Source organism: Psittacula echo, assembly GCF_963264785.1.
Source record: "Psittacula echo genome assembly, chromosome: Z".
NCBI lineage: Eukaryota > Metazoa > Chordata > Aves > Psittaciformes > Psittacidae > Psittacula > Psittacula echo.
The window spans coordinates 22,308,811-22,452,989 of NC_137742.1; the positions used below are offsets into that span (position 1 = coordinate 22,308,811).

General features: G+C 39.9%; 3 protein-coding genes across 12 annotated transcripts; 1 reads left to right on the forward strand and 2 right to left on the reverse strand.

Annotated features, from left to right (window-relative positions):
* Nucleotides 1-4,593: 4,593 nt before the first annotated feature.
* ERCC8 (ERCC excision repair 8, CSA ubiquitin ligase complex subunit) lies at nt 4,594-43,005 on the reverse strand. 9 transcript variants are annotated; one of them, XM_080636751.1, is made up of 13 exons: nt 42,881-43,005; nt 40,640-40,735; nt 40,391-40,492; nt 36,376-36,499; nt 35,235-35,316; nt 34,577-34,645; nt 32,496-32,559; nt 22,669-22,772; nt 18,249-18,373; nt 13,998-14,195; nt 9,773-9,813; nt 9,580-9,653; nt 8,206-8,266 (listed from the first exon to the last, which is right to left on the reverse strand). In XM_080636751.1, coding segments are annotated over exons 1-13 (1,158 nt in total). In that variant the 5' UTR covers nt 42,958-43,005; the 3' UTR covers nt 8,206-8,264. The 9 variants fall into 9 exon arrangements, 8 of the variants coding, with proteins under 8 accessions (XP_080492875.1, XP_080492874.1, XP_080492873.1 ...); XM_080636749.1 differs by lacking the exons at nt 9,580-9,653; nt 9,773-9,813 and adding an exon at nt 4,594-6,450 and having other exon boundaries at nt 8,180-8,266; nt 22,669-22,767; nt 32,500-32,559; XM_080636748.1 differs by lacking the exons at nt 9,580-9,653; nt 9,773-9,813 and adding an exon at nt 4,594-6,450 and having other exon boundaries at nt 8,180-8,266.
* A 103-nt stretch (nt 43,006-43,108) lies between these two features.
* Nucleotides 43,109-108,798, forward strand: NDUFAF2 (NADH:ubiquinone oxidoreductase complex assembly factor 2). 2 transcript variants are annotated; one of them, XM_080638616.1, is made up of 4 exons: nt 43,109-43,344; nt 79,941-80,030; nt 92,111-92,151; nt 107,709-108,784. In XM_080638616.1, exons 1-4 carry the CDS (start codon nt 43,218-43,220, stop codon nt 107,964-107,966), a joined length of 516 nt encoding a protein of 171 aa, XP_080494742.1. In that variant the 5' UTR covers nt 43,109-43,217; the 3' UTR covers nt 107,967-108,784. The 2 variants fall into 2 exon arrangements, with proteins under 2 accessions (XP_080494742.1, XP_080494741.1); XM_080638615.1 differs by lacking the exon at nt 43,109-43,344 and adding an exon at nt 72,282-72,584 and having other exon boundaries at nt 107,709-108,798.
* A 61-nt stretch (nt 108,799-108,859) lies between these two features.
* On the reverse strand, nt 108,860-111,724 carry SMIM15 (small integral membrane protein 15). The gene is made up of 3 exons (XM_080638623.1): nt 111,681-111,724; nt 111,453-111,527; nt 108,860-110,563 (listed from the first exon to the last, which is right to left on the reverse strand). The coding sequence occupies exon 3, from the start codon at nt 110,534-110,536 to the stop codon at nt 110,312-110,314; it is 225 nt and encodes a 74-aa protein (XP_080494749.1). The 5' UTR covers nt 110,537-110,563; nt 111,453-111,527; nt 111,681-111,724; the 3' UTR covers nt 108,860-110,311.
* Between the last annotated feature and the right edge of the window lie 32,455 nt (nt 111,725-144,179).

Here is a 144,179-nt window from a genome sequence, read left to right on the forward strand (position 1 = left end):
TGTCTTAGGCTCTCTGGATTTCTTCAGCTGGGCTGGCTCAGACTGACTCCCACCTCCATTGTCTGCTTAGGCTACAAGGGAAAGGAAATTCTTTGATCTCTTATAAGAACAAATAAATTCTTTTCCCTTTTTTGGTACCTGCTATATCAAGCTCAAATAAAAGTCTCTGCCTTGGCAGGCAAAGCAAATCTTTCAAGCAACAGTCAATTCCCGGAACGGCCTGAAAAGATGAAAGCATTTCTCTACATATTCTGATACAGAGTATGACTACTAAATCCCACTACTGCTACTGCGGTAAGAGTGCAGTCTATTCCAGCTTAAGTGCTCTCCTTACAGTCTGAACTTTCTTACTATTTTTAACAAGAACTAAACGCAGCTATCAGCTAGCTGCCTCTCAAGTGAGCAGCTTTACTTCAGCACGAATACAACACCCCTTTTGACACCTGACTGGATTTTCAAATGCGGTTTTTTCTTCCCTTACTGACATAAGGATGGGAAGTGCTATTAAGTCTATAGTACACCAGTTGCTGTGTTTCTGGCTCTGAAAGAGCTCTGATAGTATAAAAATACATTCTGGAAGCACAGAAGCAGAACAGGCAGGAATGAAGAGGAAGACTCAGATTTAATTATCATATTTAACTTACAGGTAAGACATGCACAGTTGCAGCTGACACCAGTGGCTTAGTACTTGGTTCTTTCCAGTGAAAAATAATACACAGCATAATTTCACCACCCTTCAAAATTTTTAATTTTGAAGTACCAACACTTTACTTAGTAATTGAGTAAAGCCATCATAAGAATGCAGCAGAAATAAAATATAGCATTTTTTTTTCTAGAAAAAAACTATATATTTACAGAAAACTGGAAGTACTGAAGGAAATCATAGCAAATATATCATCATTTAAAGTAGAATTTTCACAGAAATTTACATCTGAGATGTTGGCTAGTACCAAGAGGTTTCACACCTTGCAAACTAAGACCCACCTATTGGCTACTGCCACTACATGGAGGATTTGCAGGTGCTGGATTGAAGAAAAATGTGTCTGGATTCTTGCCTGGATGCGACAGATGTTTTTCATTTCCCCAAAAAGACAACAGTGAAGAGGGACAGTAATGACATCATTATACCAGAAGAGAACTTGGAAATATTCCTGTGTAGAAAACACTACCTGTTAGTAGGAGTAATAAGCCCCCAGGGAAACTAATTTCTATTTTGAACTGTTTGGGAAAGCTTTAGACATTAAACAAAAAGATGCATGGATGAATAGATACTAGGGAAAATAATCCCCAGCCCACCTCCCCTTAGCTGAATCCCATGTCACATTCATGATGCAACTTACACAAAACTAATATGCAAAAATTTATTCAGCAACAGTATGAAAATGAGCCACAAAAAAGCATAAAAGAAATTTTCCACATTTCCAGATAAATTCAGGGTTTTGTTTGGAAGAATTCCATGGGATACAGCCTTGATGAGGAGGGTCCACGAAACTTGTTGATTTTCAAGGATGGTCCATCCCCACATAAAGGAAACAAAGCAAAGATGGAAGGATGTACCCATACATGAAAAAGGAGCTCCTGAGAAAAGTCAGATGCAGAAAGGAAGCATACAAGAGGTGGAAACATGGAAAAATATAGATTAACTATTTTAGCACACACAGATAGGGTCAGGAAAGCTAAAACCCACCTGGGGTTAAATCTGGTGAGAAATAAGAAAAGCAAAACTAAAACCTACAGTATACCTATAGGTACACAAGCAGCAAAAGAAAGACTCCAGGGAAAATGTGATCCTACTGCTAAATGGGGCAGGGAAATTGAACACAAAGGGCACAGAAAAGGCTGAGGTACTCAATGCTTCTTCACAACAGTTTCTAGTGGTAAGACTGAACTTCAGCAACTCCAGGTTCCCAAGACCACTATTAAGTCTGGAGCAAGGAAAGCGTACCCTTGATGGAGGAACACTTACACGAACTGGTCATGATGTCATTGCAAGACCATTCTAAGTAATCCTGGAAAAGTCACAGTACACAGGGGAGGTTTCTGAGGACTGAAAGAAAGCCAGGGTCATAGAATCAAGAATAATAGTATGTTTTGGGTTGGAAGGGTCTGTGAAGATCATGTTGTTCCAATCCCCTTGTCACAGGCAGGGATACCTTCTGGTACAAGAGGCTGCTCCAAGCCCTGTCCAACTTGGCCTTGAAGACTGCCAGGGATGGGGCAGCCACAGCTCCTCTGGGCAACCACTCTCATAGAAAACAATTGCCTCCTAATATTTAAGTCTACCCTCTTTCAGCTTAAAGCCATCACCCCCTGTTCTGTCACTACTTGCTTTTATAAAAAGCCCTTCTCTAGATTTCTTGTCAGCCCCTTGTCGTGGTTTAAGCCCAGGCTGTAAATCAGAACCATGCAGTCTACTTCCCCCCTCGCCTTTCTTCCCTCCGCTCCTGGAGGGATGGGGAGGAGAATCGAAAGAATGCAACTCTCACAGGTTGAGATAAGAACAGTTTAATAACTAAGGTGTAACACAAATCACTACTGCTACCACCAATAATAATAATGATAAAGGAAATAACAAGGAAGAGAATACAACCGCTCACCAACCGGTACCTCACTCCCACCCCACAGTCATCCAGCCCATCCGGGAACTCTCAGTTCCACATCCTGGGCGGGATGGACGTGGCCGTGGACTTGTACCTGGCCGTCCCGCTGCTCTTCACTGTCCTGGCCCTCTTCTTCGCGTCCGTCTTTGTGAGGCTGCAGGGAGCTGAGGGGGAGCGGCCCCGGGAGCCGGCGGCGGCCGAAGCGGCCCGGGAGAGGGGCCCCGGGGACCAAGCGGCGGCGGGAGCGGGGCCGGAGGGCGGAAAGGAGGCGGCTGCCGAGCAGCGGGAGGAGGCGGTGGAGGAGCCGAGCCCCACGGCCGAGCCCAGCCCCGCAGCGGTCGAGAGCATCCCCCAGCAGCCGTCCGCCGAGCCCCGTGAGCCTGAGCCGCAGGAGGATGCAGGAGACCCCGCAGCACTTTCCAGCAAGGCAGAGGAGGAAGATCTGGACTCAGAAAAAGAGAAGCTGGTGGTGAGAGAGCCGGCAAGTACAGCAGCTACAGTAGCCCCAGTGACAAGTACAGCAGCATCATTTGAGAGTTCTGAAGGTTTTGAATGGCCTTTGGGTACCCTTGGGACCTGCCTGCTGGTTGTGATGGGGATCACCATGTTGGCACACACACAGAGTGTGTTTTACCCACGACCATTTTGTCTGATCTTGAAAGTTAAGCAGAGTCAGGTTTGGGTCTTGTCTGGGTTTAGACAATACAGGGGGACCGAGAGGTTTTCCCCAAGGCTGGACAGTCATGAGTGTCACGGTGTGTGGGACAGTACGGGCAAGTATCTAATCCACTGGGCCCCTCCAGTGCTTTGGAAGCGTCGGAGATGGAAGGCAGCTGTGTGGAGTCCCCGACGACAAGTTGCAGAGACTGCTGCAGGGGAGGGTGAATTATTTTGAGCCTGATGGGCCCATGGCACTTCAGGCCATCAGGGCAGAGATGCAACATAGAGATGGACTCATGATCGAGGGGTGGACTTTGCAATGGGCCTCTCCTGCTCTGAAAGACTTACAAAGGATGGAGCCCACCATCATGGACCGAATGGACTCAGCAGCTTTATAGAGATTGGTCCGTGCACTAAGATAAGAGTGCACTGAGATGAAAGTGATGGTATATTGAAAATGTGGGATCTGAGCATGATGTGAATGGTATGGAATAAGGTGTGGATACTGTCCTGGGTTCAGCAGCAGCAGTCATTTTTTCTTCTTCTTAGTAGCTGCTGCAGCACTGTGTTTTTGACTTTCGGCCTGGGAAAAATATTGATAAAGCTGATGTTTTCAGTTACTGGTCAGAATGTTTATTCTGACCAAGGACTTTGTGAGTCTCATGCTCTGCCAGGGAGGAGGAGAAGCCGGGAGGAAGCAGGGACAGGACACCTGACCCAAACTAGCCAAAGAGGTATTCCATACCACAGCACTTCATGCCCAGGATGTAGAACTGAGAGTTCCCGGATGGGCTGGATGACTGTGGGGTGGGGGCGAGGTACCGGTTGGTGAGCGGTTGTATTCTCTTCCTTGTTATTTCCTTTATCATTATTAATATTAGTGGTAGCAGCAGTGATTTGTGTTATACCTCAGTTATTAAACTGTTCTTATCTCAACCCGTGGGAGTTGCATTCTTTTGATTCTCCTCCCCGTCCCTCCAGAAGCGGACGGAAGAAAGGTGGGGGGGGAAGTGGACTTCGTGGTTCTGATTTACGGCCTGGGCTTAAACCATGACAAAACTCCATTTAAATCTAAGAAGAACCTTTTAGTCTAATAATGCTCAAATACCAGAACAGGTTTGTAGGTTGCAGAGATACAGCCTGACTGGACGCAATCTGAGCAACCTGTATACATGACGGTGTTTTAAGCAGGGAGGTTGGACTACATTAGCTCCAGTAGTCTCCTGTAATCTCCATAATTGTGGTACTTAAAGCACAGGAAAAGAAACTAATTTGAGAAAATGTCATTCAAAGAAAAAAAAAAACACCCTAAACAAAACAACTCAAACCCAGAATTACTACAACATTCTTATTTGTGGGTTTAATTTTTGTATCACCTTTTTTTAATAAAACACAATTTTTCTACCTCTCCCATTTTATATACGATTCCTTGTCCAGCACAGAGCTGGTTATGTGGTGGGCTTTTGTTTAAGATCAACACCACTTATAGTGACATTACAGATAACTGAAAACTGACAAAAAAAAAATTCTTTGATAACTAGCTCTATAATTTACTAAGCACATTTTTAGAAATTCAGATACCAAATACATGCTCTGCAGTTTGCATATACAAATCATATGCACAATTACAACATGCAAAAGGGTCATCCTTGTCAAGACAAAGTCAAAATGTGTTGTATTTTCTCAAACTTTATTCCCCAGTTTTAGAGCAAACAGCCACCATTGCCAATGAAAACTAATTTGGAGAAAAAATAAACAGAAAATTCTTTTCTCTATTCCTGTAAAGTGACAGTGTCACGCTGGTTCTTAACTCCAGCCGAAACTTCTGGAAGTCTTCCACCCTGCAGCTATCCACTTAATAGTGGGTGTCTCCTAGCAAAAATGCACTACATAAGAAGCTTGTTTAATTACAGCATCTCTTGATATGCCCACTCCTTACTTTGTATCATTTTTACAGCGCTAGACTGTAGATTGACATACCTTGTATTCATATTGAAATACAGAAGCACAGTGAATAAAAGGCATACTAATCAGAAATAATAGACACTATACAAGATTAAATTATAATCTTTCATTTATTTTTACAGTATTTTTTCCTTGCGTATGAATTTGTGGTCCTAGTATGTGCTCTGCTTTGGAAGGAAGTTCTCATCTATACAGCGGCATCTACAGCTGCTGGGAGCCTCTAACTCAGCTCTCTACTTGGTGACTGCACTATGTCTGAAGCACAAACTAGCAACTGAGAAGAGAAAATAACCTCACAAAGCTTCTCCTTTCGAAACAGAGCAAATTCACAAATTCAGAAGTTTGGAGGGCTACATTTGATATTCCTATCTTGAAGTGTGATTCACTCTCTGCCTTGTACTGTACCTCAAGCCTGTGTTTGTGCACAAATTCTTCATACTGGCTAGGGAAGTGCGAGAGATTCATACATGGAGTCTGATCTTAAAACCTGCTAACAGGAGCAACAAAAACTCTAAACTACTTTCTATTCTTAACCTTCTGGGACAGATTCAAATACTAGCAAATGGGATCACCACATAAATACTTGAATAGATGATCTCAGCTACATCTCTTTCTGACCTGAATATTGCATTTGTGCAGAAACTTAGGCTAAACTGAAAATGCAAAAGAACAGACACAAAATCCTGTTGGCTCCCACAGCCAACATCCCTTGAAAATGAATGCCGGTCTGTTTCATCTAGACACTGATAAAAATAAGATGGAAGTATCCCTGAGCTAGTCCTATTTCAGGCAAAATCCTCTGTATCATGCCTTTTGGGAATGAAGGTATTATCTTCTTATATATTAGTGACCCCAGAAGCAGTGCAATATTTACTGTTGCCAAGGGACTTTTCTTTCATCAGATATTCAAAACTGAATAAAGAATACTAATGTGTAAAGGTAAGTATAAAAGTCAGTAAGTATGAAAAAGCAATCCTTTAAATTTAACAGTGAAGGAAAAACACAGAACAGTGGAAACTTATTTCCAAAATAACTTGCCCTAACAGAACTGTACCAAAAATCCAGTTGAAATTTATAAGACATTATCCAAATCTGTAGATGAAGCCTTTGAACACAGTGCCTGAAAGTCAACTGCGTATCAGCACATAATTGAAATTCAGCCTTCATCATCACTGCTGCTCCATGCGTCTTCATATGCTGGATTTAAATGCTGTTGAGGCAGAAACTAAAGAAAACAAAAATTTACTCAGGGGTTTGCTTAATTAGAAATACTAAAATCAAATAAAGGCAATGCTTATGGCATTTCTCAAATTACTACATGAAGAAAAACTGTTGTGTCTCTTATGAGTACTGGATTTTTTTTTAACTACTTATTTAGCATTCTACTTATTAGAGACAGGATGAATGATGAAAAGAAATAATACTCTATTTAACTCCAATTTCTACAAAAGAATATCTGGAGCACTGACTAGAAATTTTATGAGTGTCTGGTACAAAATAAGGCAGATGGACATTACTGTGTTTGTTTTGCATCACTGATTTTAAGTCATTATTTTGTTGGCCCAGCATAACTGAGCACGACTGCCTCAAGGCTTTCTCAGGGAGCAGCCCTGACCTCTACCCACATCAACAATCATTTCACACCTCAGACCCCAGTGTAAAACTAAGGGTTTGTGCAGCTAGGTAATGCACTGAATCACACTGACTTGGCACAGAAATTTTTTCTTGTTTATTTCTATCCCAGATTGCTGATCATATAGGCACTCAAATGGCTGTTGTAGTACATGAGAGGGAGCAGGAACCAGTGGCCTTGAACAGCAGAAATGCTTCTCTTCAGAGGCAGTGCTCATCTAGACATTTGCAATGAGCAGCTGTGGCTTAACAGATTTCAACACAATGGCACATTTTACATACCTTCATCATATCAAATTTAAAGGGGCAGCTCTAAGCAGAGCTGGGTAAAGAATCTCACTGCTGTTTGGTTTTTGTTTTCATACCAAGAAAAAAAAAACAACAATTCACGCCCATCAAAATTCTCAGTTGTATCAAAAATATTCTTTTCAGGTCAACTGAATACATCTTGGGTATGGGGTATCTAACCTTTGAATGCTACTTTTTTTTCTTCTTTGCTCAAGTGTGGGATAGTTTTGAAACAGGTTGTCTTCAAAGCAGAACAAGCATTTAAAAAATTTTATCCTTACTTCCCCATCCAAAATTGAACATTTCAGATATTTTGAAAAGTAGATTTTTTGTATGCTATGAGCTAAAACATTCACATAGCTTGTTTTTTCTGACATGAGTACAGTTTGCCAGATTCCGATTCCATGAATGGCTTCAGTTCCTTAAAATCTGTAATTTTTCCTCTTCCAGCTGCTCACTAAAATGTTTATTACCCAGCTCTGATACTAAGAGAGATAAAGTACTGTTTGAAACCAGTGTTGCAGATTATCTTCCTAGTAACAGCCTGAATTTCTTGCCTCAGACACAAAAATAAGCTTGCTTAGACTCCTCTTTATTAGATTTCTGCATCAAAATATTTGTGTATGAAATGTAGTACCCCTAATCTTACTGTTTAATACACAGCATGTTCTTAAACAATTTAAAACACAGTTTTTGGCACCTCTCCAATTCCAAAATAGCATAAACTATGGAAAACTGTGTGGATATTAAGGAGGCTAAATAGACATTGAAAGACTGATAACCAAATGACAAGTACTACTTTTAAGTAACTGAAAAGCAAGAAGTTTGCTAAAGATTTTACAGACTCTGAAAGAAAACGCTCTCTTGAAACCCCACAACAACCAAAAATTATGCAGAAATAATGGACCATTCTCCTCTTAATTAGGAATTATTACAGATTTTTATGGTAAAACACAATTCCTATTTAATTTCCACACCGCCTCTCCAAGTATAACACCTGTGAAAAATATAGTTCAAACTCACAAATTCATTACCTTTTCAGAAACATCATCAGGAACTGGCTCTCGAAGAGCTGGTATCCACGCAAGGATATTGCAGTCTCTGCTACCACTATAAAGTTCCTTTAAGAAAGTAAGCAAAAATTACTTTTACATGAACTTATTGAACAGTGACATAGACATAATGCTGGGAATAAAGATGTCTGAAAGATTTATTTTAAAATAAACACACAATCTCTAATTTGTACTGCAATGTTGATAAACAGTATTTTAAATAATATGCCACAAAATAATTTTTCCCGGATTGCTCACCAAAAGAGCACTACCCACATTTAAGCAAACTTTATTGCTTAAATTCACTTTTATTCTTTGCTCTCTCATGTTTCCGGAGAAGACATTTCAAGTTAGGAAGCTTAAGAAATGATTTTTCTTCAATAGACAAGGGAAAAAAAAAAAGGGGGGGGGGGGGGAATTTATTATTATAATAAAAAAATATTAATCAACTCAAAAGCATCTAGTAACACATGTTAAGATTACATATATATGGAACAAAGACACATTAAGTAAAGGTTTTTTTCGGTATGCCTAGGGAAGAAAAAGAACAAATTAAGGACAATTTGAAGCCAGTATCCTGTTGAGAAGGCAGAGATCAGAAAGACCAATTTATTATTTTTAATATAAATAACAATGGTAGCAACTAAGGACTGAGATCCCACTGTGCAAGGCACCCTGCAAACACATGGAAACAAACAGTCTCTACACCAAACAGCTAACAGTCAAATATAGCTTAGTTTTCTTCATTCTTTATTTAATGAAACACAGACTTCTCTGCCACTTCAAACTACGGAAATTTTGCTAATGAGAAATACTTGACCAACTTTGCAGAAAATTTTGCACTAATAATGCTTTTCATTTCCAAAGTGCTACCTAAATGAATGTGGATGAAGATATTCTCATATGCCTTCAGTCTTGAATCATACTCCTGCATGTCATATGCGAAGTTTGACAACACGTATTTCCATGAATTTAAATGCCTGAGTGAAACATACAAGTATTTTTTTGGTATTCGGGCTGATGATATGAAAGCCTTACTTTAAGCATGTTGGCTTTTACACTTAAACTAACAACTCCATGCATATGGGCACATTACTAATACATTGATTCAACATAAGTTCAATAAATTATTTCAGTTCTGTCTTTGCAGAAAGTTGCTTTATTATGCACATTTAATTCTAGAACTGCATGAATTATATAAAAAACTCTAAGGACTTTGATATCTGAAATCCTGACTGATATCTGCATTATAATTGTTCTGTAATAGGGGAGAAACCAACATGCAAAGAAATATTACGCTGCCGTTCCCATGAGATCTTGGGCCCCATTCCTATTGGGATAGTCATTCTGTCCTTCACATTTTTACCCCTTTTGTCTCATACATCTCTTTCCATCCTTGTGTTTTCTCCATGCCATCTTCTGCAGTTCTGGTGTCATCCACATAAGTGACACGAAGCTGTTGGAACAAGTCCAGAGAGGGCCACGAGGATGATCAGGGGCTGGAGTACCTCCTGTATGAAGACAGGCTGAGAAAGTTGGGGCTGTTCAGCCTGGAGAAGAGAAGCTGTGTGGGACCTCATAGCAGCCTTCCAGTATCTGAAGGGCCTACAAGTATGCTGGAGAGGAACTCTTCATTATGGACTGTAGCGATAGGTCAAGAGGTAATGGGTTCAAACTTAAACAGGGAAGTTCAGGTGAGATACAAGGAAGAAGCGCTTTACTGTCAGGGTGGTGAGGCACTGGAATGGGTTGCCCAAAGAAGTTTATGCTCTATCCCTGGCACTGTTCAAGAAAAGGTTGGACAGAGCCTTGAGCAACATGGTCTAGTGTGAGGCACCCCTCACACTAGGGTGGGAACTGGATGGTCTTAAGGTCCTTTCCAACCCTAACCATTCTACAATTCTATGAATTATGCTGACAGTGCAGGAACTTAGTGTCTAATTCCTATAAATACTCATTTATGTGGGTAATCTTCAAGAGAGCTGACTTTGATTAAACTAGTCCCAGGCATTAAGTTGTTTGTACATAAAACGCACATAAGATTAGTGCTTATCATTTTATGAGAGAAATATTCTACCTATCTTGCTACAGACATGTCAAAGTTACACCAACACACAAGTCAAATCCCACTTCATCATGTCAGTAGTAGTCTACTCAAGCCTCCTGTCTTTGAAAGGATACAGATTATCATTACAACTTCAAAACCTCTTCCCACACCAAATTCTCTGCTTCTAAGCAATGTCAGTGACATCAGCATACTTCCATTTAGTCTTTATTACCACTTGTCTCACTTTCTGATCCTGGCATTGCAAGATCTTCAGTTAATATCCACTGCATTGAGTAATACTTACAATTAATGATTACAGCCTGAAATGGTGACTCATTCCCAAAGTCAGTTAAAAGAAGTGCCAGTATGTACATGATGCAGAATAAGACAAACACATATTGTACTACATCTTTATGGTACAATTCATGGAAATACTATGCTTTAAGACTCCAAGGAAAGATTGCAAATGAAATCTAATTTAACCTGTAGTTATGTTTACTTATTAGCCTACCACTGGATCTGCCAAACACCCTTGTAAATGTCATTGGTATGTCTTGAACAATAGAAGTATCTATAAATTTAAAGCAGAATTGTTTCCTGATGCATACCTAATCTTACGACATGTTATTCACGCATGGTGATTTACGCCATTCCTTGTCTGTTTATTTAAATTATTTTAAGCAGCTAATATGGCACAATGGTATCTAGCATATTACATCCAACAGTAAACATCATGTAAGAGATTACACAATGAAGATTGCCTCTTCCACACCACCCTTGAAATTACCGACCTCCTATTAAGTTAATGGCTCTTATTAAAGGGTCAAATTTTGCAGTTCTTATTACTCAAGCAGACTAACATCTTATTACCTTTACAGAGATATTTACGTAAGAACAATTTAGGCCAACAATAACATATTGGATTTTATGGCTCTATTCCCAGGTTCTCAAAAGAGACATTAACTACATCTCACACCACTCTGTGGAGATAGCACCACACAATACCTCAGTCACAAACCTGCTAATTAATTTGGACCTAAAGAACTAATATCATTGCACTGCAAATAGGTAGTTGCTTATGTATCACCGATCATATTTGATTATATGGTTTTGAGCAAAGAGAAGAAGCTTCTCACCTAAAATATGTAATTGGTGGAACGATGAAGTTCCTTTTAGAGCCTATTCCAGGTATGAGGTAAAACTAAGGTAGTAATTGAAACTCAGTTAATGAACAGAAAGAACATAAAGGACTGGCAACAACCAATCGGAAGTTTTGAGCAAACAAAAAAGTAGTAAGAATATCAAAGGACCAGATGCGAGGGTGGGTAGGACAAAAACATCACTCAGCAAGGTTAAAGACAGCAGAAAATGTTTAGAAGACTATCAATACAAGAAAACTCTTAACAAAAGAGACTCAATACTAGATGGAAAGGGTAGAAACTATAAAGAAAAGTTGTAGGCCTTGTTTCCTATGAAGATAGTGGACTAATTTCAAATGTGCTAATAAATGTTAGAAACCACATATTACATATTTCGTCACAAGATGCATAACTTATATCAGAGAAACTTAGAAAAGCAGACCAAGCAGAAGTTTTCTTAGACAAGATAATTACGTTTTAATATGTTTTGAAACACTACAAGGTTAGAAGTAAACCAATATGCAATTCAGGGGCAAAAAATAAAGTGGAATGATACAGATACAAATAAACTAACTAATATTTCTTTAATCCTAAACAAGACAATGGAACAGGTGATTAAACAATTCAGTTACTGCAGAGTTAAGATATAAGAGTACAAACAAGATCATTCAGCATGGTTTCCTACAAAGCAGGTTTTGTTAAGCAAAACTGATTTTATCTATGACTAGTACCTGAAAACAGAAATGCACAACTGTGAATAACTTTCAAACATATTGATTTAATATTCCCTGCAAGACTAAAACAGAACAGGTTACCATAAATTTTACAAATTGCTACATTCTTAGAAAAGGAATATTAACTGGGAAATCAGGGTTTCTATTGTAAATATATGAAGACTGATGGATGTACTTAATTGTCTCAAGACAGAATGAGCTAACTAGAAGTACAGGTGTTGAACACAGTCAAAATAACACTACCACTACCTATGGTGTTGGCACACTGGCTGTAGCAACATTATTCCATCAGAGTTTAATACAATCTAATACAGTTTAACACAACTAAAAGCAGAGTAAAGAAAAAAAAATGAAAGAAAATCCACTCATGCTTCTAGAATATAGAACTGAACTCTGGAAAAGTGTGACTCTGAAAGAGAATCAGGAATCACACCAGATACATGAATCAAGTGTTTGTCAACATAAACCTATAGTCCTAACGGCTGATGCAGTTCTTGTGTGAGCATGCACACATCAGTGATCCTTTACTAAAGATCTTAAAAGTTAAGATAAAGACACTATAAAGACATTTGCATTTCCACGGCCAGAAAACATGACTTATAGTGAGATCTAATGAGCCTCACCTCTTCACCTTATCAAAAAGAACACCAAAGATGACCACACACTAGCAATTTTGTTGGGAAACTATTCTTATAAACACAAAGGGCTTTTTAAACTAGTCAAGAACAGTGCAGAAGAGATACGCCTTAGCTATAATGTGAATATTCCGCCATTCAGTGGATCTAGTATCCCACTGCCTATTCACGCCAGGCTGCCTTCCAGGGCTACCAAGGCTTATTAACTTGGGTTCTATTGGTCCAGCCATAAGATGTGGGAAACTTTCAGCGAAGTCCATCTCAGTGACAGGGAAACATTGTTTCAGTTAAAGTTCCTGGACTCAAAGTAAGGTCTACCAGATTCACTTCTATGATATACTGTATGAGAGGACATGAAAAGATATCCATATGCCCTTTCTGCTTAGTATTTCAGAAACAACAGATGAGAAAGGAGGAGCTGGAACTTAAGTACAATCCTCAACACCTGAGGGCAATTATTTAAAAGCCTTAAAAGCCATACTAACATCTACTCTGCTCTTGCCATACCACAATCCGTAAGAACAGTATGTTGTAATATATCTCATAATAAATTAGGCTGCTATCCCTAAGTCTTTTATTACAAGAGAAAAGTTTACCACAAGGCAGAGGAAAAAAAAAAAAAAAAAAAGCCTGGGAAAGGAAAAAAAGGCTGTCAGCAACCTAAGCCCTTGCAACGCTATGATATTTCTTAGATGAAATGTTCTCAGCTTAATTTAAGAAGCTCACCATGTTCCCAACACTTCATCCAAACTGCTTGTAGATTTACTGACTAGTATTTCTAAAGGCGTTTGAGCAAGATCACCTCTGCAAAGTACTTGAGAGATTCTCAGCGCTGACAGCAATGCTAGTACACTTCAGCTCAATGTACTTCTCTTTCTAATTATGATTAGTGTTGGGTATCTCATAGAAAGACAAATGCCTCCTCTTCAGTCTTACACAAAACAGGCAAAAGCTTTAATGCATACCATTTATTAATGACAGTATAAGCCAAAAAAAAATCATATAGGTATATTGAAAAGTTACCTATATGAGACAAAATGCATACTGGAAGGAATCCAAGATGGAAAGAGTCCTCCCAATAACTTAGCTAACCTTCCTTGCTTGACACACAGGCCACAGAACTCCCTCTTATGTCAAGATTTTTGATTAAAGCACATCCCTTAAAATTTAACATTTACTGTGCAAATGGTTTGGCAATCCACATAAATACTTCAGGTTGTCTGAAATAGTTTGTACTTTACTTACCTGAAAATTAGGCTGAAATACACAGCAGTTGACAGCAGTGTAATGCCCTCTAAGCATAGTTATCAGTTCTCCTGTGAAAACTGTGTAAACAGCAATGGTACTACCATATGGTACAAAGGCAAACTCCGGATCACAGCCACAAGAGATGGTGAATTTGAGTCCCTTTCTGCTTTCATTGCAGACTTTCCCATAATTGACCTGTTAAATGAAGGATTATTCAGTTAGCTATTAACTAAAACTACAGGAAATGACTTTACATTAAAAGGTCAAATTAATTTCTTCTTTAATACCCAATACAAGTAATTTTAAGATTTGCAATATTACAACTGGATTGGATGAGGCCTTGGGTGGCATGGTTTAGTGTGAGGTGTCCCTGCCCATGGCAGGGGGGTTGGAACTAGATGATCTTAAGGTCCTTTCCAACCCTAACTATTCTATGATTCTAACTCTTGAGATTTCCAGTTACAGATGTCTATCATTTTTCTGTTCATTAAATTTCACTTTCCTTAATATCAACCTTAAAAAAGAAAAAAAAAAAAAAAAGAGAAAGTTATGTCTAAAACCAAGGAGTTCCACACTTAGAAACTGAATTGCACAGGCTGCTATGTGCCAGATCTACACCAAGCACCTAAACTATCACTGAAATTAGAAGTGGTTCAAAATTACTGCCTCAGACATTTTCCTAGATGATCCAACACAATATTTTTTTCTCAGATATTTAAAGAACTCCCTATGTACAACAATAGATAAATCATAAAATCATAGAATAGTTGGATTGGAAGTGATCTTCAAAGATCATCTAGTCCAACCTCCGGCAATAAGCAGGGACATCTTGAACTATATCAGGTTGCCCAGAACCGCATTCAGCTTGGCCTTGAATGTCTCCAGGGATGGCACATCAACCACCCCTCTGGGCAACCTGTGCCAGTGTTTTACCAGCCTTCACTGTAAAAAGTCTTCCTCATGTTCAATCTGAATCTCCCGTCTTATAGTGTAAAACCATCACCCTTCATCCTGTCACAACAGGCCCTGCTAAAAACTCTCTCCCTATCTTTCTTTTAGGCCCCTTTTAAGAACTGAAAGGCTGCAACAGGGTCTCCCTGGCATCTTCTCTTCTACAAGCTGAACAAGCCCAACTCTTTCAGCGTTTCTTCATAGGAGAGGTGCTCTAGCCCTCTGATCATCTTTGTGGCCCTCCTCTGGACCTGCACTAATAGGTCCATATCTTTCCTGTACCGAGGACTCCAGAGCTGGGTGCAGTATTCCACGTGGGGTCTCACCAGAGCAGAGGGGCAAATAAGACTGGTACTAGAAGCTCCTCTAAGGCCTCCCCAGAGCATTCTTTTCTTCGCACTGAACCCCAGCTCTCTCAGCTGTTCCTCATGGATTACTAAGAAACAGTAGGAGATGACTAGGTAGTATTGAAAACAACTGAAGGGCAAGCAGAAGTATGGCATAAGTAAAGACCAAAGCAAAGGGATTAGAAGAAAGAGATTTACAGAGGAGAAACAAAGAATAGCTTGCTAAATTATGGACTAGTTAAGAGTGTGTGGGGGGAAATAAAAAAAAAAAAGAAATCTATCTTCTAGCCAAAGCCAAATCACCACAGAGATATTCAATACTGCTCCGTATAAGGGAAGCTAGGATAAGAGCAAATGCTACTTTTCTAAGACCTGGCCTGTGAGGTGTGTGGGAAGCCTTGGAAATAGAAGTAGTGTAAGTTGTATAGCTCATTAGCATCTGTTCATTTCAAGCTCCTATACAAACAATAATCTCACCAAATGCAGAAAGCGAAAAGTTTCCAGACATGCTAGGATATATTCAAGTTGGATATATCAGTTTAATTAGGTCCTATCAGACATCAGGAACACATATATGAGAAAATACAGAGAAATACATTAATGAGAACGACATAGCTTACCTCTAAGCAAAACAAAGCATTAGAATTTTGACAAATAAAACTTTCTTCCATGAAGAAGTTCACTATGAACACTTTAAATTCATATATTATTTTATGATATAATGGTAGTATTCCTTCTAATAATGGTGTTTTAAATTAAATTCATTAATACTACATAGCATTATATATAAATTATTTTGTTTTCAAATAGTATTGTCCTACAATACTCTTCCTTATTAATTTCATATTAATTTCTTATTGTCCTCTGCTCTTAATTTCTGCTGCAAAAAGCAGAGATTTGCTTATATATACAGTTTAGCAAAGCTCTCTGAGTCAATTTAAAGCTTCGTGCTTAAACCTCAAACACGAAAACTGCTTTCTTCTATTTGATTCTTGCTATGTTCAGTGAATCAGGGCTTCCTATTCTTTTTGTGATAAAAGATGTACGCAAGAGGCATATGACTACAACATCCATTTCTCAGCTGAAATGACCCACTAGGCCCCAAATTTGGCTCATTGCTAAAAATATAAAAAAAACCCCAAACAAACCAACACCAAACCACACTGAAATCAAAAGGACTGGCACTAGTAGGGAAAATAAAGGCCCTATGGTATGACCTGTACATGCATTTGTCTGCTGGTGCCTTAAAATTAGTTTAAGCAATACCTCTGGGCCGCATGTGAAAAAACAGTACTCTGGACACTATAATTCTAAACATGAAAAATCAAGGCAGGATATCAAGCTATTCAACAACAAAAAGAAAATTTTAAAATAGCCTATGAAACAAGTTAAGGAACTAACAGGCACAGAAAACTGGAACATACTGATCCAGCTGGTGACAGGAGGGTGAACAAATTGCATTTTCTACTTTTGTGATGGTGATTTCAGGACAGAAAGATGTCTGTATATGAAGTCCTGAGAACAAGCTGGCAAATATGGGTAGCAAGAAGATAGAAAAGTTCTTTCAGTTAAATGTCTATAAAGAATTTTTCTTGCTGTGTTCTGAAACTCAGCAGCAGAAGTAAAATATTACTAAGGTAGAGTAAAATTTCTTCCTTTTCTGCTAGCAGCGACAGACAATAACCACACCTGGCTACAATCCCACAGACACTGAGTTATCTAGTATGTTCTTCTTTCAAAATAAACATGTATTTACCAACCAGAAAATTAAAACAGGAACCTTTAGCAAAAAGCAAGCAATAGAAAGGGCTGGAAAAGCAGCAAAGATTAATATTCCTCCCTCCCTGTCTGATTGCAATGCAGATGTAGAGGAATAAATACTTTTAAGATTGCTACACAACTTCACAGAAGAGATTTCACAAAAATACAAAGCTGCGAGAAATCCAGGCAGTCAATCAGGTATGGACGACTGCCCTGTGGCTAGCACACCGACAACTAACAGCTAAAAAAAAAAAAAACAACAAACATTTCTATCAATAGTCACTACATATTAGTATTTTCATTACTGTCTGAAATGTTTACAGCTGCACTCACAAAATGAACTTAAACTTATGTCCTGGGTTCAGCAGTAGCAGTCATTTTTCTCCTTCTTACTAGCTGCTGCAGTGCTGTGGTTTTGACTTTTGGCCTGGGAACAGCGCTGATAACACTGATGTTTTCAGTTGTTGCTCAGTAATGTTTACTCTGACCAAGAACTTTCTGAGTTTCATGCTTTGCCAGGGAGGAGGGGAAGTCAGGAGGAAGCAGAGACAGGACACCTTACCCAAACTGACCAAAGAGGTATTCCATACCACAGCACGTCATGCCCAGTATATAAACTGGGGGCAGATACCTGCAAGGGCTAGATCACTGCCCGGGTCAGGCTGGGTATCGGTCAGCGGGTGGTGAGCGGCTGTATTCTCTTCCCGTGTTATTTCCCTTATCATTATTATTATCGGTGATAGCAGTAGTGATTTGTGTTATACCTTAGTTACTGGACTGTTCTTATCTCAACCCGTGGGAGTTACGTTCTTTCTATTCTCCTCCCCACTCCTCTGGGAGCGGGGGTGGGGGGGAGAGGAGTGAGCGAGCGCCTGCATGGCTGACTGGGCTTAAACCATGACAAGTTACCATATTCAACCTTCAAGTAAACCCAAGCTTCTTGATACTGTTTTTTTACTAAGTAGAAATAACAAAATAACAAAAGAAATTTTAAAAAAATAAAAGCTCACTCAATCTTCTAATGATAAGATTCAGCAGCTATATCCTTTATGAAATGAATATCCAAAGTTGTAATGACAATTGCACAAATTATAAATCTTCTAAACTTAAGTAATTAAAAAAAAAAGCAAGTAAAGCTTTACTTAAGTAAAGCAAGTAAAAACATAGCTGAAGATCCTTGATAACTTACTAATGTATTTTCTCCAGTGAAGCTGTTCCAGAGTCGCATCCGATCATCTGTACCAGTGGTTAACAGATGAAGTCCATCATTTGTATAGCATAAACCATTAACTCTCCCAGTGTGAGCACTGTTTGCTGTGAGGAAAAAAAAAAACCCTGCTTCAGATTTCTGCAGAAGAATTACTATTTGTATACACATTTTTATTTCAATGCATAGTACTGAAAGTGCTATTTAAATGTTGATGTATCAATACATTAATAATTTAAACTCTTGGTTTATAAAAGTGTCTGCCTGGTGATCAGTCACTAGTGGTGTTCCTCAGGGTTCAATTCTAGGGCCAGTTCTGTTTAATACATTTATCAATGATCTGGATGCTGGAGCTGAGTGCACCATTAGAGTTTGCTGATGATACCAAACTGGGAGGTGCTGTTGACTCTCCCAAGGGATGAGATGCCTTGCAGAGCAATCTAGGTAGACAGCAGCACTGGGCAATGAATGGGATGAAATGTAACACATCCAAAAGCCAGATTCTGTACCTAGGACAGAGTAACACAGGGCACAAGCATGAACTGGGAGAGGAGTGGCTGGGGAGCAGCCCTGCAGAAAGGTACCTCTGGGTGCTGGTTTGATGCTAAGCTCAACAGCAGCCAGCATTGTGCTTTGGCAGTCAGGAGGGCAAACCATACCCTGGCTGCATCACACAGTATGACCAGTCAGCCAAAAGAGGTGATTCTCCCACTGTATTCAGTGTTGGTGCAGCCTCACCTGGAGCACTTTGTGCTGTGCTGGGCCCCACCATTCAAGAAGGATGTGAAGGCCCTCGAATGCCTCCAGAGGAGGACAACAAAGCTGTTGGTAGGGCTGGAGGGCATGTTCTGTGAGCAGCAGCTGAGGACTTGGGGCTTGTCTAGTTCAGAGACAAAGAGGCTGAGAGGTGACCTCATTGCTCTCTACAGGCTCCTGAGGAGGGGATGGGGAGAGGGAGGTGCTGGGCTCTTCTGCCTGCAATCCAGTGATAGGACACATGGGAATGGTTCAAAGCCGCACCAAGCAAGGTTTAGATCGGACATCAGGAAGCATTTCTTTAGCGAGGGTGGTCAAACCCTGGAAGAGGCTTCCTAGAGATGTGGCTGATGTCCCGAGCCTGTCAGTGTTTAAGAGGCATTTGAATAACGCCCTTAATAAGATGCTTTAGCTTCTGGTCAGCCCTGAAGTTGATAGGCAGCTGGACTAGATAATCATTGTAGGTTTATTCTGTATTTCTTATAGAGTACTATCAATTAACTTCACTTAGTTCATCCTGCAATACTGTACATTCTTACGTGTATTCAAGTAGCTAAATTCAACCCAGCGCTACCAAAGCAAACCTAATTATGATGCCCATAAATGAACTTCCTGAAAAACGGACAAAGTATCACTGTATTACACTGCAGTACACAATTCAGACATACCTCTTAGATAAGAAGTGTTAACTGTTTTCCAAAGACTTTATTAGAAAAAGTTAGCCACATTTAGCTTAGTTAAGCTACATTTCAATGTATTTAATATCCTAGTCTACGTGATCGCCATTAGTCAAAAATTATCTTGAACCTCTCAGAGAAATAAAGTTGCAAAGAAAGTTGTGTTTAAATAAGACATCATGACACTCAAAGGAATGGCACTAATTATCTTGTGAATTACACAGAATTAAATTTTTCACAGAACAATCTGCCCAGATTTTTCTGTTTTCATAACCCTTAGATTTCTTTAGAGCATTTTCATCTCAGTAATTTCTTGAATTTCAATGAAATTTCAAATTGTCAAAGCCAAACATCTATATTACATTACAATTTATACAGTAGAGAGTTGAGAGAACGATTATTAAAACAGATACTTACTGCTACTTCATGTCCTCTGACATTTTAGAAAATTAGTTTGACTTTAGAGTTTTACGTGTATTTTTTTACATACAATTTAAGTTACATATGCAAGTGAGACAGAGTTGTATGCTTTAATCACTATAACCTATGCTACAAAAACCCCTTTGTTCATAGGCATGAAACAGTTCCTACTTTACAATTCAATTCCAAATACTACGTATTTCTACTCAGAGCAGCAAGTGCTCAAGTACTTTTTTAGCCTGACAAAATTATGTATCTATTGTCCAGAACTGACAAAAATAATGAGCTATAATTTTAAATTCAAACTCTTCCCTTTAAATTAGGGTTGGGTTTTGTTCAGGCTTTTTTTTGTAGGTAAGGAAATGTGACCTGAAGATGAAAAAAAAATATTAATGTTGCAGTTAGTAACAACTGATACAAGGCACCATTAATGCATACGACTGCACTGAAATAAGAATGTAATTTAGCTTCCTGTGTAATTAAATATAATCATAAATTTATACCCTGTTGTATACTTTATGCAGTATAAAAGGACTACAATTGATTTTACAGCACCACATAAGAGAATATTCTAGAGGCTTGCAGTGGAAGCAAGACTAAACAGGAAAGGGAATGTGCTTTGGTGGGTTTTGTTTCTGTTGTCTGTTTTTGAAAAAGGGCAGTTAACGATGGGAACAGCTTTTGGAACAATGGGGGAAATTGGAGACAATCCCTCTTCCCCCCATAAATTCTCAAAGTAATATTAAACTCTTTTGTAATACTACAGAAATTTTTGGGTAAAATGCAGCTGCTACTTCTGGGATGGAATGTGGTTAGCATGCACACAATCTACCCTACAACAGTTCTTCAGGCAACCCTGCAATCTTAGCACATGCTATAAAAAACTGAACAGACAGCGGAGCAGAGTGAAGACACTGTGGACAGGCTATTATACTCCCTGAAGGTGCAGGAATGTGAAGACATCGTGTACTGATAAATCTCTGAGCAGCTGACAAACAAGGATTGTAAAGTGAGAGAATTTTACACCAAAATATGTATGACTAGAGCTACCCAAGCTCCATAGGTGTTTCCTTAAAACTCCATAGGTATAAAGTCTATAATAATATATAGTTACAATTCTATAGGTATTTAGTTAAGAAATTTAAACCTGTACTACTGTGAAAGACCCTGAAAGGATCAGGAGACCTGAGAAACAATAGTGAGTCACAATGAAAACTGATAGCTGGAGAAGCGTTGGCCTTGTAGGCTGACAGAAAAACAAGACTGAGAAAAACTAGACTAATAAACCTCTAATCAAGAAATACTATCCTTGAAGTCTGCTACATTCTAATAACACCAGGACAATTGTCAAAATATTTTTCATGAGTCAGAAATAGACAATTAGGTGCCCTTTTGGTTAACTTCCCTCATTACAACCTCATTTTAATACTAAAAATCATACCCATAGGTCCAAAAATCCCTGCCCAGGTCAGGAGACCCTCCCAGGACCATGCATAGTTAGGCATTTAGTAACGTAATCCTTATGCACATCAGTAGACCAATCAGTAAAAGTAAGTAGGGTGGTAGTGTGGGAAGTTACTAATTCACATTAAATCATATAAGTATGCAAAATTAAGGAGGGAAGTGTGTGTGTGTGTGTGTGTGTGTGTGTGAAATTAGGGAAGACTCCATTGTAACTATTGGGATCAGTTGATGGTCTGAACCCGTCTTTTCCCCCAGACAGGGACACATGTTGGCTAAGAGATATACACATTTGTGCACATTTAATGATTGAATTTTAGCTTTATGCATTATTTTGAATGGCTTTATACATTATTTTCATGTTGTTTATTTGAGTTAGTATATTATATTGTTACCAGCAACATTTGAACCTTAAAACTGTCAAAATTATATAATAAAAGTGCTCAGTTAAGATCTATTTTGTCTGAGTTTTCAGGTATTTAAATTGGCTTAAAAACTTAGAAAATTTTTAACTTGATGAATTTGTTGCTGTGTACCCTGAATAGGAGAGTAGGAATCACCTGATACAGTGTGCTGTCCAGTAGAGTGCCTGCAGAGGGCTCTGATAGGCTAATCAGGCTCAAGACTCTCAAGGGTCTCGTTTATCCTGGGATAGTAACAAATACATCAAACTTAGAGGTGAACGGGTGAAATCCTCCCCCTTACAGGGAGATAAGCCTCTCATTGGGGTAAAGACACCCCCTTAACATGACACAGCATATGAAATATGAAGCAATTGCCTCATCTCCAGCAGGAGTGAATTCTTTTGTCCATAAAACAGATGCCAATTTTTCCCATTTTAGGGGGGGGGAAACATTTAGAATGATACAATACCACTGCCAAAGGCATCTCTGTAAGCAAGATCCCCAATGACAAACACTGCCTCTGTAACAGAAGTAACTGAATAAAATTCAATGGCTGGTGTTACACAATAGACAATAACTGGATTATCACTACTGTTCTTGCTAGTTTTAGCACTCAATACATTTATGAAATACAAGACCTTTTCTAGTTACCTACAGATTACCACCAATTATATTCTGTATTACCTGCCTCCGAAGATGCTTTGGACTTTTCTCCATTGTGCTGATCAAGTGTACTCAGACATCCAGATGCTCTCCTCACGTCCCATAATTTCACTCTACCATCTGCACTAAGAAAAACAGATTTGCATACATTAAGGAAATTGTGCACACTCTAGTTCAATAACTGTCTTAAGCCAACCAACCTGCACTCACCCTGGTTCAGCAACTATTCTGAACTACGTATTATGCAGTCACAATCAAGCCAATAGCTCAATGAAAAGATTTTTCATTTTCATTTTCAGTGTCAGAATTCAGACATTCCTTTACAAGTATTCATATACATAGCTGGTACACTACAGGCACCTAAGTTAAAAGAGAACCTTCTTTTACAATACAATATACTTTCCCCTTTGTCAGTAGCACAATACTCTTACATACCCACACAGACTAGAAATAAACTTGCTAATTCTTCCATTGAGTAAACCGTAGCTACAGACTCAATCACTCTCCGTAATGACTGTCTGGGAACTAAGGCTCTTGCTATCACAAATCTATAGTATGACTGGTAAAGAAGTTGGCTGGGGACATGTAGGATGGATAGGTCTATACGCTTTGTTGGCATACAGGTTATATGTTCCGTTCTCACACAAGTGCTATGGCAGAGAAACAGTGACGCTTGCTTTTGAATAAACTTTCTGGCTTTGTCCACCAGGGTGGCATGAGGAGAGAAACAACAAGTTTCAGGATGCTGTGATTATTCATCCTGTTTCCCAGGCCACCACATGTTCATGCTTTTCTCACCCTTTGTCAGCAACAAAAGTTATGGTAACTCTTCAGACTACGTACACACAGACCGCAACATTGCGGGCAGTGCACTTCGTATAGCACCTTGAAGTGCAGTTTGATTTCAGCATTCCAGTAGTATAATTTCGTGTGCAACCCCAAGATTCCCAGGTATAGATGGGAGGCAAATTAATAGAAAATACTATTTCCCATGCACTAAATCATCAGTGTAGATGTATTTAGTGAAACTAGTTGGACACTTCCCAGCAACTTAATTGTCCATAAATGGTGCAGTATTATGAGGAATATAAACAGTATATTTGAACTGACCAAAGCAAAACTAACTGTTACTTATCTGTTCTATATTTGACAAAGCTAACAACTGATTTATTCTTTTGTGCTCCCCTGTACACTACAGACTGATTCTATTAATTTTCAAGTGATATTCCAACTGAGTGCAGACAGCATATTACTTTACTGCAAACAAATATTCTAAGAAGATGAATAGAGATCACAGAACCATAGAACGGTTTCTGCTGGACGGGACACTAAAGAACATCTCATTCCAACCCCCTGCCATGGGCAGGAACACTTTCCGCTAGACCAGGTTGCTCAAAGCTCCATCCAGCCTGGCCTTGAACACTGTCAGGGATGGGGCAGCCACAGCTGCCTTGGGCAACCTGTGCCAGTGCCTCACCACCCTCACAGTAAAGAACTGCCTCCTAATACCTATGTCTGAATCTATGCTATTTCAGTTCAAAGCCATTACCCCATGTCCTATGCCTAATTGCCCTTGTAAAAAGTCACCCTGCAGATTGCTTGTAAGGCCCCTTTAGGTACTGGAAAGGTGCTATAAGGTCTCCCTGGAGCCTTTTCTTCTCCAGACTGAACAAACCCAACTCTCTCAGCCTGTTTCCATAGCAGAATGTTCCAGTCCTCTGACCATCTTTGTGACCTTCTGTCGTGGTTTAAGCCCAAGCTGTAAATCAGAATCACGCAGTCTACTGCCTCCCCCCCCCCTCCCGCCACCTTTCTTCCCTCCGCTTCTGGAGGGACGGGGAGGAGAATCAAAAGAATGCAGCTCCCACGGGTTGAGATAAGAACAGTTTAATAACTAAGGTATAACACAAATCACCACTGCCGCCACCAACAATAACAACGACAAGAGAAATAACAAGGGAAGAGAACACGATACCGCCCGCCGGAAAAGACAGCCCGGCCGAAAAAGGGACGTGCCCTTCCGGGTAGCTCCCAGTTACATCCCCTGGCATGACGTGCTGTGGTATGGAACACCTCCTTGGCCAGTCTGGGTCAGGTGTCCTGTCCCCGCTTCCTCCCGGCCCCTCCTCCTCCCTGGCAGAGCATGAGACTCACAAAGTCCTTGGTCAGTCTAAACATCAGTGTTATCAGTTTGTTTTTTTTTGTTCCCAAGCTGAAAGTCAAAAACACAGTGCTGCAACAGCTACTAAGAAGGAGAAAAACTGACTGCCACTGCTGAACCCAGGACAGTATCCACCCCTTGTTCCATACCATTCACGTCATGCTCAGATCCCACATTTTCCATATACCCTCACTCTCATCTCAGTGCACTGTTAGCTTAGTGCACGGACCAATTCCTATAAAGCTACTGAGTCCATTCAGTTCATGATGTTGGGCTCCATCTCTTGAAACAGTCTTTCAGGGCAGGAGAAGCTGTGTGCAGTGTTGGATCGTTACCTGCTGATGCTGATCATTCCTTTACTGTAAAACTCGTCCGTTTCTATCAAAATTCATTCTCTGTTGGGATGATGGTCGGAGGGAAGTCAGAGCCAGTCGCTGGTGCCCTGCAGACTTCTAGTTGATGGCTATAGCAGGCAACAGCGTACAATTGAGTTCATTGTCTGTTTTCCCCTAAAATCAAATCCCCTTGAGGTACGCATCGGACTTCCCCATCTTCCCGCATTACCCACCAAGTATATCCAGGTCCCTGAGCAAAAGCAATCCCACGAGTGGGTTTGCCTTTACCTGAAGCAGGAATAACCCAGACTGTCTTCCCCAGCAAATTCTTCATGTGCACCACAGGAACTTTGTCCCCCTCTACAATAGGTAAAAGTTCTGACTGGGCTGGGCCAGCCCTGTTGGCAGATCCTCTGGTGTTGACCAACCAGGTGGCCTTTGGTAAGTGTGTATCCCAATGCTTGAAAGTTCCCCCACCCATTGCTCTCAGTGTAGTTTTTAACAGCCCATTATACCGTTCGATTTTCCCAGAGGCTGGTGCATGGTAGGGGATGTGATATACCCACTCAATGCCATGCTCTTTGGCCCAAGTGTCTATAAGGTTATTCCGGAAATGAGTCCCATTATCTGATTCAATTCTTTCTGGGGTGCCATGTCGCCACAAAATCTGGTTCTCAAGGCCCAGGATAGTGTTCCGGGCAGTGGCGTGGGGCACAGCGTATGTTTCCAGCCATCCGGTGGTTGCTTCCACCATGGTAAGCACATGGCGCTTGCCGTGGCGGGTTGGTGGGAGTGTGATATAATCAATTTGCCAGGCCTCCCCATATTTATACTTCAGCCATCGTCCTCCATACCAAAGAGGCTTTAACCATTTGGCTTGTTTAATTGCAGCACATGTTTCACACTCATGAATAACCCGGGCAATAGTATCCATTGTTAAGTCCACCCCTCGATCACGGGCCCATCTGTATGTTGCATCTCTGCCCTGATGACCTGAAGTGTCATGGGCCCACCGGGCCAAAAATAATTCACCTTTATGTTGCCAATCTAAGTCCATCTGAGCCACTTCAATCTTAGCAGCTTTGTCCACTTGTTGGTTGTTCTGGTGTTCCTCAGTGGCCCGACTCTTAGGTACATGGGCGTCTACATGGCGTACCTTCACCACCAGGTTCTGCACCCGGGCAGCGATATCTTGCCACAGTGCAGCAGCCCAGATGGGTTTACCTCTGCGTTGCCAGTTGCTCTGCTTCCATTGCTGCAACCACCGCCACAGGGCATTTGCCACCATCCATGAGTCAGTATAGAGATAAAACACTGGCCATTTTTCTCGTTCAGCAATGTCCAGGGCCAGCTGGATGGCTTTCACCTCGGCAAACTGACTCGATTCACCCTCTCCTTCAGCAGTTTCTGCAACTTGTCGTTGAGGACTCCATACAGCTGCCTTCCATCTCCGATGTTTTCCCACAATACGGCAGGACCCATCAGTAAACAAGGCATACTGCTGTTCACTTTCTGACAGTTTATTATATGGTGGGGCCTCTTCAGCACGCATCACCTCCTCCTCTGGTGACATTCCAAAATCTTTGCCCTCTGGCCAGTCCATGATGACTTCTAGAATGCCTGGACGACTGGGATTTCCTATTCGAGCTCGTTGTGTAATTAGTGCAGTCCATTTACTCCATGTAGCATCGGTTGCATGATGTGTAGAGGAGACCCTGCCTTTGAACATCCAGCCCAGAACGGGCAACCTGGGTGCCAGGAGGAGCTGTGCTTCAGTGCCAATCACCTCCGAAGCAGCTCGAACCCCTTCATAGGCTGCCAGTATCTCTTTCTCAGTTGGGGTATAGCTGGCCTCAGATCCTTTGTATCCCCGACTCCAAAAGCCAAGGGGTCGACCTCGAGTCTCCCCTGGAGCTTTCTGCCAGAGGCTCCAGGTAGGACCATTCTCCCCGGCTGCGGTGTACAGTACATTTTTTACATCTGGCCCTGTCCGGACTGGTCCAAGGGCTACTGCATGAACTATCTCACGTTTAATTTGCTCAAAGGCTTGTTGTTGCTCAGGGCCCCATTTAAAATCATTCTTCTTCCGGGTTACATAATAGAGAGGGCTTACAATCGAACTGTAATTCGGGATGTGCATTCTCCAGAACCCCACAGCACCCAAGAAAGCTTGTGTTTCTTTCTTATTAGTTGGTGGAGACATTGCTATTATTTTGTTGATCACATCTGTAGGGATCTGGCGACGTCCATCTTGCCATTTTATTCCCAAAAATTGAATCTCCTGTGCAGGTCCCTTGACCTTACTCCGTTTTATGGCAAAACCGGCTTTCAGCAGGATTTGGATTATTTTCCTCCCTTTCTCAAAGACTTCTTCCGTTGTATCACCCCACACAATAATGTCATCAATGTACTGCAGGTGTTCTGGAGCTTGCCCCTGTTCCAGTGCATTCTGGATCAGTCCATGGCAGATGGTAGGGCTGTGTTTCCACCCCTGGGGCAGTCGGTTCCAAGTGTACTGGACGCCCCTCCAAGTAAAAGCGAACTGTGGCCTGCACTCTGCTGCCAAAGGAATTGAGAAGAATGCATTGGCAATATCAATCGTGGCATACCACTTGGCTGCCTTTGACTCCAGTTCATACTGAAGGTCTAGCATGTCCTGTACGGCAGCACTCAATGGTGGTGTGACTTCATTCAGGCCACGATAGTCTACTGTTAGTCTCCACTCTCCATTAGACTTTTGCACTGGCCATATGGGGCTATTAAAGGGTGAGCGGGTCCTGCTGATCACTCCCTGACTCTCCAGACTACGGATCAGTTTATGGATGGGAATCAGGGAGTCTCGGTTGGTGCGATACTGCCGCCGGTGCACTGTTGTGGTGGTGATTGGCACTTGTTCTTCGACCTTCAGCAACCCCACAACAGAGGGATCCTCTGAGAGACCAGGCAAGGTGGACAGCTGTTCATTTTCCTCAGTCTCCAAAGCAGCAATACCAAAAGCCCATCAGTACCCTTTTGGGTCTTTGAAGTACCCTCTCCTGAGGTAATCTATGCCGAGGATGCATGGAGCCTCTGGACCAGTCACAATGGGGTGCTTTTGCCATTTCCTCCCAGTCAGGCTGATCTCAGCCTCCAGTACAGTCAACTCTTGGGAACCTCCTGTCACTCCAGAGATATAGATGGGTTCCACCCCTTGACAGCTTGACGGCATCAGGGTACACTGTGCACCGGTATCTACAAGAGCTTTATACTTCTGTGGGACTGATGTGCCAGGCCATCTGACCCACACAGTCCAGTAAATCCGATTGTCCCCTACCTCCACCTGGCTGGAGGCAGGGTCCCTCTAACAGTCATCACAACGTTGGACACCTAAGTCGTGTTGAAACGGATTATTCTTCGTTATCACAGGAGCTGGAGTAAAATCAGCTCTTCCGCTCCATCTGGGAACCTGCTCACCAGAGACTGAAGCCGCAGCTCTCATGGGATGATTAGTCTTGACCCTTGTTCCTATTTTCAATTCATGCACCCGTTCCTCCAAAGCTGAAGTAGGTTTTCCATCCCACTTCGTCATGTCTTCTCCATGATCCCGCAGGTAAAACCATAGGGTGGCCCGTGGTGTTTGCCTTCTATATCTTTTGTCTTGAACAATAGGACGTCTTTTGTTAACAGCTGAGACGTATGTTGGTACACGTGAGGAGCTGGATAAATCAGATAGATCGTCCCTCAATTGTTTGACATCCTGGGACAGTTTTTCCACAGCTGAGATGATGGAAGGGGTGAGATTGTCTTCGAACTCTCGGAGTTTGTGAATCATTTCATCCACTGTTGGTGTTACTATGTCACCCCAGGTTACTGTTGCCAGTGAATGGGCATATGATGACGGTGCATTCCGTGTAAGTTTTCGCCACATGGGTCGTGTACATTCGACTTCATCTGGGTCTATGGGTATATCTCCGTTATTCGGTTTGATGTGATAGATCATCTCTACGATGGCTGATTCCCTCAGAGACTGGATGCCTTTGTCTAAAGTAGTCCACTTGGCCAAACGACTCGTAACATCATTCTTGTATGGAAACCTTTCTTTCACAGCTGCCAAGAGCCGCCTCCAAAGACTGAGGGACTTTTTCTCTCTTGCAATTGCTTTGTCAATTCCCCCTTCTCTAGCAAGTGATCCCAGCTGCTTGGCTTCCATACCTCCTAGTTCGTGACCATCGGCCCCATTGTCCCAGCACCGGAGCAACCAGGTGATGATGTGCTCCCCTGGTTGACGGGTAAAATCTTTTCGCATATTCCGTAGCTCGGTTGAGGTCCGAGGTCGAGAAGTCACCTCTTCTTCTTCTTCTTCGTCATGTGATGATGACTCCTGACCAGATGCTGTCCTGAGTGGTGAATACATTGTTTCTTCATCTTGCTTCACCCTTCTTGCCTCTTTATTGCTTTTTCTCTTGCGTATGGGGGCAATCGATATTGGTACGAATTGGTCCTCTGGTTTAGCTGCAGTCATTATCACTGTGCTTTGAGTAGCAACAGTACTTGTCGCGGGGGGTGGTGTAGCTGCTGTGGCTGGGGCTGGGATAGCTTCGCTATCTGTTGCAGTTGAAGTTTGAGTAACGGCTGTACTTGTCGCTGGGGGTGGTGTAGCTGCTGTGGTTGGAGCTGGGGTAGCTTCGCTGTCTGTTGCAGTTGAAGTTTGAGTAGTGGCTGTACTTGTCGCTGGGGTAGCTGCACTGTCTGTTGCAGTCGAAGTTTGAGTAGTGGCTGTACTTGTCGCTAGGGGTGGTGCAGCTGCTGTGCTCGGAGCTGGAGTAGCTGCGCTGTTTGTTGCTTCGCCCTCAGATCCAGGGACATTTCTTTCCTTTTGAAGGTGCTGGATAGCGTTGAACAAGGCCCGGTAAGCATAGGCCAAGCCCCAGCACGTTGCCATGATTTGTCCCTCTCTGGTATGACCAGGATGACAGCACACCTCATTTAAGTGTTTTACTAATTCTTCTGGATTTTGCACTTGTTCGGTGGTGAAGTTCCAAAACACTGGAGGGGCCCACTGACCTAGATACTTGCCCATACTATCCCACACACCCTGCCACTCATGGCTGTCCAGCCTCGGGGAAAATCTCTCGGTCCCCCTATTTTGTCGTCTAACCCCAGACAAGGCCCAAACCCGACTCTGCTTAACTCTTGAGATCAGACGTAATGGTTGTGGACAAAACACACTCTGTATGCGTGCCAACATGGTGACCCCCATCACAATCAGCAAACAGGTCTCAACAATATTAAAAGGCCACTCAAAAACTTCAAAACTCTCAAACGATGCTGTAAACGGTCGGGAAGGGGCACTGGGAGGGTAAAAGAATGTCTCCTTCATAGGTTGATCACCCAGGAAGGAGAAAAAAGATGTATAGTTGCTAAGCATTTGTATTATATACCTCCCAAAGTATAAAGGTGGTGACCACACTGGGAACATAAGCCAGACCAGTTTCATGATCAATTTTTCTATTGTATTACAAGTCATTACCATAAAATACAATGAGACAATAACCTTAGCCCAAGCCCCACACTTGAAAAACACTAACACAGCAAATACTGGCTCTAAGTAACCTATGGCATATTGAGACTGTGAGACCAAAAACAACAACTTTGAGAGCCAATAAATCAGCATTGTGACAAGTGACTATCAATCCAAAACACTGAATGCTTATCACAAATACGATTAGACACACTCCGGTCAGATCTGTCGTTATCTCAACCCTTCGAGCCCCACGTTGGGCGCCAAAAGATAGAACTGTCGTGGTTTAAGCCCAAGCTGTAAATCAGAATCACGCAGTCTACTGCCTCCCCCCCCCCTCCCGCCACCTTTCTTCCCTCCGCTTCTGGAGGGACGGGGAGGAGAATCAAAAGAATGCAGCTCCCACGGGTTGAGATAAGAACAGTTTAATAACTAAGGTATAACACAAATCACCACTGCCGCCACCAACAATAACAACGACAAGAGAAATAACAAGGGAAGAGAACACGATACCGCCCGCCGGAAAAGACAGCCCGGCCGAAAAAGGGACGTGCCCTTCCGAGTAGCTCCCAGTTACATCCCCTGGCATGACGTGCTGTGGTATGGAACACCTCCTTGGCCAGTCTGGGTCAGGTGTCCTGTCCCCGCTTCCTCCCGGCCCCTCCTCCTCCCTGGCAGAGCATGAGACTCACAAAGTCCTTGGTCAGTCTAAACATCAGTGTTATCAGTTTGGTTTTTTTTGTTCCCAAGCTGAAAGTCAAAAACACAGTGCTGCAACAGCTACTAAGAAGGAGAAAAACTGACTGCCACTGCTGAACCCAGGACACCTTCCACTGGACTCACTCAAGCAGGTCCACATTCCTCTTGTGTTGGGGCCCCCAAAGCTGGATGCAGTGGTCCAGCTGGGATCTCATGAGATCAGAGCAGTGGGGGAGAATCACCTCTGCTGACCTGCTGGCCACACTTGTTTTGATGCAGCCCAGGATAGCGTCTGGGCTACAAGCTCATACTGCTGGCTCACGCTGGGCTTCTCATCAGTTAACACCCCCAAGTCCTTCTCCTTAGGGCTACTCTCAATCCATTTTCTGCTCAGCCTGTATTTGGGCTTGGGATTACCCTAACCCAGGTACAGGACCTTGCACTTGGCCTTTTTGAGCTTTGTGGGGCTTGCACTGGCTCACCTCTGAATTAAGAGGTTTGACATCAGAAGGCAACGGTATGCAATTTTGATATCAACTTAATTAAATTTCACTCTCAAGTTATAAAATGGCCATTCATCTCTGCAATTCAAAAGAAAAGACATGCCAACCACAAAACTGAGCAATGTCACATTATAATTAAAAGCTAAATTATGCAAAACTTCTAGGAAAGTAAAGAGGATCTTTTAGACTGAAAAAATAAAAGGCCCAGGAATATCAACATACAATCTATACTCACTGAAGTACTGCAGCTTGGAAAGTTATTACCCATCAGCTAAGCTACCTAAGTTATGCTCTTTGACATTACTGGTGATTAATCAGAATGGTACTTTGAGCTAAACATTTTACTTTGGTATAAGAAAGATCAGCAATATGAGTGTTAATAAACAGTAAAAAGTGTCTTATGTTCTATCATTTTCATATATACTTAAATCCAATTACTATTTCAGAACCCTACAATTTTCCTATAAAATAAGAATAATTTGGATCTCAGGCCTTTTTTCTAGGCAAGACCTATAAAACTGTGACTAAGTTAAAGTAAATGATGAAAATAAACTTGAAAAGTGCACTTGAATTGTAAAAACCACACAAAATGAACGTATAAAGTTCTATCATCAGACATTTTTAGTGCATATAACAGTCCAGCAACATACCTACCTTCCTGTTGCCAAAACATATTCATGACGTGGGGACCAAGCCACTGCCAATACTTCTTGCCTGTGACCTAAAAGTTAAATGAAAAGGCTTATACACACCATTTTATGTAAATAACTAAAAGTAAAAGCAAATACTTCATTCTATAGAATCCAACAATCCAGAACAATTATCTAAATTGTAATATGAATTTGAATTTTGTGAAAATGTATTATTTTGTCCTAGAGGTTATTTCTCATTCTTCCTCTTGCTCAAGTGGAATTGCAATTTACTTTTAATACTTTTATTAAGTTTTATGTTTGCACTGGTGTTCTTATATGCAAAAGGAACTTTCCATTTCTTTTTCTTCAGATCCTTTCAAAATGTTTAATAAAAAGTGTATTTGCCTTATGTACTTAAGACTAAAATTTAACTCAGCTCAAATACTCTTGTCCTGAATATGGGATATTTTTTCCCTTAATTAGGTCTGAAATATTCAGACATTAAGATAAAATGTCATATCCAGTGCTGCTTAGTGGGTGAGTAATATGTATTATGTACATACACACACACACGTCTTAAAACTTGGTAAGTTTTTAAAGTGATGAATATAATTTCATAAATAGAGGCAGTAGGAGTGTAAGGTGTCTTAGATGGAAAGGTAGCAATCATGCTTCCTGTAATACTAGAAACACATTGTTGAAAAAACCCTAAGTTATAGCAAATACAGGTTGTAGCAAATATATTTTTGCTAATGCAGTTTAAAGCTATGTGAACCACCTTGCTCCTGGTACATCTTCTAGTAGCTGGTTTTCCATTACCTGAAATAATCAAAGGGCCATGATGCCCAGGATAATGGAAAAAATATCCATAACACAGGTACTACTGGATACAATTGGAAGGCTCAGGGCAGACACATTTATTTGGATCCATTAAGTAAATTACAGACAAGCATTTACCTCCATTTCGGCTGCTAGAGTTAGGCAATGTGAAAAATGTTCATATCTATTTTCCAAGACACTATTGAGTGGTTCAAGCTCTGCAAAGAATGATTACGTTCAGTGGAAGACAATTTCCTTCTGCTTGTTCCCCTAATACTGCATTTAAGCTAACTATATCAGAAAAGACACAACTAGCCTGTTCCTGGAAAGCACTAACTCTTCTGTCAAAATTAAGTAGCTCTGCTGGAACCAAACTGATTCTTCAGTGAACAACTTTTTTGTCTGCACTCTCTGTTCTAGAAACAGAACATTGTCATACCCCTTGCAGCAAATTTAATTCAGAAGGATTTGGTGACTTAAGCTCTGCAACCCACAAAAGCACCTTTTAGACTTGAGCTGGCCAGTGAAGAAATAAGGCTGCATTTCACAGTGCTGTCTGAGCTAACACTCCTATAAAGTTCCTGGGTCAGATCTGGCTCTTGCTCTGCTGGTTTGAAGCATGAATATTTACTTTGTAATTGCCTTCACTTGAGCATTTGTATATATACTCATACTCCAAAAAGTAAACATTAGAAAACACTAAGTACAAAACTGAATGGCTTACAGAACAATAAAGCCCCTGTGTTTACTGAATTGGGTAAATGAACAGGATTAGGTATCACCCTTCTATAGCGAGTAACAACTCACCAGTTATACAGAAACTTCTAAACAAAGCCATGCAAGCACCTCGACAGGTATTTTGTTGAAAAGAGTGATTTTTTTTTTTTTTGTGTGTGTGTATTTGGTTAGTTTGGTTTTTTTTTTTAAAAAAACAAACCCCACCAAAAAAACCCAAAAGAAACAGCAACCCATATCAAATTTCCACGAGCACAAAAACACTGCCTATGCTTAAACACGTAATAAATAGTTATCACTATCAATTAGATCATAAAAAAGCCTCAACATCTGTAATAATTGTTCATTAATTAGTATTTGTATTATTCAATTCATTATCACTAACACCCAGAAGAACCTTTTGCCACTATGTAACTTTCACAACTGGCAATAAATAAATTAGTCATGTTACTTACAAAGAATACATTGTATACAGTATTTCTTTACACGACTTGTTTTACTCAAAGTAGTCATTGTCTAACATTTATGTTTCAGACTAAAAGTACCCTGCAGAATGTGAGAAAAAGATCCCGACTTCAAGTCACAGAGCTGTACTTTAGGGCTTTTGGTACCAACTGTAACAAGAAAAACAAACAAAGACAGCTAAAAAAAATAAAACAACTCAGCATTTGAGAAAACAATAAAAAAATCTTAGCAATAAGAAAGAAATAGAAGAAAAATGTTAGCTGCATAACAGTTCATTTACTCAGAGCAATGGGTTCTACTAATGGATTTACATTTTTAGTCCAAGTAAACTTCCTATATAACAACTTAGAAACTGTGAGTAAACAGGACAGTACTTAAGAAACTTAAACATTAAAAAAAAAAACCTTTTTTTTTTTTGCTAAACATAGTTCAACTGTGGACATGCAAGCAACATGCACAGAGTTCATTTACACTGTTTACTATGTTTGGATCTAATAACATTCAAATGCTAACTTATGTAAAGTAATCTAATTATAGCTAGGAATTTTTATCCAGAAGAAGACCCAACTGATGCATTATTTCAGAAGAACCAATGTGATATTTTCATAAACACCTAACTAGCCAATAATATTTTATCAAGGAACAAAGACAGGGGAGGGGAAAAAACCCTACAGATTACACATGCTTATTACTTTAAGATCAAAATACACATGGTATTTCTTAAAAACACATACATACCTGCTACTAAAGAATGATTTGTAGCAACTGGAGACATGTGATGGCTATAAACTGTTTCTTTAAAGTGAAAAGCATCTGCAGACTTACAACAAGATTAATTTAATCACAGCACAAGTTACCAGAATTAAAATCCTCATTATTAAGAGTTTTTCAAGTAACAGCTACAAGTAAGACTAATACAAGTATTACTCTTTAAATACTAACAATAACTCTCCTGATTAGAAACCACATCACACAAACATTGCAAAGTAAGTATGTTTCCAAGACTAGAACAACTATGCTAGAGCTCTGAGGTGACCCAAAGGAAGGACCAAGAAAACTGGCTACTCAGAAGCATAAATGGAAATTATTAAAAAGAAAGTTAGCAAGAAAAAAACCCCCAGCAAATGGTAATGTTATGATATGGAGACAGAAGGCAAGAGGAGGAAAGCACTTAAACTAAATTTAGAAGTCTCTTGTCATTCACAAACATCATACACTATCTTCAATTCCTAAAGAAAAAAAAAAAACAAAAAACAAAAAACCCAACAAAAAAACAAACAAAAAAAACCCCAATCCCCCACAAAAAAAAACAAACAAAAAAGAAACAAAAACCCCAAAACAACAAAAATGAAACAAACAAAAATCCACAAAAAGACCACCACAGAAAATTATTTAACCTTGTGAATGTTAAAATTACAGAAATATTGTATTTGCTTTAATAATCAGTACAATTACTTTCAGGAACAATTGCTTTTGTTGTCCCATTCTAAAATATAGTGTATTTGAAAAAAACCTTTAAACTAACTTTTCTGTGTTTTCAAATACAACATTTGGTGGCACAACAGGTCAATCAATCTTCACATGCTCACTGCCTTTTAAGTGATGCTCACAGAGCTACCTGGAAACTAAACTGAACTTTTGAGTTATGAATAGTAACTGCAAATACGGTTTCACATCTGACAAGAAGAGGTCAAAATTTATTCTCTATTGTGTCCCTGCAATGATAACAATGATGACAGACCTGCACCCACAGTTCTAACAATTTGCTAGTTTTCATCCTTCTCTGGATACTTGGTCCTGTTGAGCTCTGGGAGAACTGGATTTGTAGAATGAATAACACGTATAAAAACAAGCCTGTAACTTGTAGAAATTCTCTTACTTTTAAAGTATTTGTATCCCATATTTTCAAGGTTTTATCAAACGAGCTGGATGTAAACATGCCAGTGTCATGAGGATACCATTGGACTGTCTCCACACTGAATTTATGCACATCAGGATGGCTCCTAAGATCAAGGAAAATATTCCAATTGGTTAGTGTCTTGATAATAATCTTATAATTGTCTTGATTTTTCATGACAAGTTGAAAACATAGCTTAAACTTCATTAACGAAATTTTGTACTGAAATATTAAAAATCTAGTTGTTTCAGCACCTCAATTTTTTAATCAACCAATGTTAATTACTTCCAACAGCCTTTGTTTCAAGAAACTACAGATTATTTACCTTTTTAACCATGTTAACTGTAGGCAGCTAAGCACCACCACAGCAGCTTGCTCACATCCCACATGCAGTGGGACGAGGGACAGAATCCAAATGGCAAAGGTGAGAAAACTTGGTTGAGATACAGACATTTTAATAAGTAAAAGTAAACAAAACAATAAAATAAATTAAAAAAAAAAGAAAAAAGAAAAAAAAAGAGGCAAGCAATGCAAAAGCAATCCCTTACCACCCAGAACCTGAGAAATGACAACCCCTTAAAAACTTTCCCCCCTCAATTTTGTTGCTGCACATTATGTTGCATGGTATCAAACATCAATATCCCTTTGGTCAATTCAGGTCAGCTGTCCCAGCTGTATTCCCTCCTAGCCTGCTTGCTAAGGGAGCACAGTGAGGAACAGACTCTATGTGACACTGCACAAGCACTATTCAGCAATAGCTAAAACAGCATGTTAGCAAGATCAGTCACAAACCCAAACCATAACACCATACGCTCATGGCAGGGGGGTTGGAACTAGATGATCTCAAGGTCCTTTCCAACCCTAACTATTCTATGATTCTATGATGAAACTGAACTCCATTCCAGCCAGATGCAATACACTTGTGAAAATAGTCCAGCTGGCTCCATCTACAGCTCAAGAAGGGCTCAGATTTCTTCACCACAGCTCTTATCTTTGCATTGTTCTCTCAGGTGTCCTGGCCTCCAAAGCAGTAACTATTGCAGGACTATCACTGTGTAAACACAGATGCAGATCTTCTGTACAGATCTGGCACCACACCTAAGCTAGCAAACTTTCCTACTCACTTGGGTTGCTAGAAAGCACAGAAGATATCTTTAAATAGTTTGCCATAAGCCAGCACTGAGGACATCAAGTGGGAACTATTGAGCAACTGTTGAGCTACACTTAGCAACTCCTGCATTACTTATCTCTGAGGCATACCCAAGAGCAGCCTGTTACTTTGTCATAGTGATAAAAATCAACAGATTTTATGCACTTCTTCTACAGATGGACCAAGCTAAAAATCTCTGCGACCTGCAGTGCCAGGAAATAACTCCTGACTCAGAGCGAACTTATTCTTGCAGAGGCTTTTGTATGCACTGTGCAGAAGAAGAAAAAAACCCAACCCTAAACTCATGGAACTAATTATCCTGTACTAAGGGTATAGGTGCACAACACTGGACTGTGCTCAGCACTAAGGGAAAGCAATTAGTTCTTCCATAATCCAGAGGGTTTAGGAATGAACTAAAACATACTTGAGAAGCTCTGCAGGAATAACCTTAGATCTGGCTAGGCTTAGTAACAGCTACATGTCACTCAGCCCGACTTCATCTCTCAGGGCTGTATTTTATACCCATTTTCTTCCATTACACAGAATATCCCAAACTTTCCTACCAAAGTACATAATTAATTCTATGGATAGTAAGGTCACTGCCCTTCATTCCTCTTTGAAGGGTTTTCAGTAGAAGAGACTACCTTACAGACAAGCATCAGCTCTGTATCACCTAGAAGGCAGTACTGTTCAGTTATTCTCGAATGTCAACTTTTTGCCACAGAACACCATGGATCCCATAAAAACATGTAAAGCTCCATGTGCTGACTCCCAGTGGAACAAGGAAAGTTCTTGGTTTTGCAATAGTGGCCCTACATTCTAGGGAGAAACACTGGCTAAATCACAGCCGGACACGAGGATGCACTAAAACTCAGCAGGCCCAGTTCAGGGTCTACACGTAAAGAGCTCCAAAGGGCCTCTACCTTGCCTGTAAGGAACTTTGGGACCACAGTTGCATTGTGACATTGTAAACTTGGAATACGGGTTAACTTTAGCAACATGACATTATCATATGCTTCAAAGATAAGAGCCAGACAGTCAGATGGGAAGCATTTCTTACTGGTAACTACAAATTCATTTAAGATGTCAGGAACTCCATATGAATAATATTCCAGTATCTGAAGCTGTATCTATAGCTAATTAGCTACATTAAGTATTTAAAACGTACTAGAAAGCTACATGAAAACTGGAAACAAACAACTGAGGCTAAAAAAACTACTATAGTCACTTTATGCACAAATGATAGCAAAAAAAGCCTATCATTACTGTGTCACACAGAATCAGATTCTACTAGTGTGATTTATGTCTCTACTCAATTGATAAGAAACAAACTTGCCTAGATGCATCTTAACACCTACTCAAGAAACAGACTACCAACTAAGTTCATAAACAGAATTTTCAAGTAAGGAATATTTCTACTGACCCAACTGAAGTTAATGGTAGTGTCATTTTTAGCACGGATTTGTCAGTTTCCATGCTGTCTTCTCATCATGTATTTCTTCAGTTTGCTGTATTTGTTTCAGAATTCATCTCTATTTTGAGATTTGGGTATGTATAGTTATTACTTGCTCCTAATTACAGTTTTAATTAATTTTGTTCAAGAAATCACAGCCAAACTCGTATCAAATGCAGTTGACTTGCAGTAAATTCTGTTCCTATTCACTGGTTTTGATGCATGTTCTATTACCCTTTTTCGTTCTTATGGCCCAAGATACCATTTAGGACTTTTACTGTTACAAATCTGTTCTATTCTTGTTGGTCTTACTCACAAAGCTCTTAAACCTTAAGTAATTTGAAGACTATGAAAAAATAAGGGAAAACGTAGCTACTAATCTTTCACACTGTAGGACATATTTTATGAGTCACAGATAAAGCCCTCACCTACTAGATAACTTTGCTATCTAAAACAAGGAAAAAAGCTTTTCCTAGAAGACTTAATGATCACAACAGACAAAGTTATACTGCCTGCAGTGAAACCCAGACAAGTCAATAAAGGTTTGAGTCTTTATATAGATTACACAGAGTATGGTAGTACCCTGTTCTTCAGAAAAGTCTCATTTTCGTCAGTAATGCATCTGTCTTTCACAGAATCATTCTATATGATTCAACTATATGATTCAACTATATTCATCTATATGATCATCAACTATTCTATAATAGTTAGGGTTGGAAAGGACCTTAAGATCATCTAGCTTCAACCCCCCTGCTATGGGCAGGGACATCTCACACTAAACCATGTTACCCAAGGCTCTGTCCAGTCTGGCCTTGAACACTACCAGGGATTCACAACTTCCTTGGGCAGCCTGTTCCAGTGCCTCACCACTCACGTCAAACATGTCTTTGTCAAATATGTTTTTAAGAAGTCCTGTATTAATTATCTTTGCATCTGGTGAACCTGAAATAGCTATTAGTAAAGCTGGAGCAGGCAGATGGGAAATAAAACAACTGCAAATCTGTATTAGATTCTTTTTTTTTCAATAAGATGAACAGGATTACACAAATATAATTTTCCTTTTGCTTAAATATGTATTTATTCAAAGATACACATGCTGTATATTCTTGAGGGGTGCAAAGAACGTTTCTACAAGAGGCAGTCATTGTACATATATTGTAACTGTTAGACAAATAAAGAAAAAACAATTATTCCTCCTACTTAGTAAATCACATAAATCCACACAGTTTCTTGCCTTCTTTTTGCATGCCAAAAACCATAATGCATCCTGCTAGCCTTCACAATTTCTGGCACTATTTTCTACAGTGTTTTATCCTAGAAAGAAGAACACCCATTAATTTGTCACACAAAAGATGTTACACTACGAAATTTTAATAGAACTTTTGAGTACCTACCTTCCCACAGAACAAAGTGCTTTACACGTGTAACTTGTTTCTCTGGTCAAGTTTTCAAGGTCATAAAGCACAATAACACCATCTGACCCACCAGATAACATGCTGGAAGAGTTAACAAAGCACACAAGTTACAATACTCATGATCTCAATATGCTCAATATGACTGAGTGTTCAACAAGAAAATAAATCCGTACTACCAACACAGTGAAGTACTCATATACATTTTTACCAACTAAAATATATACTTACTATCTTCCCTCAACAGGCTCAATATCAAGGGTGTTGATACCACTCCCATGTATTCTTTCCACATCTCTATCTTTATTTAATTCCAAACTTAGAACCCTTAAAACAAAAACAATAAAAATCAATAAAAAAACCACCAAAACCAGAATATGAACAAGTATGAACAAGACTAGCACAGCAGAATTGCAAAATGTTCCTGTGTTCTCTTAACAGCTCAAACCACAGTTTCCCTCGTCCTTAATGTACTTAACCCATCCCTGTTATTTTCTCCAAAACTAGACAACAGATGCAATATAGGGCTGGAAAAAGCCCTGTGAATTTCTAAGGAAAAAAAAAAATATACTTTGTTGTTTGGAAGGTAAGAGAGAAATAAAAATGTAGAATAGGCTCAAAGAAATAGTAAAACAGCATGTGGGGATCAAGACATGAAACAAAAAAAGGGGCGTAATTTGCAAACAGTGAGCAAAAGCAGCATTAAGAAGCAGTTGTTTTAGATGCAACAAATATTAGTTCGAAGCTTCATCATGTACCATCCTTCCAAGCTTCTGTTTCCTTGGAACTACGGACACCTAATGGAGGCCAGATTCATCCCTTGAAACTACGGACACCTAGTGGAGGACAAATTCATTCTTTGGAACTACGGACACCTAGTGGAGGACAGATTCTTTCAGTTCAACAAATTGCAGTATTTCCTTTAAGGAAACAATGTTTGTGTGTTATGTTTTCTGTAATATTAAATAAAAACTACACTATCCACATGAAGTTCCCAAGGCAAACTTTACTTAACTGCAATTAGTATCTTGCACTACTTAGTAGTAGCCTGTATCTTTAAATATGCTTATATTACATGGTCAAAGAAGAAAAAGATTCTGCTTCCTTTAGCCATGCTACCTGATACAATATTAGCCTTACAAGATGACCAGAGCTTCCCACAGCACTATTTTGTAAAAACTGCTATCAACAAAATTGTAACCAAGTAGATAACTGAGAAGCTGTAAGGCCAAGTGCTCTTACTTTGCTTCAGCTGCAAAAATCTTGATGCAAGAAACATAGGCTATTACAGGCAGACCCTCAATAGCATGTCTGCAGGCATGCTTCAAAAGCAGTGAGTCATTTAAGCTCCTTTAAAATATGTTAAATGTAAGTGTGCAAGAATTCACCTAGAACAAGAATTTTTACATATACATGATACCTAGTTTAAAACTTTTGAGGTCAAGACTGAATTTTAGTGAAGAAATAAATCCCCCAAAGGAAATGTTTTAAAACAAATTACTTTAAAAATTAGTTATAAATACAATCTACTGAAGACTACAGATTACTTATTTTTAAAGTCAAAATTAAAACGCTTAGGATGGGAAATGTTAGGTAGACAGCTGTCCAAATAACATAAATCCTTCCCACTATGCTTCTGTTCTATGCTATGAGTGCTTAGAGCACAGAAATGAAGTAAAACTGTGTTGTCAAAATGCACATAGAAATAAGTTTCCTGAATCACCAAAGTTAATATCAATTTTTTAGAAAAATCTTTCTACAATTATACAGCCTCAAAAGCTGTAAATGAGCAACACAAATCCTTCCTGCTGCTGGAGCTGTATGAGTGACTGAACTGAGACTGGCTTTATCTTGAAATACAGGTACAAAACTGATTCTCTGATAATGAACAATTATCACATTGTAACTTAGCGGGAATATTAATAAGCTTCTCCATGCAATTATCACTTTCCAAAAAAGCTGCTGGGAACCCAAAAAACCCCCTTCTGCAACCTGCCAACATGCCAAGTTTGGGAAGAGGAAGGACAAACTGCAGGGGCACAAGCATCACATCCATCTTGCTTTTCACAAAGCAAAGCATAGCCACACACACATTAAAACTCCTGGCGAAACTGTTACGGTAGCAACAGATTGGGGTATAGCTACCTGCCCTGCCCCTACTCAGCCCACCCCACGGCTGCTGACCCCCACAGCTGAAAACCCCGTTGGACACTCTGAAGAGAAGCACCGCTGACATGGCGGAGCCTCTGCTGAGGCCTCCGGAGCCTGCCGGCTCCCCGCGCCCGGAGCACTCAGCGGGGCAGGGCAGAGCTCCGCTCTCTGCGGGAGCTCCTTCTCAGGCCTGCCTGGCACAGCTTGGGTCGGGCGAGGACTCCCGAAGGGCCAGCGCCTGGAACTACCACCGCCGCCGGGACCTCCTCGCCCACAAAGCACAGCCCCACCCACCCCTAGCTCCCCACCGGTCCCCGCTACCTCCGGGTAGCCTCGGCCCGGCGCAGCCGCAAAGGATCGTCGAGCCCGGCCTGACGAGCCCAAATTAACCCCAACATGGTGGAACCGTGAAGACATCCCACTCCGCTCAGCCATTTTAGGCCAGGGGTGGCCGGCCTCTACCAATGGCGAGCGGCGTTGCTGGCATGCCCGCTACGGATGGGCGGAGTCAGGCGGTGTGCTCAACCGGGCAGGTTCAGGGCACGGGCCGGCGCGCGCGTATGACGAAGCCCGTTGGGGGTGGGGCTTGAGGGGCAGCGGCGGGTGGTCGGTTGTGGCAGCGACCTTGTGGGTGGTGGTGGAGCCCTGTTCCACCGGGATGAGCCGGTCTTGGCAGGCGCTGCGCGCCTTGCGGCTGCGGCTCTTCGGGCCCGACAAGGAGCTGGTGGGCACCGACCAGTTTGGCAACAAGTACTACCGGGTGCCTAAGCACGAGACTCGCCCAGGTACGCGTGGGGGCCGGGAGGCGGGAGGGCTGCGAACGGGGGCCGCCGGGCCTGTGGTGGTGGTGGCGGGTGGTGGCTGAGGTCAGGGTGGCGCGGGGACCCTCCGATCTGCCGGAGGAGTGCGGTGCTGCGCGGTCGGTGGCCGTGCCGCTGCTGCTTGCAGTTGGACAGGTCTCTTGTAAGTGAGGGAAGGAGTGCGGGGAACCGGCGGTAGGCCCATCCCGTGCAGCTCTCTTCGGGATACGTGTTCGGTTAATCATAGGGCTGATGCTCTAAGGCTAGAAGAAACCTAAAGCAAGTTATTGAGAGATTTTGGAGTGTAGCCATCACCCTGTAGTAGGTAGGTAGGCAGGCAGCAATAAACATACTGACTCATCATAAAAATCGTAGAATCATAGGTTAGGGTTAGAAAGGACCTTAAGATCATCTAGTTCCAACTCCCCTGCCTTGATAATTCAGAGCACTTCTGCATGTATTTTTAAATTAACTCCTGTGTGTATGTTCACTGCATTCCGAGGTAAAACAGTTTTTTGTGTTTCTGCATGTGTTCAGGAGCCTGGGTGCTCTCATATCTCATAGCATATCCTCACATCATTCTCTGGAGATACTATGCTTACACTGCATAGCTATGTGTAATTTATTGAAGGTGGTTTCCCTGAGGGTGTCTCAGTACCCATGCTTTAATATTTCGTAGTCCTGTTTCCTCTCCCTGCACAGGTTTGTTTATCTGTTTGCTGTTTTCCATGTTTATATGGCCCAAACAACTAGAGCACAATTGTATTCTTGTATCCTTGTATTCTTCAGAATACAAGGAGAAGCAGAAAGTCCGAGACTTAAGTCAGTACACTTCCTAAAGGGAAGGGAGGGAAGGAAGGGCCGCAAACCTTCCCTTCAGAAGCATGTAATGGTTTCTGGAGTTCCTTTGCTTTCAGGGCAGTTCCTCTGACCGGTTTTGCTGTGAAACTTCCTGAGCAACTGACAGTGACTTAAAGCAGGTCTGCTGAAATAGCCATCTAGGAAGAATTTGTGAACACCCTTTTGTCAGCAGTGTGTTTTTCCTCTGGATTAATCATAGACTCATCGAATAGTTTGTGTTGGAAGGGACCTTAAAGCTCATCCAGTTGCAACCCTCTGCCGTGGGCAGGGACACCTTCCACTAGACCAGGTTACTCAAAGCCCTGTCCAACATGGCCTTGAACACTGCCAGGGATGGGGCAGCCACAGCTTCTCTGGGCAACCTGTACCAGTGCCTCAGCACCCTCAGAAAAATGATTTCTTCTGAATATGTAATCTAAATCTACCCTCTCCCAGTTTAAAGCCGTTCCGCCTTGTCCTGTCACTACACGCCTCTATAAAAAGTCCCTCTCTAGAATACAACAGTGTAACACTTACAGGCTGTCTTGCTTTCAGCTGTTGGTCTTCTCTCTGTTGGGGTTCATGGTGACTCTGAGGGGCATATAAAAGGCTTTGTCTTTTAGCATACAAGAAGCAGTAACAACTACAGTCAAGTTTCTTGTGTGTGATTACTGCAGTTCCAGTCCTTAATTACCAGTAAAAATGCCTTGTTTTAGCAGAAATACTGGCAGACTTTTTCTTGATAGTTGAATTTATGCTGCCATGTCTTTTACAGTGAAAGGTCTCTCTTGAAACTTTAAGGATGATCTCTGTATTTAGGACTTAGTAACCGGTATTTGTAGTGTCAGTAAGAGGGAAGGGGAGGTAGGACATTGAACTCAGCAAGAGCACAGATTAAGAGGTTTTTAAAATTAGTAATGAATTGCAGTAGTTGTATTTAAGAACACATCGTGGTAGCCTTTATGTTTCCCATTTTTTGCTAAGGTGAACTGTAGGAAGTGAAGTTGCACTGAGTTTGCTTTGAGCAGGGAGGGCTGATTGTTAAATCCTGTGCAACTACAACTAGGGCTGAAGTCTGTGAGACCAGCACTGCTGTAAATCTTAAGGTCTTTGCACATTAAGTTTATTTTAGTGATATGGATGATACAGTGTTTACGGTATTATCGGTACTCCTCTGTTACTGGATTTTCCTCATTCTGCAGTTTGTCTTTGCCTTGGCCTGATGAAAATTACGCACCAGCATCTTGCATTGATGCAATGTTTTACTGCCACCATAAGGGAGAGATCTCTTCCCTCTATTTTCTTTCTCACTGCTGCTGACTTTTCACTATTATTTATTTGGTCCTCCTATAGAAGACTTTAATAGAACAAGGGATTAAAATAACTTGATGAGGAATAAATTGCAAGCTAGAACTGGCACAGAAGTGGGAATGAGGATGAGCTGTTAGATAGAAGAAGATTATACAAGATACCTTAAAACAAATTGGAGAGCTAGAACTTTGTCCTGGACAGAGTTAGTCCCTAATACTTCCTAATCATATTCGCCTCAATTTTTCTTTGCCTTCTAATAGTTTGCTATAAAGCTTTTCAATTCCTCTGTCAGTCAAATGCATATAATCTGGGAAAAAGAATGTATTTAAAAAAATATTAAAAAGAGTAATAAAAAATAAAAAACAAACCCTAGCAAATGGCTAACGTTTTATTCACTTCTCCAGTGCTTCTGTCTTTGGAATGAAAGAAAGTAAGGTAAGGGTTCTTATAATTTAGATTTATAAATGGAAATTTGAGATACTCAAAAAAATACCACATTTTCCACAAATGTGTTCATTTACAATTAATTCTTCCTTATTGTTCTTTTTATGTAACTAGAGGACAGGATAGTGTATATCAAAAATACTACTACTAGAATTCTGGGTGAATATGCTACTTTTGAAAATACTACTTTTGAAAGTCCTGTTTTCTGTTTAATTTACTGATGTATATTTGACACTGTGCTACCTGTGGTTCTAGATGATCTAAAAAAACCTAGCCGCTCAGCATCAGCAGAATCAAAGAACTCTGAAAGAAGTAAGAAAGTCTTCCCCTCACAAAGAAGAAATTAATGGTGAAACTTTTTTATGAAACTTTGCTTTTTATTCTGTTGATTTGTTCTGTGTTATATTTATTGGTGGAACTCACTGGTACAGTCAAACGCACTTGACCATTGAAATGTGAGATGTAATAATCATTAAGGAGGGAGGAAAATAAATAGAATTAAAACAGCTTCAGGAAAACAGGCCTCAATAAATTTGGAAAACCAATGGGAGAGATCCTGTGAATGGCTAAGAAGAATAAGCTGTATAGGGCAGTTCATACCTGTACCTCCTCTGACTCTTAAAGGCACAAGTACAAATTGCCTTAATGTGGATGAAGGCTAAGAAGTATAACAATAAATTGACCTAGCTAAATCATAAGGTTTTAGTGACCTCAAAAGTAAAAAAACCCTCCATGAATCAGATTAACTGATATATGCTAGAAAAGAGAAATAAGCAATAACTTATAAGTATATTCACAATGTAGTGAGTGAAAACTGATGTGAGGTTGTTGGTGTGACAAGATAGGTTCTCATCAAAATTGTTTTCAGTGTGAACAGTACTTTGATGGGTTTAGACCTTTTTGTGTGCAAAATTTAACACTGTCGGTGATGAATTTGCTCTGTGGCTGCAGAGCAGGTTGAAAACTATTCTTGGAATTGTCAGAAATGCTACCCTGTCAGCTGGAGGGGAGTATCCACCCGGTGTCAGATGAAGTTCAGAACTTTCAGAACTACTAGGAGTTTTAATTAGTGATTTTGGTGAAGATCAAGAAAGTATTTTTATTACATTTGCAGGTCAAACTGTGCAGGAGGAAACTGGGAGTAGCTGTGAAGGTCTTATGGCAAGTCAACTGTCATATAACTCAGCTGGCATCAAGCCATGCTTATTTCTAAACAAAGGGCATGTGATTCGATGGCATGTAATTCAGTAGTATAGCGTGTATCATATTAGCGCTGCTACAAATTTCATTTCTGTGTTCTCTTAATTTGGATACCCATTTTCTCTGTTTCCATGTTATGGATCATTATTTACTTTCCTTGAGGAAAAAAACCCTTTCCTTATGAATTTTTATTATTATTATTATTAAGATACAGTCTTCCCTGCCTCCTGTGGCAGTGCCTTGCTACTTTGGGTTACTGGGACGCAGGGGATTCTATATCCATTAAATTTCACCACCCACAGGTGACTCACTTCCACTGTAATGTGTGCTTTTACTTATGTACCTGTCAATCAATCCTTGTGGTGTCACTAGAGAAAAGACACTAGGTTTGGTCTATTCCAGGGCAGGGACATGTGCCAGTGCTTTCACAGGTTTGTATTACCTTGTGGCTGAGGATATGTCAGTTTATTCTGTCACTAGGACAGTGATTATAGATGGTTGTGTATATAAAAGACTATGTAAGAGACCAGTGCAGGATGCAAACAGCACTGGAAAGAAATTGTTTGTAGAGGCAGCCTTGTAGAGACCTTGCAGAGAGCTCTTGAGTGCGGGTTCCATGGTGTCTGCACCATGATTTTCTGTTCTCTGGATTTGAAGAGGACCGAGTAGCTCTAGCACAGTGCCAGGCCCAACATGCTTCATCCTTTTGTACTGTACTTGAGCAAATAAGCTCATGCAGAACAGACAGCTGTTGCTTACTTTTTCATGTTTTAGACATGGTAGGTGTATCAGGACCAGGCTGGGCTTTGTTTCAGACCAGCGGGGAGATACCAGCTTAAGCTAGAGGTGAGAATGGAATCAGTATGTAGTACCTGTGCCTTCTTGTGCTTCAAGAAAAAGCTGACTGACAACTTCCTTTTGGCCTTCCCTGACCCTTGGCAGAAGTTTAGAATAGAATTACATGGAGCCCATGATGCAAAGAATTTGTATTTAATTTCTTTCAGTTGTGAACTGTTCTCTCCTGTACTCAGTCCAGAGTCCAGGATGCTTGGACCCTGGAGCCTTGTCTGCGTGAGTAAGGAGTAGTAGGAGCCAATCAGTGGATACAAGTGGTTGATGTTGAGTTTCTTTACACCTCCATCATGTGATTTGAAGAGTTTATTTCAGATTAAATTTAGTCTATTTACCAGGACTGAACTTCCACTATGTATGTAATTTGAAGAGCTCAAAAAGGTAAAATAGGTAGATGCCACAGATGTGGCTTTCACATTGTCTTGGCACCTAACATCTTGTTGATTTTTGAAATGTTTTTAAGTAAGGATTTCTTATTGGTGCAGTGAGGATGGGGGAGAAAAGCTAAGTTGTACACACAGAAACTGCTTCGAGATCCAGATCAGCAGGTGATGAATACAGGCAGCACAGGATTCACCACAAAGCCACACTTGCTTTGAATCAAGTCAGTGCTATAGACATAGTCTCACAAATACCCTAAACTGTGGGATGTCCAGGTCAAACTCAAGATGTAGCAACTTATCCTGAGACCACTTTTACCTGTTTGTAGTCACAGGAAAGTTATCTTGCGTTCCTGATTTTGACTCTATAGCTAATTAGATTGTTAGAAGAACTGGCTACTTGAATGCATTTCATTGTGATGTAGGGAATCATTGTGAAGATGTAAGCAGCAGTACCACCTGTCAGTAACATGCAAAGGTGCTGATTTTAACAGGTGTTTTGCCTTACTTTAAAAAGGTCTTATAAGGAATGGCAGAAAGATATGAGCTTGCAAAATTATAATAGTTATCCTGGGTGAATATAGAAAGGCTTGACAGTTTGAAGTAAAAGGGAAAGAAAATGTAAAACTGAGCTGTTTGAGTCTGGTTGTGTTAATTTTCTTGGAAGACAGAAAGTGAACATTGAAAGTCCCTAGACTGTAAGAATAAAAAGTTGTTAGATTCAGTAAAGAAGGTAATTGCTAGAAATAGAAAAGGGGTTCTGGAAAATTTGGGTGTTAACACAGAGGGGAAACACCCTGAAAAAAGAAATGGTTCTGCCTAAAGGAATATGAAAGAATTCAGAATTAGAGTAGTTAATTTTCTGAAAACATGGAACTTCAGACATGGTGGGACTGAAGGTACATTGTTTAGTGTTTATCAGGGACTTTTATTTTATTTTTTATTTATTTATAGGTGGCAAGAAACCGTCATCTTCAAAGTCAAGCCAGACTTTAGCAATATGGTGAGGTAGGCTTGTTTTGAAGAAAAGATGACTCTGTGTTTAATGACATTCTGCAAGTGGTATTTTTTTTTACAAGATAACCTTAAAGTGATCGCAGTGATTAAATGTACAACTACACCATGCATGTTATGAGACAACCATCCAGCATAACTCATTAACTCTGAGATGACTCTTCAGTTGCCAGTCCTGAAACTGGATGTGAAGGAAGGTGGGAATAGACAGTGGGGTAATAGTGACTGATGACTCATTTAAAGATCTCAGACAAGTATTTTGCTAAACAGGCTAGCTTTATCAGTGTAGTGCATTTATTTTTGTTATTGTGTAACATACTGTCAGGGCATTGCCATATCTTTGCTATGTGATTAATTGTTCTTGTTGCAGAACATGGAGTGATACTTAAAATGTTTGTATTTTTTTTTAATTACAAAGCAGATTTCTCTAACAGTTTGTACATTTATTACAACCAAATACATCCTACAGGAAATAGCTGATTCCATTTTGCATTGAAAATAATTTATAAGGACTCTTAATAACCCAATTTATTAAACAATGCAGGAAGATAAAAGGCACTAAATATTTAAGGTATGGTATATATTTCTCATCTTTTCTAAAGTCTGATTAATGAGCAGCTTATATTTAAACCTTTTCAGTATCTTCATTTGTCCTCTTTATTATAATGATTAAGAGTTAAAATGAGTTCTCTCTGAAATGCCAATATCTGCAAGTTTTTATAGGAACAGTAGATCAACAAGGGTAGTTTCTTTAAAAAAACAGTGTATTGATGCTAAAAACATGGCTCAAGTTTTATGTTCCCTTTGGGGAAACAACAGATTCAGATTTGACTTGATTTGGAGCTGCAGTTTACCAGCAGCAGCCAGAAAAGCCCAAAGCATTCTGTATTCCATAGGGGGGTTTTTATGATGCATAAACTCTGCGTTAGGGGGCATGCATGGCCTGAGCCTGTGGTGATAGGAGCTTTATGAAGGAGACTGGCAAGCTAAACATATTTCTCAATATTCTGAGAAATGCCATCTGAAACAGAAGTGGCATTACCAAGTTTCAGCTGTAAATTTTGTTGCTAATAATTGAGTGCTGATTTCTGAGGGAAACCTTTTGTTCATGTCAAATGCCCACTCAGTTTACATAAAAGCTCTTTGTCTTGTGAAGTCTTTTCTCAACTAACCAGAATTGTGCTAATAAGAAAGAATCTGTGTACGGAAAAGATACCAAGTGTTCAGGTGCGTGAAACATGTGGGATGTCCTAAATTTTATTGAATCCAGACTTGAATAGAAATATACACATATTTTATGAACGTTGGAAAAATTTTCAGTTTTGATAAGAATAAAGGAATTCTCTGTGATTGTTTTTGTAGCTGCTTCTTTTCTGTTTTAGATACCAGCCTATTGCCTTCCTGTGATCAGAAGTGTAGATTAGAATTTCTACTTTTATTCAAAATCTCCTGTACATTTTTATATTGAAAACTAGACTGAAACATTCCGTTAATGCTTTATAGTGAATAAGATAGAGTGGAAGATCTCTCAAAAATATTATTTTCTGTGTTAGAGCTATTGTTTGCTTTTGATTTCGAGTGTTACTTTCTCACTAACAGGAAGTTTGAGGAAGGGCAGAGACTGATTCTGATTGTATGAAGCACTCATAAACTGATGGTCAGATGTTGCAGATAACTGTACAGAATGTCACTGAACATGAAACTTAGATTTTCAAGTTTGGTGGAAAGCTAATGAACTTGTTTTGGTTTTATGTGTCTAGTGTTAAGATAATAATGGAACACGGATTTTGAGTTTTGATTAATGAATACAAAACAAAATTTTAAGACTTAAATACTTTGGATATGGAAATAAGTGAATTGTGGAAGTGTTGAGGTTTTTCACTTGCATGTTTTTTATCCAGACATACATACTCTCACATCCAGTAGCAGCTAGTTGCAGGTTTGTCCAGATGGTGGCAACATTGTTCCAGAGACAGTGGGTAGTGACTGACATGTACACTGAATATTCCTTTTGGGTGAGAGAGACTATGGAACAGAGAAACCTAGCTCTAAAGTAATTGTGTATATCTGTGTTTGCACAGAAATAATACTGCCAGCTTCTAGGATGGTAAATCTTGAATGACAAAATAGCTTTTCAGTTTGGTTGATACATTATGCAGAAAAGCAATTACACTGTGAAGAGCTCACCGCAGATTATAAAGGCATTAATATTTGAAAAACAGTGTTTGGGTGCAGTGATGTGTTTTTTCTTCCAGCTGCCAGAAGTCAACTGGTGAGAGGCATGGTATGTTAATCTCTCTTGACTTGAAAACCAGAAATAGCAATAAGTAGTCATGAGGACAGGCAGTAACTTGCTTATTATCTGTCACTGTGGCCATGTTTGATCTTCAGTGTCTATACTGATATTAAACTGATCTTGTTCAATTTTGCCTGCTACTTTGAAATTTTATGTGCTGTACATTTGTTACTTATAATTATCGCAGATTTGGTTTGAGAACCTGTTTTGATTCTTTCAGTGGAGGTCTGTGAGGAGATTCTGGTTTGCATTGTTTGGGTTTTTTTAGAGGTCTGTTTAATGACCAGAAAGTCATCAGTAATAAATAAATAAATAAACACATTGGGTCAATAGCATTCTTCTACTGTGTATATAGAGAAAAACACAGTATAGTACATAAGAGTTACAATAACTCTTAAGGAATCTGTACTGTCTTGATGAAGTTGCTTGCACTTTGTTTTCCTAGCTGTATATTAAAAAGCGATTTGACTCACCGCTACATCATCCCATTGTAAGTTAGCACAGGAGAGCCTGTTGTGGATTCACAGCCACAGGACAAATTATCCCAAAAATGAGGCTCTGTTGCTTTTGAAACTGCCAGTCATCTTACCCACATTTCATCGTTGTAACACAATCGCTAGAGCTGTAAGTGCAAACATGATTGTTAAATCAATCAGTTTTATAGGCATATCATCAAACCTGCTTTATGGCTGAATTTTATCCCTTTCAGTTTCATTATCCTGAAATACAAGGAAAATTTGGCTTATTTTTCTGGCTCCAAAGGAGGAAAAAAAAAAAATCCATCATTAATATGTACAAGAAGAACACATCACGTACTCTGTATAAGGCTTTAAGATTTGAAATTGTGTTGGCAAACTAAAGAGCAGATTTAACATAGAAAAGACTGGAATTGTGTCTGTAGCTGGTACAGGAAAAATTTTTCTAATATGTCTGTGTAATTAATGTCAGCTCATTATTTATATGAATTAGAGTTAACAAGTTTATAAATACTGTCCAAATGCTTTGTTAATTATGATAGTCATGTGAAAATTTTCCATGTCTGCTTTTGCTGGTACTTTATTTAGTGTATCTTTTTTTTAGAAACTGTTAATTACTGTAAAATAAAAGCAAAAAGACAATGAAAGCACTTAAATAGAACTGGTGGGGCTACATGATTATTTTTAAAAAAAGATAGAATAGAAGGCTAAAGTGGTGAACAAAAGAGTGCAGCTGAGAAACCGTAGTAAAAGAGAGGTTAAATGAAAGGAGCTGAGGAAGGCTGGCATGCTACCCTGTGGGCCACTGTAACCTTTTCAGTTTCTCCTGAAGAACAGAGGCAGTTGGGAATTAGGTTTGACTTCTGCTTTGTACAGTAAGTTTTTTGTGTTCTTTATAGATCTTTAAAATACCAAATAAAGTTTCTGTCATAAGAGGCTTGATAGTTTTAAGGTCAGATTCGCAGAGATAAGAACCTCTTTGCTTTGAAGAGAGGGAAGAATCAGTTTCATGTTCTGCCTCTGGGTACAGGAGTTGCACAGAAATGAAGAATATATAAAAATGGTTGTGTCGGGTTGAGGAAATGGAAATCATGAAATAAGAGAGATAAGATCTTAATTTCTAGGTGTCCCTTGCTTATGGCCATGTGCATGTGAAATGCAATGTGTTATCATTCCATCCGTCTCAAAGCAAAGGACTAATTTGGTTAACTGGAAGCCCTATCAAGGGGAGCAGCAGTCAGTTTGAAATTTGCTTCTGATGAGAGGTCAAAGAAAGGATTGATTCTGGCAGACTTCTGCAAGCAGTGGTCGGTGCTGTAATAATTAAAAATATCACAAGCTTTGGAACTCATGAAGTGGATGGACTAATTGATGTTTTGTACATGTAATGGATACCGAACTCAGGGATCAGGAAAAGTTGGTCCACAGAACTACAAACAGAAAGGTAGAATGGAAAGATATATAGCACTGTGTAGCAGGACGTCCACTGCAAAGCCTGAGGAGCACCCTGAAGATACTAGCCAAAGCAGACTTTAATCTAGCAGAGCTGATGTCCTTGAAAGGAGGTTACATCCAGTCAGTGATATCCAGAGAGAAAGTGAGAATGGATATTGGTGAAAGTGGCATCACCTAAGCCAAAGTTTTATTGTTCTAGTTAACAGAATGAGGGAGCATGATTATATGAGGCTTCATTGCTTTTATGTCATCAGTGTTTGTACAGGGGAGTGTTTGGAAGCATATTGGAAGAAAATGCCTGTTCAGCAGATATGTGCTTCTGCATCTAGTAGCCTGTATACATTGGCCTGAGTTTTATTCCAGTCTTGCATCAGAACTTCCTATAACACAGACTTTCCAAAGCCATGGTTTTCTAAGCAACTAAGATTTCCAACACCTTCAATAGTAGCTGTGTAATTTCATCAGTCATTTATTTGCTTCTCTATAAGGAGGTGTCAAAAAGCTTCAAGACAAATCGAGGCTTTTCCTTCAGTGCTGGGGAATAATTGTTTCTTTGCTATGGAGGAATCTTAAATTAAGACAATCTAACAGGGCAGTTTAGAATAGCAGAACACTGCCAGTGTTTCCTAGCCTCATAGTCTTGCCCACTTCTTTTTCACTTTTATCCCTATTTTTCTCCTTTTTGCTTAGAGTTATAGCAGTGACTCGTTACTATGGTCAAGAATGCTCAAACTTAACAGTTGTAACAGGAAGATATACTATGTAGTGAAGAAACGGAGATAACTGAGCTCAGTTGCTCCTTCATATTCTATTGTATAGAAAACTAAATGCATCGTCTGCCCCCATTTGGTCAGAAATACTATTTATTGTGTTTTGCTATCTGGATCAGGATGCACCACCCAAAGGCTGATAGCAGCCAGGGTGAGGTTCTGCCTAAAGCAGGGGAGAAATTCATTCAGGAGCATAGTTCACGTTTGATTAGTATAAAGGTTAATTACATAGGTTGATAACGCAGTTTACTGTTGCACTGTTAAGTCAGTTGAATTGTTGGTATTGTTTCTCTGACCGTATGGAGGATAAGAGAAGAACTGAATGTTTTCTTAATTCAGCATCATCAATACAACAGATTTGCACTCAGAGGAAATTTCCTTTTGTAGCCTGCTGGCTGATTCTGCGCCTCTAATGCAGACTGTGTGGTTAGGAATTGACCAAGGGGGAAATACATTTCCCAGTCATGCAAAGTGGCAAAAGCCAGCGGGATTGCAGGTCTCAAGCAGATGCATCCAGTAACAGCATGGTAAGGAACATTTGTTTTGCTCCTGTGACCAAACTGATCACAAAAGGTTCAGTTTATTTATTTGTTTATTTTAAGAAGTGGAAAGTTTGGAAGGCACATCTTACAGTAGCAATGTTTATGGTGAAAAAAAAAGCAATTTTAAAAAGAACTTGCAATTTAAAAGAACTTTAAGGCTAGTTGTTTAAGATAAGCTGTGTTTTTTGGTACTTCATATAGGGACATTATGCCATTGGTCACTTCTGCACTTCTTCACTTTAGATTGTCTTGCATCAGGTATTGTCTTGGTGGTACTGTGCCCTTACACAAGGTGGTTCTTGCTGCTACCTTTTCAGGCTAGCATGAGGCCAGGACACAGTGAGTTCGATGTTAACTTTAATTTGGTTTGTATCTAGTAGCCTTTATTACCTCCCTATCAACAAGCATTTATTCTGTGTTGAAAGAAATGAAAAAAACAGATAGGTCTAGTGACAAAGAGCTTCATGCTAATCAAGAGTTGTGAAAGGTTCAGTTGGAACAAGAAAGATGCCTCAGAGCTGGGTATTACCAGGAGACCCTATAGATCGTTTCAGTGTTCTGGCTAAAAACTGTTATAGTTGTCTGTTTAGCCATCAGGTCTGGTACTTCGTAAGTGGTGACTTTTTCTAGTATACTAGCTAGAAATTGAAATACTGAATGCTGACCGGTAGTCATCACAATATTGAAAGAGCGAGGGTTATTTTAAACTTCAGATGAACTCATCTTCTAGAAACTTTTTTAAAGTTTGCCCTGATGTCAACAACTTCTGATAGTGGAACTATGAATGTTTAAGTTATAGTGATATGACTTGCGTAAGTATATGTAATGTGTTTTTCTCTACTTTTAGTCAGTCAAGAAATATTAGTTAATAAATGATGGCTTGATTATGGCCAGGCCCATCTGTTATGGTTTCTCTTCTACTACATCAGATTTTAAAAAACAGACTTTGAATGTTTTTCCCTAAGAAATTAGAAGAAATTGATTCTGTTGAAGTCTGTTGGCAGTGTGTCTGTTGTCTTGCAGAATTTCACCTCTCTTTTTGTCGTTCTTGCAAAAGACCTACTGGGAGATCTCTGTATGTAAATGTATATTTAATTTAATGCACATGGCATTCAGTATTTAAACTGATTTAAAACCACAAACTGTAAATACATGATCAAGCAATATGCAAGAAATATTGGACTGTAAAATTGCCAAAAATACCCCTACAACCTGTTCATTGTTCCATTTTCTGTAAAACTACTTGGCTATAGTAGAATTAACATCCATGTTTATTTCCATGATAAAGTAAATCTCTGATCTAGAGCTAGAACTTAGTATTTCTGTAAAAAATTTGTTTCTTGTAAAATTTGTTTCTGTAAAAAATCTGCTTTGTCTTGCTGCTTATGTCTGCCTTCCCTGTTGGCCTCTCCCTCTTTACCATTACAAGTATTTGTGCAGCCTTGTGCTGGGTCTGTCATCTGTAACCTAGTCTGCTTCCTTTTATCCTGCAAGAGTAGTTACCTGGTCTGGTTCATGGTGCAAGCTGTGCAAATTTGCAAAAAGCACCCAGGGATGAGAATAAGGCAGGTCACCTACTTTTTTTCTAGGTCGAAATGCTAGTTGAGCTGCTTATTATGAGTTAAACCTATTATAAAGATTATAAAATAATGAAAAGAATACTTTTGGAATTAAGTTGTGGTTGTTATTTTACCTGTCTGGGATAATTTCTTTTTTAAGTCAGTGTAATAGTTTTGTATCTTTGTAAGAATTTCTTCAGGTGAAACAGAAACATTTGTTCGTGCTATTAAAATGTGCCTGATACTGATATATGAGTATTTCCTAATTTAAAAAAAGAAAAAAAAAAAAAGGAAAGTTTGCTTAATCCATTCTTGATTTTAGTATTGAGAATAAGTATCCAGAAGCAAGTAATGGCTTTGCTTCAGTGTGATGCATCAAAATTTCCTAGAATGTTCTTGAAATATTCAAGTGGGCAAATGATAGGTAGTTTATTACATCAGCTGGTTTTGTGACATTTCTGTCATCTTAGATCAAAAAGACATGCCATGTAAGCAGTTTCTGAGCCAGAGCTGGAAAACGGTGAACTCCTGGATTTGGGTCTGACCCAGATGTGTAATAGTATGGGATAAAGTCCAGAAAACTGGAGCCAGGATCTCTTGTGAACCTGAAGGTGGAGTTGCTTGATTTGCGTAAGTTTGAAAGGGTGAGATCTTGTTCATACCTTCTGTCCCTCAAGTTGACAGTACACTCATGAGCCTTATTTCTGTGCCAATTTAGCTCAGCACAGTAGAAAAGCAAGTAGTCCCATGAGCTATGAAGCTGGGACAAAGCAGGAAGGTGGAACCTTTGAGCTGAAGGTGGGGAAGAGAGGTCACTGACTCTGGGTGGCAGAGCCTGAGACATGGCAGGGGAGCACATTTCTCCTTGTGTAGCTTAATTAATCTTCAACGTTTTTATAGGATTGCCTGTGAAATTCTGATTTCTGTTTTGTGTTGGAACAAAACGTGAACCTTTCATATGAGAAAGAAGTGGTAGTATTTGCTGAAATTAGTTTAGTGTCATTTGTTGTTAGAATCACAGTTTCTTGGCAGGTATATTAAACAGTTTTCCAGTCCTGGAAGAAGTCATTTAACCCTGTCACCAGAAGAGAAGACTGCCAAATTGAGGATTTTAACAGACTTTGTAGAAAGTTTCTGTTAGTGGAATCTCTACTAATATTTGACTTACCTTCAGCTGGAAGGGAGGTCTGTATGGTCTGTGCAGGCCACATGCAATAGTAAGGTAATACTCCTGAGGAGCTCCTTGTCTGTGCCAGGCCAGGACTTTCCTTTGAGGGGGGAAAAAAAGAAGCTCAATCTCTGCGGGTCATACTAATTTTTAAACTTTTGCAGAGGCCACAGTATTCTTGAGTGCAATTAGCTCATGTCACTCTGTCATCTGCAACAGGAATATAGGCAGACTCTCAAAGGGAAGTAATTAAACTGGCTGTTTTCTGCTGTTCCAATGTTCCAAGGCAATTCTGTATAGTTCATAATGCTGACATAGTCTCTTCCACGTCCTTTAGTTGTTCACATCTTGCCTTCAGGAAAAGAAACGCGGCTATTCCAAATCAGAGTTAGAGGCCTTGAATGCCTAACAACAAGAGTCTGCCAAAATAGGCTCAATGTACCAGAAAGCCAGCAAGAAATGTGCTAGTTGTGTAAGTTGCATAGTAGCAAGCTAGCTGTTGTATGTTTGGTTTGCCTTAATAACATTAAAGCAGCCAGTGAGCAGACAGTTTCAGTAAGGAACAAACATGGGTGACCCACGCACCTTGGAGCCAGCTACAGCCATTCCTACAAAAGAAAGAGATCTTCAGGGAGTAAGACATCCAGACCTTCCTCTTGAGTGACAGCTGTGCACTGACTGTTTCTCTTGTTTTTATGAGCTGTGACTGTTCTACTCTTGTAGTAAGCTTATGTACAGTAACATGCATTCTCTTTTTATATAAAGAGAAGTCACCGAAATATCTTGTAGTAATGCATTTGTAGATTATTAAAGTACATAAAACATCAGGTGTTTTAATATGAATTACTATGTCATTACCTAAAAAAAGACCCTTCACTGAGTTTTATCATATAGTTGCATAGCTGTAAATACTGTTTGCCATGGGAGGGAGTCACCATATCACAACCAGTGTAATTCTGGGGGAGGGACAGAGAAGGGGCAAACTGTCAAAGGGAAGAGTTTTCACCATGGAGGCCTGTTGCTATGAAAATATTGCTGCAATGCATCATGGACTTTACCATGAAGAGCAGCTGCTGTTTTCTGAATTTCCCACCTTGCCACCCTCTCAGATAAGGAGGAGAATGAATCAGATGGTGGGTGAAGATTGTCAAGGATTTTAGTTATTCCTTGCCATAATTTATGAATCTGTTCTGATGGAAAAACTTATGTTGAATGCTTCTTTTTTTTTTTTTTTTTTTCCAAGCTGTTTCCAGAATCTTGTGTAGCTTGAAAAAGTTGATTTGAATTGTCCTCACTTAAAAGTTTGGAACAGCAATAAGTTAATATATTAACTGCTTACCAATATCTGTATACTTTTACTTACCATGTAAGTTGAATGCATTAATTAATCGAGCTTATGTCAAATTTTTAGTTTGGTTGCTACCCTTGGAGATATAATAGAAATGCTGAATCAAAGCTACTTTATTTCTGGTAATCAAGACAAAGGAACCAGCGATTAAAATACATCAACTTGCAGACTCTGGCCTCTTTTGAGCTGAAAGGGATTCTGTTCTCTTCCTCAAGTGTTCTTGGATCCCTGTAGATATGTTATTCTGGGTGCAGAGTTCATGAAAGCAATCTTTGTGTCATGGAAAGGTATGGCATAATGTGAAGCGGGACTAAAACTACTTAAATGTAAATAGGGAAATAAGTGGAAATAAATTATATGAGCTATAAGGGAATAAATTGATTATCTGTGATAATTGCATAGTGGAAGCTAAAGGCAAATTTGATGTGATGCTTTGTTCAGATGTGTAAAGTGCAATTGGTGATGGAAAGGAATAAATTTTACTTGCTTTTCTTTAAAAAATGTTTTTATTTGTTTTTCTTCTGTGGGCATGTCCTGAGACCAGGCATGGCTTCATTAGCTGGCTTTCTGCCTGGCTAGGTGGAAAAGATGTATTAAACAACCTAGATGAAATATTGTTAGGCATTACTTATTGCTTTACAGCTACCATGTCTTACTTTCTGCATATTGATAAGGTGTGTATTTATACAGGCTGCTAAGAGGATTATGGGCACCTACTCTTAGGCTGACATTGCTTGGTGTAATGCAGTAGGAGTGATGATTCCTTATCATTGTTTCTGGCAGCATCCTTTACTGTACCTTTCCTCCTTCAAGTGTTTTTAAAAAAAGTTAGGAAATCTCAAATATTTCATTTTCTCCTTAGGCAGTTTCATTATCTGTAGAGACCTGTTTTCTTCTATATCCCACCAAATATTCTTCTTTAGAAAGAAGTGCGTCTCTCTGAAAATGGAAGAATACAAAAGAATTATATTAGGAGAAAAATGAAGTTCAGTTGCTCTGGGCTGAAATGTGTTTGTTTATATACCTTTATTTCAAATTATTGACCTTGTAGTAGGAAAACACCATACTGTAGGACTACTTCAAAATTTGCTGTACTTCTGGGCTGAGAACAAGAACCACCTCTAGGCTTTTGTTATCTTCCTGGCTATTGCAGCACTATTCCTGTCCATGTAGTTTAAATTTATTTACAATGTACTTTAAATTTATTACAGGTATTACTCTTTTTATTTGTAAGTATATTATGCTTATGACCCATGAACCATTGTCTTGCATTTCTGAGTACCTGATTGGCCATTGAGATGGAAGGATAGTCTTTATTCAGTGTTTGAAGTTGATGCATAACCGAGATAAATACGGACAGTAGTGGTCATCCTCATTAGTAAAAAAGTAATTAGAATCATAGAATAGTTAGGGTTGGATAGGACCTTAAGATCATCTAGTTCCAACCCCCCTGCCATGGGCAGGGACACCCCACACTAAACCATGACACCCAAGGCCTCATCCAACCTGGCCTTGAGCACTGCCAAGGATGGAGCACTCACAAACTCCCTGGGCAACCCATTCCACTGCCTCACCACCCTCTCAGTAAAGAATTTCTTGCTTATATCCAGTCTAAACTTCCCCTGTTTAAGTTTGAACCCGTTACCCCTTGTCCTGTCACTACAGTCCCTGATGAATAGTCCCTCCCCAGCATCCTTGTAGGCCCCCTTCAGATACTGGAAGGCTGCTATGAGGTCTCCACGCAGCCTTCTCTTCTCCAGGATGAACAGCCCCAACTTTCTCAGCCTGTCTCCATACGGGAGGTGCTCCAGTCCCCTGAGCATCCTCGTGGCCCTCCTCTGGACTTGTTCCAACAGTTCCATGTCCTTTTTATGCTGAGGACACCAGAACTACACACAATACTCCAAGTGAGATCTCACAAGAGCAGAGCAGAGGGGCAGGATCACCTCCTTTGACCTGCTGGTCACGCTCCTTTTGATGCAGCCCAGGATACAGTGGCTTTCTGGGCTGCGAGCGGACACTGAAGCCGGCTCATGTTCATTTTCTCATTGACCAACACCCCCAAGTCCTTCTCCGCAGGGCTGCTCTGAATCTCTTCTCTGCCCAACCTGGAGCTGTGCCTGGGATTGCTCCAACCCAGGTGTAGGACCTTGCACTTGGCATGGTTAAACTTCATAAGGTTGGCATCAGCCCACCTCACAAGCGTGTCGAGGTCCCTCTGGATGGCATCCCTTCCCTCCAGCGTATCAACCGAACCACACAGCTTGGTGTCATCGGCAAACTTGCTGAGGGCACACTCAATCCCACTGTCCATGTCACCAACAAAGATGTTGAACAAGATGGTCCCAACACCGATCCCTGAGAGACACCCCTTGTTACCGGTCTCCGGCCGGACATCGAGCCATTGACCACAACTCTGCAATTCACCTGCAGCCGAACTGAAGGTTTTGGTTTACGCATCATGGCAAAATAGAAGGTAAAGAAAAATTCTACAATTAATTTTTAGATATTCATGGAGCTCTCCTGTCTAGCCAAGGAGCTATATATTTGGGTTCATTGCTGCAGACCTGTATGTATGTTATAGGAGTCCATATGTCTCAGGCTGTTGGATGGCAGAGAAGGGGACAGTTTGCAGACGAGTTTGAAACAACGTAGCCTGTAGCCAAAGTGAAAAACCAGGATCCTGTGGAGGGTCTGAAGACAGAGTTGAAGTGCTCACAGTTTCTGACTGGAAAAGCAATCTTTGCAGTGGTATTATAAATTCATAAGTAGGGTGGGATCTATATGCCAAGTCAAGAGAAAATAATGTCATAGTAGTTGAGCCTGGATGACAGATTTAGCAGTGTGGAAAACCAGGAAGGCTTTATTGAAAAAAATCCCATGCAGAAAGAACCTGTACGTTGGAGACAAGTGCTGAGTACAGACATGAGAGCTCCAATTCTAAAACATTACCAGAAAGAAAGGAGAATTCATCATGATTGTGTGGAAAGGAAGGAGAATAAGATCTGGTTTAGATATGGTGATTTTAATCTAGCTATTACACATCTATTTGAAGATGTCAGAGCTCTTAAAGCAGGAAGAGGCAAATCTTGAAATTCTTGGCAGAATTTGGTTTTTGGGTTGGGTGAACCCATTCAAAACAACTTTGGAGGGTGCTTAGCAATAATTTAGTAATTGGAGAAAGAGATTTGCATTATGTTATGGCATGCTGTACTTCAAATATTTGTCTGAAAGTTAGTTGTGCTGCAAAGATTGCAGTGTCTCCAGAGGTGAAGCATAGAAAGAGAAGAAGGGATCAAGGACAGCCAGAGCCATAAGGCAGTAGCATTGGAAGTACTGCAATATAATCACTAGTTACGTATTTCTGAGACCAGCTGTTAGAACAATTGCAAATCTTGTAATGTGCTGAAGCTTTCTAGCTCATCTTGCCGTTCAAATGCTGATGCAACAGAAAAAGGTGGAAGCCAGTGAAGTAGTGTAAGAGAGAAACTGTAACTGTAGCAGGAAAGTGTACAGTGGAGGTTTTTGAAAGCAGTGTTATTGACATAATATATAGAGGAAGTGTCATGAAAGGCCTAACAAGCATGCATGAGAAATAAGGTAAGAGAGGGCAAAGACTTGAATCAAATCAGAGATTGTCCTCATAATGAATACAGTTAGAAGGAAATGGATTTAGAGACACTGAAGGTTAAAAAAGAAAAAGGCACTTATTGAAGAGGGCTTAAATATTGAACGATTATTGATATTTAGAGTTGTGTCCATTTATACTGCTGTTTGAAGCAATAAGGCAATTTGGGGGTGGGGAGAGAGGGGAGAGGACAGAAATGTGTAGACATGTGAGATTTAGGAGAATCGTACTCTTCAGATTTTTTGACTTTTTTTCTCCCAGATAGGGAAGTGTGTTTCTTTCTCACATTAATGAACTGTGCATTAACACCTGTTCTTTCTTCAACATTTGAGGTATTGCATAAATGTGTAATGCACTAGGAGTCAGTTTGATCTCTGCAGCACTCGTTTTTTTGAATGGTGCACCTGCTTCATAGATGGAAGTAACTTGCAGCTTAATTTGAATTATATTTTAAGTATTTGTCCAATTAACAAAAAATGAGAAATTCTATCTGTTCAGTTGTTGTATAGAAGAATGTTTTATCTCTGAAGCACATTATCATATCTAAAATTGACAGCATAATCTGTTGGGTTTTGTTTTTGTTTTTAGTTTTGCCCCACTTCCCAGGTGTCTAAGTAATTCTCTACATAAAACCAATATGTCTCAAATGATGATACTTCCCCCCCTCCCCCAATCATTTCTGTGTTGCTGCAGTGGCAAGGCAAGTTACAATATGCATGCGGTATTCACTAGATACTGCACTTATTTCCCTCTCAGATTCTCAAGCCATGAAGAGTATAGCAACCACTTCTGCTTTATTTTAGTAACAATTCGCAAGTAGCAATAACATTTAGCCTCTTTATGAATACCCTGCTCCTCTGTAGCTGGCATACTGCTGCATAGCTGCATGTGCTGCTTTTTCTCAGGGTAGCTTCCCAAGGCATGTTTCGTGGCTTGCCTTCTGTTGTGCTGAAGGTAGCACACAGATTACGAAGCTGGTATTTCTGTGAATTTAGAAAATTTTTCCTTCTTAAATGAAAATTTATAGTTTATTGACTATTGCTTTATTGTCAGCCTTTTCAAAAGAGGTCCAGATTTATTTCTGAAGAGTTACTGACTGACTGGAACTTTTATCTTACCTTACTGTAGTGAAAGTTCACAGTGTAGGTTAAAATCATAATATCACTATTTAGTATTTTCAAAGTGTAAGTATTTTAAAATTACGGTGTTATCTTGAATTCTTTGGTAATAGAAGACCTCAGGACTGCTAGGTGAAATTGAAACTGTTTATGGGAGGCAATTTCTAGGCAAGAGTTGATAGTCTGCATAAATAAGGTGGCAAGTGCTTGTATTGACACTGGCATAAATGGGGTTCTGATGTATTTTATAAGTGAGGGATTGGGGACACAGAGATTCTGAAGTGTTTCTGTAATGTACTGAGCCATTTCAGCTGTTTTCTCTGACGTTCTGTGCAGTGAAGTTCAAGAATGCATTGACTTTCTATTGGAGCCTGTGAGGAGATACGTAGTTGGAGTCCACCTAGATGAACCCAACAGGGTGGGGAGGGGAGAAGAGGGTACTATGATGAAGAATGAACTGAGTAAAAAATTATGACATTGCTAATTAGGAAAAGAAGCAAACAAAACATAATGAGACACCAGGACTTGGCTCAAAACAAAAAATATTATTGGCTGCATCTGAAGATTTGCGTAAGTGTGGATGACTAATAAATTGCTGAAGATTAATGAGGACTGAAACACAGTATTTAATTCTGTATAGAGGAAAAGAATCTGCAACTTACAAAATGGGAGAGACAATGCAAAATATATTTAAAATACACAATAGAAACTACCACTTAGAATATCGAGGTTGGTTTTTTTTTTTTTGAGGTACAAGAAACATTGATGTGTGTGTAGATAGATAGATAGATATACACACCTCTTTTGGTATTCCAAACAGGCAGAAAGTCTTGGATGGTAGAATCCATACAAGGAAGTCCACACTTTTTTTCCATTTCAGTGTTCTCGTTTTCATACTTTTTCATCAGGGCAGTACTCTGAGCCTGCTATTTGTGATGCAGATTATAAAAGCAATTAGATTTAGAGAGCTTTGACATCTGTGTGCGTTGTTGACTGCCAAGTTCTGTGCATCACTTCAGGTGGGGAGGTTTGTGTACAGCTTCTATTTCATACGAAGCAACTGTGAAACATTTTTTGGTGGTGGTGGTTGGTTGATTGGTTTTGGTTGGGTTTGTTTTTCTTCTTTGTTTGTATGTTTTTTCCTCCCATTAAGAGAAAATACAAGAATAACAGAAAGGTATTTGGGCTAATCTTTGAAGAAGTAAGTGAAAGAAAAACAGTGAAATTTGTACTTTTAGGAGAGACTAGGAAGTAAGTTTTAAATATTAATGAGCACAGAAGGCTAGCATTTGATGGCAGATACCTGAAAACTAAGGTTAGGCCTTGTGGTCTTCCTGTTACATCAAAGCTGTGGAGAACTCTCTTGTGCACACAGCCTATGTGGGATTTTTTTTTTTTTTATAATTGTAAATCTTCTTCTTGATCACTTTAAAATTGCATTTAGTGTATAGAATCACATGAAAATTATAATATGTGACTGATTATGCTGTCATGGCCTCTCTCCAGATGAGGGTTTGAAGTCTATCATAAATCATGGTATTAGAGTTCACTGAGCAACATGATTATTCTTACAGCTTTGCAAATGGAGCAACAGTTTTGGAACATAAATTTTTTCAGAAACGTGCGCAAAATTGTAGATTACTGAGAACTATTTTTGAGAGACTGGATATTGATCCTGTTTTCTTTTGAAAGGTAAACTTTGTGTGCATAGAGGGTGATGCAATGTTATTATAGGTGCCATTGTCCAACCGTGGCTTATAGGACTCTAGAAATGTTTCAGGTTTTGCCTGAGGGATAAAATAAACAGTCACTTTTTAATTTCACTAGGGCTTTACATGGTTAATACAACAATTTTTCTCTATGGATCCAGCATCTGAAGGAAGCGCTCTGTTTTCTCTTAGAATCATAGAATCATAGAATAGTTTGAGTTGGAAAGGACCTCAAGATCTAGTTCCAACCCCCCTGCCATGGGCAGGGACACCTCACACTAAACCATGTCACCTAAGGCCTCATCCAACCTGGCCTTGAACACCGCCAGGGATGGAGCATTCACAACCTCCCTGGGCAACCCATTCCACTGCCTCACCACCCTCACAACCTCCTTCTGCAAGTAATAGAGGAGCCGACAAGGAGAGGTGCCATGCTTGACCTCGTGCTCACCAACAGGGAAGGGCTGGTTGGAAATCGGATGCTCCAGGGCAGCCTTGGATGCAGCGATCACGAGATGGTCAAATTTGAGATCCTCAGGACAGTGAGAAGAGCGTGCAGCAAGCTCACTGCCCTGGACTTCAAGAGAGCAGACTTTGGCCTCTTCAGGAACCTGCTTAGTAAGGTTCCATGGGATACAGCCCTAGAGGGCAGGGGGGCCCCAGATTGTTGGTTGACATTCAAGGATCACCTGCTACAAGCTCAGGAGTGTTGCTTCCCAACTAGAAGGAAGTGCAGCAGGAGGGCCAGGAGACCTCCTTGGATGGATAAGGAGCTGCTGAGGAAAATTCAAAGGAAAGAAGAGGCTTATTGAAGGTGGAAGCAGGGACAGGCGGCCTGGGAAGAATACAGGGATGTTGTCTGGGAAGCTAGGGACCAGGTGAGGAAAGCTAAGGCCCAGTTAGAATTAAACTTGGCTAGGGATGTGAAGGATAACAGGAAGGGATTCTATACGTACGTAGCGAGTAAAAGACAGATTAGGGACAACGTAGGCCCCCTCTGGAAGATACCGGGAGAACTGGCTACCATGGATTTGGAGAAAGCTGAGGTTCTGAATGACTTCTTTGCCTCAGTCTTCACTGGCAAAGGCTCTGACTGCATCACCCAAGTCTTGGAAGGCGGACGCAGGGACTGTGAGAATGAAGACCCTAGGCCCTCTGTAGGAGAGGATCTGGTTCGAGACCATCTTAAGAACCTACACGTACACAAGTCCATGGGACCTGATGAAATCCATCCGCGGGTCCTGAAGGAGCTGGCAGATGAAGTTGCTAAGCCACTGGGCATCATATTTGAAAAATCATGGCAGTCAGGTAAAGTTCCCGATGACTGGAAAAAGGGAAATGTAACCCCTGTTTTCAAGAAGGGGAAAATGGATGACCCAGGGAATTACAGACCAGTCAGTCTCACCTCTGTGACTGGCAAAATCGTGGAGCAGATTCTCCTGGAATGCATGCTAAGGCACATGAAAAACAAGGAGGTGGCTGGTGACAGCCGGCATGGCTTCACTAAGGGGAAATCCTGCCTGACCAATGTGGTGGCCTTCTATGATGGGGCTACGAAACTGATGGACAGGGGCAGAGCAGTTGACGTCATCTACCTGGACTTGTGCAAAGTGTTCAGCACTGTCCCACATGACATCTCTAAATTGGAGAGACATCAATTTGATGGGTGGACCACTCGGTGGATAAAGAACTGGCTGGATGGCTGCACGCAAAGAGTTGTGGTCAATGGCTCGATATCCGGCTGGAGACCAGTAATGAGTGGTGTCCCTCAGGGATCGGTGTTGGGACCGGTCTTGTTCAACATCTTTGTCGGTGACATGGACAGTGGGATTGAATGCACCCTCAGCAAGTTTGCCGATGACACCAAGCTGTGTGGTTCGGTTGATACGCTGGAGGGAAGGGATGCCATCCAGAGGGACCTTGACACGCTTGTGAGGTGGGCTGATGCCAACCTTATGAAGTTTAACCATGCCAAGTGCAAGGTCCTACACCTGGGTTGGAGCAATCCCAGGCACAGCTCCAGGTTGGGCAGAGAAGAGATTCAGAGCAGCCCTGCGGAGAAGGACTTGGGGGTGTTGGTTGATGAGAAAATGAACAAGAGCCATCTTCAGTGTGCGCTCACAGCCCAGAAAGCCAACTGTATCCTGGGCTGCATCAAAAGGAGCGTGACCAGCAGGTCGAAGGAGGTGATCCTGCCCCTCTGCTCTGCTCTTGTGAGACCTCACTTGGAGTATTGTGTGCAGTTCTGGTGTCCTCAGCATAAAAAGGACATGGAACTGTTGGAACAAGTCCAGAGGAGGGCCACGAGGATGCTCAGGGGACTGGAGCACCTCCCGTATGGAGACAGGCTGAGAGAGTTGCGGCTGTTCAGCCTGGAGAAGAGAAGGCTTCGTGGAGACCTCATAGCAGCCTTCCAGTATCTGAAGGGGGCCTACAAGGATGCTTGGGATGGACTGTTCGTCAGGGACTGTAGTGACAGGACAAGGGGTAACGGGTTCAAACTTAACCAGGGGAAGTTTAGATTGGATATAAGGAAGAAATTCTTTACTGTGAGGGTGGTGAGGCAGTGGAATGGGTTGCCCAGGGAGTTTGTGAGTGCTCCATCCTTGGCAGTGTTCAAGGCCAGGTTGGATGAGGCCTTGGGTGTCATGGTTTAGTGTGGGGTGTCCCTGCCCATGGCAGGGGGGTTGGAACTAGATGATCTTAAGGTCCTTTCCAATCCTAACTATTCTATGGTTCTATGCTAAAGCAAATTGTGTGAGGTGCTATAATATACTGGATAGGTGGTGTGTACTTTCTATGCTACTGTAAGAAACAGTAATTGAGTGAGAAATTTTATTTTTTTCCCTATATTTGCTATATACATTTAATGTAAATTTAGATTTAGAATAAATAAACTGTCTCTGCAAACTGAATTTGTTCTCTTCATATATTGCACCATTTTGACACTGTAAGAAATGCTTTTAAGTTTTATTGCAGCTAATTTTAAGTACTGCAAAATGAACAGCGGGTTGAAATAACTGATTTGAGAGCAGTTGGAATATATTGAAGGCCTTAATATTTCCGTCTACTAAAAAGAACAGAAAATGTCATCTAATTTTTTATGTAAAAGAAAAGAAACAGGTAATTTTTCATGGGTTATTATTTAACCCTTTCATCAGCAGAGCAAGATAATGAGAGGAAAAATCACTTGTCTCAAGCTGGTAGGCACTATATCTGGACTAGGTCTATTTTAGTGCAGCTCAAACTCTAACATGAGAAAATTGCACGAATTTACAATTCAAAGTGTGTTTCATCAGGGAGAAATCCACAGATTGTTTTGACACTAAGTTAGAAATTCAGCATGAAGATGGACGTCTCATGAAATTTGCAGCTGCTGATTGAATTTATATTTCCATAAAGGCCATCAACAGTAGCAGCCTGCAGGGCAAGTCGGGGAAAAATGACAAAAGTTGTGAGGCTAGCATTTTTTCCTCAGTCTTATAGTAGCAAATTACTTGTAATAAGGTCCTACACTGGCCAGGATTAAAGAGAAATGCAGGTAGCCAGAAGGGAATGATTTCTCACTTTAACTGATTTGAACGAACAATGTCTGAATTTGATATTTAAATATATGTTTAGTCATTTGTACAGTATGTAAAATGCACAGCTGTGAATCAAAAATGTCCTTAAACTGAAAAATGAGACTTTTAGTGGTGATTACAGAAGGTTTATCTTACAGGTAATTTGATTTTAGAATAAATTTCCAGGATAGAATATTAATGATATAGAAATGTGCAAAAGTAGGTCATCTTTATTAGGAGCAAAAATCTCATTTCGTCTTTGGCATGTTCCCTCTCATTCATACACGCACAGATAGGAGAGGATGTGTAAGATCTGAATTCATTTTTCTGAGCAGCAACTCTCATTATGTTGATCTTTTAAAAAGCAGGCATGCATTCACAAAAACAAACCCATGTTCTCAAAACAATTAGTAAGAAATGCTATTGGAACAAATGCTATAATAAAATTTAACAGATTTATCTTTTGTTCAGAAGGGTTTACATATTACTGTCTATTTCTATTCTCATGGAAGGAGCAGGACAGGAGGGAAAGTTTCTTCTTTTATGGTAGAAGCATCATCATTGTTATCTTCCTTGAGAGATTCTAGCTCCCGTAACACCTTTGTTTCAAAATACCTGCACATCTTTAGAGTATGAGAAGGTTTAATGTTTAGGTATTTTCTTTCATCTTGGTGTTAGAAAATTCTGTGTGCAACTTCCAGTGGATAGCAAGGCAGCTGTACTCACAGAGTTGAATTCAGAAGCCTTTCCTTACAATTAGTAGCCTGCATCTGTGCCATCCTTAGCTGCAGTTCCATCATGTCTTGCAAGCTAAGGAAGGTCAACATAAATAAATTTTGAGGTCAGTAGACATCTAAATGTACCAGAAACTGATAACGGCAGTCTCCGTAGTTGAACAATAACAAGAGTTATGCGTTAGTATGGTGAGACACAAGTTGTGTAGTCTTGATATTAGTATGGTTTCCTAGTGTGGGGGGATATTTAAGAATGAAAGTGCTTGTGCGACCTCTTAATATAAAAAAACACACCAGAAACGAATGAGTTAGAATTCTAATGAGATTCATCAAATAACTGCCATAATGAGAATCTCTGTGAATATCATTATTTCTGAGCATTTATATTTTAAGGATTAAATTGGTGAAATGAAATAAAGTAACTAATTTTTGCTTCTAAAAATTAAAATACAGTTTAGGAACCTGTAAGTCTTTGATGTGAAATTATTTAATTGTAGAGCTTATAAGTATCACAGCTTGTTCTTCCAGTGGTTGTAAACTCTGTGTATCAAGCACTTGTATTACAGTTATTGCAAGCTATGCAAGTCTAGAGGTTGCTGTCCAGAGGAAGTCTTTCATCTTTCCTTTCAGTGGTATCAGCATAAATGCTTTGACATAGAAAATTTTGCATGTACTTATTGCCAAGAATAGTTGCACTTGGTATGTTAGCTTTTAGCAACAGCAAAGTATTCTAAAAACAACAGGCACAAAATTCAGTATTTTAATACTTGATAACTGGGTACTTAGATAATGTGAAACCATGTGACGTCAGTATTTGCTGTTTAGTCTAAAAATTGCTCAGTTAAACTGAAGCTGTGAAAGTAGAAAGCAGGAAAAACTGTTAAGTGGGAGCTGGATGTTGATTTTTGCATGTGAATTTGTCTTTTCTTGCAAAGTGACCACAGAAACTCTGAGATTTTAGTAGAAAAATTCATGGGTTGACTCAGATCTAAAAAGTTTTGACTTTCAGGTACTTCTTGGGCCCTGCTCTTATACTTTATCTTCTTCCTTCTCAAAGTAGCTTTGAAAGCAGATAAGATATTGCTGCAGTTCCTTGGCTATGTAAAGTTTTTTACTTCTTCACCACCTAAACCTCTCTGAGCTCACAAAACTGCAATAATCTGCTGTTTTTTCCCGAGGATTGGTGTTACTGGAAAAGACCTTAGCTCATGGGATGTGCACAGGCCGGCTTAAAGAAATAGACTTTTGAAGCACAGCTTTAAAAGTAACCTAACAATGTAAAGTAAGAGTTAAATTGAGCAAAAATTTTCAGCTGTTGAAAGGTAAATGATTTCAAACAACTAACATTAATCCTCTGAATTGCTGTACTTTCTGGTTTGTATTGTTTAATTTCATTAAAAAGAAGTTGTTTATCTTAGAACTCTAACCAAGTAAACATTTTTTTTTTTTTTTATTTCTGTATATAATGAATGGTGACATTTTGTCAACTTGAGATATTAAAAGTTATAGAACTATATACTAACTTGCACAATACTTAAGCTCCTGTAAGCATTAATATAGCATTCTTTTAATTCTTTTAAAAAGCATATTACTAATAATGCTTGCAATTTATTTCTTGGTTTTTACTTCAATGCCTTTAAAATAAATATTAAATATTGATATATGCAGCATATGTATCTTAATAGATACATTAAAAAGCACACTAGAAATTTATTGTAAATATGAACTTGAAGGTACAGGAAAATACAATGACTGATGAGCATAAAAGAAATCTTATTGTAAAGCATCAAACTTGTGAGTCAGAAAAATGTTTAGGAAGTTGTTTCTAAACTGGTGTGCACCCTTTTTCGGATACCTTTTTCAGATATCTTCCTTTCAGCCCTCATATATTAAAACAAATTAGGATACAAGAATAAAATCATTGAGAGTTTTTTTGCCTATAAATTGTTCACCCAGCTTCTAATTAAGGATTCTGAGGGTGAAATGCTATTACAATAATTTATATAAATCACAAAAAATGGGGCATAGCCTCTGTTTTTTCGAACTGAGATGACATGTTTTAATTCAAGATGTATAACCCTACCGTAATATTGTAGACATGGAGTTGTCTTTAAAGCCCTCTTTAATAATACCTTTTTCTTTCTTATAGTGTAAGTAAGATATGATTTCATTATGCCATAAGATATCCAAGTTCACTTAGTTTATCTGTGTAAAAAAATAATTTTTCAAGTTGGAAGTGAGTTATGAAAGCATACTTTTAGTGGAACTTACTGCTGAAATATGTATGTACTACATAACACTGGTATTTTGAAGCACAAGAAATCTTTGTGATGGATTTTGAGCTCTAAGTTCAATGTACCATGTTTCTTTCTCAGGTCATTTCAGGATTCATGTTCTTCATCTGTTCCAGTACCAATTCATCTGTTCCAGTACCAATTTTTTTTTCATCTCAAATATGATTCTTCAGAATTGGTTAAAGCTCAATCCAAGTGAAAGGTCTGTGTTTTCAGAGACTTCAGTACTGTTCCATACAAGACATGAATAAAATATCTGGATGCAAAAGATGGTTACAAGATCTCATCTTCAGCTGCCAGGTCTGTGGCTGCATTCTCAGTTAGAGAGCAGTGCCCTGTGTGCACACTTGAATGCTGTGGAGTAACATCATTTGCCATGTTGGTGCCTGTGCCATCGCAGCCCTTTAGGTTGCCTTTTTCAAGATCTGAGGGAGAGGAGTCCATGGTACCACTTTACCTGGCTGTGTTGACCCTGATTGCCTCATCTCACAAGATATATCTTTGCCATGGGTTTTTTTATAAAGGTACAAAACTTCCTGTTAGACCCACCTGTGTGATGAAATGGAAAATGTTTTCTTTTCTGGAGGCCCTGGCAGACTCTGCCACTACCTGTGTTTACTTAAATCTTTGTTAGGTATTTTATTTACTTGAACCTGTACGGTGTTTCTCTTGACTCTGGTAGGCTACCCACAGTGGGCATCCCTGCAAACCATTTGCGTGTTCAGGATCATGGTGTAGTCACCTGTCCTGTTGTATTACAATTGCTTCCTCGTCTTCCAAGGAAGAGCTCTTGCTTTTGCTTGAGATCACTGTCATGCCTTGTCTTGCCTAGCAGGCTATCCCTCTAACTCCACGCTAGCCTGATCCCTGTAACAGCATTCCTTTAAAAATGGTCTTCTGGTGGTTGTCACCCCACTAAAACTGTCAGTGGACTGCCAAGATGGACTGCCAGGGTCCCACAGGTGGTCGTCTGTGAAGACTGCATCAGGTTTAGGCCCTGTTCTCTGATATTCACCACCACAACCTTTGTCCTTGAGCTTTGACAGTATTTCTTGTTTTCTTTCTAAACCCATATTTTAATTCATGAAAAGTAGTGTTTCACCTGCTGAATGAACTGAGAGGCTTTTTTTAAACAAAATAAACACGTTTAGCAAATCTCCCAAGCTGACTGTGACATCTGCAGAAGGGATCAGGAGCTCAGGCTTGTTCTACTCAGATTTCCAACCACATCATCAGCTTGAGAAGCCACATTTGCACGTTTGAAGGGGGACCACTTTCACCTTTAGTGGCTGAAACACTACAACCTCTGTACACATCTTGCTTAGATGTCAACTTGCAAGATTTTTTGTGTAATTGCTTTAGCAGGAAGAACAAGCAACTTAACTACAGTAGGATTTGTTATGTTACATTGATATATCTGTATTCTGCTTTTTCGTCTGAGTCTGTGTGAGACTTGTTTTAGTGAAAGAACTAGGTGAGGTTTATAAACACACACCTTCTCTTATGCTCTTAAAATGCTGTTTGGAGTATATGAATAGTGCAAGTGCAGCTTCAAAGGATAATTTTGTAAGGTATATGATAAAATGAATAGCATATAAATTGTAGGATAAAGAATAATTTTTAATGCTGTTTAAAAGAAATGTCTGTAGGATATGCATATATATGAAATGACTACTAGAGCTCAAAGGACTAGTTACTTTAGATAACTTTCCTTTTCTTCAGAAGTTGCACTCTTGTGTTGACTGTGGCTGAAACACATGAATGTTTTCCCCTATACTTGGTAACAAAAAGCAAATACAATAAAATAGCACTACTAGTGTTCTTTAAGCTTTCAAGTGCTATGCACTGTATTAGCTGTCATTGTGTTCAGACCTTATGTAAGACTGAATTTTTTCTGCAAATCTCAAATGCATAACACTTTTATAATATTTATTAAAGCACACTAAAAAAACAGAAGTAACATTAGCTCCTTGAGAGTGTATGTGCAGCTAGTTGTAATAATTCCATTTATTCGGAAAAAATAGAGATGATAAATGGGCATTTTCATGTGGCTTATAACTGGAATATAATTAATCATCCAAACCGGACTGTAACACTGCTGTGTTAGGTTCATATTGCTTAATTAATAATTGCTTAATTAATTATTGTTCTCCACAGCTGTAACTTTCATGTCATTTACAGTTCATACCATTACTGTCATTTGCCCATTTCTCTTCCCTGCATGTTTATCTTCTTGTATTAGGTTTTTTTTTTATAGAGTACAAACTATTGTACACTTTCTGTCTGCTTGCTAAATTCCCTTTATACATGCTAAATCCCCACTTTAAGCATTTTTCATGCATTCACAGAAAATATTCAGTACTTCATTCCTGGATTTATTCACATTTTGACAGTAATTGGTAAAAAACTGTTTCTTGAATCTGATGAACCAAAACAAACCAAAAGAACAGTTGGGAAAAAGCTTCTGCATGCCAGAGCACTGAGAATCCATCAGCTCTCCAAGGAAGTGGCATTTGTACTGGTATCATTTACACTTTTGTTGCAAAAAGAATGTAATGTTGCATGTATCTAGTAGGTTTACTGTAGATTTGTTTATAAAACAGTAGTTCTTTGTTTAAGGTGAAGTATCTGTTGGCTTTATGCTGCCTTGATGAGGTAAAAGGCACAAGGTTCTCCAATGAGCAGGGAATGGGAACTGGTGTTGGTGCATCCTGCTGCCAGATGAGGGGAGCTTGGGGACTAAAATGGCAGAGTGAGTACAATAAAATACGTTTTATTGTAGTCTGTCTGCTGAAGGAACTTGCTTCTCAGACAAACTACAATAAAAGGTATTTTTTACTTAACTGCTAGAGTCTCAGATTTCAAAACATAAGATTTGTGTGACTGTATAAAAAAGCAGTGGGCTCTGATTCCTCAGGAAGTTACAGGTTCAGCTTTTTCAGATTATTAAATTTGCCACTCCTAAAAAGAAAATACAGAACACAGGGTGCCATTTTTTCATTTATTTATGATGTAGTCATAAGTGAATACGTGTTGACTGCTCAGCAGCTCATAGTTATCCATAGCCTTCTAATTTTATTAGAATAAACTATTTAGTGTTAGAGAAACACAGTTGTAAATATCCTGTCTGACTAACTTCAGTGTCCTACAATCACAAAAGATACTTAAAAAAGCAAAATTGCAAATTGCATACAGAGTGTGAAATTGACCCTCAGAAATGAGAATGAGTATGTTTAAGTTTATTTGTCCTTACATACAGAAAACATGAATCTGTGCTTTTCAAGTTTTCCTGTACTTACTACATAATGCGTAAGATCTGAAATGACTGTTAGATTTCTTCCCTAGAGACCTTTCAGGCTGAACTCATAAGGGTACTTTCAGTAAGTTCAGCATTACCTCCAGTTGCTTTTACTGTAAATAATACTGCTAAAAGGATAACGTATGTTTAGTTGGCTGCATCAAAAGGAGCGTGACCAGCTGGTTGAGGGAGGTGATCCTACCCCTCTACTCTGCTCTCGTGAGACCTCACTTGCAGCACTGTGTGCAGCTCTGATGTCCTAAACATAAAAAGGGCATGGAGCTGTTGGAGAAAGTCCAGAGGAGGGCCACGAGGATGATCGGGGGCTGAGAAAACTGGGGCTGTGCAGCCTGGAGAAGAGAAGCTGTGTGGAGACCTCAGCAGCCAGCTGTGAGGAAGCATATGCATGTAGAGAAACCCTGAAACGCCCTCTTAATCATTAGCTGCTTGATAATCAAGTGTGAATAAAAGCGACTTTTGAGGTGTGCCCGGATTATTTGTTCTTGTCCAGAAACACTTATAGGACATGTACTGACACTATGTATAGCTCTTGACTGTTACTTTAAGAATAACATACTCAAAATTGAATCATTCTAATAATGACTTTTTTGGTCTTTGTGAAAGTAAAATATTTCTCAATGTGTGTGAGCCCTAGTGAATCAGTGTATACACATGGATTGCTAATCTTCCTGTGAAATAATGTAGAATATGGTACCAAGTATTTAGTGCAGTTATTAAGACTTCAGGTTCTGCCTTCCTGTTCTCTTCTTGCTGCATCTAAACCACATATTTTTAACTTTTGTACAGGATTAACTTCCTATTCCCAGTGCGGCATGGCGTGTTACGTTCTGTTTGCATATTGTAGATATACTTAAGTTTGTATGCGTTTGCTTACCCAATTATAACTTTTACAATGCAGCGAATTTGGGCCTTGTTTTGCTTGCTGTCTTTGGCTGTAGCTAATGGTTTGGGGATTTTTATGGGGAGTGATGAAGGAGTTTTTTTCTATGTTCACTTATTTGGCTGTAGAGGAGATACTGTAGAACATTTGGATCCAGAGAACTCTGTGGTTTCCTCATCTTCTGCTATATCTAAGGCTAGATTTAATCTTGCTGCTTGGTAGGAGTTTGTCATTTTTCAAAATGAATATCCTCATTTGTTTTAAAATCCTTTTAGCCCTAAATGTCCTGACAAAATAGTCGTGTTTATGAGTGAGCAGTTGTATTGTTCTTACTGCTAACTAAATACCCTTCTTCGAGAAAAGTGCAATTTTATGTTTTTTCTTTTCTTCAGCAGCACAGCTTTTTGGAGATAACGAACAGTATGTTTTGATCCTTGTCCCTGACCTAGATTTCTATGGTAATGACATAGCATTGTAATGGAACCCATATCCTCAGGAACAGTGATGGCATCCGCATCCTCAAAAACAATGACAGAATAGGGCTTGGTATTAGGGCTGGTGTTGTTTAATGTCTTCATTGATGATCCAGGTGAGGGGTTCAAGTGCACCCACAGTGAGTTTGCAGACAACATGAAGTTGGGTGGGAGTGTTGGTCTATTGGAGGATAGGAAGGCTTTGCAGGGGGATCTGGACAGGCTGGATCAATGGGCTGTGGTCAGCGGTATGACGTTCAGCAAGGCAAAGTACTGGGTACTGCACAGGTACCACAACAACCCCATGCAATACTACAGGCCTGGGGAGGAGTGGCTGGGTGATTTGTCTGTAGAAGAAGGGTTCTTTCTAGAAGAAACTGGAAAAATAAAATGTTTTTAGCATCTCTGCATATCTACAGTTAACCATGTTTTTTGTTGTGTAAATAATACTTAAGTTTCTAGGCTTCATAGGGCTGTAGAAAATTAGAAAATAAATCATTAAATCATTTGCTATACCTTCATATTTCACTTATTATTTCCCTTGCTGGCTTTGCCTATCCCTTTTTCATGGCAGCAGGCTGCCTAACTCCTGTTAAAAGCTTTTGTTTTCAGGGTTTTATACAAATTTATTTCAGTCATCACTCATTAACTTTCAGATTGACTGCGACAGAAAGCCTTAGAGAAAATGTGTATAGTAAGAAAGTATATGAATCTAAAATGTGTTAATACTGTATCACTTGCTGGAAGATCTGTCCACTACTTAGACTTCTTGGCCATTTGCCTCGCTGTAACTTCCGCAGTTGCAAATTTTGGCTACTTCAGTGTTTTGTGTAAATGATGGTGTATGTGACTATTCTGTACATCTGTTAAATTCTTCCTGAAGTAAACTGCTTTTTGCTTTATGAGTGATTGGCTGTTTTTCTTTGGATATGCTGTGTTTCATAAAATCCCAGCTCAAAGTATTAATGGTTCTTCAGTTTCTAAGATCTAGTGGTCACGCAAAAATGGGGTTAATTTTGCAGTTAAACTGTTGTTCTTGCATTGCTATTGATAATTGCTTTGTATGTATACACTTACAAGTGAACTTTCTTTGCAGCGGCAAAGACCAGAATATTTATTTGAAAACGTGGGAATGAATTAATGTAAACAAACTACTCAGTATCTTTAGTATGAAAGAACAGGTCTCTCAACTTGTAAAGGGTTTTAATTACATCTAAAGAGGCCGCAGTGTAATCTTCAATAGGAAAGTCTATGTAAATTATTTGTCAGTGGTAGTCTGCCAGAAGAAACCTGTGGGATGTGGCAAATCAGACAGTTGCAGTTAACTAGTGTTGTGTGTGCATCACAAATACAGAGAGGCCTAAAAGCCGCCAGCACTACTGTGTGATGATTCTTCAAAATAACATCTTCGGGAAATAATTCCCAGAGCTTGACTCTACAGTGTAATTTGACTGTGGGATCTGGAGAATGAATTTTTTACAAGTGTCTTATGAAAGCTTGCAGCAGGGTAAAAAGTGGTGGATTTTCTTAAAGGTAGATTAGTTAAGTTCTAATTAGTTAAGTTCTGCATTTGGGAATGCAGAAAGACAACATCAATCATAAGTTGTGGTAGCAGGTAGAAAAATACACTTCTTTGTTACTTTTCTTTCTGTGAGTTTATTCATACTGTTCCACCTGTGCAGGACTCAAATTATGGACAGCTGTGCTAACAGTAAAATCTAGTGACTTTCCAATAATGGCGAAGAGTGTTAATTCTGAGACTTACATAGTATCAGGCCTAATTAGATTTGTCTTCAGTTTTTCTGGAAATCTGTATGGGAGGAAAATGATTCTGTGTTTTTGATTCGCTTTGTAGATAAAGGAGCTTGAGAAACTGAATTATCCTTGATATGGTTGAAATGAAATTATTTTGAAGCAAGTTTGTGAGTTATATCATCTTCAGCATATTGGAATTATGTATTTATAAAACAAGTACAAATCATAGCTGAAAATATGCTACACTATTTTCTTTCCCTAATAGCGTATCTGAAGCAGTAAAAATGTTGCATTGCTTAAGAATATAAAGAAATATTATCAAGCTAAAGAAGGTACATAGAAGCGGAATTGCAGCTTCTATACAAGTTCTTATTTTGCTGTATTAAAAATTTAATAATGAACAATAGTATGCAGTTTATTAATTGGAGATGGGTGGATTGTAACTTCTGTCAGTTTTAATAACTGCATTTGAAATACTTGTTGTAAGCATATGGAAGGGAAGAATTGCATGAATCACATCATTTTGAAAGAAAGTATTTTGTGCACATACTTACTTGTGTTTCCTCAAAATGTGAAATTTCTCCATATCAGCCTCCCAGGAAGGGAAAAAGCTGTGAGAAAAAGCCTGGGGAATGTTGTTAGGGTTTTTTTCCCTGTGAAGGGTGGGTTGCTTGCACATCTTTCCAGTATCTGCTGATTTAAAATGCAAATTAAAATACTCTTTTCGCTGTACAGTAGCATGAGATCTGGCAGTCAGTCTGCTGTGTGCTACTTCACTGCTTGAACCTTTGCGCTTCCTCTTTGGCAGTAGAAAAATCTGTGGGTGAGATGTAGATCCAGATTCTCCAAACTTGCTCCCCTTTCTGTATAGTGAATGTTCCCTATCAGAGAGCTATCTACAGGTTTTTAGTTTTTAACGTGGAAAATACTTAGTTTGCAAACATACGTGGAAAGGCTCACATGAACAGAACAGTAGCCGGGGTGGGAGATGATGTGGCCTGACTGCTTTGCAAAGCCAATGAGTGAACTTTCAATGCTTATTTTTGACTCAAAAACCACATCAAGTTTCTGATTACTCACCAGCAATGGTATGGAAGATATCCAGGTGAGGAAAAACAGTTGTTAGAAAACTTACCCACACTTGTTCAGGGAAAAATTCTCAAAGAGAGGGATAAACAGAGGTGGATAACTATGTTGGAAATATATTTGTTATTGATAATCCAAGTCAATTGTAAAGCAGGCAAGCTTTTGTTAAATTACTGAACACACAGCATTTCAAATGGACAGCTAGATGGTAAAAACTTTCTCAGTATTTTAATCCTTAATTTTTATCCTGCAGGTGTCATTGGACTTGTGTGAATAGTACAGTTCTTTCAAAACAATAATATAGCAATTTAAATATTACGTAGAAATATATTTAACTCCTTGTTTTTTTTGGTTTTTTTTGCTACAGGGCATATTATACAAGAAAGAAGATTTGTAGAGCCAATAAATCGTCAAGTATATCAGTATGAAATGGGCGACTTTCCAATAGAATGGGAAGGTAAATTCTGAATCTTTTGGGTTTGTTTCAAGATAATTTTGCCATTGAATGTAGATTCAGTGTTTTTAATGGAAAGCCTGACTATGTGAATATGTTGTCTGTTATCTTTCATTTTGTGTAATGCAGGCTTTTGTTTAACTGCATAATTATTAAGAGTTCTTAAAGTAGCCCCTTTACAAATAGGAAAAAATTATGTTTAGGAAATTGGTACTTAATAAAAATGTAAATAAAGCCTCTATGATAATGAATTTCTCCTATTAAATGTGAAAATATTTCTGCCTGAGTGGGATCTGATAGAATAACCAAAACTAAATGTGAAAAACTTCCTAATTATGCCTTCACTGCAGTGTTAATTTGTAGGTCAGTTGAATTATTAGTGGCACAGTGATGGTAACATTTGGTTTCCTGTACTCCTCCTTACACAATCTTGTAGAGAGTTGAAGAACCAGTTAATAATGAACAATCTTTTTCCCCCATTGCTAGTGATGAAAATCGTGTCTGAAAACGTGGGGCATAGAAAGAAATTTAGAGACATCAGAGAAGTTCTAAGGTTTAGCTGAGCAGCCCTTGGAGAAGGAGAGAGAGAAGAGAAGGGGGCATGTATTGGTCCTTGAGGCTGCAGGAGCTTGGGCCAAGTGTGGGGTTAAACGTGGCTTAAACCCCAGCACTCTATAGCTTAAGCAAGGAATCCCTGAAATAGTACATAGTTTGCCGATTATTCAGCATGCTTTTTGGGGGAGAATAATATCTAGGCAACTCAAGGAAGTTGGTAGGTTTTAAAGCAAGCAAACTTAAATTTTAATCAGTATGTAGTTAAACTGTAGAATACCTTGTCATTGAATATTCTGCTTGCTGGAAGTTTGCATGAGTTCAAAAGGTGATTAAAAGAATTTATGGAAGAAAAATACTTCATGTATGTAGATGGTACTATGGTTTAATTTGACAGTGAACTACAGTTAATTGAGGCGGGTTACAGTGTATTTTGAGGAAATATCACAATGTACTTGTTTTACCTCATTCTTTTTACTTTGAGCACACTGTTTGCCCCTGAGGGAGATGATACTGAGCTAAGAGAAAACTTTGGTCTCATATACCTTCATGGAGTCAATAGAGAAATATCAAATGTTCCAATCTTTCTTTTTTATATTGTCATTACACTGATTCCTGTGATGTTTTTCTTTTTTACCCGCTAAAGCTTATATTAATAACTAAAAGCTTCTCAAATGTGTTTCAACCCTATTAGCAGAATTTGCCAACTGTGGTGAAACCACAGTATCAATAAATACTGCCGCAGTACCTGCAGCTGCCTGGCAAGTCTTAATATAGTTCATCCTGGTTCCTTATTAGTCTGAGATAGCCATCTTCTGAAGGAGAGTTTGCAGCCTGCTGTACTTGTCCTTACTAAATCACCTGGTGCTTGAATGGGTATCTACCTAATGCAACTTTCTGAAGGTCTGCTTCCTCCATCAGAAGTTCTCCAGCCACTGCTAGTCTTCCTAGGTCCGTGTGACTGTCAAGCAGTCACTCTGTATCACAAACACTGAGTATATGCAAAGCCCTCAGGTAACTGCTCTGCTGTGTGAATGAATTCTCATCTAAGACCTGCTGCTGCCTTTTAAGAGCTGAAAAATCGAATACAATAGTGTCTGCCTGCACATGGCTTCAATTAACAGCACACAACATGGGCAGTCAGATTCTGTCAGATGGGTGTGAGCTAATCACTGTTTCACAAAGGGTCTTAATCAACTTGCTCTAGGAATCTGCTTCTCAGGACTGCTGGAACTGGTGTAGCACTAACAAGCTTGCATTATATCCCACTCCGGATACGTTATCACAGATCCATGTGACTTGACAGCTTGGTGCATGGGAGGGTACAGCGGTTCAGAAGGATGCTTTTGCCAAGCACCAGTCAATGGTCAGGTACCCTGCAGTATGGACTTGCCAAAAAAAAGATGCAGCTGCAGGACCTGAGATGCACTTTTGCAAGTCAAGGCATCTTATCCAGGGCTGTTTTAAAGAAGACAGACAATTGGGCAGTCCCATTTTGATGAGCTGCATTTACACTTTTAATGCTTAATGTCCTCAGCTTTGTAACTGCTGGTTTTTTTTGGGATTTTGTCAGCACCAAATAGAAACAGTTCACAAAGAAAACGAAAATTTACAGTATCAGATAGGTAACAGTCTTTTCCTGTTAAGTACTAGATTTGTCTAGAAACAGAAAGACGATATACATGCATCTTTTCCCCCATCCTGTACCTTCCTTAAGTGTGTGTGTAGTTCATGTTTCTGACAGATCAGGTAGCAATTCCAAGAAAACAAGGCCAGCTTGTATATTTTTGTCCAATGCAAATTTAAACATTACAAATAGTTTTGTGGAAATAAAACAATTTTTAAAAGCCAAACTGGTACTTCTGCTGTGGATGTAGGGGCTGTTCAATAACTATTGTGCCTTTGCTACATTTTGAGGTGTGAATTATGGATGTGGGATGCTCTGAAGTTCACTTCATCACTAATATTATCTGCCTCCTTTAAAATGAAAAATTGTCAATGAGTAAGAAATGGGAAAGAATGGGAAGAGTAGAGGGTTTAAATAATACCGTAGAAGTCAGTTATCTGAGTGGGAACCGTTTATGATTTTTAGACATGCTTTGCTGAAAAGGCTCATTCCAATTCTGTCTGTTTTTTCCTCTTTGAGATCTTGAAGTTTCCCAGGCACACAAGACCTGTCCTGAACTTTCACTCTGTATCTTCTGTCCAGACCCTTGAAAATTTCCCAATGCATTCTTTCTGTGGGTGTTCACTTTATAGTTTGTGCTATCATGGATGCTGATCATTCCAGCAAATAGTCTGGAGACTGCAGAAGGATTTCTAAAATACCTGTTGTTTTCTCTGAATGGCAGAAGATGAACCCAAGGTTAGCAAGCTGTATAATATTTCTTATTTCTGTTTTCTCTTTGCTCTTGGAAATTTAGTGCATTTTTAGTGTTCTAAATCCTCTCTGCTGGGCACATGCTTACATCTCCAGGGGCCTTCTTTCCAAATCCTCTGTATGCACTTTGACATCCGTGGCCTCTGCTTCAGTTTTGGCTGGTTCAGCAATAACAGCTCCTTGCCTAGCCTTTTCAGGCTTTTCACTTTAAGGACTGTGCTGCTAAATTTTCTGATGCCTGTTTTCCTCTCCTTTTTCTAGGCATCTGTGGAGAGCTGCTTTCCCCAATGCTGTCTTTGTTCTGCCAGGACACAGGCTTTTTAGCTTGTAGATAATCTTTAATGGCCACCTGATTTAAAAGTAGTCATCTCACCCCCCTTCCCTTGTCCTTGTTTACCTACATGACATTTTGTGACTAGAAAAGAAACCTCTTGTAACCAAAATGAATAAAAAGTACTGTCCCTGGAAATACTTAAGGGCATGAGTTGTTTGAGGAGAAGTTGCGCAAAACCAGGGTCAAGGGATTGTTTAAGGACCGGGAGCGGGCTGTAGTGAAGTTAGTCTGAGCTTAATCTCATTGTATATCTAAGACTTTCGGCCTGGTCAGCTTGTAAACTAAAGGGCTGATTTTGTACTATGTTTCTCAAGTTATAAGCATGTAATAAGGTAACGGAAACCAAGTAGAAAGTTATAAAGCAAGTAGATAAATCAGTCATCCAGATTACAGACTCAATCTGTGCAAGCTGTTTCTCTAACTCCAGAGAGGATTTGTGTATTAGCCCTGAGAGTTTAACAGCTACAGGGCCAGGGGCTTACTGCTGAAGGGCTTGCCTGGAATGTTTCTGCTGAATGTTTCTGTCTTAGTTTTAAGTGAGCAGCAGGATTAAATTTCCTAAATTCTCAGACGTGTGAATTTTACAACAGTACTGAATGGCCATTAAGGCTTTGTAAAACTGAAATATGCTCAGTGTGAAAAGAACAGAATCATAATCCCTGTGTTATATTTATGTTGTGGTTTAAGCCCAGCCAGTAACTCAGAACCATGTGGCCGCTCACTCACTCCCCCTCTTTTTCCCCCCTGCTCCCGGAGGGATGGGGAGGAGAGTCAAAAGAATATAACTCCCACTGAGATAAGAACGGTCCAGTAGCTAAGGTATAACACAAAACCACTGCTGCTACCACCAATAATAATAACAATAAGGGAAATAACAAGGGAAGAGAATACAACGGTTCACCACCCGCCAACCGATACCCAGCCCGATTGGAGCAGTGATCTAGCCCTTGCGGGTAACTGCTCCCAGTTTATATACTGGGCATGACGTGCTGTGGTATGGAATACCTCTTCGGTGAGTTTGGGTCAGGTGTCCTGTCTCTGCTTTCTCCCGGCTTCCCCTCCTCCCTGGCAGAGCATGAGACTCACAAAGTCCTTGGTCAGAGTAAACATTACTGAGCAGCAACTAAAAACATCGGTGTTAATCAGCGCTGTTCCCAGGCTGAAAGTCAAAACCACAGCACTGCAGCAGCTAGTAAGAAGGAGAAAAATGACTGCTACTGCTGAACCCAGGACAGTATCCACCCCTTATTCCATACCATTCACACCAGGCTCAGATCCCACATTTTCAATATACCTTCATTTTTATCTCATATATATACATATATATATATATCCACACATACAGAGAAAGAGAGAGATCATTCCTTAGTGCATGGACCAATCCCCATAAAGCTGAGTCCATCCGGCCCGTGATGTCTGGCTCCATCTCTTGTAACAGTCTTTCAGAGCAGGAGAGGCTGTGTGCAGTGTTGGATCGTTGCCTGCTGATGATACCGCAGAACTCGTCTGGTTTCATCTAAGTTCATTCTTTCTTGGGATGATGGTCGGAGGGAGGTAAGGGCCAGCTGCTGGTAACCTGAAGACATCTAGTTGGTGGGCTGTAAAAGTGCTAAATAGCAGGCAACAGCATACAATTGAGTTCATTTGCTGTTTTCCCCTAAAATCAAATCCCCTTGAGGTACACATTGGACTTGTATGGAAACCTTTGTTTCACAGCTGCCAAGAGCCACTTCCAGAGGCTGAGGAACTGTTTCTCTCTTGCAATTGCTTTGTTAATTCCCCATTCTCTAGCAAGTGATCCCAGCTTCTTGGCTTCCCTACCTCCTAGTTCGTGACCATCGGCCTCACTGTCCCAGCATCGGAGCAACCAGGTGATGATATGCTCCCCTGGTTGACGGGTAAAATCTTTTCGCATATTCTGTAGCTCGGTTGAGGTCCAAGGTTGAGAAGTCACCTCTTCTTCTTCTGATTCATGTGATGGTGACTCCTGATCAGATGCTGTCCCAGGTAGTAAGTGCACTGCCTGCATTACAGTAGTAATTTGTACAGGTAGTAATTACTGGTAGTAAGTTGCTTCTTCATCTTGTTCCTTCATCTTTCTTGTCTTCTTTTAGCTTTTCGCCTTGTGTACAGGGGCAACCGATATTGACACAAATTGGTCCTCTGGTTTAGCTGCAGTGATTATCACTGTGGTTGGTTTGGCTGCACTATCTGTTGTCAGGGTTTGGGTAGCTGCTGTACTTGTCACTGGGGTTGGCGTAGTTGCTGTGCTTGGAGCTGGAGTAGCTGCACTGTCTGTTGCGGTCAGAGTTTGAGTAGCTACTGTACTTGTTGCTGTAGCTGGTGTAGCTGCTGTGCTTGTAGCTGGAGTAGCTGTGCTGTTTGTTGCTTTGCCCTCTGATCCAGGGACATTTTCTTCCTTTTGAAGGTGCTGGATAGTGTTGAAGAGGACTCTGTAAGACAGGCCAAGCCCCAGCACTTTGCCATGATTTGTCCCTCTCTGGTATGACCAGAATGACAACACACCTCATTTAAGTGTTTTACTAATTTTTCTGGATGTTGCACTTTTTCAGTGGTAAAGTTTCAAAGCACTGGAGGGGCCCACTGGCCTAGATACTTGTCCGTACTATCCCACACACCCTGCCACTCATGACTGTCCAGCCTCGAGGAAAATCTCTTGGTCCTCCTATATTGTCATCTAACCCTAGACAAGGCCCAAACCTGGCTGTGCTTAACTCTTGAGATGAGACAGAATGGTCATGGGTAAAATGCACTCTGTATGCGTGCCAACATGGTGATCCCCATCACAATCAGTGGGCACGTCTCAAGGGTACTCAAAGGCCATTCAAAACCTTCAGAACTCTCAAATGATGCTGTAAACAGTCTGGTGGGGAGGCTGGGAGCGTGAGGGAATGTCTCCTTCACAGGTTGACTACCTGAGGAGGAGGAAAAAGATATGCAATTGTTAAACACTTCTATTATATACCTTCCAAAGTATAGAGGTAGTGACCACACTATGAAAGCAAGCCAGATCAGCTTCATGATCAGTGGTTCTATTGTATTACAAGTCATTACCATAAAGCACAATGAACCAAGAACCGTAGCCCAAGGCCCCCAGCCGATAAACACTAACACAGCAAATACCAGCAGTGCGCAAGGTACGACATGCTGAAACTGTGAGATCAAGAGCAACAACTTCGAGAGCCAGTCAGTCAGCATTGTGACGAGTGAGTATTAATCCGAAGCAATGAATGCTTATGACAAATACAATTAGACACACTCTGGTCAGATCTGTCATTAATCTCAACGCTTTATGACCCACATTGGGTGCCACAAAGAACTGTCATGGTTTAAGCCCAGCCAGTAACCCAGAACCACTCAGCCATTCACTCACTCCCCCTTCTTCCTCCCCCCAGCTCCTGGAGGGATGGGGAGGAGAATCGAAAGTATGTAACTCCCATGGGCTGAGATAAGAGCAGTCCAGTAACTAAGCTATAACACAAATCACTGCTGCTACCACCAATAATAATAATGATAAGGGAAATAACAAGGGAAGAGAATAGAACGGTTCACCACCTGCTAACCAATACCCAGCCTGACTCGAGCAGTGATCTAACCCTTGCGGGTAACTGCTCCCAGTATGTATACTGGGCATGACGTGCTGTGGTATGGAATACCTCTTCGGCGAGTTTGGGCCAGATGTCCTGTCTCTGCTTCCTCCTATCCTCCCCTCTTCCCTGGCGGAGCATGAGACTCAGAAAGTTCTTGGTCAGAGTAAACATTACTGAGCAGCAACTAAAAACATCGGTGTTATCAGCGCTGTTCCCAGGCTGAAAGTCAAAACCACAGCACTGCAGCAGCTAGTAAGAAGGAGAAAAATGACTGCTACTGCTGAACCCAGGCTTAGTCCTAGCTATTTGTACACAAAAATTAAGTTGATTTTAATTCTAAAAATCCAAAAATGTGTTTCTTTTTGTACTGGAGTTTTGAATTTATAACATAATCCATAGGCACAACACAAATACTACCTATTTTTGTTTAGTCTCTTAGATTTTACTATGAAGTGGTAGTACATACTTTTCCTTAGGTAATATGGATGCACACAACTGATAACCTTTCTGTAATGTTAGCACTGTATGTTCACCTATTGTAGAAAGTGTAACTTACCTCCTTGATACATGTCAGTGGCTCTCCTGAGAGGAGATCAGTAATTTTACATATCTATAGAGATGCATGAGATTGCATGCTTCACACAGCATGGTTTTGTTGCCCATATACTCCTACTTTCTTTCTTTTTTTTTTTTTTTTTTCTTTTTTTTTCTCTTTTTCTGCATTATTTCTTTCTTGGTAACATTTTGTGATTACTGGGAGTGTTAATTTGCATGCTCACATTTATGGTCATTACAATGTGTTCTGTGCCAGTAAGAGTCTTAAAGTTCAATGAAGATCTCATGCATACTAATAAGAATGCAAATGAGTGCTGATGAAAGGATGTGGACTCAAGGTAGGAAATGTCCAGCTATCTTGCTAAATTCCTTTTAGACAAAAGTACCCTTACAATGAGTACAGAATGCAGGAAGTGCCAGCCAGATAAAATTAGAAGCAGCAGCATAATTAGTTTGAAATGGAGGCAATTTTGCCAAAGCTCTTGGGGGCAGGGAAGCATGTTTTAGTTGCACTCAGTACATACATGTTACCTTCTCTACCAGATTTAAAACATCCTAGCTGACAGTGATGAGAGCATTTTCTCTTATTAGCATAGGGAATGGGAGTGTTCATGTGAAAATCTTTTCCAGCCAGAACTGTCACTGTTCACTTTTTAATTAAGTATATGCTTGTGTGCATATGGTCTTCAAATAATATGTAATAAAGCACCTGCCTGCCTTGTTTCCATCAACAAATATTTATCTGTGGAATAAGTCCCTTCAGTAACTGAAACCTGCATGGACTAAAAGTGTAATGTAGAGCACAAAGAAAGAAAGGTGGGAGAGCTTTTTCTTTACTAAAGAGGTAGGAGAAACGTGGGAAAGCCTTTCCTTTGCTAAAGAGGTGGAAGAACGGTAAGAGAGCTTTTCCTTTCTGGAAATGTATACATTGATTATATTTTTCAAAGAGAATGCGAAATGTTTTATTATCAAGATATTATTTACTTAAATTTTGTTAAAATTAGTGCTAACTCAATAGTAAATCACTGGTTATATTTTTGCATACATTCATTCTTCCTTTAGTTATTACCATGAATTTCCCTTATGGCTGAGTTACGAGGTGTTGGTGGTTTTTTTGAATGTTGTTTTGGAAGCTCAAAATATTACTAATAACTTAAAAAAAATTGAAAAGCTTTTTAATTTTTTGTCGGGAAAAGCAGATGAGAATTAAATATATTAGAGTCCTCCAGTTCTTTTCCCCAAAGACTGAGGACTGGGCAGGTAAATTATTAGAAAAATATATTGCTTTTAAAAGACTGATAAAACTGTTTGATGCTAAAGTAGAATATACTAAAATATACTCAATTCAGGTGATGTTTTCTTTGCTTTTAATTTTGTAATGTATCTTGAGCTGTGCTTTACATAGAATATTTCAGAAATGGATTTGCACAGAGGAAATATTATATATTAACAGTGACTTCATCTCATGGCTATAAAGAGATTTTAGTAGTCTTACAGTATTTCTCCCTCAGCTACATAGCATGAAGTTTAATTTAATAATGATTTCCTAATGCAGCTCATCAGATATGTTAAAATGAATTTACCTGTAATAATTTGGAAAATGGTGTCCAATCTTTGTGTCAGCAAGTTTTATCAGCAAGGGTTAAACTGAAAAAGCATTGTAGTCCTGACATTCATTAGAAAGAAGGAAGGTTGATAGCTCCTATAAACCCATGCATTCAAATGCTTTTTATAGCTGGAAAGAAAAACAGCACGATGTTATAACTGTGTGCATTATTGAATGAATTTAAATAGATACAGTCTGATAACGGAATATTTCATATGAGAAATTTTCCTAAATTAAGGATTGTTTTGTTGCTTTTGAGTGTTGGTACTAACTGAGATCTATTAATGAATGAAAACGTGTTGCATAATGCTCCTTGCTTCGCAGCTTCTGTTCACAGGATGCATGTCATTGTGTTACCCTTCACTGTTCCGTCTGTGGCTTGTTAAACTGAGGCAGATAATTAAATGATAAAATCTTTTGGTAGAAGTATTTCATTCATCTGAAAATCGTTAATCAAATAGCTGCCTAAAAGTCCCACCTATTGTTGAAAGAAAATCTATTATAATGGTTGTATTTCAGCAGTATTTTCTAACTGCAGCTTAACTTCTCTAGGATTTCAAATTTTAAGAATTTTTCGTTAAGAATCTAATCACACAGCTGAAGTTAAAATGTGGCTGGTTTTGGTTTTGGGGTTGTTTTGTCTTGTTTAAATACTGGCAGTTTAAAGCTAATGAAGCAATTTATAGGTGCTGAGAGATGTGGAACTGAAACCAGTGGTACTGTACTTCCATGTGACAGAAGCAAGGCATGGCAAAGCAGATGATACTTTATTGAAAGCAATCCCTTGAATTTTGAAGGTTTAAAACTTATTTTTCTATGAATTATTTAAAACTGCTACTTTTTCCTTTTTTCTCCAGCTGTCTCATTTTTTGGTTAGTGTCTAGTATACAACCTTCACTATACCTGATATCTCTTCCAATTTCTTGCTTTTCTGGATGATGTTAGAACTGTTGCTAAGCACAGACAAAGATGACTTCTGTCAAGAGGAAAGGCGTACGTGCTGTGATTTTGTCTAATAGCATTGTCAGCCCTTTTACAAAGATTGTCTACAAGGCTTCCAGTGGGAAGTGTCAGTCTCAGTCATGCCAGTTTAAGCTCTGGTCTTGCCAGATTTTGCATTTGGAAATCCTCATAAAGGATTCAGAAGTGCTATGGGTACATGCAAAATGTTTTCTGGTTCTATAGATTCAATTTAAAGTAATTTAGTTGTATTTTGGATTATCTTACTAAGTTGTCTTTCTTCCCACTAACATAAAACTTCTGCAGAAAGGATGGTGTTGACTGTTCAGTGCTCAGTTGCTTTTCCACAATAACAAATTTAGGTCTAACCTTTGTTAGGACCAAAAGACTTCTGAGAAGAGCTGGCAGTAACTGCTTGTGGAAGATGTTTGAGAATGGCATTTAAAAGAACACATATTCAAAAAGTGTCATTTGATAGACAAGAACCAAAAGTAATACCTTGCTTTGTATTATTACAGGTATTTTACCATTAACCTTGAGTTAAGGCTGTTGGCCTTGTTACCAATAGCTGAATTCCAAGCTGTGCAATGCCATTTTGCCTGCCTTAATTCTGTTCTTACGTTAATTGGAAGCTACCCGCCTAAAACCAGGTTCATAATGTTGTTGAAAGGGAGTGTGTTAGTGTTTCACTCTATGTGTAACTGCATTTTCAGTAGTGAGGTGACACTGACTCTGTGCAGCTTCTGGTGTTCTGGACATGCTGTCTGAATCATTCCCCAGTTCTCGAAATGCAGCACAGATGGTATTAGAAAATTCAAATTTGGAATAGTTCCTTCCTAAAGCTGAAACTTCATAGACAGCTACAGGTCAGACCAAGAATATGACTGGGTGATAATGAAAATGTCATTTTCACTCTGATTTTCAAGCACAGTAACCAAAGTCTTAATTGTCTAAGTAAATATACAAAAGAACATTTTGCCATGTCTTGGCACTTGGAACTGGCTTTCCTTATGTTTGCCCTTCTGTTCATTACTGGCCACTTGCATTCTGCTACTCATTCATTTGAAAAATATGAGCAGAAAAGACTGAAAAATATACAACCAAGTACCTACTAATTGTGTGGATGAAAAAAAGCTACAGTAGTGATACTTCTAAAGAGTGATGGATATTGTCTTGTCCACAGTTACATAATTTGTTTGTCTAAATAATGCCTGTTGTAGCTTGAGCTATGCTTACTAATTCATTGTCTGAATGAAGCAAGACCGGATGGAATACTGGTGGAGTCTGCAATAGGGTCCTTTGGATTGCTGCTTCCAGTCAGTCCCATGCTGACCATCAGTGTTTGCAATGGGATGGGCATAAGCATATTGGTTTTGGATCATCGTGGAAAACATCAGCCACAGAACAGTTGTCCTTGCCACTGCTTTCATCCTTCTGCTCTTTTCCAGCATGAGTTGACTGAGATGGAAGGAGCTTTCCCCCAGTTATGGATGCTCCCCTTTGATGCAGTGGGTAATCCCACACAGCCATAGAATGTGGTGCAGGCTTTGCAGTTCCTTAGTCAGGTTTGGGGCTCTGCCTTGCATCCCATAAAGGAATCCTAGTTGGCACTAACATAAATAGTGGTTTTGGCTTTAACAGTGCCTGAGGCATTTACAGGAATCCTTTTTCTCCAGAGAGGTCTAAGGTTTTTCATACTTTTCACCAGTCAGCTTTCTCAGGGTGAAGCTTAGCTCTGTGTAGAAAGACCAACAACAGGCGTGGGCTGTAAGTCCTGCTTTTTAAGCCCTGTTTTGGCAACCAGTGTGGTATGTAAACTGTGCCCAAGCTTTCCTCACAGACGTGATTTCTTTTTAATTTTCCTTTTTCCCCCCTCCCTTCTGTGAATACTGTGAGGGTATTTATGTGGGAAATAACATGTTGAGTCTTTATATTTTAGGAAATTATATGGCTTGCCAGGTTGTGGCAAATTCTATTGTAACTTTTATATAAGCTTTTACTTTCTGTTACAAATACATCATAATTGAGTTTTAATATTCTCTCTGATCTTTGAAATAATCCATTTGATTTTATTTTCTTTTGCAGCGTGGATAAGAAAAAAAAGAAAGAATCCACCCACCATTGAGGTGAGAGAGATGAGGTGTCTTTATATTTTTAATTGTAACTAAACTACAAGAATTAATTTATAGTGGACTCATCTATCCAGTACTTTGACACTTTTGGGTGAGAATTTAGTATGTTGCTTGCCTAATTAGATGAAATAATACACAGACTAGATATCTAACTCTTAGGGAATACAAAAGCAAATGGAAATACAAACTCCAATATTCTTTAGTTGTTACTTTTATCTACATGAATTCTTTTAAGATGACCTGTGCAGGTTCTTTTAACGTGATCATGGCCATGCAAGAGTTTCTTTAGTTAAACAAATTCTGAAATTACTGCTTTGAATTTTTAGAACAGGTTGTCTATGTATTAATGCGAAGTTTGTTTCATGGTAGTTGACATTAAAATGCAGGTTTCAAATTCAGTTGCCAGTGGATTTATCAGTACAGGAAAACAAATTGCACTAGCATTTTATAATGCTAATGAGGTGGGGGAGTTGAAGCCATGGCTTTTTCCCTGAGTGGTTTCTAATGGACAGAATCAGAGAAATATCCCACTGTCTTTCATGCTGATGAGTTTGTGAAGACTGGAACAGTTTGGCTGTTGATCTGTGTGTACAGATGCATGCACGTATACTATTTGTCCTGGATTTGTATGACAAGTTGCTAAGCACCAGCTAGGAATGAAACAGTAGAGGAGGCATGGTTTACTACAGAAGATTCAAACTGACACCCACAGAGGCAGACACTTGCAGCAGTAGGAATAACTGTGTTGAGTTCAGTGAAGCTGTGTTGGCATGCTCTAGTCAAAGACTTGGTCACTGAGATCTCATCTGTGAATAGTTGTCCTGCGTGTCTGTGAGTTAAGATAATGTGAGGAAGCTTGTCACTGAAATGAGCTCCCATGCAACTTGCAGCTTTTCAACTAGTTCTCCCTGCCTGTTTCACACCTGCCACTGCAGCTGTAGAGATAAGAAGACCTGTAATACAACCATGAACAGAATAAAGTTTAGTTAAATTTATTCTCAAAGCTTTTAGGACTTAAAACAAATTAACATGCATTTCTTTGTGTTAACATTCCAGGAAATATTGTGTGATTTTTTAAAAATTTTTTTAAATCAATTTTATTCCCCCCGCCTCCTCATTGTAGTTACTTGTGCAGAAGTGCAGGTGTCCTAAGCTTGGAATGATCTTCATTTAAGTAGCTCTGGTTCATGGTAACTGTATACATACAACTTTTATTGTTGAACTTACCACCTCGTGGGATACTTAAAGATGGGGGTGTTGCAAGTCTTCTGTCCTGTCATTTAATGAGTCAGACTGCCATGATAATTGTGCTAAAATAAGCCTACTTCAGAGAATATGGGCAGCCTTGGGTTTGGAATTGATGCAGCAAGCTTCTCCTGGTGCTGGAGGTGGTGGTTCTGTTTCAAAATAGGGAACAAGGAGTCTCCACAGGTGACAGAACTGTGGTTCAATACCATGCTAAATATTTACCTTCCAGAAAAAGCAATTTATGGAGAATGAAAGATTCTTGGGAGTGATGGTGCATTTGGAGTTACAGGACAGCTTACACCTTTAGTTTCATGAGGTAATAAATCTGAAAAATAATTTAGCAGCTAGGTACTTTACCTACAGGGCTGTGCATTGACCTTGTCAGAGCAGAAGTTATACACCAGGAATTTGAAAAGCGGTTATCTTTTTCTCTCAAGTAATCTCCAAATTGTCTTTTCCTATGTAAGGAAAGGTAGTTCAAATATATATATGTTAAAAAATCCTCACATGATGTTTTGAAAATAATGCTGTAGTCACATTTTAAATATATGATAATGCAGCTTTCCCTCCCTCCCACCCCCCTGTATTAGTGTGTGGTGATATGTAGGATCTACTTTTCTTCTGATTTGAAACTGTTATACTACAAACCCTTATACCATAACATCATTATTAATATAATTACACTAGTGAAGTACATACAGAATACTGTTTTGGTCTCTATTGTAGGACTGATTGGCTTTGTTGTTTCAGCTACATAAACTTTTACTGACTGCTATTCTGTATTATATTCCCTTTTTCTACAGTAATGGTGATATCGTAAACTGCTGTTTGACAGCTATGGAATGAGGGATTGTTTGTGACCATATTTCACTTTGAAACCCTGTGTAACAAATCTCTTTGTTCTTTCACATAGTTCTCATGAGACTAGACTATTTCTGAAAAAGGATGCAAAGCCCACAAATTTTGCATTTTTGTTTTAATGACATTTTACCGTCAACATCATATTGTAACAGCACAAAACAGCACTACAGTTCCTAAAGCATAAGTTTCTGGGGCTCTGCCTATGTTTCTATGTTTGTGGTCTGTAAATGGATGTTTTTACTTTTTTCCCTGTCCTTTGCTCATCATCTCTTTTTTTTTTTTTTTTCCGCTTTCTAATATCATAGTTACTATAGATGTAGTTAAACTTATCTAAATTTCTGTTCCAATTCCCTGCTCTGTTTGACTACCACCTTTAGTATTTATGTGTGGGTTTTTTATATATATTAAACTTATATATATCAAACTTTATATATCAAACTTATCTTTTATTCAGCTCTCAGCTATGGATGAGAGGTTGCCTAAATGCTTCGGCTATCTCGTCCCATGATGAGCTCTATGATCAAACTTCAGTTGAAAATATTGCAGAGATATGGCTTCACAAATCAACTGGATCTTACTAATAGCACTTACGACCACATTTTGAGAATGGCAACTTCTGTAGGCCAACAAGGTGTCATTCATAATCATCATGACTTGTCAGTCACTTAATTGAGACGAATGTGAGTTGTCCTTCACAGAATCACAGAATCCCAAGGGTTGGAAGGGACCTCCAAAGATCGTCTAGTCCAACCCCCCTGCAAGAGCAGGGTAACCTAGAGTATATCACACAGGAACTTGTCCAGACAGGCCTTGAATATCTCCAACGTAGGAGACTCCACAACCCCCCTGGGCAATCTCTTCCAGTGCTCTGTCACTCTCACAGTAAAGAAGTTTTTCCTGATGTTCACATGGAACCTCCTATGCTCCAGTTTACACCCATTAACCCTTGTTCTATCACTGGACATCACTGAGAAAAACCTAGCTCCATCATCCTGACACTCACCCTTTACATATTTGTAAACATTTATGAGGTCACCCCTCAGTCTCCTCTCCTCCAAGCTAAAGAGACCCAGCTCCTTCAGCCTCTCCTCATAAGGGAGCTGTTCCACTCCCTTCATCATCTTTGTGGCTCTGCGCTGGACTCTTTCAAGCAATTCCCTGTCCTTCTTGAACTGAGGGGCCCAGAACTGGACACAATATTCCAGATGCGGCCTCACCAAGGCAGAGTAGAGGGGGAGGAGAACCTCTCTTGACCTACTGACCACACCCTTTCTAATGCACCCCAGGATGCCATTGGCCTTCTTGGCCACAAGGGCACATTGCTGGCTCATGGTCATCCTCCCATCCACCAGGACCCCAGGTCCCTTTCCCCTTCACTACTTTCCAGCAGGTCAACCCCCAACCTGTACAGATACATGGGGTTGTTCCTCCTCAGATGCAAGACTCTACACTTGCCCTTGTTGAATTTCATCAAGTTTCTCCCCGCCCAACTCTCCAGCCTGTCCAGGTCTCGCTGAATGGCAACACAGCCTTCTGGTGTGTCAGCCACTCCTCCCAGCTTAGTGTCATCAGCAAACTTGCTGAGGGTACATTCAGTTCCCTCATCCAGGTCATTGATGAAAATATTAAACAGCACTGGTCCCAGCACCGACCCCTGAGGGACTCCACTAGTCACAGACCTCCAGCTAGATTCTGCCCCATTGACCACAACCCTCTGCCTTCTTCCTTTCAACCAGTTCTTGATCCACCTCACTACCTGATCATGAAGCCCACACTTCCTTAGCTTCTCTATGAGGATGCTGTGGGAGACAGTATCAAATGCCTTACTGAAATCAAGAAAAACCACATCTACTGCTCTACCATCATCCATCCACCTAGTTACTTCCTCATAGAAGGCTATAAGGTTGGTCAAACATGACTTCCCCTTGGTAAAACCATGTTGGCTACTCTTAATGACCCACTCATCCTTGATATGTCTAGAGATGGTGTCAAGAATAAGTTGTTCCATCACCTTTCCAGGGATGGAGGTAAGGCTGACCGGTGTATAATTACCCGGGTCCTCCTTCTTGCCCTTCTTATAGACTAGCGTGACATTTGCCATCCTCCAATCCTCAGGTACCTCTCCTGTTTCCCACAACTTACCAAAGATGATGGAGAGTGGCCTAGCAATGATCTCCGCCAGCTCCCTCAGCACCCGTGGGTGTATTCCATCTGGACCCATCGATTTATAGATGTCCAGATTGCTTAACTGATCCCTAACCCAATCCTCATCTACCAAAGCAAACTCCTCCTTTATCCTGACTCCTGGGGCTATAGGAATCTGGGGCCCCTGGGGAGAGTCTGCAGGAGTAAAAACAGAGGCAAAGAAGGCATTCAGCACCTCTACCTTCTTTATATCCTCTGTCTCCAGGGCACCCACCTCGTTCAGCAGTGGGCCTATATTGCCTCTTGTGTTAGTTTTTTCCGCTATGTATTTGAAGAAGCCCTTTCTATTGTCCTTAACCCGACTAGCAAGATTAAGTTCCAGGGAGGCCTTAGCTGTCCTAATTGCCTCCCTACATCCTCTAACAACTGTCCTATATTCCTCCCAAGTGGCCAGCCCCTCCTTCCATAATCCATAGCTTCTCTTTTTCCACATGAGTTTGCCCAGCAGTTCCTTGTTTAACCATGCTGGTTAAACTTACACTGATCAAAGTAGATGGGTCATGACACCAGCTAAGTCTGTCCATGATGTTCTTAAGACTTGATAATGTTTTAGGTTCAAACCAATCTTTCTTCCACAAACATCTAACTGATCTTTTTTTGTTCCTATTGTAAAGCTTTCATTTTGTCACAGAAGAAGTTGCTTTACATCTCTTCTTTAGATTCTACTATTTTATATGGAAGAGTACTCCAGTGACTTCACAAGTCAACTTTAGTCCTAAGTGTTTCACATACTTCATGGTTTCTTTCCTCCCTGTTCGTCTACCACATTTCCCCCCTTTTTGGAAGAAGTCACTTAAACTTCTGTGTACTGCACTAGTTATAACCCAAGAATGCTGCTCATCGCCTTGGTTATTTCTAATTTGACCAGCAATGTAAGGCATATTAGTGGTTGGAAGCCTTGGGTTTTAAATGCAAGATTCTGGGATACTGGAAATAGTTGGTTGCCTTTTGATTTTATTACAGCTTGAAATACGCCAAGTCTCAACTCAGTTGTAATGAGGGTGATAACTTTGCAAATGAATGCAGATCAAGTTGTTTCTTATCTTGCTCTTAAATGTATTCTCTTCCTATGGTAATCAGGGAGTCCCATCTTGATAGAGAACTTTGGATCATGTCTGCACCCAGTGTTTGCTTGCATGTGTGTATACACATACATGTACACATATTGCTTTATAATTGGTGATAATCTGACTTGTATATGTATGTTTTTGCATTACTATAGCATTCTGTCATCTGTCCCTTTATATATATTATGTATGGTCACAGATGGTTGGCTGAGGAAAATTAGTCATTACCTTTATTCTTGTGCAGCCATAAATCATATTTTAAACAGTTTAGCAAGTGATAAATAATGAAGTAGACTATTACTTTTCTTTAGTATATATATAGGAAACTAGATGTATGTAGCAAGTTTTCGGGCAAATAGGAAATGTGTCTTGTCTAAAGAGCTTACAGTTTTAAATTCATTAAAATGTTTTAAAGTCTACAAATGTTAAAATATTTTTAATCAAATGCTATTTTGTGGAAACAGATTCAATAATTTATCACTTTACATGCAAATTAATTTACCTGCTAAGCATTAATGTTGTCAGAATTTATTAACAAAAGTTGTCTTGGGATAGAGCAGTTGTTTTATGAGAGTGATGTTCCACCCATGCAAATTATTTCTTTAACAGACTATTCCATTCTTTGAGCCATAGACCACTTTCACTTTGGCTTATCAACTAGGTGGTGAGGTAAATGAAAACGTGCTATCTAGATATACTCCTACCTCCCAGTTTTCCTTGTGGCTAAAAGATTTAACTCCTAACTTAAAACATGTCATCTTTATGTTTCGGATTTTTCACATCTTGGTTGCAAAGCAAATTAAAAGTGCTCTTGGGAGGCAGGGGTAAAATCCTTCTCTTCAGGACTCCTTTTTTGAGGGACTTATGTCACTATTCCATCACCGAAGCACAACTCCCCAAATTTAGAGGATGTTTAACTATGTAACACCTATAAGATATCACTGTGGATATGTCTTATACATTTTATACACCTCAAGAATTTCAGTCAAAGTTCTTGAGCAGCAATTTGTTGATAGGCAACTTCACATGGCATTGACAAGCTTCGCTGCATTCTGCATCTCCTGTTTTTGTGCTGTGTCATACCCCCTTTAAAAAAAAAGTGCTTTATTTAAAATTTGGGATAGCGTTATGTAAATACATTAAAGATACTAATGAACAAAATTATTTTCTGTTGGTGCAGCTCCTGATTGAGATAGTGGCTGGATGCATAAGATGCTTGTAAGCTTTGGCTGTGGCGTGTTTCAGTAGACAGTCTACCTCTCTGTCTGCCTGTCTTCTTGATAAGATCAGTGTGTATGTAACACACAGACAGGTTTTCTCCCATGTAGTAGTGGGAGTCATACCAGAATTGGTTTAGATATCTTGTATCTAAGACACATCGAGCCTTCAGCTTCTAACCCTGGGAGTAACTAAGGCATATTTTTAAGGACGTAACAAACCTTAAAAATAGCAGGCATACAGTCAGTTTTTAAGGCCTCTCTGTGTCTAGCTTCTATTTGATTTCTTTAGTACTTCTGATTTTAGAGGGCATCAGATTTGTAAGGGCTTTTAAAGAATCCTACTGCATGTATTTCCAAGTACTTGAGTATATTTAGAAATCTAACCCTTGTTTTTTCCTATGACAGTCCCTATAGCCATGCACCACTTCTGACAGTGTCCTAAGGTTCAAGAGTATCTGAGTAATTTGGCATTGTGTATGATCTTGTCTGGAGGATGGAGATAGAAATAAAGTTACAGGCCAACTTGGGGTGTCAGAACATGTAGGAGGAAAAAATAGAGAAGGTTATCATGATACTGCCTAGAAAAACTGGTTTAGAGAAAAATGGGGTTTACCTTTGAACCTGCCAATGTCATGTCTTGCAGTTGCTACATGCGTACCTACAGTGGCTCCTCGGTGGATACAGATCTTTGTTCTAAAAGTCAGTTCACTGTTAAGCTAGATTCTGCTTCCTCTGTAGTGCACACAGGGCTGCATAGCTACAAGTATTCTCAGTTTCAACTGAAACCTCACTGTTTCTTTGTATGCATGTGTATGTATGTTAATATTTCATGGGAAGTAAAGTAGAACTGCCTGTTCCTTTAATTAGTGTCAAGAGCCTGAAAATAATTTGAAATAGAAAACCACAGTAAATGGCTGCTTTTCTCATGCATTATGTACTTGTTACACAGTAATAAAATTCTGTGGCTTCTGAATTGCACATTTGGATAGAAGGTGAAATGTTAAAAAAGGAAACTTTTCGTGACAGCTCCTGTCTTCTTTCACACCATTTCAGGCATTTCCATAATTATCTGTTTTGACAAATTCCTTGTGAAGGGAGGAAAAATATACGTCAGTGAGCTGCAATAAGCATAAGGTTTCAATGATTGTTTCTCCCTCCCCCTCAGCCCAAATAATTATACTGAAACTACATTCTGTTTGCTTGCCACAGCGCATACACACTTTTCCCATTTGTTTGATCATACGTATTATTTATTTGAGAGATGGTATGATCAAAACTACCTTCAGTCATGGAGATTAATTTACACAGAATTCATGTTCCTTTAACAAGAATGAGATGCAGTTTAGAAAAATCCTTTTTTTTTTTTTTTTTTTTTTTGTCACTTTAGGGATTGCAATTTGCAGTTTTGCTTCTGTCTTTTTTCAGATGCTTCATTTGAGAAGTTCTAAAACAAAAACTCTGACATGGAGATCGTACATTCTTGCATGCAGAATAGGGCTTAGCAAATGAGCATTTTACTCCTGAAGCCACAAAAAGCTGCAGAATAAGATTTACAGTTCTGGGAAATGCTATTTCAAAAGCGTAGGAGTAAACACCAGTCTGAGCAAAACATTTTCCACCATTGTCCAGGGTGACAACCAGGATTGAAAATTTGGGACATACTCAAATGACTTGACTTGCACTAAATATCCTTTTGGATAGTAAATTATGCATGGTTCCAGAGAGGGTTATTACTCAGTGTGAAAGGGCAGTGAAATTTGACAATATAAAGAGCTGAGCTACAGAGGTCTAAATGTAAGGGAGTGGTCAGAAAAGTCATTCAAATAAGAGTAATTTTTTAAAAAGGCACTTGAAGAAGCCATCATATTTGAGAATTCTTCCCTCTTATTCACTTTACCTTTCTCTCCGGTTTAAAACATACGTGCTTGTCAGCCTTCACAGAAGAGTATCGAGGCACCAATTTGTCCCATTACTTCCAGTTTGCCTGTGCTGCAGATCCCAAGGTTGTAGAGGAGAGAGCTGCTACTTCTCTCCCGAGTGGGAGGGAACACACGGAGCACTGGCTCTGTCTTCCAATTCCCTGTCAGCACAGCTGAACGGGGGTGGAGGGAGAAGTAATATGTACCAGGAAAAGGGCTGGTACAGATTACATCATATGTAGCGTAAGGGGAAAGCAAGGACCAAACTGGGACTGAGTCACAGCTACAGTTCCTTGTTTGCTCTGTGGGCGCATCAAGGCTATGCATTGCTCTTTATTCAGAGCAGGGTGCAGTTGTGCCAGGCTAATTTGTGGCTTTTGCTGCCTCTACAGAGCTTCATCTGTGATGTTGAACATATAGAATCATAGAATAGTTAGGGTTGGAAAGGACCTTAAGATCATCTAGTTCCAACCCCCCTGCCATGGGCAGGGACACCCCACACTAAACCATGTCACCCAAGGCCTCATCCGACCTGGCCTTGAACACTGCCAGGGATGGAGCATTCACAACCTCCCTGGGCAACCCATTCCAGTGCCTCACCACCCTAACAGTAAAGAATTTCTTCCTTAGATCCAATCTAAACTTCCTCTGTTTAAGTTTGAACCCGTTACCCCTTGTCCTATCACTACAGTCCCTAATGAAGGATCCCTCCCCAGCATCCTTGTAGGCCCCCTTCAGATACTGGAAAGCTGCTATGAGGTCTCCACGCAGCCTTCTCTTCTCCAGGCTGAACAGCCCCAACTCTCTCAGCCTGTCTTCATACGGGAGGTGCTCCAGTCCCCTGATCATCCTCATGGCCTCTTCTGGACTTGTTCCAACAATTCCATGTCCTTTTTATGTTGAGGACACCAGAACTGCACACAATACTCCAAGTGAGGTCTCATGAGAGCAGAGTAGAGGGGCAGGATCACCTCCTTCGTCCTGCTGGTCACGCTTCTCTTGATGCAGCCCAGGATACTGCTGGCTTTCTGGGCTGCGAGTGCACACTGCTGTTATATGTTACATTATATTATATATGTTGTTCTGTAGAAAAATCTCTGCAGCATTGTACAAATAATTCAGACACAAAATCCTACTGAGTCTGTGTGTTGCTGACATGCTTTACATTCCAGTAAATGTAAATGTCTGAGCCTTTTCCCTTACTTTTGCCTCTCAATACATGTTCCTGCGAAATACGTGTGTGCTACACTGTGGTGCCCTACAGACTATGTCAGCTCATGCCAAAGATTCTGCATTCTCAGAAGTAGCTATATAGTAACAGCATTGCTTCTTTGTAGATTTGATGGTAGACTTGTTGAGAGTTAGAATTAGTATTTGATTGATTCAGCTTAGTAATACATGTGGTATTAGCACTGCATTTAAACTAAACATTGGGCAGTCATAAAATATATATTTTGTAATCAATATGTTGGTTTAACACTTGCATTGTGTTAACATTAATGCTTTTTAAGTGTTAATTGTGATTTTTGTGCTGTTACTGATTGATTCCAAAGAATTAGTGCACCTCTCATTTCAGGACTAGAAACCCAAAATGCCCAGCCTTCATCCAGAGTGAACTATAATATAATCTCATGATTCCCTTACAATAGCATGGGAATCAGTTTCAGAACCTGTGGTACCATCAGAGGTCCATTTCTGTATCTGCTTTATGTTTAAGGGGTCATTGAAGGTTACAAGCACTGTTCTAAAACAGCACCTGCATTATTTTAGTAATTTGTTTGGATAATTTATCTAATTTATGTTCAAAGGTCAAAAAAAGCTGTTCTACAAAGCCTAGACAACAAGAGATGGCAGAAATTGCAATGTGTCGAACCAGAATCATTTAGATCAATTTATTTTTGACTAATGCAGGTTGCAGCCTTCAAAAAAAATGTCTTTGAGTGCACAGAACCCAGTCCATATTTTAAAATTGCATCTGATTGAGATTTGCTTGAAAACTAAACCTGAATGAAGCAATCATACATTTCTTTGACTAATGTTGATTGTCTGTTGACTGAAGATATTTAGCACTTATGTACATTACAAAATCAGCAGTCAGTTGGCTCAGTGTTTTATTTAAGTAAGTATTTTAGCAAAATCAGATATATGCCTTTCTGATTCACACTGTTCCTCTGTTTTTACCATGCACTGACACAGCCCGCCATTTACCACATTATTTCTTATTCCCAACCAAATGGCACTGCTAAGATCATGCTCAGTTGCTGGGTTCACAAGACCAGCTCTGGATCAGAACATGCCGTGCTTCTCAATGACGAAGTCCTCTCTCTGCCTCCTACTCTTGAAACATGATGTAATATCCAATTATTTCATGTTGCCTCTTATAACTTGTTGAACCAGAAAATGGAATTAACTAGTTTGGCAGTGTTATACGAACAGGTGAATTGGCTGAACTTCCAGCACTTTGCTGGACTTCAAGGTAATTTGTCAGTGAAGAAGAAGTTCTGACATGTTAAACTGTCATAAAAGAATCAACTTTTTTAATCTGTTCAAAACCAGATTTTTTCCTTTCCAGTTGTAATTTTACTAGTTTTTGCTAACTTGTATATACTAATTTTTGATAGGCAGAGTTTAAAGTTCAAGTTCATTTATGATTAAAGATAAAAATTCAAACTAATCGCCAAAATGCAAGTATTCTAAGAATATTGAGTGTTATTTCCAACAAAGAACATTAATCTGTCCAGATTTCTCAGTTCTGGCATTAAATAATAATTAGCTAACCCTACTCAAATCAACAGAAATCACAAGGATTTCAGCATAGGTAATTAAGATAACTTGGGAGGTTGGACTAGTTTCTAAGACAAGCTATTTATTTTTAATTTAATCAAAATACAAAGCTTTCTGAAATGAAATGTGACATCAAATTCCTCAAAATACATAAGCCCCTTGTATTTATAGGTTTGGTATAGTGTTTTTAGAAAGTCTGGAAAGAGCAAAACCAAAACAAGTGGCAGTGTTAACCTTTCAACAATCCCTTTTGGACATTGTTGCATTGGTACGGTATGTCTTGCCATCTGCATCCTTAGAATGACTTGTTCACAAGTTTGGATTTGCCTTCAGGAGGTTGAAAATGCTCCTTGAGAGGCAAATGGTGTTCTAACTGATAGCTGGCTTGAGGACAGAGAGGGAAACAGCAAGGAAGAGGAAGGAAAGTAGTTCTTCAGATTGTGGGTTCAGGAGGTGCTGCAGAGCAGAAACGATTAAGTACAAACATTTGCCTGTGGAGAAGACTAGCAAGAACTCTTCAGTAAAGGCTAGCCACTAGTGAGCAAGACCCCAGCAGAAGGAGTAAGTTTAGAGAAACCTTTTTCGTGTTTACGACATTTTCCTACCAGGAGGAACTAATTTTATTTATTGTGTAAGGCTACTAGTTTATTCAGAAAAGGGAAAGCTATGTCAATATGGGATCCTTTAAATGCAAAAGAAGGCTCCATTCCAGATCTTCAGACATAGCAGGTCTTCCAGTACAGCCTCGAAGGCACTGAAAATCCTTTGACTAGAGACAAACTTCTAGATTTTTCTCCTCCTATGGAATAGAGGTGAATACAGTTTCCAAGCAGCAGAGGATGCTTGATGATACATCTCAGCTGCCACAGTTAAGTGAGCGCTTTAAACAAAAATGTGGTTTCCAAGAAAAGTGGAAATTTCATGCTCGCAGCATAAAATGCAGCCTGATCCCTTTTGCAGCAACACACTAGGAAGGCAGCAACATGTCTTCTGCTGCGTTGCCCCCATGAGCAGACCATTTTTCATTCTTTGTTCTGCAGCAGTTACCACCTAAGATGTCAGAATGTGCAGAAGTCGTCAGTTTCTGAATGAAAAGCATCTGCCTCAACCCCACATAGGACCACTTTGGCATTTCCTTAATAATAATGATGTTAGGTTCTTCAAGAAAACCTTGGAGATCACTTCATTAAACCCTGCCTTTCTAAGGAGGGAAGGCAGGCAGCTGCAATCATTAGAAGGATCAAAAACTTTGTAGAGCTTACAGTAATCACCAAAGCTGGACAAGTAGTTACATGCAGTGAGTAAAATTTCTTCTACATTCCACCTAAAAGTGAACTGTAGTACACGTAGTTGGACCTAGTTCTCACGACGTCATGTGTTACCTTGTTCCAAATGCTGGGAGCTGATGCATTTCAAGGTGAATATCTACAACTGATATAAAACATGGCTGGATGTCTTCAGGCATTTTTCCTTTTTCAGTTTTGCAGCACAATCCCAATCCTTAGATTTCTCTTTTAATAAAAACGATGAAGGGCATTTCTGATTCTCTTTAGATACCATGTCTCCTGAAAATTGCAGGTTCAAAGGGCTTATATCTTTAATTTGTATAAAAAGAGTATTTGAAGAACAAGCTAACCCTTAGAAAACTGCAGTTACCCAGTAGACACCATGTTCTCTGTGTTGGATAGTATGATTTTGTATTTCTCCTAAAGGTCAGAGCACATTACATATTTATGTTCTTATATTTCTCCAGAAAACGTAAACGGTATGTTTGGGGGGTGGGTGAGAGGGGCTGTCTGTAGTGAAGCTAGCCATTTATAAAATATTGCAGTTCATCTTGGAGGAGAAGATAAATGTTCTGAACCTGCCATTGTAATTAACAGAAAAGGAAGACTCAGCTCCCAGTCACTGTTTAGTTATCGAACAGTAAAGGACTGGGCATCAACAGAGACTCAGGGTGAAAATGTAGCTGTGTGCAGGTGAATTGAAGAGCCTGTGGAGCTATGCAGATTTACTTAGACTACTTGTCAGGGGTAGAAAAGCCGCAGATGTTGGCTTCTCTACCACTCTTCTGCAGGTGATAGGAAGCCCTGTAGAACCAGGAGGATGTCTGAGGAGGAGCCTTTCTAACACTCACTGTAATTAAGTACAGTGAGCCATGCAGATAAAAGCCAAATTTGGAAGATTTGTTGTAAAGATTCCGCACATTTCTAGTGTGTTTTAAGGATAAATCCTTGTATAAATATGCATCTGGTAATTTCATTAAAATTTGCATTGTGAACCAAGTTGATTATCCTATTCAAATTTGGAAATTCCTGTAATGGCAGGGAAACTGTGGTGTTACACCTTTTCCAAACTGCAGTAGTTATTGTAATTGAACCAATAGTACTTAGAAATACAATCATTGTGTTTTATAAAAAAGTATATATAGTGAGAATTGGGAATGAAGTTTTTGTTGGAGGCAATATTTGGAACAGGAAGGACTCTGAGAATTCCACAAAATTGTGGAATCATAATAGGAATTTGTTACTTTCCAGTATCAAAGGACAAGATGTTTATGCTAAGAAAACTCATTTATTTGACACAATTTTTATAAGGTGCCAGTTGACACAACATTCCTCAGTCATGTCTTCTTTGGTTTGAGCACAGGAACCCTGATTTCAGTGTACATGCTAGTGGCATGAATTTAATGCATAAAATGGACGTGTGCAGGTACTTTGAACTTGAAAATTTTTTTTCCTGCTGTGGGTTGTATAGAAGATTCTGAACAAGTCACTTCAGCTTTATGTGTTTCCTTTCACTTTGGCCAGTGAAAGCTGATTAAAAGAGTTTTACTTGAGTGTGAAAACCAGATGACGGTTTCACATCAACATTGAAGATGGACTTGGAGCATTTGGAGTTTAGTTAGAGCTGCTTTATCTGACTTAGTTACAGCTGCTATTACCTGATTAGGATAACTTTGTTAAAGTAATCACTGGAAAAGATCTGAAGTTAGTAAGTAGCTGTCCACTAGCTAGTTGATAAGTGAATTACATTTGTGCTTTAATAAATCATTTCATGCTCTTTTAGCAGACACTACACTGCAGTTGTCAGATATCATAAAGGTGTACACACTTATTTCTTAGTAGTAGGGTAATATGAGCACCATAGGAGTAATCCCCTTGAAATCAGTAAGGTCATGGTAGATTTATACAGGCATATAGTAAACAAGGATGGAATTAAGAGATGTTATAATGAGGCTTTGCTATACTGACTGGTGAAAATTTGACCTTTTACACTTGGCAATATCTGTATTTGAGCGTGGCAGAATTTTGTTCCTTCCCCCTGCCTCCCTTTCAGTTTGCAAAATCTTTTGTGTGCTACTTGTGTATTTTCATGATGAATACGTATGTGAAGTGCTTTGCCTCTGCTCTGTGTATCTGTGAGTTTAAGAAGCAATTTAATAGAGGCAATTATGGACTGAGAAAAATATGTTAGTTTTAATACCTCTAAGACAAGGTTTTCTTTAAATACTGTCATTTAAAATGTTCTTAAGTGTTCACATACTTGCTTTGTCAACTCTTGGCAATATCACATGTGTTTTAATGCCATTCCTAAAATAATGTCATGGGTACTGGTTTAGTTTCTCCTTAGCTCTTTCGGAGAAAGTGTTCAGCCTTTTTCCTCCTCTGTCCCAGTTTAAATGTGGATATTAGCAGCTTCCTCATTGCATGGTGTTGGTTACAGTCAACTTGTATTTGGGCTCAAACTGTTACAAATATGCATATTACCTGTCTGCTTTTGTTTAGAATACTTTTCACTATCTGCCCTAGCAAAAGCATAGAGAAGTGGTGTTAGTAAAATTTGCAAAATATGCTTGTAATAAGAAACATATGCTAACAGGTAGAAACCAACTGTAGCTATATAGTAGCAAGTCCTACATAGAAAACGGTCTAAAAGGTAGCCTTATTTGTAGTGCATTTTTGCATTTGTTGATGACGGGGTATCTTTTCCTTTTTGATCCAATACAATACTGAAACTGGGATACCACAGTGCAGTTTTGCTTCAATATGATCAAAACGTTAAAAATACTCTAAACCAGGGCTGACACTGAAAACCAGTTAATTTTGCAACAGTTTATTTTACCTACATACCTGAAAATTTGGATTATGAAATTAAGAAACAGTGACTGTTTAAATAATTTTATTCCAACTTTGGGTATTGCACTGATTTCTGATGTGTCTAATTATCTTTCTGTTGTGTTATAGGAGATTCTTAAGAATGAAAGTTACAGAGAAGAAATGAAACAGAAAATCAAAGATGTATCTGAAAAGGATAAGCTGCTTCAGGCTCAGGGATACAAGGAGGGACTTGTGGCTGAACCAGCTCATATGCATGTTAAAGGCCATGCATCTGCTCCTTACTATGGAAAAAAGGAGCCTTCACAAGATCCAACCAGCACTGCAAATACATTTCAGCCAGGCTCATGGATGCCACCAAGCAGTGATAGTAGTCGTAATAAGTAAACAATTGTACAGATACTGCTAATGGATAAATAGTTTAACACGAACATAAACAGCTGGTATATCTAAGTCTGCAATAAAGTAATATTAAAGTAGTTTCATTTATGTTTGCAGAACTGTTCACATAGGCTTAATCATGACAAACTACTGGAAAATTTTTGGGTTTAGCGAAAAACAGCATTGTGTTACTATGTAAATTTGTTTTCAACAGTTGCTGTTCATCAGTTACTTTTGAAATCATAGGCAGGTTTTCTACCTTACTTAATTTCTTAAAAATAAATGAGTTTTCAAGGAAAAAAAAAAAGAATTATTTAAAATTGGGTTTGATGTAATAAATTTTAGTTAATCAGTACACTTAAAATTTTCCCAAGCCTAGGCATCAGTTTGAGAGAGTTTTTCAAAATGCTTAATTCCCTTGGCAGTGCCAGTGTGCTTGACTCTGGCAAGCACATGGAAAAGTTGATCTCATTGACAGGAATCACTGCGACACCACACTGACTATGCACTTTGTTAGTCTTACAGATATTCTTGTACCTTAAGAAAACAGTCAATGTATTTGAATAATGCTTGATTTGAGCCAGCAGTAAGCACAGGATAAAATCAAGCTGAATTCAACTACATCTAACTACTACAGCAGAGGTTAGAAGCACTTGGTAAAGTTGCTAGAAAATAACACAAGGTTTGGGACAAGGGACTGTCATAAAAAAAAGGGTTTTATTTATTCCTGATGAATGCGAGGACTTCCCTAAATTAGACATGTATTTGGCCATAGTTTAGATACACAGAATGTGCAGATTACTCGCCTTAGAGATTGTGTTTGAGAACTTCACGTCAAAATAAAGACCATCCAATTTTTTGAAAAAAAGTATCAAATTTATTTGTGCAGTGCATCCTTCATCAGTTCTCCTCCACGTTTTAAGCTAGTATGTGTCAAAGATAGAACAGGTACACATTTGACAACACTTGATACAAAACATGGAGACTTAACCCCACATGTTTATAAAATGCTGAAATGCCACATTCCAAAAATGCTTGCTTTGACCAACAAAACTAAAAGGGGAGCAACAGTACTTCACATTCACTTCATTCAGTTAAGACTCCCCATTTCTAATCCCTCTTGGTATCTACCAGCTCTGTAGGTTCTCTGTTTTGAACAATAGTATTATTTTAAGGTTTTATTTTTAAACATAATGAAGGTCTAGCTGCTAGAAAGCATAACTCTGTGCTGCTGTTTAGAAATACACTAAATCTAAGAAATTAATGACTGACACAAGCTTTTTAGAACTAGACAATAAAAAAATTAGGCTTTGAAAAATTAATCGCTTGTTAGAAAAATATTAATTGGAATTAAGTTTAAATAATGTTGGCATAGTTACAACACAAACACAACTTGGACTTTTTCCAGCATGGCAGCATTTTGCAACCTGGAAAGCAGCAGAGTTCCAGGGTTCATGAGGGCAGAGATCCCCCCCTGAACTGAGAAGGTCCTAGACCAAAGGTAGCCAGGTTAGCAAGCAGGAAGAACTACTGGCACATCCTCCTCCCGTAACCCCCACAAAACACTAGGCCACCTGGGCCTTTGGTCTTGCCCCATTTATGGCTATTCTTTGAGGCATAGTGTTTGAAGGCAGAAAACAGTTACAGGTGGAGTATTCAGGTGAGCATTAGGGGAAGCCCAGACTACATAGAAGTGGCTCAAGACAAATGAAGGCAGGTAGAACAAGCAATGAGATTCCTAGAGTTTGGGCTGCATTTAAATACTGTTGATGGCTGGTAGTTCAGGAAGACCTAGGATAGGGGGTTTTTTTTGCAGACAGGCCCCACCATCAAAGACACTACAGCATCCCCCATGGGCAGAGAGCCAAATGAACTGCAGGGCCATATGCAGTGTCATTAAAGGAAACTGGTAACGTGCTACTAAGGAAGACTGATGCAAGCTCATCTCTACAGCTCTGCTGAAGGTATGCAGAAACTTGCCTTTCTGTAATCTGGTTCACCATTCACAATTTCCCCCATAATTTGACAATTTTAAGACACTCAGGCAATAGCTTAAGGAAAAAAAAGGGAAAAAAATCATCTATGTCCAGAGCCACCCAACACGTTGGTATTTTAGTTTAACATGCAAATTTAGAAAAGCAACCTGGACTAGAACAAGGAGGAGATTAAATGACTGGAACAAGTGTCATTTGGACAAACTAACACAAATCATCTCAGCAGAAAAAATATACACTGGAGGGACTGAATTCTCTGCATCAAGAAATAAGAGGATCAAGTATCAAAGGCCAGTTACAGTAAGTGTTTCATTTAGGAAGTGGATTCTTTGCACAAGGAAGACCTTTTTTCCCCATTTAATCCTTCTTTGTTCGTTTGGCTTTTGCAATATTCTCTTGGCGTTTCTGTTTCTTCTTTTGCTCTCGCTCCCTGGCCTCAATCATTTTTGCAAGCTTCCATGAAAGCGCTGCACTAATTATGAACAATGGTGTAAGGGCCAAGATCACGGTAGTAAGAAAGCCGTATGGGTCCTTTGCAGCCCACTCCACGATGTATTCAGCCCAGGCTTTAATATCAATCATCTTTTCTGGTTTTCTATTGGGAAAACCCTATAGAATAATAATAAAAAAAAATCTGAGTATTCAGGAAAATAAAAGAATGCATACACCCAAATTGTCATTTTGATATGTCATCATCTTTCATTACTAAAGAGCAAGCTCACTTTTACTAGAAGTTAAAAAGTCGTGCATCGTGCCTTAAGGTACAGTCTTTCCAAAATAATCAGGCATTTCATCCACAGAGCTTCAGGTAACACCATGGTGCTACATGAAAAAAAGTTAAGTCCGTGCTTCTTTGGAAGAGAAGAAAGAGAGAGTCCAGTTGGGTTGTTTAGTCTGGAGAAGGATCAGAGGGGACCTTACCACTCGCCACAGCTACCTGAGAGTAGGCAACAGTGAGGTGCGGTCCGCCTCCCAAGTAACAACCGATAGGACAAGAGGTAATAGCCTCAAGCTGCACCAGGGGAGGTTTAGACTGGGTATTAGGCACAATCCCTTCTCCAGAGAGAGTGGTCAGGCATTGGAACAGGCAGCCCAAGGCAGTGGTGGAGTCACCGTCCCTGGAAGTGTTCACAAACCGTGTAAATGAGGCCCTCAGTGACATGGGTTAGTGGTGGTCTTGGCAGTGCTGGAGTAATGGCTGGACTTGGTGATCTTAATGGTCTTTTCCAACCCAGTTGATGCTATGCTAAATGGTGAACTAAAAATAGTCGGGGAGTCAAAAACCACCTCAGGGCTGTGTCAGCGGCGAGGCGCATGGGGGGTGCTGGGGAAACTTGGGGCCCTTCGGCCCGGGGCAGGAGCCCGACACCGACAGCGGGGCCCCTCCCTCCCGCCACCAACGCCATCCCTCTCACCCCGCCCGCTCCCGGCCAGCCGCGCCGCGCCCCACCCCTCCCAATGGCCGCGTTGTGGAGACCTCGGCTCCGGCCTCACTCACCGGCGGCGGGGGGCCCAGCGCCGCCCCGGGCACCCTCCGGGCCTGCCGAGCGACAGAAGGCTGGCGCTCAGGTCCCTGCGGAGAGAACACACAGCCCGTGAGGGAAACGCGGCGCAGTCGGCGCTGCTCGGGCGGAGGGTGGCGGGAAGGCACCGCCGGGGCTCGGGGCGGGGCGAAGGGGGCCGCACCACCCCCCCATCCCTCCCGCCGCCCCCCGCCCCGAGGTACCGCGTCCCTGCGGGCCGCCTGCCTGCCGAGCGGAAACAGGAAGGAGCTGCCGGCAGCCGTCACCGCGGGGCGGGGCAGCGCCGTGGCGGGCGGAGCTTCCGGGGTGGTCCCGCCCCGCGGGCGGAGCTCCCATTGATGGGACGGGGCTGCGGCGCGGGGGTTGGTGTTACTCGCTTGGCAAAGGCCGTTGCTGGGAAAAGCCGAGTCTCCCGGTGTCCGAATGGATTTTCACCTCGCAGAACAGCCGCGCTGAGGCTGGCGGCACCATGCGGCTCGGACCCGCCGCAGCCCGGCCGTGATCGCTGACCCACTCGGGCCGGTGCGAGGCTGGGACCAGTGGCCCGTAATGTCTCGTTTTCCTCTCCCGCTGTGGTGCTGCTCCAGTGCGTGGTAGGACCTGCAGGTAGAGCGCAAGTAACTGCTGCCAGTGGCTTGTGGAGGTTCCCCGTGTGCCTTCTACGCCGTGCGGGAAATCGCGGCCGACCTCCGCTGTTGGACCGCCCGTGCCCGGCCGCAGTGCGCCAAGCAGCTCCCGCCGCGAGCAAGCTGTGCCATAGCTTCCCGAGGCTGCCGCTGCTGCGCTGCTCCCTACGGGACTGACCATCAAAGAGGCTCAGCGGATCTCTGCATATTCCGACTGACTGCAACAGCCTTTAGTGTTCTTGTACTGCACAGGCAGGGTTTGACATTTTGCTTCACGTGTATTGCACCACGCCTTCCCTTCTCCCTTTCCACACACGTGTGTGCATGCAAACACTAATGTGAATACAAACATGTTCCCAAGGCAAAGTTAAGCGTAGATTAGGATATTAGCTTAGTGAGAAGATCTTGTAATCATTGACACTGTATTGACCAAATAAAGTGTTCTTTTCACTGTAGCATAACAGCAAATGCCATCAGGGCATTCCCCTTTGTATGTCTTTTTGTTCTGTGTTTATTTATATCATTTAAAGGGCGGCAAGCAGGAAAATAAGAAATACAATTTGTCAATGAGAGTCATTGGCGAGATCTAAGCAATCTAAAATGCTTTAGATTTTGTTGAATGCAATTTTGTGCATTTAACAAATGCAAATGTGCAAATTTTCATTATTTGTGCATTCTTATTCCAAACCTGTCTGTAGTGTTCAGGCTCTTTGAAGAACAGAATAGAGCAGAACAGAATGTAATGTAGTATAGCTTATCATATCATATCACAGACTACACTGGTTCAGTTGGAAAGAAAGGTGTGGCTGGAGAGCAGCCCTGCAGAAAGGTACCTCTGGGTGCTGGTTTGATGCTAAGCTCAACAGCAGCCAGCATTGTGCTCTGGCAGGCAGGAGGGCAAACCGTACCCTGGCTGCATCACACAGTATGACCAGTCAGCCAAAAGAGGTGATTCTCTCACTGTATTCAGTGTTGGTGCAGCCTCACCTGGAGCACTTTGTGCTGTGCTGGGCCCCACCGTTCAAGAAGGATGTGAAGGCCCTCGAATGCCTCCAGAGGAGGACAACAAAGCTGTTGGTAGGGCTGGAGGGCATGTTCTGTGAGCAGCAGCTGAGGACTTGGGGCTTGTCTAGTTTGGAGACAAGGAAGCTGAGGGGCGACCTCAATGCCCTTGTCAAAAGTCCCTCTCCAGATTTCCTGTGGACTCCCTTTAGGTATTGGCAGACTGCTATAAGGTCTCCCCAGAGCCTTATAATCCAGAAAAGCTACACCCACTGCCTTCCATTCATGCACTAGGCAGATGACCTTATCATAGAATGGTATCAAATAAGTTACACAGGATTTTCCCCCTGTGAACCCATGTTGATTGTGCCCAATAATTTATTCTTTGTTCTTTAAATGCCTTTCAATAGCACCCAGTGTAATCTTCTCCTTATTTTTTTCCAGGAACCGAGGTCGGACTGACACATTCATAGTTTCCTGGGTCTTCCCTCCTGCCCTTTTCATAAACTGGATTAACACTGGCTAGCTTCCAGTCAGTGGGGATCTCCTCAGATTCTCAAGAACTTTGGCAGATATCTGTGCATGTATCTGTGTACTTGTGTTACCCAGCCATTTACATGAGCATTAAACCTCTAGAGAGTTCATGGGTCCCTGTTTGGTCTGTAATTTGCAAATCTTGGCAAAATATAATAATCTAAATTTACTAGAGCTTAGATATCAATCCTGAGGTGGTGTATTTATTGGTATCATTATCAGATGTTTTTGCATGCTGTGTAGTTAAGTCAAAACAAGATGGGCTATTACATAAGTATAGCCTATTTATGGTAAAATTGCATATGGGGCAAGAGGGGACACAGTTCTATTTCTGATGCTTGGGTGTCAATTTCAGGTACTTATGCCAAAATAAGCACTAACTTAGTCAACAGCTATATACAAGCTGCTTAATACCACCACCTTTAGACCTGCTGCAAAATTAATTTCCAGTTCCAGTCTTTCCCATAATAGTAATAGGCTCATCTGTCTGTCTTTCTATGCTTTCTCTGCCTTATTGATTTAAAGAGGAAAGTGACTGATTCATTGTGGCAGGGAAGAAATGAATAGTAGGGATTTTTAATTCTCTTTTCTAGGAAAACAGGTCTTATTTAATTGCCTTTTCTGGTATTCTTCTGCCCCTAATATCTCCTGAAGTTGTTGACTGGTTTTATTGGCAAAGTAGTAGAGGTCTCACGCATAGTAAGTCTGCTCCTTGAAGATTTGTGAAAATAGTCAGGTAGGTAGAGAAGGGAGGCCCAGGATACAACCTTGACTGAAAGCTGCAGTGCATCTTTATTACGAATGAAGAGAATGGTTACTGCCAGACAGAAAAGCTTCATCTGAGGCTTGCACTCTTACCAAATTCAGAATAAGTCAATCTCAAGGCCACAGGACATCAAGGTACTTGTTTTGCTTTTCTGAGTTACTCAGTTTTATACTTTAAGTAGGCAAAGGGAGAACAGGAATTCCAGAATTCACTACAACTCAGACAAAGCAGCATGACCCTTAGCAGAACATCAGAACACTTTAAAAGGCCATATTAAGCATATGCTTATGTTAATTATAATTTTGCTACATTGTAAATATGCACTTTCTTTTACATCTCATCTAGAATTCCTTTAGGTAGCTTTTCAGCTACTAACATTAATGGCAGCAGCTACAGAAGTAGCATCAAACTGTACCACAGTATGAATTTATGGATCATCAACTTTGATAAAATTAAATCACTAGTTGATTTTTAGACATAAAAACATATATGAACAGCATTAACATTTCAGTTTCAGTGACATTTCATGAAAGCATGCTTGAGGGGACAAACATTACTGTTCGTTGTCACACTTTCAAAGAGGGAGTGGGCAGAGGAATGGAAGCAGCACTGCAAAAATCCAGCACTAACAATGTAAGGTACAATGCAAAGAAATCTGCTGAGAATTTAATGTAGACATGGAAAACGGGAAAGTTACTTGCATGAAAGTGAAGACTTTCTCATGCCAACTGAAAAGTCTGAGTGTTTCAGTGTGTGTGGTGAAGACAAGCTTTTGGTAAATGTATTCTTTTCATTCAGATGTGTTGACATGTATCAGTGGTCCAGAATCATTCTGTATACGGAAGCTCCCAAGAATGTCATGCAGTTTAATCTCTTACTGCCTTTTTATGATTTGTAAATTCTGATGATAAACAAGTTCCTTGAGGCTCTGTTTTTTCTATATAGAGTGTGAATTCTCCAGTAATCTTTTTGCATAGTTATTAATGTCCCGGACATGTTGTACTCCACCTGCTGAATATTCCTGTCTCTAGGAAAGCTAGGTGGAATTCTTGTGCTGTTGCACAGTGGTGGGTTTTTGGAGAGTTTTAAAAAGTAGCTCGACTATTGCTTTTTTCTCCAGCCTGTAAAACCTCTAAGCTGTGAAAGCTTTATTGGTGATTTTTTAACCATGTGTGATATATCCACAGCATGTGCCAGCCAATAAACAGTCTGATTTTAATAGCTTTACTTAAGCCAACAAAACTTCTTTGTACCACTGGGGATTAAGGGTTCTTTTTCCGGTACAAATCTTTGCTTTAGAAAATTGTTGTTTTATGTTTAAGTGTATCTGCAGTGTATCTTCATTCTGTAAATTGCATGATACCCATGTATTTGTAGTTTGGCTAGTATTAAACACAGCTAGATCTGACTTTCCAAGATTAAAGTGGTCAAAATAATGAGTAATACTGCAGTCCTACTTAATTAATTTCTAACCATCCTTATGAATTATTCTGCTACTGTATACTTTCAAGGACAGAGCAAGTGTTGAGGCAGTCCATGACCTGTAGGCCAAGTAACATGCTGGCCACTTTCATATCATAAGGATGTGATAGAACATAGAATATGTATATTTAATATTCACTTAAAGAATGATAAAATGTTTCTATGCTCTAGATGGACCCATGTATGTAATAGCACTGTTTTTGCTACCCTTATGATGAGAGACATAATTGAAGATCTGACATGTGTCCATCCTTCATTTGTTCCTCTTTTAGGTTTTTGTACAGTTCAAAAAGGGAAAAGAATTACCTAAGATACAAATGGAAGTTATTCAAGCAATAGACATATTTCTTCTGAATTTTGATATGGTCATGACTGATATGGGTATTAACTTACTTCTGGGTTTTCTTGGGTTATAATAAAGGGAAGGAGAGAAAAAACCAGCATCAATATGATATCATCAATATGTCTTTTATCACAGGATCATAAACCAGCTGTGACACTGGGCCTGGGCTCATTCTGAAAATTTTAGGCGTCTCCACGGAAGTCTGTTCCCCCGGGAACAAAGGAAAAAGGCAATGGAGAGAGGTGGGTGCCCGTCTCTGAGCGGTGACTCAGGCCCCCTACGATTTGTCACTCCCTGAAGCTGCTTGTTACCTCTCACGGACCATAGAGGGCACTAAGGACTGAGGATAGCGCTCCCAGCTCCAACACCTCGCTTAAATGGCAAGTGAAGCGCAAGAATCCCAAACCAAACAGCATATCCTTCGGAGGATCAACGCCATGTCTTTATGTATATGTAGGTGGTAATAGTTATCCACCTTCTTAAAATATTTTGAGGTGTTGAATAAAAGAAACAGTGCCATTATGACTATCAAGTGAACTTTTGGATTCAGATGTTCCTTTTTTTGGTAGAAGCTTGAGTTTAACAAGCAATTTCTGTCTATTATAAAGCATATAAAGTAATAAATCTAAACACAACCTTTTCAAATCTGGGGAGTATGGGTGCAGTTCTAATACTTCTTCTGTTTTGGGTCTTAACCAGTTTTGTATTACAAAAACTTACTAGAAGTTGGTATTTCTAGTGGGTAACTAGCTATCTCCCCAAAACTGTGTGCAAGCAGGTTCATTTATGGCTTCTTCAGCAGAGCAGCCAAAGTTAAGGAGACTGATTGACATTTAAGTCTTACATGATGTTCTTTTTGGAACTTAACTCAGGTACACTGTAGGGTAAGAAACTCAACCTGATCTTTGTGTAATATGTATGTTTTGAGAACTAGAGAACCGGAACCATACTTCTGTCTAATCCATCACATTTCGTAGGAGAGCTGAGCATAATTTTTGCTTTTATAGTTTCTTTCCAAGAGAAGTAGAAAGTAATGATACTGCTTCACTAAGTGTCACAGCTGCTTCCTTCACCAGATCACACTGTCCCTAATTGGTATTGAACAAATGTCCCAGGATCATGCCTGCAAGAACCTCCTGAATCACTGTGCTCTGCACATGGTGTAAGAATGAGGTCCTGGTACTTGCAGTAATAATAATCGTACTGTATAGTGTTTCAGGGCTCTGAAGTGTTCATCACATAGCCAGGGAATATCTCTCACAGCTGTTCCAGTGTCCTTGCTAAATTCTAGTTCAAGTAGCATATTTCACTAAACAAAAATTCTCTTCACAGCTCCAATGGTTTTGGTTTCCTTTTTACAGGATACCATAAGGATACCTGGTAGTCCAGAGTAAAAGTGAAGTTTGAGACCCTCATTATAGGGTATACTTTAATGAGTCATAACAAAGGACCCTAATTCTAATTCCTTATTGCATTCTGGGTAACTAGACCTATATGCTATGGTACATTTTTCCTATGTGTTATATGGCTGCCGTTTTCCAGTATGAACATGGAGGTATCTTTTTTGGCTTATTTGTGTTTAGAAACACTTTGTAAAGTATTGTGAGCTCTCTGCTGATCATAGACACTTCAGTACGATAATGAGTGCCCATTTCAGTACAAAATTAACTTACAGAAGTAATATATGTATGAGTCACTGAGATCTGAAAGACAGCCAGCCTTGTTGGCTGCTTCCTGCTCTGTCTTATATGGAAAGAACCTGTTTTCAGTGGAAGTGGAAGTCTGTATCTTATTTGAATTCTTAGTCCTATGGAATGCAATGCTATATCAGTGTGTAGCATTACGTGTACATCCCTCCTGCCTTCTGCTCGATAGTGAAGTACTCTTTAAAAACAAGGAAATTCTAATATGTTCCCTTACCTAATTTTCATGCTAAAGTTTAAACACCTAAAGTGAAAAGCTTTTCAGTTAATTCTCAGCAAAACAGATTGACCAAACATACAGGAACATTTAGTTCTAGACTAGTCTTGATGCTGATTTTGCGGACTGAAACCCCTCAGCTTAGGATCACGTATTGAAATGATACTGCATGTTCAAAAGACAATAAGAAAAGATACATGATTTATATGATTCACTCTTATGGAACTTGTACTTACTCTCATTTTCGTCAAATTATGGGAAATAATGTTCTTAGAAATGCCCTCATAACTGTGATGTCTCACTGACATAAATTTGCATTTGTTGTAACAGTAGGGGTCAGTTTTGCAAAATGTATAAATGTACATTCTTGAAATGAAAATGTTAATCACTTGCTTATCAGCCTGCCTATCCTTGCCAATGCCAGGTCCACTCCAAGTTTCAAACATATTGAGTATGCACTTAGGGAAAACAATCGACTAAAACTGTGTAACTTAGATTGTCATTGAATACAGTAGCATAGATCTGATTTGTTTAGAAGCATCTTGGTAGGTTAGCTTGTAAAACTCAGACAGATGAGCTTAGGCAACTGAAAATTGCCTTCAGGGCGTTCCATCCCTGAAAGAAAATCAGGTGCTTTTTCTAAACTATTTCTCCATTCTAAGTGTACATAAGCAGTAGATTCAAATGCTAACCTGACTTTGCTTTCTCTTGTGTTGGAAAGCCTTTATAGAAGAGATCAGATATGTTTCTAAAGGTGGAAATATTCATTCCTGCAAGGATGCTTTTTAAGAGCTCTGCCCACAGAATTAGCACAGGAATATATTCTCTACCCTCCAAAGGTTCAGTCATACTCAGCAGGAAGCAGCATGGGCAGGCCTGTCTGTAAGGGAAGGCAGCCAGGGGACAAGGCAGGCAGGTCAGTGGCCTCACTGACAACGGGTGCAGTCCCTGGTACTGAGCAGAGCGAGCTTGGTGATGGTAGCAAGGTTCAGCCAACAGTTCAGATTACCAGGCAAGCCTGTGGTCATGAGACAGGTATTACCCTTGAGAATTTTCACCATCATGGTCACCCTTCTTTTTTCACATTAATAGTTTGATATCCTTCTATGTAAGGAGGGGGACCCACAACTGCACACAGTACTTGAGGTTGGGCCGCGATCTCTGGAGAAGAGATGCACTTGGGGATCTAAAAAAGCTTGGTACACGAATTGCATAATTATTTAGTCTGAGTTGACTCAGTTGTCTAGAAAAGAATTAAGATCCACACATAATTTTGGGCATGGTAAGGTAAACTGTTCTGCCTATAGCTGATACAAGTTAAGAAGCTGCTCCCAGTGTTAACTTGTGAAAGCTTTTATTGTGAGCGGCCATCACCCAGCTGGACCTGTGCTTGTAATTGCTTTCTAACACTTCTGTCAGAATTCTGCCCAGGGAGGCTGTGAATGCTCCATTCCTGGCAGTGTTCAAGGCCAGGTTGGATGAGGCCTTGGGTGGCATGGTTTAGTGTGAGGTGTCCCTGCTCATGGAAGGGGGGGTTGGAACTAGATGATTTTAAGGTCCTTTCCAACCCTAATTATTCTATGATTCTATGATTCTAATTATCTGGTTTAAAAACATCCACTAAAAACATGTTTAGTGCAAACTGTGTTTAAGGTATGTTTAAGACAAACTGAGAAATCTAACAGAACTGGGTTAGAGAGCAATTACATATGCACTAATGCTGGTAAGCCTTTAGGGGAAGCAACCTCTTAATTCAAATTGACTGTGTTTAGATCAGGATGTCTAAAATGTCCTTACATACTTCATGCTCTAAAAACCCTAGTTTTGGAAATTATTACTGGAAGGTATCTTCTAAGTGGATTAGTCTTATTACAAGATATTGTGGGAGACTGTCTTCTAATCCTTTTCATAAACTGATCTAATTCAGCCTCTAAACTGTTTTTTCCTGCTGGAAGGTTTGTGCAGAATTTCTTCATTCTGAAGGTTTGTAACATTTAGTTTTGTCATCTAACTTTGTTTATAGCCAGTTTATGAAAAAATTTAATTTTTTGGTTGTTTTTTGTGTTTTGTGTTTTGATTTGGTTTTGTTTTGGTTGCTTTTGTTTTGGTTTGGTTTGGTTTAGTTTTGCTTTGCTTTGCTTTGCCTTTTAATGCCAGCATTGTCCTATATTTTCATAGTATTATGGAATAGTTGAGGTTGGAAGGGACCAACTTGAGCAAGGGTCACCTGGAGCAAGATGCTGAAGACCATGTTCAGTAGTGTTTTCAGTATCTCCAAGGGTGGAGACTCCACAACTTCTCTGGGCAAACCGTTCAAGTGTTTGGCTGCCCTTAGAGTAAGTGTGGCATTTCCTAGTTCATGCTCATTGCCTTTAGTCCCTTGGGCACCAATGGGAAGAGTCTGGCTCTATCTTCTTTGTGCCACTTCTGCTGCCCTGAGTCAGGCATTTATACAGATTGATAAGAGCCTTCTCCTCTCCAGGATGAACAGTCACTGCTCTTTTGCCATTTCTTCATACTAAAGATGCTCCAAACCTTTAATCATCTTCTTTGACATCTTCTGGACTTCCTCTGGTCTCCTTGTCTGTCTTGTATGGGGGAGCCTTGAACTGGAAACAATTCTCCAAATATCTAACTTGGTTATTGACACATTGCTTCTAATGCCAGGCTTATTGATAAAGAATAAACAAAACAGATTCTAAAGTCTATTCAATTTTACTAGGAAACTTTTCATTTCAACAATAACTGTTCACAGAATCATAGAAACCAGGTTGAAAGGGACCTCAAGGATCATCTGGTCCAACCTTTCTTGGCAAAGCACAGCCTAGACAAGATATCCTAGCGTACTATCCAGCTCAGTATTAAAAGTGTTCAACACTGGAGAATTTGCCACTTCCTGAGGGAGATTATTGCAGTGGCTTATTGTTCTAATTATGAAGAATTTTCCTCTTTTGTCCAACTGGAATCTCCCTGGAATCATCTTGTACCCATTATCCCTCATCTTTTCCACGTGACTCCTTGTAAAAAGGGAGTCTCCATCTACTTTGTATCCACCCTTTAAATACTGAAACATGGTGATAAGGTCTCCCTGAGCCTTCTTTTCTCAAGGCTGAACAAACCCACTTCTCTCAGCCTGTCCTCATAAGGCAGGCTTCCCAGTCCTTGCATCATCTCTGTAGCCCTTTTCTGGACCCTCTCCAGCCTGTCCACACCTATTTTGTATAGCAGGGGCCAAAACTGAACACAGTATTCCAGGTATGACCTGACAAGTGCAGAGTAGTGTGGGATAATGACGTTTTTATCTCTGATGCTGATGCCCTTGTTGATACAAGCCAGCATCCTGTTGGCTTTCCTTGCCACAGCAGCACACTGTTCACTTATATTGAGCTTGTTGTCATTTACCAGTTCTTTACCTGCAATAAACCCTATTTTGTAAGCAATTTGTTTTGCTTACAGTATTTGCTCTTTTATCAAAAACTGTGTTTGGTATGTTGTGGTTTAACTGCAGTCACAACCAAGCACCACGCAGCTGCTTGTTCACTGTGGGATGAGGGGGAGAACTGGAAAAAGGTAAAACCTGTGGGTTGAGATAAGAACAATTTAATAACTGAAATAAAGTAAAATGTAACAGCAACAACAACAACAATAATGAGAGGAATAGAACTTAAGAAGCACAAGATGTGCATAATAGTACTGCTCACTACTTGCTGACCAATGCCCAGCCCATCTGTGAGCAATGATCAGTGGCTCCTGGCTATCTCCCCCCAGATTAGATACTGAGCATGACATTCTATGACCAAAGCCAGGTTGGAAGGGGCTTTGAGCAACCTGGTCTAATGGAAGGTGTCCCTGCCCAAAGCAGGCGGTTGGAGCTGGGTGATCTTTAAAGTTCCTTCCAACTCAGACCATTCCATGATTCTGTGAACACCCCTTTGGCTAGTTTGGGTCAGGTGTACTGTCTCTTCTCCTTCACAGCTTCTTGTACCCCTCCACACTGGAAGAGCATGAGAGGTTGAGAAGTCCTTGGCTTAGAATAAACACTATTGATTAAAAACAAAAACATCAGTGTCTTGCAGCATTATTCTCAGACTTAAGCCAAAACACAATACTGTACCAGCTGCTAAGAAGAAAATTAAATTTACCCCAGCCAGAACCAGGACAGATAATATGTACATTTCCTAAATTTGAGCTTCATATTTTCCTCTTTCATTAAATAATGCTGTAAATAATTAAAAGCTAAATAACTTATTAAAAGGAACAGAAAAAGTGTGAATGAGTATTGCAAACTTTTAAAGAGGATTTTTCTAGATGTCCCAGAATAAAAAAGTAGGTGATCTAAATCTAAAAAAAAACATTTAGAGAGAATATTAAAGCCATTATTTCAGAAATAACAGATAACAAGAAAGGGAAAACTGAACATGAATTCATATTCTAAAACAATGTAGGAATTGCTGAAAGGCGGTGAGAGAAGTTAGTGCATGAAAACAAGCTTATAGCCAGCAGTTAAGGTGAACTAGGAGTTTTGATTATATTCTCTTCTAGTAGAAGAATTGGTCCAGGAACTGTTGAAAATATTCAGTAAATATTATGTCCTGCATCTTGAGAAGAGTCTTGTTTATGGCCTAATATGTGTGTGCATTTACTTGTAAAGGGTATACCAGGTTTATGTATCTCAAAATCACCCTTTTCCAGGGAAAGAATGATTCTATAGAGAAGCTGGTTCAAAGAAATATCATTAAATAAATGAAATAGGTGGTCACAGGGGATTTCTTATATTACGTATTTAAAGAATAGTCTGTCTTTGAATTGAAACCAGTGCTTCTAGTGACTGTGGTGCCAGCTGATGGTGGCATCTGAAGGAAACTTTTGCCTTCTATTCTTAGTTTTTATTTCCAATCAGAAAATGTAATTTTATCACTATTGCTTTTGTAGCAGTTTAAGTCAATATTATTTTACATTGTGTAACAGTCCTCCAAATTAAGGAACAGCATGTTTTTGCCATTCTGTTTCTTTTTACTTCCCAACAACACCTTTTATTTAGCTTGGATGATGAGGCACGTACTCTCTGTCACACCTCCCCAGGTTTTTGGTCTGTTATTTTACACATTATATAATGATTGCTGGAGAAAGCTAATGGCTTTGGTGTTCTTTTTGAATGGAAGTGATTCATAATGTGGTTGAAGGTTATGATTCAGCTTAAACTTTATATCACGTGGATACTGAATTACCTGCTCTAACATTTCAAGACTACTTCAGCCTAATATGACACAATGTTCTTGATTTTGAGACTCACCAGTAAACTCTGATTAACAAAGAAACACCTGCATAACTAGGACTATTTCTTTCATTCAAAGTTTTGCTTCATTTCTCTCCCTGAGTTTTATGCTTTTCCTCTCCAATCTGCTTCTCAAAAGGAAAGCCTTTTCTTCCCTGCTCCCATCAGGCATACATTACAGGAGGCAACGTGTTTTCTCCAAGGAAAGCTTTCACTTCATCAAATATGCCAAGGAAGTATTCCAAAAAACTAGAGAGCACACTTTTTCCTGCTCTGATTCAAAAACATTTTTCACATTAGTCACAGTCCTTTTCTAGGCAGGGAGAGGCGGGGCCCCTCGTTTTCATTCTTAAAACATTCTGAACCAAACAAGCATGTTTATACTCAGCCTGAAGTTTAACTACTCTGTGCTTGTTGTGTTTATTTAATTGCTCAAACTTTTCCACTGGAAATTTTGCTGTATCCATTTTGGAACAGAGAACAGAAACACATGTGAGTTCTGCCCAAATAATTCTGTTGCCCACTCCACTAGTGAAAAGAACAACCATCAGACTCCTTTGTTAGATGAAGGATATTCATGACGCCTGGACCAGTGCCTTGCTGGTGTTGTTACTGAATTTCCTGTTGACTGGAAGGAGAATCAAACTCACAGAAAGGACAGTGAGAAGCATGATGCAGATATTATACCTACAGAACCATTTCTTATATCAGTCTAGGAGAGGCAGGTACTGAATTCTTCGGCTTTTTAGAAGATGCTGCTTAATATTACACACTGGAGAATCTGCAGGAAAAAAAAGTAAAAAAAGAAAAGTTGAAGGTGAGGAGAGGGCTGCTGGAACTGTTTAGAGATGTTAAGTTTTAACCCGTTACTCCTTGTCCTATCACTACAGTCCCTGATGAAGAGTCCCTCCCCAGCATCCTTGTAGGCCCCCTTCAGATACTGGAAGGCTGCTATGAGGTCTCCACGCAGCCTTCTCTTCTCCAGGCCCAACAGCCCCAACTTTCTCAGCCTGTCTCCATACGGGAGGTGCTCCAGCCCCCTGATCATCCTCATGGCCCTCCTCTGGACTTGTTCCAACAGTTCCATGTCCTTTTTCTGTTGAGGACACCACAACTGCACACAATACTCCAAGTGGGGTCTCATGAGAGCATAGTAGAGGGGCAGGATCACCTCCTTCGACCTGCTGGCCACGCTCCTTTTCATGCAGCCCAGCACAAGGTTGGAATCTTCAGTCCTGATTCCAGTCAGTTTCCTGGAAGCAGCTTTTCAGAAGACTATGACTTTCTACCAATACAAGGATGTACACAAATAATCTGCATCATAAATAAGCGTATGTGATCACTTGCACTGCATATTTGTCTCGTGCTGTGTTTAGCATCTTTCATCCTAAGTTGAGAACATATTAAAAAAAAAGTGTTGAATGCAGTATAGTAAATGCAAATGTAATAAAGTAGTGATTTCATGAAATAGTATGTTTGATGCTCACTTAAAAATAATTTTGTATTATCTGTCCTTCAGTTCCTTTAAATGTTGGTCAGTAAATATGAAAAAAAGCATGAGGCTCGGACATTTACCTTCTGCATTAGAGTGCATCACTTTGTTCTCCACCTCTGAAATGTTTTCTTGTAGACAGGTTGCACTTTGATATTGGCTGCACTTCTCACGTGCTTGGTATTAAATATGGAAGCTTCTTTGACTGTAGCTTGTCTATGGTGAGAATGTTATATATGATGTGTGCTGTATTGTTAAAATGTTAATGTATGTGATGTATTGTTAAAGCTCTGATTTTAATGATACACAAGGTAGGAAATTTCAAACTTGTTTTCAGAGATTTTTCTTAAGGCATTTTTCACTTTCATACCCTGATAGGGCATTGAATTGCATAATCCTAAAACATGAGGTACGAAGATGTTATCAAAATGTGGTCAAAGATGCAGTCAAAACTGAACTGCACTATTATTTACAATGAGCTATGCAGACATATAAATATATGCATACAAATACATGTACATGTACACATACATAATTGTACACATATATACATAAATAAACACACGTAGAATGGTGTTCTGTCAGACTGTGTTTGGGGATATCTATTGTACAGTCATCTACTGCACACTGGTGAGACCCCACCTGCAGTGCTGTGTTCAGCTCTGAGGCCCCCAGCACAAGAGGGATGTGGACCTGCTTGAGCGAGTCCAGATGGGGCCATGAAGATGCTCAGAGGGCTGGAGCACCTCTGCTATGGAGACAGGCTGAGAGAGCTGGGGTTGTTCAGCCTGGAGAAGAGAAGGCTCCAGGGAGACCTTAGAGCAGCTTCCAGTGCCTAAAGGGGCTAAAACAAACCTGGAGAGGGTCTTTTTTCAAAGACATGTGGGGTTACAATAAGGGGGAATGGCTTTCAACTGACAGAAGGGAGATTGAGATTAGACATTAGAAAGAAATCCTTCAGTATTATTTTATCATTATTCTGTGGATCTTTATCAGTTGTAATTTGTGGTGTTTAAGAATGTCATTCTTCTTGACCAAAATGCCTTCCACCATTGCATTTTACTTTTTCTTATTAAAAAAACAAAACCCAAACAAACGAAAAAAAAGACAATATAGTGGAATCCTTTCTTTTTACAGTCTGCATTTCTTTTTATTTATTGATTTGATTTCCGCAGCTCCAATTTCGTTTTTTAGTGTATAAGGATAAGTTAGTGTCTCTTTAAATCACTTGTGAACCTTTTAATAGCACCCTCTGTTTATAGGAACTGCCAGAAACCAGTCAGAGCAGCAGCATGCCACTAGCTATATCTTGCATGTTTGTGTATTATTTAGTAAGTGCAGTTATTTGGGGCTCAATTATACCGCATGGTTTCTTCATACTGTTTTTGTTGTGGAACAAGCACAAGATATGTATAATGACCCACAGCTCTAAGTACCTTTCATCATTTAGCACGCTGAAAGCCTACAAGGTTTCAATACATACTTCAGTTCATCAGAATTTCCTGCTGTGAATGCTCCTATTTACATACTCTCCCACAAAAATTAAACACACTCTAGTGACCAGTGTTACAAACCCCTACTTATATTGTGCTTCGTATTTCCAACCCATCCATCTCCCAAGCCTCATCCTCTTTGAGTGGTCCGCAAGATAAGAAGGACTATGTAACATGCCTGGAATGTTTCTAAATCCAGGAACCAGTAGACCAAAGAGGAAAACAGATTCCAGAGCCTAGGGCCTCGTATGGGGAGTGCTCTGTTATTTCTGAACTCCCAAATAGTTTTGAAAGCATGAGATTTGGGGATCTGTTTTTGGGCCACATCAATCTAAGACTACGTAGTGATAACTGTGCAAGAAATGTAAAGAAAATAAGGAATATTTCCTTTGTCTAAGGACGGGTTAACAGCTGTAGTTCTGAAGTCTTGAAGACTTTTCTAATGTAACTACATCTTCACAGAGAACATATCTCTAATACAACAATATTTTCTGCTTATTAAATACAGCTAATTAAATTTGGTGTTTAGCTATTTAGAGAGAAGAATTCTCAAAGAAATAGAACAGGAGGCAGTGTAAAAATATAAAGTGCCCATCTCAGGGAGACTGTGGCATTTTCTATTATTTGCCTGAGATTTACTCTTTCTAGAGTACATAGCACAGTGGTAAGAGCCAAGTGTTTGCCTTGTAACTTGGTCCTGTACTGCAGATGCATGTGGAGACTGTGGAAGATACAGGCTTTTTTCTGTATTTGGTTGTAGTATCACATTTTTTTCACCTGTTCCCCTTTTCTCAAGAGATAAAGTTAGAACCTAGAATTCCCATTTTTTCATAAAAGTTTTGCAAAAGAAACAGTTACATGGGTTCAGGGCAAATACACTTTGCATGAAGCAGGAATGGAGAAGAGCATGGTTTCGAACAGTTTTGATTTAGGTCAATTTTAAGAAAATATACCGAATTTTATGTTACAGCTGCTGTGCATTTTTACATATGTAGAACCATGCAGTACTACTACCAGTGAGTCTAAGTATTTTTACTTGTAAAATCCTAGTTCAGGCTGAAAGATCTCCTTTCCCAAATGAAATTGCCACCAGATTACTACCATCAAAAGAGACGGACATTTGGAACTTATCTATTTGTGACTGTTAGTGTAAAATAGAGTGGGATAAGCATTACAGAGTGAGTTCATTTATGGACACATACTGTGTCAACTGGTTTTCCTATTTACATTATCTACTTCCAAAATGAACTTAAAGTAACAAAGCTCAATTTTGCCATGGATGCTAAGAAATTTGGAGCTGTCATGGCTACATGAGCTGTCATGGTTGTCCAATGAACTGCTAACTTTTATGCCAGGTTAGCTCTCTAGTCCATTTTGCTGTGATGTATTTAAATGCCAGCCTAGGTGAAGGAGAAGGACCCGTGTGCTACCATTCCCCCTTGCACACACCACTGCTTCTCTTTCCTTGAGTCAGAGGAGATCCTCCAACACACACTGTTCCACCTGCTAGGGCATGAATAAAGAGCAGTGGGGGGAAAGAATCGACAGTGTTGGTAGAAGCAGGCTGTTAGATTTGTTTGGCTGCAATGTCAAACATCATCAGTAACGCAGTCATGGAATTTGTCTGCCATAAAACAGAATCACATCAGGTCTTCTGTATCTGGGTCCTTTTGGGCATGAGATGGGATATGATTCTCTTAGATAGCAAGAATAATATAGAGCAATTGTCTTGTAAAGTAAGATTTTCACATGGTGGTCTATGGGCCATTTCTAGACTTTACGGCACATCAACTATCTAGTCCAGATCTGACTCCAACAGTTGCTAATCCTTAGGATAGACCTGGGTTGTAGTGTCACCCACCAAGTCTTGAATGTAACCCAGAGTTAAAAGCTTATAGAAGGTCCCATTTTAATTGGCTATTCTAAACTTCATAAAATCTACCACCTGCATTTTCAGTTCTTCCAAGAAAATAGATAGTGCTTTCAGCAATGTTGTGGAGGTCAGAGAAGTCTGCTCAAGTGAGAGACCACAACATCTTTTTCTTCTTCTGTATGGCATATAGACTGAGGAATAATCACTTTTGTTTTGGTGCTGTGCCAGGAAACAGCTGTGCCCTGAGATATCGTCTCCATTCACTCATTTACACTGTGCACAGTGTTAAGTATTTTGTTTGCATGGACTTGTCTCTGAAGCTGCTGGCACTGTATCCCTCCAGCTAAGAATGGGCCCCCTTCCAGAAACAGAGAACTGTTCTGTCCCTGACACTCTCCCATCCCATCCCATCACATCCCATTGCACCCCGAATCGGATCCTGTTCCTGGATGGTGGATGGTTTTATAAGTGCCTCTTCCCCTTCTTCATGCGCTGGGTTTTTTCTTTCCTGCTTCTAACTCAGCTGTGCCTCTAACAAGCATTGGTGGAAGGATTCTTCTTGCCTTACTGCTGCAGCTGAGCCCTGATACCTCATCACAGCTGCTAGAAAGAAGTGCCAGTTTAAGGGTGAAATTTACCTGACCCAAGTCAGACATTCAGTTTGGGGTAAGATGAACAGTAACCCTGGAAATGCCTGGTTGTTTCTGCAGTAATCTTAAAGGGACTTTGTATGAGTAAGTCACACATAAACATCTACTTACAGTTCAGTTAATACTAGATGAACGTCCCCCTTCTCTTCACCTTCCTCTCAGGTTGTACCATAACAGCCCTCCCACCCAAAATTACTTGACTCCCCCTCTTTATACCAAAGCACATGTGGGTCCTTCAGGCACAGATACTCTTCAAACCGGATACCTTAAAAATGTGGCCTAGCAGCCCCTACAGCAAAGAGAATGGCATTCAGAGGACATTTTTCCTCCAGTGTAAAATGAATGTGCTCTGTATAGTTTTCATTAGACTAGGCTTGCTTTTCACACTATGTAAACATTTAGTAACAAAGATTCTCTTTTTGCCTTCAGAAATAAACACAATTTTATGTTTCTATGTGTCATGTTTCAGTATAGATTTTTATATTTTCTTTGCCTGCCACTTTCTAGAATGACTCTGTGCTTATTGGATTGTATCATGAATTACGTGGTATTGCCTAAACAGCTCGAAAAGCGATTTATAAACTGGAAAGTAACATCCAGGAGAGCCTTTATAAATACACAAGAGGATCTTTTCATTACATCTGGAAATTAAAAGTGTTTGTATTGAGATCATATGGCAGAAACTAGGGAAGCAATTTTTGACATGCATACTTGGTTAACCTGTTTGTCTATACAAAAGAATACCAATAAGGAAAGAAAAAATTCTGATCCAAAAATGAACATTTTAGTCATCTTCTAATAAAGCCAGTTTTATTAATGGCAACATTGTGTGTATAAATATCTATATGAATTTGAGTTGTTGCACATCACATAAAGGAGAATAATCTGGCCTCTCAAGTCAGTGCTGTCCCACATAACAATAAAATTAGGTACAGAATATGCTGCAGCATCCTGGCAACAACATCCCCTTGGAGTCATATGATGAAGAGGTGGGATTTTGTGCTTTCATGCATATCTATGATGCAAAGAACATGGAAAGACCTTTAGCAGCTAAAGGAACATCAGGGTGCCTGTCAGATTGCTTTTCTTATTATTCTTTTTCTAGCAGTATAACTCCTTCCTCAGTCCCACTCCCAATATTTAGGCCTCTCACAGGCTTCCCTGCACAGTGTGGGGTATGTGTGCTGTTGTGACCTATGGAAGCAAGTTGCAAAACTGGGATGCGCAGGGCAGTCTTGCTTTGGCTTGCTCTCACTCTTCCTATATTTATTTCACAGAAAGTGTGTGTGTCACTTGTGAAATTCTCTGTGTTAGCTGTTGTCCTGGGTTCAGCAGTAGCAGTCATTTTTTTCTCCTTCTTAGTATCTGGTCAGGCTAAACATTTGAGCAGCAACTAAAAACATTGGTGTTATCAGCGCTGTTCCCAGGTCGGAAGTCAAAAACACAGCGCTGCACCAGCTGCTAAGAAGGAGAAAAAAATGACTGCTACTGCTGAATCCAGAGCTTTAAGCACTGAGGAAGTCAAAAGACACAAATTAATATATAAGCTGTCAGTGTTTTGAGAATCTCTCTGAGAGTCTTGTATCTTGTACTGTTTCACTCAGTCTCTTGTTCAAAACCAGCAAAACATGCAGGTCCAGAGCCTGTGCATAGGAGCTGCTATGGCCCACATGAAGGAAGTACTTCTGTACACAATGTAATTCTTTTTAAGTATTTCTGAAACTGCTTAAGTGTTCTTTCCACAAGTCAGCATCTTACTTCAGCATATCAGTGAAGTAGCCTAGGGAGATGTTGCTATAAGCAATTCTTCTTCAGGTGTATATAGTTCTTTAACAAAATCACTTATTTCCTTTAGGTTTTGAAAATAACTGTGTTCATTTTTACTTTGTTTGATACTTTCACAGGTAAATATTTAAAACACTGTGGACATCCTCTGGGAATGGACGCACTTGGATTGCATGAGACAGCTCTCAGCTGTGGCAGTAAACGATGATCAGTTTTTGTTCTGTTGAGCTATGTATTTACCTATTCATAAGAAAAAAGAAGAAACTGACTTCTTTTCTGTTGTCTTACACTGGACTAAAATTAGCTTTTTGTTTAGCTCTTTGTTGTATTAGGCTTCTCTTACTTAACATGGAAGTAAAATGTTTAGAGACAAGCATATGAGAATGTGGGAAAACTCATCAATTTTTTTAGGCACGCAAAATCTTTTCTATTTTATCTATTTTTGGACATGCAAAAAATTAATTTAAAAGACTTAATCCCTATTTTCTGTTGAACATGAGTAAAAATTTGTAAAGATAATTCCACTTTAGTGATTAAAATATAAGCATATATCTTTATAAAAAGAAAGTACTCATCTATATGTAGTTTTAAGATCATGAAATGGTGACTAACTGCATGATTCAATGCACTTAGAAGTCAATGGAAGGACTTGTGTTAATTTCAGTAGGTACTGGATGAATTGGTGCTGTGAACCTCCAGTCTGGGACCTGGTCTGTCTTAAGCTCAGGTATATAATTAGATATAGACATCTTCTGTGTTCACAAGTGTAGTACTTCAGCATTTTAAAGAAAATAGAATAGAACAATGTAAATGGACATTCTCTTCTGCATTAAATGAAGTTCTGTCAGTATTTATTTTGAATGGCTGCTTCTTTAGTGCAGCTAATGCAGAGCATGGTCTGCCTCATCCAGAGTACGACATTTCCAAACACTGAGTAAATAGTTAAGGAATTATAAAATGAATAGTTCGAAAATTAGCCAGAGGGATGATGCCAGTGTCTACAGACTGTGTGTACGCTCCAGGTGTTAAGCAGTTTCTGTTTCATTGCTGAAGTGTAACAAACGAGTTGCAAGCAGAAGTGTAACAAGACTTTTTCCACTATTTTTGAGCATTGCATTATGCCTTTTTTCTACAGCTTTTTCTTTTCTTTTTCTTTTTTTTTTTTTTTAAGTCGTATGGAACAGAAGGCACTAAAAAAATACCTTAATACCTTGCTGAGATTGCTTATACTGTTTATATATAACTTTCCATGCCCAAAAATGCAACTGTGAATCCAACAGTGAGCACTCAAAGAGAGCAACTTGTTAGGTTTTTTTTCTCTTTTTCCTCCATGTTTATTTTATAACATGTTGTACTTCTATTTATAGGCTAATGTTTAACAGCAAAAGCTGCCCTGTTTCTGTGCAGCTTCCCTACCTATAGAAAGTTAGTTCTCCCATGCCAACAGCCTTATTACTTTATTTGTTTAATTTCTCAGCTTTCTTTTGGATGAGGAATAGTTCTAGATATGGGTGACTGATGCAGGCCACTTTCAGGTGAGGAAAGTCATTCTTATTCAATGCACTATACTTAGTACATAAATAACTGCTGTGATTTCAGCTAGATGGTCCTAATGATACCCTAATATGGTTGCACACCACGCTATCAATCTTCAGAATAATAATTGGATATTAATCTTTAATAATAGCCATGTATCATCAGTTACACATAAAGCATGAATTTGTGGGTATTGGTGTATGTTTGGGAGGAGGCCATATTTTGTTCATAACCTCATATTAGCAGGTTCTAGGAAGGTTATTGGAGCATAAGTACATAGCACAGGCTTTTAATTATTGGTCACAGTTTGTGGTTCAGTCAATAAATCTTATAGTTGTATTAAGAAGCAAAATTAATATAGCTGAATTGGTTATTGCAGTTATCACAGAGTTGCATAATGAGACTGCCTGCTTGTGTGCAAGGTAAAAGCTAAATTCATGTGGATTTTTTATAATCTGTTGCTGACAAATGTAGCTTGGTGCTTTTTGTGCTCTTCTTTGGGTAGTCTTTCAGTCTGAAATGTACGGCAAAAAAGAATCCACCATACCTTTCAGCATCTATTAGCTTTAAATATGATTTGATGTTTAACATCTACCCTCCTTTTCTCACAGCCATGCTAACTGACGGATCTATCTGTGTGGGGGCTGTCATGGTGAAATATTGGGTGGTCTGTAACTGCAACAACTCCTGAGTTAACTCCGGAGCAGGGAATAGCCTTTTATGGGTGAGCTTGAAAATCCTGAGCCCTGGTGTGCTGCAACCCCATACAGACAGTGGGTGAAATCTTGGCTTCTGTACACGCAAGTGGCAAAGATCCCACTGCCTTCTTCACTACGGCCAAGATTTCACTAATTGGGTATTTGAAGTAGTAATCCCTCTCAAAGCTGACTGTTGTGGAGTGGCATTGGCAGACCCGTGGCTATCCTACTGCAAGCTTTTTCCTCCGAGCTGATGAATTGGAAGCAGCACCTCCTGTCAGGCTCTGATAAGAGGCCCTGATTGAGAAATGCTGTTTCAGGGTGCAAGAAGCAGCATCACAGCTGGAGTGAAACTAAAAGTGGTAGGCCTGGTTTCAACATACAAGCCTGACTAAAAGTACTAAACAGTGGGTGTTTTTCAATTACATTTGAATTGAAACAAATACATGTGTTCAACAGCATTAATAAGGAGAGAGGTGAGAATGACTTGATGTCCTTACAGGTCTTTTCCAACCTAAATGATTCTATGACAAGAAAGGAACACAGTGGGCAGGGTTGTAGAAGAAATAAGAGGATAAGAATGTTTCAGTTAAGATTTCTATTTGTATGGAGTTGCTCTTAGTCTTTGTACTTCCTCATTCTTAGAGTAGTGTTACAATAACCTGTTCCCATCTCTATTTTACAAATGCTGGGACTGAAACAAACGAATAGTGAAGATAAGACATATGAGTTCAGAATTAGCCTTGAAATGTGATTGCCTCAGAGGGAATCTTTACTCCTCCTTACTACCTCTGTGCTTCCCTGCACTCCATTGGTGCTTGAGGCCATAAAGGAAGATGACTCAAGGAGCTAATCCAGAAGGTATGTAGGCCCCCACAAGTGAGTATGTCTGCCAAGTTTAGCCCCTGGCTCTGCGAGGTCAGACCTATCCCAAGAAAAGCTAAAGCAGCTTGTGGGAGAATCAGGTGGGAGCAGGGCTGCTCTTTTAGCAGCAGCTAGCTGGACGATTAGATTTGCCATAACATGAAACCTCACTCCTAGTTATTCAGAACTTGGCTTCAGATATTTATGACTTCATCCAGAGAATATCCTGTCTGATTGCAAAGAGAGCTGCAGGTGTCCAACACTTCTGAAAAGACCAACTCAGTGTCTAAAGCAAAGCATCTGGAATTAGAAGCTGATTTTGAATATTTGAACCTATGTGATTCACTCAGTTAAGAAACAAGCCAGTAACACAGTCTGAAATAGATCTGTTGCCTCCTGCCTCTCAGCCACTGCTCCCTGTGCAGTAATGCTCACACTAGACCCTGCCGTCTCCCACATACTTTGTGACTCATTCTGTCCCTAAAATTATTTGCACCTGGTATTTTATTAACACCAGTGTAATAATTAAAAATATGGCCTTCAGAAGCACTTAATTAAACCAGAGTAATTTTGTTATCATAAATCTCCAGGCTTTTATCCTTTGTATGTTCCCAAGTACCTGTATTCTTCCATGACATTTTGCCCATAACTGTTTAGCAGCAGTTAGGCTCAGATGCACACATCTCCCTTACCTCTGCTTCTTGCTTGGTATGCCCTGTATACTCTTCCTTATTGCCATTAATTCATCTTTAGAACTTCTTCTTTCCATGATGCTCTCACCTTGTAATCCTCAGCAAAGACGCATCTCTGTTTTTTAAATTTCTGTACTGCTGTGTGTTGCTAAGTCAGAGCATAATATCTTCAGATCTGGCACTTTGTGTGCTTTACTAGAACAACAAAAGCATCTGCCACCCTCATTAATATTACTACTGTCATTGCTCCCCTGCAATCCTTAAACTCTTCTTCCCTTTTACAGTATAATCAACTCCCTGTGTATGGGTTTTGTGTATCTTCTGGCATGAAATGAGGCAGAGCTGAGTTTGTGAACGTGACATGCATATCCCAGAAGCTAATGGATGGAAGTAAGCTGACTAGCTAGGCAGCTAGAAATTTCTCTCATAGAGTAGCCGTTTAGGATTGTTTTGGTGTTAAAGGTATTTAAAAAGAAGCATACCTGCATAGTGAAAATATTGTGAGTACTGTGGTCCTTAAAATTAACACTTCTCTTCTGTTTGTTTCACACCTTCCCTTCCAAATGTGTTTGGAGATTGTAGCTGGAGGAGAAGGATAAGAATGATTCTGACTTTTTCCCCATGAGAAGGCCTGAAAGCCACTAAGCACTGCAGAATCATGCCCTTTGCTTGCTACTCTGGTGTCTTGGCTTACATTGGCTTCATAGCCTGTATCCTGGGCATCTGGATTTTCTTGTGGACTTGAACTCACTGTGGCTGAAGAACCATCTGAACTTGTATTTCCTACTTCAGATAGGTAAGTGCTCTTGGCATTAGGTTGGTTAGATAAGTTACCTGTGCCATCAGGAATGGGGTCTGAAAAGGATGGAAAATACAATTGCAAGGATCTCATTCTGTCAGCTTCATTTAGGTGTGCTTGGAGAATATCTGCTGAGCAGGGCTTACATGTCTCTCTTTCAGTGTCTAGGTTCTGTGGTGGTGGTGAGGTCCTTGCCTGGTCTGATGGGAGCAGTCACAAATGAGGCAGTGCAGATGGGAGTCTGAAGCCCAAAGACTGTGAGCCTAATTTATAAAGTGGCCACTGCATGGATGAAGGGTGTCATCATAGATAGGGACTTGAACACCTCCAGCATGCCTAAATCTGATTCTGATGACTCAAATCCATTGCTAGATATGACCGTGGCTGTATGAGATAGCAAGCAGAAGACATGGGAGCAAACTCTTCTGCCCAAAGCCCTGCTTCAGCAAAACTCATACATGTAGGTCTCAGTGCTGAAGTTCTCTCAGTGACTTCAGCAGCCTATTTGGTTAATATAGGTGTTTTCTGCATTGTATTAGTCTCAAATTAGATTCTCTTTTCTAAGACATTTACTATTTCTGACTCTGGTTCCCAAGGGCATAATATTAAAATAAAAACATCAGTAGGTCAAGGCTGTCTGCTGAGCTGATCCAATGAGGGATAAACTCTGGGCCCTACACAAATGGGACACAGTTTATTGCTAGCATTTCAAGCTCTAGTTCTTCAAAGACAACAGTGGAAAGAAAATTTTGGAAGGAAGTATTTGCCTTTCCTTCAAATTCTTAGCTATAAAGTATGATATTATATGATTTCATTAAAAATAACTGATACATTATCAGCTGGAGTACATGAATAACCAGCCCCAGGTGTGAAGTTTTTGGAGTGCCATTTCATATACTGGAGTGCCATACTTTCACTAACATGCTAATAAGCCTTTCTTAGGCAATGTAGAAATTGCTTTGGGGATAAAGATTGGGTTTTAAATGAGGTTTCAGAGAAAAGTATGTATATCTGTGATTAAATTATACATTATACAACAATATATTTTTTTAACTGAAATACAATGTGGTGTTCTTGTATCTTCTGAAGCCAAGGCCAGTGAATTCAGATCCTTTCTGTCAGTCATAAGTGATGGGGGTTTCATTCTGTTCATGATTTTGTGGACTAAAACTGGTGTGTACGTCTCTGGGGGCCTTGACTCCTTCCCACCACTAAGAAATAGATCCTTTCTGTGAAAAAGCCTGATCTAAACCCTGCAGAAGCAGCTGCAGATAGAGATGAAATCAGCTTGGCCAATGACAGCTGATCTGTCAGGTTATCTATTCTCAGAGTTGTAGTTCCCTCACAGTTTCATTATGGTTTTGTGTTTCATTTGTTAATTTGGTGAAAAACATACAACGCAGTACAGTGGTGAGGAAAGAATGGCAAATGTTGTTCTGTATTCCTAGACAATTACACCAGTCCTGGTAATGTCAAACAGAACTACAAAGGAATGCCAAAACAAGAAAGCTGGCATATGTTCTTTCCCTGGTATTTCTTGGGTTACTAGCTGTGTGTCCATTTGACTAGGACAAAGGCATTCTTTGTTTTATAGGTTTAAAATAATGATTGTACCACGTACTGCACGATTTTACTGGTCTTGGGGCAATGATTAACATGTGATAAGCTCCTCTGAGAGCATAAACAGTAAGTTGTTAACAAGTTGCAAAGTGTGCGCATGCAGAGTGTACAGTGAGATATTGGACATCTGCCATAAAGTGTTTAAAAGTGGCTGAGCAAAATCCAGCCAATTAAAGTCAAGTTCAGCTTTGCCACTACCTGCAGTAATTGGATTTTCATGCACTGGGGAGGGCTACTGGAAATAATGTTAAATTAAATATTAGCAACCCAGTTTTCTCTCATTCAGCAACTCAAAAGTCAAGTTATTAATGTCCTCATGGTAAGAGTTTACAGATCTGGTGACAAGAACTGGGGGGGTGGTGTGGTGGTGCATTTAAACTTGGTGAGAAATCTTGATAAAAAAGGTAACAAGGTGAGGAAAGTTCATTGCTCATCTCCTCGGGAGACAGGGCTGGCCACCACTCACAGTCCAGTTAACCTACTTGTTTTGGGGAATATAATTCCTTTGGCTTCCTCCCTTGCACGGGAAGTGTGTGACAAAAACCAAACCAACAACAGCAGCAACAAAAAAACTTCAGCAGGAAGTTCCTAAGGTACTACATGTTTTCAGTGACCAACCAGGTGTGTCCAACCAGTACGCTGTGGAGTCCATGCGACATGGATGCCAAGCAGCAGAACTATTTGGCTTTGACTTCCTTAATTTTTAGCCTTCAGAATTATATTTTCTCATTGTAGTCCTAGTGATTTTATACTTCTGAATGCCTTTAGGCATTCAAATGTACTTGGGTTAGAATTTTCTCCATAATATCAGATTTCTGTATCAATAAAAAAAGAAATATCTACAGCAGGAGCTGACAAATGCTCTCCTTTACGTAGCAGCCACAGCCTATGAAAGAGTGCTTGTCTAGTCCGGATCCTAACATCTGTATCTCTGTAGCAGAAGCCACTGTCACTTGTTGATCAGCTATACAGAATGGCTCCTGAGAATGACTGGATGTTGAGACAGGCCAATCTTCTCATCTTTAGGTACAGCCCCTTCAGTAGCTCATGGTAGACCTGAGCTCTGAAAATGCTCTAGAAATAGCTAAACAAACTGCATTCTGAAAGCTGCAGTGGTAGGCTTTGCACTGAGGTTAGGTGGGCCGTCAAAAATTCCAAAATGATCTTGTAATATGGATGTGTTCTGCTGGAAGGATAGAAATTTTATCTGTGGAAAGCATGTCTGACCTCACGGCATTCACAACTCTAAGTTAAATTGTCAAGACTTTCCCCTCTGAATCAGAAAGCCTGGGAACTGGTAGTGGAACTGTGAAGCCCTAAAGAAAGTTGTATTTCTGTCATTTCAATGAACTGTTGGAGAGAAATTCACTTTGGCAGTCAGATAGTTCTGCAGGTGGCAGTTAGAGATCACGCAGTACTTTTCTATAGGGGCAGATCCTTGATGTTTTGTACAGCTTCCTCTGTCCCAGTTAACAGATGGGCTCAGGGAGAATCTTACCAATGTGTCTAAATACCTGATGGGAGGGAATGAACAAGGGGGAGCTGGACTCTTCTCAGTGATGCCCACTGAAAGCACAAGCGGCAATGGGCACAAATTGAAACACATAAAATTCCATGTGAACACGTTCCACTGTCAAACACTGGAACAGGTTGTCCAGAAAGGTTGTGGAGTTTCCATCTGTGAAAATACTCAAAACCCAGCTGGACATGGTTCTGGGCAACCCGATGTAGCAGACCCTGCATGAGGAGGGGGCATGGATTAGTTGATCTCAGGAGGTCCCTTCCTGCTTTTATGATTCTAACAGTGGCAGACACCCAGTGTAGACTCTTTTCAAGTGCATAATTCAAAAAATAAAAAAAGAAGAAAAGGCAAATACATAGCAGAATATATTTAATTTCACCTGCACTGACAAATACTGGCTGCTGTAAAATTTAGGATGTTTTATTTATCCAATTAAGTTCCATTTTACTGAGAATTCTGTACCTTGCTATCAATGTTACCCTGGATTCATCGTAACATGGCTTGAGAAATTTTTTGGTTTGCTGGGCTTTAATAAGCAAGATCTTAAATTATTTCTGATGTTAACAAAACTAGGAAAATACATTACTTTTTATTATAGGAGTTGGGTGAATGCCACCAAAACAGTGCCACTAAAAAGAGTTTGTAAGAAATAGGAGAAATTTCTAGAAGGGAATCACATCCTGAAATTAAAATGAAGGAATATTCTGTCTTGATGAAGGAAATTGCATGCAAATGCAAAACCAAATTGAAAAAGCTAGACTCTGAAAACACATTGTCAAGGTAAGTAACACGACTATTTAATGTTTACTGGGAGTGCAGCAGGAAAGAGGGATCTGCTTTCACACTGCAAACAGCTGTTAGCAAAATAAAAATTGCCTAGTGTTTAATACTTAAGAGAAACAGATACATAATACTGAAGTTTTCATGTAAGCAGAAGTATGAAACATCCAGAATAAGCTGACACCATGTAATTCAGAGAAAGACTGAAAGGCACCCCTTAAGCTTGTATTTTTTCTTGTACCTCTAGTGTTTTTAGATATTCACGGAGGCTAGATATAAATGTTACTATTGTTTAAAGTCTCATGCTAATGTTTACTCCATGTATCACTTGTCTAATAAACAAAAATTATTCTAGAGGAGAATCCAGTGTATTATTTCAATAAAAAATCCCACATCTGAATGGCCAATTTGACAGTTCAGAAAATTACTTCTCTGATGAATGCACTGCAATGTTTTCACAAACATGTTTTATTTCTTTCTCACACATATTTATTCAGTACATTAGATTGTAATGGTGTAAAGTCTAATAAGACTTTAATGGCAAGAATTCAGAGCAAGCATGATTTGGCATAGATTTCTCATGCAGATAATCTAAAATTCTCAGTAGTTAAACCTTCATGGTACTTGTGAGCATTACTCTTTTATATAACGTCTTAGATAATGTTTTATATAGCATAACTTACCTTTTACATAACATAACTTATTTTATATCTAACTTTTTTGTTCTTCTCTTTCTCTTGCGCTTTTCTCTTGCAGGTACTCTATTTTCCACAGAAACAATGTTGTTATTGTCCTAGAGATTGATGTATGGATTGTAAATCAGTTTTAATGACATTTAAAATGTTCACAGTAGTTTTTGGTAATGTATCAAAGTTTCTTATAATCCTTTTGATGGCACGTGGTCAAAATATGCTTATTGTTACCGATCACAGACTAATTCCTCCCAATTATATTGATACACATTGCTGGTATCTGTCTTGCATATCCACCAGCTTCAGATGAATGAGAAAATCTAGTTGTGTCTGTGCAGTTTTAATATTAAGGAGATTTTGGCAAATAGGTGAATGTTTCTGAGGCTGTTTTGCTACATGAGATGACATTTTATTCTTAGTTTACTTTTAATCCGTTGGTGGTTTGTAGAAACTGTATTCCATGCTAATGTGGCTCTATTCAGCACACTTGATCTGCTGTTACAAAGCCAGCCAATCAGTAAATGGAGCACAGACTAATAAATAATTATAAATACCCAAATTATGTTGGAATCATGCATGTCTAAGAAACCAAAGAGCAGGATCAGTTTATGTTATCCCCCTTAAAAAGGGTTGCTGCTATACTTTCAATATATTCCAAATAAAAGCTGGTAAAAAAATGCAAGTTAATTTCAATTTTTCTGGTATTACAGTCAACAAAGAACAAAAACTAAATACTCTAATAATAAGATGCATGCTGTAACAATAATAAAGAAAGGCCCTGGGGCTAACAAATGCCAAATGCAACTTTAGTACTCATGTCAAAGATGATCCCCTTGCCATCTCTGACTTTTTAAATTCAAGTTTATGTAGCCAATTGGATAACATATGGCCCAAATTTTGGCTCCATTTCAGCCTTGGCCATTTACAACACTAGCAGACAGTATAATAGGAATTCAGGAATACTGCCAGGACAGAGCTACTGTGGGCTGACTCTTGAACATTTTCTCCTTCAGGGAGTAGTAGAAGCTGAAATGGAGAAGGCAGAGCATCCTCCAGACTCTAGGCCATGTACAGCCTGTGGGCAGCTGTGCAAGGTGATCATGAACAAGTTGTTCCTTGGTGTAAGCTACAGAGCTGTGGGGAACATCCTACCAGGGTCGTCCGTACGTCTGTCACAACTCACATGGTGTAACAATGTGCATTTTGGCCTTTCTCAGCATGAGCTGAACTTCTGTTGTACCTCCTCAGTGTAATACCTAATTGGTCAGGTATTACAGTTCTCTCCTTGGATGCAATGGAAGGATTCTCACTGACTTTGGTGGGTTTGGGGACAGTCTATGGTGAGATGATGATTATCTTCAAAAGATCACCATGGACATATGTATCTAATTTCCTACTTTAGTCTTGTGAACTTTCAGCTGTGCTGCAATTACAAGGACTGATCAACTAAAAAAAAAATAAAACCATTTCTTTATACAATAAACAGCAGCTGACGCAAACTACCAAGGAGGGTTAACCATCACCATATAAATAGAAGTTCTTAGAACAGCTAACACATGCCAAACTTCATCAAAGTCATTGGGAATTTGGGACAGAAGGAATGCTGTCTTGTGACATGATCTGATGTGCTTCAGATGTGACTCCCCCCAACACTTCCCCCACTGGACACCGTTGCAATCACATGTCTGTAAGGAAAAGCAAAACGACAGTCACTCGTCTTTCTGGATTACTTCTGTAAATTGGCCCTGAAAGATGTTTCAGAAATTAGAGCTGGAAGACTCAACTGCATGACTAAAGCCTGCGTAATTTGGACCCTTAAGGGCATCACATAAGAGTAGTCACAGTTATACTGTTAATGCATGCTCCAACCACATGCACACATGCTGCATTGTTTAGCATTAAGGCCATAGCAACTTTTGATCTTTGCTGTACTAGTGAGTATGTTCAGGGCGATGGCACAGAACAATCTGAGCTGTTAAAAATTCTGCTACACATTTCCTTCTACTTGTATGAGTGTGACTAGCCATAAAATGGAACAGAAACCAGACACAGGCTCACAGCTTAGTGCTGTAAGACAGAAAAAAGAGTATTTTAATTACTTGGATCCTGGGAGGTTTTTTTAATTAAGTCTGAGTTTTGTGGGGTTTTTTGGTTTGTTTTTGGGTTTTGCTGGTTTTTTTTCCCCCAAGCCTCTAAGTATTAGGCCTGATCCTGCTCCTTAAACATCTTTGGAGTTAAATTCTGTTCATCCTATGTTTGTGGGTATCACACATTCCACCAATTTCAGTAGCATTGCATTTACCTAAGTCTGCAGTAAGGAAGATCAGAATTACGGAAAATCAGAATTAGAATGTAGAGGATAGGGTAGGATAGGATAGGATAGGATAGGATAGGATAGGATAGGATAGGATAGGACAGGGCAGGATAAGCTAGACTAGGCTAGGATAGAATAGCATAAGATAGGACAGGACAAGATAGGATAGGATAGGATAGGATAGGATAGGATAGGCTAGGATAGGATAGGATAGGCTAGGCTAGCACAAGATAGGACAGGACAAGACAAGAGAAGGCAGAGAAGAGATTCAGAGCAGCCCTGCAGAGAAGGACTTGGGGGTGTTGGTTGATGAAAAAATGAACATGAGCCGGCTTCAGTGTGCGCTCGCAGCCCAGAAAGCCAACTTTATCGTGGGCTGCATCAAGAGGAGCGTGACCAGCAGGTCGAAGGAGGTGATCCTGCCCCTCTGCTCTGCTCTTGTGAGACCTCACTTGGAGTATTGTGTGCAGTTCTGGTGTCCTCAACATAAAAAGGACATGGAACTGTTGGAACAAGTCCAGAGGAGGGCCACGAGGATGATCAGGGGACTGGAGCACCTCCCGTATGGAGACAGGCTGAGAAAGTTGGGGCTGTTCAGCCTGGAGAAGAGAAGGCTGCGTGGAGACCTCATAGCAGCCTTCCAGTATCTGAAGGGAGCCTACAAAGATGCTGGGGAGGGACTCTTCATCAGGGACTGTAGTGACAGGACAAGGGGTAACGGGTTAAAACTTAACCAGGGGAAGTTTAGATTGGATCTAAGGAAGAAATTCTTTACTGAGAGGGTGGTGAGGCACTGGAATGGGTTGCCCAGGGAAGTTGTGAATGCTCCATCCTTGGCGGTGTTCAAGGCCAGGTTGGATGAGGCCTTGGGTGGCATGGTTTAGTGTGAGGTGTCCCTGCCCATGGCAGGGGGGTTGGAACTGGATGATCTTAAGGTCCTTTCCAACCCTAACTATTCTATGATTCTATGATTCTAGGATAGGATAAGATAGGATAGGATAGGATAGGATAGGATAGGATAGGATAGGACAGGACAGGACAGGACAGGACAGGATAGGATAGGATAGGATAGGATAGGATAGGATAGGATAGGACAGTAGTGACAGGACGAGGGGTAACGGGTTAAAACTTAAACAGGGGAAGTTTAGATTGGATATAAGGAAGAAATTCTTTACTGAGAGGGTGGTGAGGCACTGGAATGGGTTGCCCAGGGAGGTTGTGAATGCTCCATCCCTGGCGGTGTTCAAGGCCATGTTGGATGAGGCCTTGGGTGACATGGTTTAGTGTGAGGTGTCCCTGCCCATGGCAGGGGGGTTGGAACTGGATGATCTTAAGGTCCTTCCCAACCCTAACTATTCTATGATTCTATGATTCTATGACAGGACAGGGTAGGATAGGACAGAACAGGACATGGTAGGATAGGATAGGGCAGGGTAGGATAGGATAGGACAGGACAGGACAGCATAGGATAGGATAGGATAGGATAGGATAGGATAGGATAGGATAGGGCAGGATAGGATAGGATAGGATAGGGCAGGATAGGGTAGGGTAGGGTAGGGTAGGGCAGGACAGGATAGGATAGGATAGGATAGCATAGCATAGGATAGCATAGGATAGAATAGGACAGGATAGGATAGGGCAGGGCAGGACAGGACAGGACAGGACAGGATAGGATAGGGCAGGGGAGGATACGATAGGATAGGAGAGGACAGAATATTTCAGTTGGAAAATTTTGAACTCAACCATCTCATGATCACTGTGGCCAAGATAGCCACCTACCATCACATTTCCCACAAGTCCTTCTCTATTCACAAATACCAGAATATAATACCAGAATAATTGAAATAGATCCATGTTGAAAAACGTAAGAACAAAGTGTTGTCCTGGTAGACCAACGAAAGGTCCTGAGTCAGTTGCAGTAGTTTGAAGTAGTTGTTCTGATCT

What these genes read in the sequence shown, in the direction of transcription:
- NDUFAF2 (XM_080638615.1), top strand. Translation starts at nt 72,437, where the DNA reads ATGTTGGTGCCTGTGCCATCGCAGCCCTTTAGGTTGCCTTTTTCAAGA. An exon ending in CCATGGGTTTTTTTATAAAG is followed by an intron (nt 72,585 to 79,940) that starts GTACAAAACTTC and finishes TTTTTGCTACAG; the next exon opens with GGCATATTATACAAGAAAGA. An exon ending in CTTTCCAATAGAATGGGAAG is followed by an intron (nt 80,031 to 92,110) that starts GTAAATTCTGAA and finishes TTTCTTTTGCAG; the next exon opens with CGTGGATAAGAAAAAAAAGA.
- ERCC8 (XM_080636747.1), bottom strand. Translation starts at nt 42,957, where the DNA reads ATGTTGGGGTTAATTTGGGCTCGTCAGGCCGGGCTCGACGATCCTTTG. An exon ending in TTTTTCTCACATTCTGCAGG is followed by an intron (nt 32,567 to 34,576) that starts GTACTTTTAGTC and finishes TTTAACTTTTAG; the next exon opens with GTCACAGGCAAGAAGTATTG. An exon ending in TCACTGGAGAAAATACATTA is followed by an intron (nt 14,196 to 18,248) that starts GTAAGTTATCAA and finishes TTCATTTAACAG; the next exon opens with GTCAATTATGGGAAAGTCTG.
- SMIM15 (XM_080638623.1), bottom strand. Translation starts at nt 110,536, where the DNA reads ATGATTGATATTAAAGCCTGGGCTGAATACATCGTGGAGTGGGCTGCA.